This window comes from Macrotis lagotis, chromosome 7 (genome assembly GCF_037893015.1).
Source record: "Macrotis lagotis isolate mMagLag1 chromosome 7, bilby.v1.9.chrom.fasta, whole genome shotgun sequence".
NCBI lineage: Eukaryota > Metazoa > Chordata > Mammalia > Peramelemorphia > Peramelidae > Macrotis > Macrotis lagotis.
In genome coordinates, this window is record NC_133664.1 from 167,181,601 (window position 1) to 167,325,779 (window position 144,179).

Below are 144,179 nucleotides of genomic sequence, written 5' to 3' on the forward strand. Positions count from 1 at the left end.
TTTTTGTAGAGGGGCCAAGAGCAATTAAAATTTAAATTATTTGTCCAGGTTCACCCAGTCAATATGGATCAGAAACAACCTGGACTGAGGTTTTTCTTATTTCTGAGGCCATTTCTTTATTAAATATGCTACATAGTCTCAATATTGTATTATCTTTATCATTAAATATAGTAGCTCTTAATTAATGATAGATAAAATATTTGTCTTTGAGAAGAAAAGAAATTTATAGATTCTAACAGGTCAATATTTTGGTTTAAAGTCAGTTAATCTCTTTTTAAATTGACTGAATTTTTTTCAGTATGCATTTAAAATCCCATTCAGTAAGTGAATATATATATATGCTTTAATAATAAAATTTCAGGGGGGTTGTGAAAGCAGGAATTCCCAGAAATTCTTTCCCCCCCAAAACTCCAAAAGTCATCAAATTATGACTCTAACCAAAATTTAGAGGGGCAGAACCACAGAAAGACTGAGTGATACAATTTCCCAGTCCAAGGCAACTTGGAAGTTCTGTGGGAAAAGTTTGTTTCACTGAGACTGGGGATTGGAAAAAAGCCCCCGTCACAATGCAGTGCAGCCCAGGTATCACTGGGAGCAGCTTGAAGGGGTGGTGAAAGAATGCTGCTGCATCAGAGTGCATACAGAGTGAAGTCAGGCCTCAGAGTGGCCCTGTGGTGAGAACCTGCAACGGAATGGGGGAAGCCAGCCTGCACATCTATAGTGTACCCCAAACAGTAAGGGGGTCAGGGGAGACTGGCAAAATCTCTCTGCTCTCCCTGGGGCAAGACTCTGCTGTTTTCCTACACTCTGATTCAGATTACAGTTTGGGCTTCCATACTACCATAGCAAAGCAGGGAGCATCCTCACAGCTCCACGGCAGAGGGGAAGGTCTGTGTCATCCACATATCAAAGCACAGGCAAGAAAGCAATCAGAGCCTCCCATAAGACTGGAGGAATTAAGGTCCCAGTGGGCTGTCCCAACCCCCCCCCCCCAAAGCCTTGGAAGTGCAGTAAATCAGTCATAGTTTGAGGAAATGAGCAAACAAAAGAAAAAGAAAAATCTGACCATAGAAAATTACTTTGGTCATCATTCAGAAGATGACAAAATTGACACTTCAGTATCCAAACCTCCAAGAGAAATAGAAAATGGGCTCAGGCTATGAATGAGCTCAAAAAAGACTTTGAAAAACAATTAAGGGAGGTACAGGAAAGACTGGAAGGAGAAATGAGAGCAATGCACATAAATCATGAAAACCAAATTAACAGCTTGTTGAAAGAAATACAAAAAGGCCTGAAGAAAATAATCTGTTAAAACCAGTTTAGGTCAAATGGAAAAAAGCAACACATAAAACAAATGAGAAGAATGCCTTAATAAAGCAGAATTGGCCAGCTAGAAATAGAGATAAAAAAGCTCTCTGAAGAAAATAACTCCTTCAAATGCAGAATGGAGCTAAAGGAAGCTGATAATTTTGTGAGAAATCAGGAAGAAATAAAACTATTCAAAAAAAGTCACAAATTAGAAGAAAATGTGAAATATCTCATTGGAAAAACAACCTACCTCAAAAACAGATCCAGAAGAGATAATTCTGAATGATGACAGAAGTAATTTTCTATTGTCTATTTTCCTCTCACATCCCAGTTTTGTCACTTTCACTTCATCTTCCTGAATCTTAATTGCATTATCTCGCATTATCTTGTAAATGAGGGCATTGAACTTGATAACAATTAAAGTTCATTCCAGGTCTAAATCTTTGATCCTATGATTCTCCTATCTGACTAGCTGCCCCTTCTCAGTTTTCCATACTAGATTATCATACACATTCAACTCCTCTCTATGTGTATTTCTCCTCTTATCTATTGCTACATATTGTTTAAGTGATTTCATTATTTTCCTTGAATTCAATTATCATCTCTATGCAGATGACTCAAAGATCCATATATCTAGGCTTAGGATCACCCATTTTATCCATATCTTGAACTTCCTATGGGACAATTATAAATGATATCCATATCTCAAACTATTTAAAACATATTCAAAATTTTCCCCCAAATCCTTCCCTGTTCCTTACTTTCCTATTTTTGTTCTGGGCACCATCATTCTTTCAATCACCTGGTCTGAAAACTAGTTCTTTACTCTTTCTCAAATTCCATGTTTAATTAGTTCCCAAATATCATTAATTCTACTTTTATAGCATCTCTAATAATTATCTACTTCCTTCTCTCACCTTACATGATCACCACCTAATTTCAAGTTCTTAGTGACTTTCTTCTAGACTATTTCAATAAACTCTTAATTAGGCTGTCTTAAGTCTCTCTGTTCTTCATTCATTCTTCCATAGAGCTAACTCAATAGTTCTGATGCATTTATTTACTTTTATCAAATTCCTTATAAAGAATTTCTAAAAGCTCAATATTGCCTCTTGGATAAAATGAAGAATCTTCTACTTAACATTTAATATTCTTCACAACTTGACTTCATTTTCAGGTTCATTGTACATTTCTTCTTTATGTTTCAGTCAAATTATCTTATGTACTTTCCCTTCCTAATAACCCTTCATCTCCCATTTCTATGGATAGACTATCTTTTCTAATTAGAAAACACTCTGATTTCATTTCTACCTCTCAGAATTCTAATAGTCCTTCATTACTCACTGTATATCATCTTTGGTTATTATTACTCATTTGTTTCCAGTCATGTCTGACTCTTTGTGATCCCGTTTATTTATTAGTTTAGTTTATTTTTGTTTTTTTTTCCTGGAAGATGCTGGTTTGCCATTTTCTTTTTCAGTTCATCTTACATATGAGGAAACTGAGTTCAACAGGGTTAATAGACTTGCCCAGGGTCTCACAGTTAGTAATTGCTGAGGCCAGATTTGAATGCAGGAAGATAACTCTTCCTGACTCCAGCCTCAATATTATGTCCAGTGTGACACCCAGCAGCTCAACTAATTTTAACTGAGCTTATTATTGCTATCTCACAATCTTTTTATTCCCCTGTGATGATTCCAGGCTCCATACTCAATCTACTATGCCATCTAACAGGTTCTGTATGTCCCCCTCTTACATGCCCAGTGTGTAGAGCACCAGTTCTCAAGTCAGGAGGACCCGAACTCAAATTTGACTTCAGACACTCACTAGCTGTGTGACCTTGAACAAGTCACTTAATCCGGATTGTCTCTACCTATCTAGGGCCATCTCCAGTAATCCTGGTTCATATCAGGGCACTTGACCCTGATGGCTCTGTAGGAAAAAGTGAGGCCAATAATTTAGCACAGCCCCCCCCCCCCTCACTCAAATCCAATTCATGTGCTTGTCACGGTGTCACCTCCCGGATGTGGATGTCATAGTCTTCTAAAATTAAGGACAACATAGAGTGCAATATTTAATTATGCCCAAAGAACAATAAAACTATTCATACCTTTTGACCCAGCATTTCCAATTTCAGGCCTATAGCCAGAAGAAATCATAAAAAATGAGAAAAGTGCCACATATTCCAAAATATTCATAGTACCTCTTTTTGTAAGTGGAAAAGATTTGGAAATTGAGGGGCTACCCACCAATTGGGGAATGATTAAACAAGTTGTGGTATATTACTATTATGGAATACTATTGTTCTGTAAAAACCGTAAATGGTTAGACTCTAGAGAAGCATGGAATGAATGCAGAATCTGATGCTGAGTGAAGGGATTAACATTAACACATTAACAACAACATAGTAAGATGATCAACCTTGATGGATGCTCCTCTCAACAGTTCAGGGAGCTAGGATGACCCCATTAGACTAGCTATGGACAGTGCTATCCCCATGTAGAGGAAGAAAAACAAAATAAAATAAAAACAAAAAACCTTCAGAATCTGATAACTACATTTGCTTTTTAAAAAAAATCTCATGTATTTCTTTCCCTTAATCCTAATTTCTCATACCAAAACTGACTAATCTGTAAACATGTTTAACACAAATATATATGTACAATATAAATTAGTTCGCCACTGAGGATAGAGGGGTGGGAAAGGAGGGTGGAAGGAAATTTTGTAACTTAATAATATATATACACATATGGATAAATGTTGAAAAACTTTCATAATATGTATTTGGAAAAGTAAAATATCAATTAAAAAGGAAAATAAAGGACATTATATGAAACCTATCTTTATTGCCATAATTATTAATGTCCTCCTCATCCCTTATCTAAAAACTTTATATTTCTTGTTTCTATTTTTTATTTATTCATCTATGTATGTACTGTTTTCCACAAATAGAATGTAAGCTCTATGAGGAAAAGATTAATTTTGAACTTGGATTTGTGTCTCTAGCACCTAGCTTTGTGTTTGACATAGTAGTTACCTAATAGATGCATGCTGGATGAATAATAGAACTTTTGATAATAGGATTGTACTCCTAATTGGATGTTTTGGTAATTCTTTAACAATTTTCTTGGTTTCTTTAACCTTTATTGAATTAAAGAGCAACACTTGGAAGTTGACTTAAAAAAAACCTACCAAAAACTCTTATTACTTCTGTGTGAAATCAAGCTGTTAAAACTTTGTCAAAATTTATTTTCTTTTTAAAATTCATTTTTATTCTTTTAATCAGCAAATGTGTAACATCAAATGAAGATAAAAGAAAAAACACTACTATAGACAGATATTCTCCTGCAAAACAAATTTCCAAATTGACCATGTCCTGTAGATACAAATGTATTTGCAATAAAATAATGTAAAATATAAAATATTTTATAAATATATATTATTTATAAATTAAATGCTCAAACACACATATCCATACTCTTCTCTATAAAAAGTGATGTGAAATATATACACATGTTTGTACACATGTAAGATAGTTTATATATAATATGAATATGTGTGTCATTGTGCTCTTTTACCTCTCTGTCAAGAAATTACAACATGTTTGATCTTGAGATCTCTATAATTGTGGTTGGTCACTGTGTTGATCAAAGTTGATAAGTTTTTCAAAGATATTTATCTTTAGATTATTTTTGTAGACAAATAAATTGTTTTCTTGGTTCTATTCATTTCATTCTACATTAATTAATAAAAATTTTATCAAGATTCTGACATCAGTCCTTCCATCATTTTTTGAATTAATATTTTATTTGTTTTCCAATTATATACAATAGCAGTTTCTAACCATCTTTTTTTTTTAGGATTTGAATTTTACAATCTTTCCACCACCCTCCCTTCCTTCTCCCATCCCCCCACAGAAGGCAGTCTCATAATCTTTACATTGTTTCCATGCTATACATTAATCAAAATTGAATGTGTTGAGAGAGAAATCATATCCTTGAGGAGAAAATAAAATATTAGAGATAGTAGATGTAGATTAGAGATAGATAGTAGAGATAGCAGATTAGAGATGCAGTACATAAGACAGTTTCTTTTCTAAAAAAAAATTGAAGGCATTAGACTTTGGTCTTTGTTTATTCTTTGTTCATTCTCTGGGTACAGATGGTATTCTCCATCCCAGATAGTTTAAAATTGTTCCTGATTATTATATTGATGGAATTTGCAAGTCAAATGAGATTTCTAATCATCCCCATGCTACCATTAGGGTGTACAATGGTTTTCTGGTTCTGCTCATCTCACTCATCATCACTTCATGCAAGTCTTTCCAGGCTTCTCTGAATTCCCATCCCTCTTGGTTTCTAATAGAACAATAGTGTTCCATAACATAGATATACCACAATTTGTTCAGCCATTCCCCAATTGATGGACATTCACTTGATTTACATTTCTTTGCTATCACAAACAGGGCTGCTATGAATATTTTTGTACAAGTGATGTTTTTTATCTTTTTTCATGATCTCTTCAGGGTATAGACCCAGTTGGCTCAAAGGTTATGTACATTTTTATTGCCTTTTGGGTGCAATTCCAAATTGCTCGCCAGAAAAGTTAGATGAATTTTCAGCTCCAACAACAATGTATTAGTGTCCCAGATTTCACACATCCCTTCCAACATTGAACATTGTCCTTTCTGGTCATATTGGTCAATCTGATAGGTGTAAGATGCTACCTCAGAGCTACTTTAATTTGCATTTCTCTAATCAGTAATGATTTAGAGAATTTTTCATATGCCTATGGATAGCTTTGACTTCCTCATCTGTAAATTTACTTTACATATCCTTTGGCCATTTGTCAATAGGGGAATGGCTCTTTTTTTTTTATAAATTTGACTTCATTTTCTATATGTTTTAAAAATGTGTCCTTTGTCAGAAATACTAGTTGTAAAAATTGTTTCTCAATTTACTACATGTCTTTACATCTTAGTTACAGTGGTTTTATTTTGCAAAAGCTTTTTAATTTAATGTAATCAAAATTATCTAATTTGTTTTTAATATTCTCCATCTCTTCCTTTCTCATAAATCTAACAAGTAAACTATTCCCTGATCTCCTAGTTTGTTTATAATATTGTCTTTTATATCTGAATCCTGTACCCATTTTGATCTTATCTTAGCATAGGGTGTGAGTTGTTGGTCTAATCCAAGTTTCTGCCAACTAACTTCCAATTTTCCCAACAGGCTTTATTGAAGAGAGAGTTCTTATCCCAGAAGTTGGACTCTTTGGGTTTATCAAATAGCATATGACTATGATTCTTTCCTGCTGTTTCTTTTGCACCTGATCTATTCCATTGATCTATGACTATTTCTTAGCCAGTACCAGACAGTTTTGATGACTGATGCTTTATAGAATAATTTTAGATCTGGTAGGCTATGACACCTTCCGCACTTTTTTCCATTTAAGTTCCTAGATATTCTTGATTTTTTTTGTTTCTCCATATGAATTTAGTTACAATTTCTTCTAGCTCAAAAAAGTAATTGTTTGGAAGTTTGATTGCTAAGACACACAATAAGTAGATTAATTTAGGTAGAATTGTCATTTTTCAATGAGCAATTAATATTTGCCCAGTTATTTAAATCTAATTTTATTTGTGTGAAGAGTGTTTTATATTTTTTTTTTCAAAGCATTTCTGAGTCTGCTTTGGCAGGTAGACTGCCAAGTATTTTCTATTGTCTGAAGTTACTTTAAATGGAATTTCTCTTTCTAGCTATTGTGGCTTTGTCTTGCTTTTAATATATATAAATTATGAGGATTTATGAGGATTTAGTTTATATACTGTGACTTTGCTGAAGTTGCTAATCATTTCTGGTAGTTTTTTAGATGATTTTTAGGATTCTCTAGATATATCATCATGTCATCTGCACAGAGTGAAAGTTTTGTCCCTTCCTTCCCAATTCTAATTCCTTCTATTTCTTTTCTTTCTTTAATTGCTGAAGTTAACATTTTTGATACAATTTGAATAGTAGTGATAATAATGGGCATCCTTGTTTTACCACCAATCATATTGGGAATGCCTCTAGCTTATCCCCATTGTGTATAATGATTGTTCATATCTTCAGATAGATACTGCTAATCATTCTAAGGAAAAATCCATTTATTCCTATGCTCTCCAGTGTTTTTAGTAGGAATGGGTGTTGTATTTTGTCAAAAGCATTTTTTAGCATCTATTGAGATAATCATGTGATTTCTATTAGGTTTGCTATTTGATACAGTCAATTACACTGACAGTTTTCCTAATATTGAACTAACCCTCCATTCTGGGGATAAATCCTGTTTGTCATAGTGTATTATCCTAGGTATAACTTGCTGTAATCACTTTGCTAAGATTTTGAGATTTTTGTATCCAAATTCATTAGAGAAATGGGTCCATAATTTTCTTTCTCTATTTTGACTCTTCTTGGTTTAGGTATCAACACCATAATGGTTTCATAGAAAGAGTCAGGCAGAGTTTAATCTTCCCCTATTTTTTTCAAAGAGTTTATATAGAATTGAAGCCAATTAATACCTAAATGTTTGATAGAATTCACTTGTGAATCCTGGCCCTGGAGATTTTTTCCTTAGGGAGTTCAATAACTTGTTGAATTTCTTTTTCTGAGATAGGGCTAATTTCTTCTTCATTTAACCTGGGCAACTTCATAAATATTCATCATTTCACTTAGATTATCAAATTTAGTGACATACAATTGGGCAAAATAATTCTGAATTATTACTTTAATTTCCTCCTAATTGGTGGCAAGTTCACTTTTTCATTTATGATACTATTAATTTGGTTTTCCTATTTCTTTTTTTAAAATAAATTAACCAAAGGTTTATCATTTTTTTGGTTTTTGCATAAAACCTTCCATCAATTTTTAACACAATAGCATTCCATCACATTAATATACTATAATTTGTTAGGCTATTCCTCCATTGATAGATACCCACTAAGATCCTCATTTTTTACCAGTTCAAAAAGTGCTATAAAGGTATTTTAACAGTACTTTGCTGGAGTTTCTTTTGCTTGGGATTAATTCTCCCTTAACATAGTTTCCTTCTACATATACCTTTTTTTTGCCTACTAGGTAAGATGTATTTCTATACCAAACTCTATGGGTAAGAGTATATCTTCCCTTCTTTGACCATTTCAGATGAAACAGATTCAAATGATGTCCCCCTCACTAGTTCCTTATCTGTATTTTATCTACTTGTATTCCCTAGTTATGCTATATAATTTTCTCTAACTTTCTTTTTGTTTCCCTACCCCCTTCCAGGGTATCCGTCTTCTCTCTTTCCATTCTTTTGAGATCATCAAGACTTAACAGAACCATTTGAAATCTTTTTCCAATTATACTTTTTCTAGGAACTCTGGTAATGATATGGTTTAGAACTTGCATCTCATATTTGAATGTAAACTTTGTTATGTTCCATATGTTTATTTATTCATGTTTACATTTTTGTATTTGTCTTACTTGAACTTCAATTTTTTTTTGCTTTTTGCAAGACAATGGATTAAGTGACTTACCCAAGGTCACACAGTTCCATAATTATTGAGTGGATGAGGTTGGATTTGAACTCAGGTCCTCTTGACTCCAGGGCCAGTGCTCTCTTCACTAAGCCACCTAGTTGCTCCCAAACTTCAAAGTTTTAAAGGTCTATTATTGAACCTAGGTTTTACTAGTCATTTGAAAAGTCTTGCTGATCCAGAGACAGACCTATAAGCTCCCATTTAGATCAACATTTATGCTTGGTTTTTTTTTTAATGTTTTTTGGTAAACTTTAGATTGGGCTAGGCTCTGGAACTAATACTTTTTTATGCCTGGGATCTGAGTCACAAAACTACTTCTTGCTTCCAAATTTTCTCCCTTCAGAAGACAATCTATGGTTTGAGATAATCATATACTCCTTGCTTCTTAAATGCCTGGGCACAAATTCCTTCCTTAATCCACTTTGTAACTATAACCAGGAACTGGAAATGGACAACAAAACTACCATTGACCCATTCTATGAGACCTATTCTGGGTCACATCCTCAATCAGTGCTGAAATATCCTGGGAAATATGTTCCTGGTCAGATCTCATATTAGGGTCTATGGACCTCTTTGTCTCCCTGTGTCAACCTCAACCAAATCTCTTTAATAAAACTTTTTTGAGGGGAGGGAGGTAAACTGCCCATACTTTTTCCTATTACCCTTCCCTCTTGATTCTCCCTCACTAAAATTCATTTGCAGTGTATTAAGCAATCTATTTTCCCTTATTAGATGAAAATGATTAATCTCTTCTTTATCAATGCTTTCATCTTCCCTTCAATGTTTTGGATCATGAACAATGATCTATTTTTTCTCACTCTGGCCTTGTCTTTAAAAATCATTCTTGGTTTTTCTAAGGTAAGATCACAAACATAATTAGTTTGGTATTTTGAATAAATTTTGTTAAACCATGGGACTAGTATCTTAGCATTTCATATTATTTATTCAAGACTTTCAAGTTAAACATCAAAAATGCCACAAATAATATGACAAGATATTCTGAATCAAAGACAATGTAATTCAACTTTGAAATTTCCATTAGAATTTTAGTTTAATTTGTTGTATTTTTTTCTTTCCAATTTCTGAATACAACCCCTTACATTATGGAATGTGCATGCTTAAGATTTCATAGCATTGCCTTGCCAATTATGTCAGAAATGTATATTTTTGGGTAACTTCTTGATTGGATTTGGCTTTATGTTATTGAATCCATATAATAAAGTTATCTACATTGGCCAAGAAATATTTCTGAACTTCATTTATGCTTCCCTCTAACATATCAGCAATGTCTTATGATTTTTACTTGACAACCCTTTCCCCAAATGCATCTAATTTAGAAGTTCATCTAATAATGCAACCACAAGAACCAGTGTGTAAGTATTAAAGTAAGGAATCTAAAACTTGGAATTATCAGAGAGCTTATGGCTTTTAGGAGTTATTGCATTCAGATTCTTCCATGTTGACTGATATATTCTCTTCCCAGGAGATAATATAAGCTAGAGATCAAACATGCTCTTTATCAAAGAATTTCTTCAAAAGTAAGTGTGGTACCTCTCTTAGAAGAAAAAGAGGTTTGGGGGGCAGGAAGAATTAATAGCGACAGTTAGTACACTTAATTATTCATACCCTAGCACCTCCAACTCTAGTGATATATATGTTTTAGATTGAGATGTCAAACATAAATGGTATAAAGACTTTGTGTCCCATAAAATAGATGTGCTTGGATGGTTGCAGAAAACATTTCACAGGAAAACTTAAGGTAAATGTTCATTTTTTATTCATCCATGCATTCAAAGATATAGATGTAGATATGGATATAGAGATAATATGGAGAGAGAGAGAGAGAGAGAGAGAGAGAGAGAGAGAGAGAGAGATTCTACTCTTTGCCTAACACTGTGCTAAATACTCCAAAGGACAAAGATGTCCAAGATATAGACTTTGGATAAATTGAGGTCAGGTTCTTAATTAAAGCCAAAATAATTAAATATAATTCTAATCTCCAACATGAGCTATACAAAACTGAAGAGTTTAAGTGGAGGGAGTGAACAGTTCTGTTTTGAATTTGTTCTCTATTTGTTTAACCTATGATGCCAGAAGCACTGCAAATCTACCTTGCTTAATTACATATGTCTTTTTCTTTCTTTTAATAGACCATCTTAAGTGCCATTAGGGACCACCCCCTCCCATAAATAGCTAACTTTTCTTACATTGGACATCAAAGGTAGAAGATTGAAGATGTGGAAACAACAAAAAGTATAGAAAATCTATTCAGAAAGAACAGCCAAGACCAGTACATCTGACAAAGTACAGTATACATGTTTGTAGGCATAATTAATCACTTAAAAGCCATTTGTGGAAAAGTAATACAACTCATTTAAAACTAAAATTAATCGATTGGAAAAGGAAACACAAAAGTTAACTGCAGAAAATTAAACACTAAAAATTAGAATTGGAAAAGTCGAAACTAATGACTCTATGAAACACCAAGATTTCATAAAACTTAAAGGCTGAAAAAAATAGAAGAATATGTAAAGTGTCTTTTAGGGGAAAAATGAAGTAGAAAATAGATACAGGAGAGATAGTTTATGAATATGATAGTTTATTGGTCTACCCAGAAACCTAGATCAAAAAAGAACCTGGAAAATATCTTTTAGGATATTATCATAGAAAATTGTCCTAATATCCTAGAACAAGAAGACAAATTAGTCCTTGAAATAATCCACAGAATACCTCCAGAAAGAGACCCTAGAATAAAAACACCAGGAAATATTGTAGCCAAATTCCAGAATTCTCAGCTAATGAAAAGTATACAACAAGCAGTCAAAAAGAAGCAATTTAAATGTCAAGGAACCAATATCAGATTTACCCAGGAATTATCAGCTTCAACACTAAATGATTACCATCCTGTGAAAGTCAGCACATTTTTTCAAGGGGAAAAAATGGATTTTCTTTTCTTTTTTATTTAGTTATTTATTTGTTTGTTTTGCTCCCCTTAGCAGACATAAAATTATATTAGAGAGCAGCAGTCATCAAAACTGTCTAGTATTCATTAAGAAATAGAGTAATAATCAGAGGATTAGAGGAGGTACAAAAGAAATAGTAGTAAATGATTAGTAATCTATTGCTTGATAAACTCAAAGACTCTAGCTTTTATGATAAGAACTCACTATCTGACAAAAACTGCTGGGAAAACTGAAAAAATAGTATGGCAAAAATTAGATGAAAACCAACATCTCACACATTAAATATAAAAGGTGATATCATAAGCCAGAAGAACAAGAAATAATCTATTTGATAGAATTGTAGAGAGAAAAGTAGTTTATGACCAAAACAGAGCTAGAGAACATAATAAATTGTAAAATGGATTCCAATTTCTACTACATTAAATTAAAAAGTTTTTGTTCAAATAAAACCAATTTAAGTATGATTAGAAGGAATGCAAAAAACTTGGAAACAATTTTCACAGTTTTATGATAAAAATTCATTTCTAAAATATAGAGACAATTGAATCAAATTCATAAGAATACAAGGTATTTACCCAATTGATTAATAGTCAAAGGATATGAAGAGGCAGTTTTCAGATGAATAAATTAAAACTACCTATAGTCATATGAAAAAGATGTTCAAATCATTATTTATTAGAGAAATGCAAATTAAAACATCTCCCAGATTGACTAAAATGACAAATAAGGAAAATTATCAGTGTTGGAGAGGATGTGGGAAAACTGGGAAACTAATGCACTGTGGGCAGAATTATGAACCATGCTGTAGAGCAATTTGGAACTCTGACCAAAGGATTTTCTCTCCATGTATATTCCTTGTTTCAGCATTACCACTACTAGGCTATTTTCTCAAAGATATCATAAAAATGGGGAAAAGATCAACATGAATAAGAATATTTCATGTAGCAACTCTTTTTGTAAGGCAAAGAAATGGAAATTGAGGATATGCCTTTCAGTTGGGGAAATCAAGTTATGACATATGAATGTTGTGGAGTACTATTCTGTAAGATATGTTCACATGAACTTTAGAAACATCTGGAAAGACTTTCATGAACTGATGTTGTACCAGGAGAACACTGTACACATTAGCAGCAACATATTGAGATGATCAAAGATGATGGGTGCAACTCTTCTCAGCAGTTTAGTGATCAAGGACCTGAGAAATCTATTTTGGAAAATGCCATCCACATACACAGGGGAAAAAGCAAAACACTATCAAGCCTGAATGCAGAGCAATGTATACCATGTTCACTTTTTAAAACTTCCTTTATATTATTTCTTTTTTTTTTCTCATGTCTTAGTTCTAATGCTTCTAGGTGACACAGTAGATAAAAAACTGGTCTTGGAATCAAGAGAATGGGAATTCAAATCCAACCTCAAACACTTGTCACTTACTAGCTATGAACTCGGACAAGTAACTTAACGCTGATTGCCTTGCATCCAGGACCATCTCCAGTCATCCTGACCACTGAATGGTCCTGTCTGACCACTGAACCCAGATAGCTTTGAAGGAGAAAGTAAGGCTGATGACTTAGAAAATTCCTGTTGTAAAATCCAGTTCATGTGGATCATGGCATCACCTGATATTATGATCTTCTCCCAGAATTAAGGACAAATTCCATCGTCATCATCATCATCATCATCAATATGGAAATATGTTCCACTCACTTGTAATGTACAACCTATATCAAATTGTTTGCTTCCATGGGGAGGGGAGGATGGTAGAAAAATGTGAAACTCAAAATCTTACAAAAGGATGAATGTGGAAAACTATCTTTGCATATAATTGGAAAAAAATAAAATAAAATCTTTGTTTATTTCAAAAGCTTCAATATTGCACATTGGGTTTTACCTGTATATAAATTATTCTTATATTTTAAAAATGTGTCTGCCCATTTGCATTTTGATTTCATTTCTGAGGAGTAAATACAGCAGTTCCAGTTTAGAAAAAGAAATCATTTTTAAATTACACTAAGGAATCATTCCAAACCTATATAAAAATGGAAAAAATAGGGACTCGTTATTTATTTGGGTAATTATTTTACATGACATTAGCAATGAAGGAGTACTTATAGCAGCATATGCTAGAATCATCCTTCAATTCCCAATAATAAACTTTTGAGTCATGGACTTTTTCCCCCTCAAGAGTATTCTTTAAATAATTGCTGAAGTGGAACATTTAAATTCAGATTGTTCCAGTTTAAAAAATCAACTTCATTTATATCTAAATAATACCCTCTCATATACCAGTCCTCCTAGACTAATCAGTTCAGTGGTCTAAGTGGAAAATGTGGATTACATTTCACAAAGACTCTTTGTTTGAAATAATCTCCTTCAAAAAAATAAATCCAGAATCTTTCAATAATCTAATTTAATAGGATGTTGCAGATGAGTAGCTATCAATCAATACATAGGCACCTTTCAAGTATAATTTGGTCTTTTGGTAAATTGAAATCTCTTATGGGGTATGAGATGAACTTTGAGAAGCATTAGACTGCAAGATAATGAAATCCTCCCTTGGGTGAAAGTTACAGGTAAAATCGCTTATTTACTTTTAACACAGAGAAAAAAGTCAAACTTAAGAAGGGGAGAAAGTAAAGTGAAAATTCGTAATTATTTCTTCAGTATTTATAGACTCCTTTTAAAATGACAGATGAAGCTTTATGCACTGATGCAAGATTTAATTTCTTCTAAGTATCATGTCCCATATACCAGCATGCTGAGAATAGAAAATATGATGAAATGACTTATGAAATTTAGTACTTAAATAGAGTGAGAATAATGAATTCGTTAATGTTCATTGTGAAAAATGGCAGTCCAGTAGATTTTATAATATGTGCACAATATGTGTTTATATTAGAGGTTTTTATTAGGAAACATCTGGTATATTTAGCAAATGTGTAAAAGAGAGTGGGAGATACAAAAGTTAATACCATTGTTCATTTTATTTATCTTTTCATGAAGTACTCTGTTATAACCTGTGGAAAATGGTTTGAGTGATCACCCCTTTATGATATGATGAGAAAAATGGACTTTTCTGGGATATTTTAATTTTTTTTATTTTTTTAGCCAATTGTCACAGAAAACAGATTTTGTTTGAGAATAAGCATGTTGAACTGAATGATAGGAATTTCTCAAGAAGTTTTGCCTTTCAAAATTTGGAGGGGGAGTTTTGCAATAAGTAGAATTAGGCTCTCTGCTACCATTCCCACAGCACTACTATTCCTGCTGGAGTGCCTCAGTGATGACTTTTAACACTTCTCCTTTGATACACATAGGGCATTTCTGAAGAAATGTCTGCCAATTTGGTGAACTAGCTAGCATTTTTGTGGTGTGTGCAAATGTGGTAAGAATGCTTTCTCTTTTGACTTAAACTGTGTTTACACCTCAGCTCTGAGGTGGGGGTAAGTCTCACTTCTGTTTAAATTTTAGAATAAAAGAATAACTTAAGCAAGTGTTATGGACATAAAATTACACTAGAATTTATCTTTGCCTAGTCTGACTTAAAAAACAGAACAGTTAAAATTTGTGTGTACATATATATTCACTTCCAAATTTTTTCCGCTAAGAAACTTTACAATAAAAAGAATTATAAGCTTTATAAATGTCAAAGGAAGATAGGATAATAGATTTAAAGCTAAATAAGCCTCTGGGGCCACTGAGTCCACCCCCTCTATAATTGTGGCACAATAAGTTTAGGTGACTTGCCTAGATAATAACATAATAACAATTATGTATATGAAACCTTACTGATTCCAAGTTCAATGCCCTATGTCCTATAAAACTATTCTTTTAATCCTGAGGTGTCATGTACAATTTCCACTTCATCTAGTATCTGCAATGTTCAGTTTATCTAGATAACAACATGAGCAGTTACTAGGGTATTTTACATTTCTATATTGTCAGAGCTACTATTAAAAATTACATGTAATTAAATGAATGGACTCCATGGAAAGTTGACATTACATGAAAAAACATATAAAGTGTTGGTGGGGGCACAGTTAAACCATAGAAGCAATGTTATAAATGGGTAATGGATTGATGAAGTTTCTTGGGGGGAGGAGGGGGGAGAAGGAGAGAGAGAGAGAGAGAGAGAGAGAGAGAGAGAGAGAGAGAGAGAGAGAGAGAAACAGAGACAGAGAGACAGAGAGACAAAGAGACAAAGAGAGACAGAGCCAGAGTCAGAGAGAGAAAGCTGGAGATGCAGGAAAAAAGAAAACTAGATGATCTTTACTCTCAAGGAACTTACAGTTTAATAGGGGAATGGATTACCTCAAGGGGAGATGGAGAGAAACAAACCAGAAAGCAAGTTGGGAGGTAGAAAGTCAAGGGTGAGCTGGAGTAGGAAAGCAAGCAGTGTGGCTGAGTTTTGTCAGGATATGACAGTTCAAGGTAGAGACTCAACAACCAACAACATCAGGTGGGACTGCTTAAAAATGTATTAATGTCATTGTGAAATACTGAGATTGGAAATATCTTTGTCAGAAAAAATTATGAGAAAGGAAAGAAAATGGAAAAGAATAAATATAAGCAACTGTTCAATTGCACCTTATATTTTCTGTGTTTTGTAAGTAGATTTTAAGATTAAAAACATTTTAAAATGTAAGATCTGCTCTGTAGACAATAGGTATGTTAACTGATGAGGCCTATAAAATACAATATTTATAATAAATATAGTTTTAATGGTTAGTGGTAGAAAAAATAACAATAGCTAACATTGAATAGTTTTGTCAGCTTTGAAGTGTGCTTTCCTTCTCAACAACCATTTAAGAGAGTTAATACATATGACCTTCATTCCACTTCACTGAAGAGGAAAGAGGTAAAAACTGTAATTTGCCTATAATTATAAAACTAAGAGTTGTACAGAACTCAGACTCAAGACTGTTTTTAAGTCTAATGTACTTTGTGCTAAAGCAAATTAATTTAGATCCCGTCCACAATAAATTATTTGAACCAATTATTTTTATCTTTTATTTTGGCAAAACTCTTCTTCCTGACTATTTGAAATGGCAAAATATGATCATAGGATAAGAATCTAATAATTAACAAGGGTCATCTATGGCCACCTTTTAATTTTCCAGATGAAGAACTGAGACCAAAAAAGCCCAAATGACTCGCCCAGTGACACAAAGTTAATGGTATTTGAAACCAACTCTTCTTGATATATCTATAACCCAATATTTCTTATAGACTTGCTCACATACATCTATAAGTAAAATAATAATCATAATAATAATAATAATCACTGCCTTCAAATGTTATATTAATACACAAATAGATGATAAATAAAAGACAAAAGAAACATCAAGGAAGACTAATACCAAAGTAAAATAAACATTTAGACTTGCATAAGACTTTTTGCTTTTCACTAAAATTATTAATAACAATATTTTTAATGAGAGAAGTGATTTAATATGCTTCAACATTTTAAAAAGTCTTGTTTTAACTTAAAAAAATTGATTTAGCAATTTGGATGTTTTAACTTTATTTTATACTTGGTTCTAGTGATGGTGATAATTACATAAGTTTCTGGTGTTATTCACTGGCTATATTTACTAAATCATGGACCTTATTTTTCAAGCCCATTAACCAATTTATGGAAGGGTTTTTCTGGGAATCTGGCTAGTAAATTTTCATTTTCTCAATAAGGGAATGTCATGGGAAGTGGTAGAGAGAAGCAGCATGAAAGACAGGAAGCTACTAGGGGTAGACCCTTGTTTTCTAGTAGGGGATGTCATCTTCATTTGCTTCCAGGTTGCTATGGTGAATGGGTCTAAAGAGCAAGGTTATGCATCTGAGAGATTTCTCCTTTGCTTGGATAACTCACTGGAAATAGCAACTAGCTTTCTCATGTTTCATTAACTACTTCTACTGTTTATTCCTGCTTCTGCTCTTGCCTCTACCACAATCCTCATTACAGTCTGCAGAGGAATACAGCAGAGACAGCTTGTATTTATAAAGCATGCTGCTCTCTTCAATTATATTTTCTAAGTATACCCCAATGAATCAGTTCACGTTATTTTGGAAGCCAATGAGCAGAAAAGTGATCAAATCAGAGGTGTCAAACTCATGACCCATGTGAACTGCAAACAGTTCTCAAAACTCTTGAGTACTGTTAGAACCAGATTAAATTGCAATTGGAAAATGTTTAACAAAATAAATAAAAATACACTTCAACATAGATAGTTATTAACACAGATAATGTTAATTTGTGGTTTTCTAATTCAATATGCACCTGCCTGTGATCTTTTTTCTATTTGAGTTTTGACATCACTAATTTAAATCAATTCAACTAATTTTCAAATCAATTTGCTGGTTTTAAGATTTTGGGTGATTCTGTAGTTTATTTCTACCCAGGACAATCTCAGTCCCGAGATGAAGACACCCTAGATCAGGACCTCTTCTTCCCTAATTATGGAGAACTCACACATGGCAAGCACTCACGGGGGTCAGAAGAAGTGATAGAGGAACACTCTGAAGGTCTCTCTTAAGTACTTTGGATTTGATTGTGCAGCATGGGAGACATAGTATGATATGCCCTCATCAGACAGGTTGGCAGAATTGAAGCAAAGGAAACTTGAGATTGTAAATTTAGGGCAAATTTAGAGTAACCAACCTGTGGTAGTGCATTCTGAGCTCATGTTAGTCTGATAAGCCACAGTCAGGAACACTGTAACTTGATTCTAACTTAGTGACATCATTTTGATCTTTTTTGATAATGAAGGACAAGTACCAACCAACCAACCAATTAAAAAACAAACAGGGAATGTTGAAAATTGTCTTTACATGTAATTGGTGTAAATACAATACTTTTTTAAAAAGGCAAATTTGGATGGGGGGAAATTAGAACACTACTCAAAACAAGTATGTGATAACACTAAAATAGGAATCTTGATGCACAAAGCATACCAAAGGTTTCCATTATCCCTGTCTTTATCAGTTAATTTTCACCTCATTTTGCAAAATCAAGAAATGAGAAATGTATGGGGGGGAATGTGTTTTGAGAGGTTTTTAAAAAGGTATTTCCCTCATTTTCATCCTTATGAATATTTCCTACAAGAGGCATTTTAAAAGTGACCTGGAAGGAAAGAAACTGAAACTACAATAGATTTTGATTTTAGGATGTCTAAAATCTAGATTTTGTGCACCTTAAGCAGTATTTAAAAATTAATGATTCAGTATATTACTAAAGTAGCGTTTGACAATTTGGAGAACATGAAATGTAATTGTCAGGGTTTTTTGGTCTATCTGTTTAGAGACCTAAATTTTTCTTCTTTTCAGCTCTTAGAAATGAACCATAAAATTATTTATCTTAATAAAGTATAGTCTATGTTAACAAAGGACTTATCCTTTGTGTTAATGGAGTGAAGGAGGGCATATTGTGAATTCCTTCCATTCAGACTTGTCTAAACTTGCACCTTGCAAAATGGATAAAGTCTTTGCAAAGTAATGTGCAAGGCTTTGTATGAAAGTTTATATTGTGTCACATGATTTGTTTGATTTCCCAGTTTAAAAAAATTTGACTTTAATAGTTGTATCTTTACCATTTTGTTGACATGAATATTGTAATAGTTATGATGAGTTACTCTTAAGCAACAGTGATATGAGCAAGCATAAAGCAGGTATCTCTGAACTGTGATTTCAGGAGTTCCAAATTTTCCACCTTCCAATACCAGTCCCTTCTTCCATTCCATGCCTGGAATGAATACTTCTAGAAATTAATATTTGTGTAAAGTTATGATGTCCTCATTAAAAGCAAACATACTTGGGGTTGGGAAATCAGTAGTTATTTCCATCTTATTAAGTATGATTTCATTAGATAATTGCCTTCATTCTATACATTTCCTTTCCTCTGACTTTCTACAAACTATACCACATACCTAGACTATATATATATCTTTGTCCGTCTTCTTTCAATGACCAATTTAGATATTACTTTCTGGGAGAAAGTTTGTGTGGTCCTCCAATTGTGATTATCCTTGTACTACTACTCATATAGAAATATATTATTCTTCCAATAGAATATGTTCTTTTTGCAGTCTGGGACTACTTTTTATTTGATATATTCAACAATGCACTTACTTATATATTTATAAATACATAGGCATATATATATACATATATATATATACTTATAAATGGTTTATATGATTTTTAGCAAGAGGAAAGGAGCACTATCTTTACATGATTTCCTTAGTATAAGAAACTCCTAGTAGGGAAAATCAATTTATCAATGCTAATTAGGAATAATTTTTTAGTGTTACAAATTAGAAAATATTTTATAGTCTTAAAGAGCTGCATGAGGTGCTCAGAGGTTAAGTGTCTTGCACAAAATAAACAACCAGTATGTTGCAAGTAACAAGAGGATCTCATTGTACTAACTCCAAAGTTGTAGCTACATCCATTATACCATTCTACTGTATTTAATAGGTATTTAATAAGTATTTAATTAATGCATGAGTGATTGAAGAATAAATGAAAACTGTCACCTTGGAAAGACTAGATCAAACTCATGAGGAAATAAAACATTTGTCAAATCATTTTTATGAGAAAGATGACAAGTGGCAGGGTCTGACTTTGCAGAAGAGAATGGGCATCAAAATACAGCATTTTAAGACCCTAGAGCTATTGACCCCAGGTTCCCAGAATGCTATGCCAAACAAACCTTTACTTACTTCCTAATTTTTCTAGGACTAGCTCTGTTTTCAGGAGTTTATAAAAACTAATTCAAGTAGACAAACTGAAATGTTAATTTTCACACATTTTTAAAAACAAAAATCATCTAGATTTATGACTTCCACATTGACTTCTATTAAATCTCACAAGAATCCAAGACATGTCCTTTAGGGTTCCTTTCAATAATAATTTATGTTTATGGCATTTATATTTTTTCTATGGAAAAGATGAAAAATATCATAACATAGTTCTTAGAGAATTAGTTTTGGAGTTAGGAAGATGTGTATATAAATCTGCAAATGACATACAATGACTGTGAATTTGGGTAAAGCATGTAACTTCTTGGCCCAAGTAATTTTTCAACAGATCTCAATGTCTCTATCAGATACAATTTTTGAAGAACCAGTCTGCATTACTGGAAATCTTTTTACCAAGGAAATCACAAGTACAATAAAATATATGTATGTCTATGTGTTTATGTGTATATCTGTGTGTTTATGTATGTGACTACTCCATCATTTTTATGACCTGCCCCAGTATCACACTGATGTGTAGCATCCTGAGAGTCAACTTTGCAACAGAGTTCCATCACTTCAAAACTTAAAGTAATAATCTAGAAATTTTAGTTATAGTTAATCACAAATTGATTGAGATGTAAGCTTGAATAACAACCACAAATATATATATATATATATATATATATATACATATATATATATATATATATATATATATACATAGAGAGAGAGAGACAGAGAGAGAGAGAGAGAATGTTTATATATGTGTGTCTATGTGTATATATGGTGCATATTGAATATATGATGTATTGGCATGATTATGTAATGTGCAAATGCATTCATTCAGATTGCACAACTCACAGAATGAAAGAGTTAACTCAATCCTGGAATTGTTGTTTGTGCAACTTCTCTATAAGGCAGTGAGAGTTGTTGAACACAGAAGAATTTTGGGATTACTGACCTTGTTTTGATCATCAAGCAGTCCTTTAAGAATGATCTGTGAAACAAGAAAATGAGTTAAGGGAGATCAGTTTTTCCAATGTATTTAGTTGGGCCAGACTTTTCAATTACAATGTTTGTTTGTAAAATCAAAAAAGGAATGGCATTAATTTCCTCCACTCGGTACTTAGTTCCTCTGTGGCCTGCCAATCACTTTGTTTTTCCCTTTTCGCTGCTGCCGGCTTTAAAAAAAATTTTTTTAAACCAATAAACTGTAATCATTAAGAATTGGCATGACTCCTGGTTGGTAACAAGCGTGACTGAAAGTCAAGACCAAGAGACCATTTATAGTTATGTTTATAGGTTCTCTCCTGCCTGTTTCTACTGGTTATTGCTTCACTGTTTGAGTAGTTGCAAAGATTGCTCACCAAATCTCTTAAAAACCAACAAAGTAGATGGACTAATATAGGACAGAAGAATACATTGCTCCATATTAAAGCTGTTTATATCCCACAGGTTTTGAGTTGCAAAATTACTCTAAACTTCAAATATCTCATGGAAAGTAGAACATGAAATATTTCTGAAGGAGGAGGTGTGAAAGGAGTAGAAGGGAGAAACAATTTGAGTAATACCATTTTGAGGGGTGAAGGCTGATTAAAATTCACCTTCAAAATATAGACTGACATAGATTTTTTTTCCTTTGGTTTCCTTTTCAGTCTTGTCCAAATCTTTGTGATTTCATTTGAGGGTTTTCTTGGAAGAAATAATGGAATAGTCACCATTTCCTTTTACAATTCATTTTATAAATGAGGAAAGTGAGGCAAACATGATTAAATGACTTGCCCAGGGTCACAAGAAAGTATCTGAGACCAGATTTAAACTCAGGAAGATCTATCTTCCTGACTCCAGGTCAGATATTTTATATCCATTCTCCTAACAAGTTTATTCACATTCTCCTAATTTTTTCCACCACTACAAGTTGAGTTGGGGGGAGATAGTATTTCCTAGTCTAATTATATTCTACTGACATTCTCCTACTCACTATAATTGAAAGTCTGTTTATTGCACTTTCTCCCTAACTCATAGTCTTGTTCAATGAAGTCCAGTGAAGTCAGAAAGCAATTGCCCTAAAATATCCAAATGAATAAATTCAGATCCTTTTCAAAAAGAATTTGTCAGAGACTTTTCAGTAGTCAAACTGGTTCTTGTGTGGAAATATTGCATGGAAATAGTGGAGGAAGGGAAGCTAGGTGTGTAGTGGATAGAGCACCAACTGTGGAGTCAGGAGAACCTGAGTTCAAATCTGTCCTCAGACACTTAATAATTGCCTAGCTGTGTGACCTTGAGCAAGTCACTTAATCCCATTGCCTTAAATGAAAAAATACACACAACCTTGCTATTGAAATTATTTCTTAGGAAGGGGCAACCATATGCATACTACAATTGCTAAAATGTAGATTCTAAAAATCACTAATATATTCCAGGAATAATTCGATTCATCAGTAAGGTATATGCCAGGATTTAGCTATGACACAATTCACCAGAGAGTGGAATTCAGATTAAAGTAAAACAGTTTTGTATTTTACCAAAACTCGTTTCATTACAGAATAGCAAAAGAAAATAATTCCAACTTAAAAGGCAAATTTACTCATCACCTAGTTGTCCTAAAGTGAGTATTATACTGAGAGTACAGTAATATTTACTTTAAATGCATGAAGCAAACAGAAGCATTGGATCATTAGTAAAATAATAGTTTATGAGTAAATTAAGGAGAAAGACATAAATTAAATACATTTTCAGATCCTTGAGATAAAACAATGAAATGAGTATGTGCTGGCAGAATGTATCTTGGAGCACTATAGAAATGTAAGTTAATTTGAAAAAATTTTAAGATTCTGCTCTTCCTATAAGAACAAAAAATAAAACAATTTTATATTAAAGAAGTTCCACAGAGGCACTCAAGTTAATCAAATTCTAAGTACATCCAGCTGGCTCCAGATACTCCCATTTCTGTTGCCTACCTGCTGGCAAAAAGAATTTTTAATCTCTATAATTAAAAAAATTATTTGTTCATTGCTACCTCTGAAGTAAGTAGACATGCTGTCACATGGCAACTTGTTTTATCTGAGGTTCATAACATTTGTAAGTGGATATGCTTTGATCCAGCAAGTCCCCAATCCCCAGTAAAATTTCATATCCATTTTTATTAAGTACCCTTGTGACACTGCTTTTTATTAGGGCTCTAAGATAAAATCTTAATATCATTCAGGCCCAATGTCAGCACTGCAAATGAGAGGTAAAATTCGACACTTGACAAGTTTATGAAAATTATAACGGAACTTAATAGTATCATGGGATCTTTAATACTCTTGCTTATTCTATGGAGACTTTAAAGTTCCCATGGTATTTTTGTCTGATAGTTTGGGGTTGCCACACTTTCCACACTCCATTATCTCTCTTTGTCACCAGTGTACAATCTGCATTTTAGCAATTGTAGTAGGCATATGGGTGCCCCTTCCTAAGAAATAATTTCCTTTCAATAGCAAGATTATGTGTAATGTGTCCATTAGAGAATTGTATCCTTTCTTCTCTACTATTTACATGCAATATTTCCACATGGGAAACCAGTTTGACTACTGAAAAATCTCTGACAAATTCTTTTTGAAAAGGATCTTCTGGGTTTATTTATTTGGATATTTTAGGAAAATTACTTTCTGACTTCATTGGAACTTGTGTTTGTAATAACTGTAAACTAGGACCCTGTGGAGCTTTGAATACTAACCACAAAGATCCCTAAAGACCAGAAAATTCTCCCTGAAGAGAAGAAATATCTGTTAAAAGAAGGATGAGAGAGTGTTGATGTGAGACACGACTAAGATCTGGATGAGTCAAATGGCATTAGTTCAGACTCTGAGGCTCCCATTTTCTATCAACCACATAATAATACACAAAAGAACATCAGTGGCTGCTAACATAGTTTATATGGCATTTGGATAAACATTAATATAGAGATGGGCAGAAATTGTAGGGGGAAAGAGGAAAGGGAAAGGGGAAAGTGGGTGTATATTGACTGAATCCAGCTGCCCTAGAAACTTGTGTCTTGGTCACAAGGAAGCAATGGCTTCAGAGGATTGTTACAGCTAAAGACAGGTATCTCCTTCCCAGCTCAAAGTCATGGAAGGAAGAATTCATTTTCTAGGGGAGCATGTATTCTTCCACTCGGCTTTTCTTAGAGGTCATTAATTATAGACCTTTTCAACAAAAAGCATTGTTATCCAGAGTGATGTTCACTATGATAGGGCTTGTTCTTTTGTAGTCTTTGAAGAATAGTACAAAGAAGCATAAATCCCATGCTAATAACTGGATTCTGTAAAATCTGTATGAGCTCAAGATGAAGGATACATCCTGATCATTTGTGGTTGATCTTCTTCCAGCTTCTACCCTCATCTCTCCCAAACCTTTTCCTGAACAATCACAGAAGTCTTAATGCAATTCATAACCTCAGTAGCCAATAAAAGTATTAATCTCTGATTATCCTGAGGCAGGACCATATTTCAAAGCAAGCTTACATATTTGAAACACTTTATATCCTTTGGGTATCCTCCATTAATTCCAAAACCTTAGATTTTATGCTATGGTACTATGGATATTATATTCCTGTTTTTAAAATGAAGAAAGTATGATTAGTATTAAAATTTCTATTCTTTCCTAATGGAATTTTATTATAATAATTGTTTCAAATTCATTCAAAATTATGTGAAGGTATTTCAAATACTTCACTATTCCTCATTCATAAGTAGACTTTTCTTTTTTTTCTTGAAAGGGGATTCCTGACTAGAAAATGAATGCATCTTTAAATCTGTCTAAAGTAGGTAACCATTGACTATATGTAAATAAAGGGTTTTTTCCCCCTCAATGATTAGAAACTAATAGTTTCAAGTCTTTGCCTACAGTCAAAACTCTAATTAACCAGTTCTAATATTTCTGACTCTTTTCTGAAAATGTTCTATTTATGAAGTACATATGAAGTACATTATAGAATAAGTTGTTGTCAGTCGTACATCCTGATTGGCTGGAACAATCAGTGCAGTCCATCATCTCACCATCAGACCTTAACATTCTCGACAGTGGTCTCTGTGGAATTATATTGTTCACTTTGAACATATTGTTTCAATAAGTAGAAATTATTTCAGAAAGTTTGACTTGTGTTGGACATGGCAAGAAGCACTTGAGGACCTGACAAAGTGTTTTTTACAGTAAGTTGTTTTGAAGATCACAGGCTAAAATGTAGATTTGGTCTCCTTTGCATAAAAAAAGTTCAGCACAGCATTTCACAAATTAACAATACAAATTGATGTAATAGTGAATAATATAGGGCTGAATTCTCCCATTTCTATGATTCCAGATGTGGTTTTTATGTTAGCTGATTTACTTTGAGATTAGTTGTCAGAACTTAAGACATCTGTTATCATTGTGTAGTGTGGAATATTTTAACGGTATTACTAAATACTATGCTTCTATCAGTGTCTAATCAAGTGTCTAATGCAAAAAGCAACCTTCATAGTAGGCTTTTGTCCACAGATGTGAAATACTAGACTGCTGATCATGTAATTCTGCAAAAAGAGCCTTTGAAAGCATCTTCTCAGTATGCGAATTGAGATGGGGGAGTGATATGTGGGAGTATGGCAATGAAGCTTCACAGGCATCAAGAAAGTTCTATGATTCTATTCAGTAGTTTATGCTTGGATGTATACCCCAATCTATTATTTCTTGGATTATACTGAATGCATAAAAATCTTAATTTTATTATTATTGATTTTATTATAGCTTCTTCATCTTGTCTCTAATTTTTGAAAATAAATGTTAGCCCATGCATCCAGAAGGATAAAGGAAACTAAAATGGAAATAATGAAAATCAGATTCTAGTCAGAAAGAAAATAATCACACTACTCCAAAGTTTATTATACTTTCAATTTTTGTTCTATTATAATATAGTTTAAATGACATTTGTCTGTTGGATAACATGAGCATACATGATACAAACTGACTCAATCTCCCTTCTGGCTATCTTGAAAAACCCTGGAAACAAAAGCAGAGCTAACCTATTTTATACAAGTTTGTTTCTTATGATTTGATAAATCTAGGCCTAGGCTGATAAAATCATTGATTTAGGGCTAGAGGAATCATCAGAAATCATTTAGTCCAGCTTTTTGTTTTATAGATGGGTCATTTGTGGCTGAGAGAGGGCAGATAACTTCTCCAGAATCACAGAGCTAGTAAGTAGCAGAAGTGGACTCTGAATACAGGTCTTTATGATTTCAGAGCTAACAGTAGCCATCATGCCATGCTGCCTCTCTGTGGCTTATCATTAGAACTCAAATGTTTTTGGAACTTTTAGAACTCGTGTATCTAAGTAACTTTCAGGTTCATTGGTTCAGCCTTTAACTGAACTTTGGGCATTTGATACAGCTTATCTACTGGTCATACCTAGTGATCTTCTGTATTATACTTGGTTCTTATAAGTTTTCTGAAAAAAATTAAGGAATTTCAGAACTGCCAATACTTCCTAGCATATCTCAATCAGTTTTATTTGATTGAAATCATGGTCACTGGAAACATCGTAGAAAATCTTGCCCACTACAAGTAGGTAAGGACTCCAAAAGCATGATCAAATAATACAGCCATTGATTACTGTGATAAAGAATATTTCTCACCCAGTTCTTTTGTATTCTGTGTGCCCAAGATCTCAGACAGCTTGCAGAACAGTCTGAAAAACAAGATTTCCCCAGGGGCGTATGCAACCTTGGAAAACATAAATACAGTTATGCAGTAAAAGCTATCCAGTTAATCGGACTCCTTAAGCCACACACTGTTTATTCATGGAGGAGGTTCTGATGTTTCTCTCCCTCATCTTTCTATCAAGACAATCCAATCCGCACTTAACCAATGAACTTTTCTTCCACCAATACACACCCCCATCAAATAAATTTTTAGGACTCCAAGTGAGATTATAAAAATAAACTGAATCTATACTGTATCTAAAATCTGTCAAATTTGTTTATATAAATGTTGACCATATGTAAATAATGAAGTCAGTTTAGGTAAACTAGAAAAGAAGTTGTATATGTGTCTCCCTGCTTTTATCTTTTCCATGAAGACAGCCTCAAGGAAATAAAGAAACAGTTGTTCACATTAGTTCTATGGTTGCTCTCTTTTTTTCCTTTGCTCAGCTGAACTCCTTGAGAAAAGTAGCAAACAGGAGAGAAATAAAAATTATTAAATAAACATACTTTGAGTGCAAAAAGAAGAAATTGCTCTTTTCTACATGCAGAAAATATTAGTAAGAACTAGAAATGTGAAGGATTTGCTTCAAATTATTCACCTATTAAAATAACACAAATGCAAGACATAATGATAAAACTAGGATTTTCTGTATTTTATTTTCCTGTCAAATTATAATAGGTTCAAATGCAAAGGAATCAATTAAATGCTGACCATGTGTCAGATATTGTGTTAAGTATTGTGGTTATAAATACAAAGAATGAAATAAACATCTCAAGAATCCATTATATAAGGCTTTTCTAATTGATGATATGTTTTCTCAAATATCTCAAATATCACTTACCTTTCATTATTATAATGGTACTTGGATCCATGTTCAATTACCTAAAATGAAACATTTAAGTAGGAGATGTTTTTCCTCTCTCCCTCCCCTTCACTTTCCCCTCCTCTCTTTTACTTCCCCCCCCAAAGTCTCCATCCTCCTCCTCCTCCTCTCTTTCTCTGCAATGGCCTCCAAGAACAACACCATGAAGTAGTAAATTGGATGAGGGAAAGATTACCTTCACCTTCTTCCTTAGACCATGTGTCTCTGAGAAATGACCTTGAGTTTTGGTTTTGCTTCATTTGTTCTTTGCAGTTTTATTCTCAGGGAGGGAAGTTCCTGACTCTGAAGTTCAATCCATGATGATTTTGAAAGGCAAGGTTCCAGGCCAATGACTGCAAATGGCCCAGCAAGGAAGTCTTATGAAACTAGGATCCAAGGAACAAGACCAAGAGGTACTTTGGATTTGAAATTTGGTGGGATTAATGATATATAGAAATTAAAATTGTGAAGTCAATCCCCTTTTCATTCTCAGAAACTAAGTAGATATGGGAAAGGTTATATCCCTAGGTGTTGGAGGCAAATTTGTGCTAATTTTCAATATGCCTTTGAAATAAATAGTCCTATGTAATAAGATATGCTTTTACAAGCATATCTAACTGTTAAGAGGTTAATTGAAAGTGGAATGCTTGGGCTCCTAAAATTGGGTAAACACAAAAATCAGTGGAGGCTTTATCCAACAGTAGAAACCAGATACCCTACCCCCTACCCTATACACACACACACACACACACACACACACACACACACACACACACAAACAAAAACACAAAACCTAAGAGTACTTGAGAATCTGGGGAAGTGGTAGATATGTAACACATTTGACCCTCAGCTATTGGAGACATAGTAATCATTACATTATCTTCATATAAAAGAAGAGGAAATTGAAGATCAAAGAACTGAAAAAAAATTCTAATGATCCTAAAGCTAGTGGGAAGTGGCAAAAGTCCTCATTTCAAAACTTGAAATATCTCTATGACTATTATCCTATCTGCAATAAGATGTTGGGATATTATTTTTCCTTTTTTTAGCTAGGCAGTAGGGTTAAGTGACTTGCCCATGGTCACACAGCTAGGTACTTACTAAGTGTCTGAGGCTGGATTTGAACTCAGGTCTTCCTGACTCCCAGGCTGGTGCTCTATCCACTGTACCACCTAGCTGCCCTTTATTTTTCCTTTTTAAAGAAGTTTATGAGTGTAATACTGAATTACTAGATTTAACTTACATGGAATAATAAAACATTCAAGGTTATTTTTGTGAATTGATCTGCATACGTTATTCTGTGTTCTAAGGAATTGCATATGACATAAGAATTGGGGATTGCAGCAAAGTCAACTATTTATCTGAGCTTTTACATTGTTAGGAGAAAACAACAAAACTTCCCCTGGCAATACTTTAAGAGGGATGGGGGAGACAATAGGAAAGCCTGTAATAATCATTGACATTTCTCTGTCTCTGAGAATCCTCTATGGGTTTAGGGATATGGTCCTACCATTATGTCACATGAATTTTCTTTCTTGGTAATAGAGAAATCATGAGAAAGTTTGAGCAAGAACTGACTCTGCATAGGATCCCTGTTACTAAAATGAAATAAATAATAAATAACACAAAATCCTGAAAGAATGCATCAATGTAGAATTTTAATATTGAAAAATCTTAGACTTGAGTAGGACCACTGCTACTAGTTTCTCTTTTATTGTGTTAGAGAAAAAAAAACCTGTAAATTGTATGCACAGAAAAGAGACTCTGAGATGACAATGAAAGCAATTCATCACTTTCTCTTCCCCCCCCAAAAAAAATATGGTGGGGGGGGGGCAGTATGTAGAAGAGAGGGACTTTAAGGAATCTCACTCCTATGTGTATGTCATAAAGTCATATTATTAGATTTGGAAGAAATTTTAGAGACCATCAAGTCTAATTCTTTTTACTTTCCAGAATAGAAAACTGAGGCACTATAGAGCTGTTAAGTAACTTGTTCAGTCATACAACCAATGTCAAAGGAACGATATGAGCACATTTTTTTAATCCAAGTCTAATGTCCAATCAAATATACCTTGCTTTCTCTCATGAGAGAGATCAACACTCACAAGAAATCACTTTATTATTACAATCAGATAGTAGCCTTTGATTACCTCAAGGCTATAATGTCCAGTTTCTTGGGAGAAAAAAAAAGATTCCAACAGATAGAATAAGAAACTTTTTCCTCTTGAGATATATTCATATGTTTCTCCCTATGCTTTCCCCTGACACTCAAATAAACACATTCACATACAAACACACACACACACACACACACACACACAGACACACAAGAAATTTGAAGAACTCATAATATTGAAATATTACTATGTTATTTAAAAAAAACCCAACAAAATTCATGACCTATAGGTTAAGAATCCCTGGAATAGAAAATGAGAATTACCAACCAGGTGATTTGGCAGGATTGGAATCTCAGAAAGAATGGTGAGATGCTAGAGCCAATATTAGAGGCTCTTTTTGGGAGAATGCATGCTACACAGTTCTCAGTTCCAGGTTAGAAGATACTACCTTAGGATAGATAGAACACTGATAAATAATGTATTCTGCTCCTTTAAATTATGAATGTTAAAAAACCCAACTGCATAGCATCTAACATCTCAAAGAAATGCTTAATCTCTGCCTTTAATTCTTTATGTGTAAATGGTAATAATATTCACAAGAAAGTGATAACTACAATTCTTACACTTTCATGTTAATAATTGATAAACAGAATAAAGAATTAATACTGGTCAAAAGTCTCAGACGTATCTAAAGAGAAAATGGAAAGACCTTCTAATTTAAAACTTTGTATCTTAAATATTCTCTAGCTATCAGGAAAACAATCTCTTTTTCCAGCAAGTCAATTGTTTCCTGTTTCTGCTTGAGACTAAAATGATGTTTCTTGAAGAATTCACTTATTCTAAATCCATAAAGCTGATCTGGTTCAAAAATCAAAGGAATTATAAACTGATAATTTTTGAATAGGAAAAAAATGAGAATATAGTTATAGAACATTTAAGAATTTGACTTCTGAGCTAAGATTGAATTTGAGTTATTATTTTTTGTTGCATGTATGTAACATAATCCTTTTATTAACTTTTTCAATGAATAAAATAGCAAAAAATTTCAGATATAGTTTACATTAGGTTTCTATAATTTTCAAAATCTTCATGTAACACAAAAAGTATTGTTTTTTTTATTTTTTCATTGCCATGTTATACATTCAGACTTTACTGTAATCTACCAAATGCCCCAGACTTTTTGTAAAGGAACCATTGCCTAGTCATGTCCTGTTACTTTCATTTTTTATGGTTATATTTTTAACCTTGTAGCATGTTCTATTTATGCCTATTAAATCAAATTTAATTTGAATTGGTTCATCACATGTGTGTTGAGATTTTTTTAAATCCATAGTATATCATCTACCATCTCCATGATCACTTCTAAGTTCATACAGATATACATTTAACATCATTTCTCTATCTAAATTACTGATAGATAACCTCAGTGGGGTGGAACCAAGATGGCAGAGTAAAAGTAGGAATTCTCAGAAGGTCTCCCCCAGACCATTCTAAATCCCTTTAAATAATGACTAGCCAAATTCTAAAGTGATGGAAAACCACAGAAAGATTGAGTGAAACAATTTTCCAGTCCAAGACAACTTGGAAAGTCTGTGTGAAAGGTCTGTTATAGCCCTGGCCATGCCAGCCATGCTGGAGTAAACTACTTCCATGCATCCAGGAACAGCTTGTGGGGAGCCTGGGTCCCTTGGCTTGCCTGGGTCCAGGGCAGCGGGGGTGGTTTCCAGATGTCTCAGTCCAGGATTTGCCAAGGACAACTTGGAAGGTCAGCAGGGAAACTGCCACACTAGAGTGTGCATGGAGTTCAGTCCAGTGAAGTCTTGAGCATAGACCCAGCCCCAGGAACTAGAAGCAGACCTAGCAAGCCACCTGGCAGGAAGCCACCCTGCAGCTGCTTCCAGAGCTTTCGGTCCAGGTATGGTGAGGGGGTCGGGGAGACTGCAGAAGTCTCTTTGCTACACTGAGGCAGGACTCTGTTGCTTTACCCAAACTCAGATCCAATTACAGTCTGGGGCCCTAGTGTCAGGATAAGGAGCTTTACTGTCATAGTTGAGCAGGAACCCTATTCACAGTTCTAAGTCAGAAGGGGGAGCATGATCATCCATGGACCAGAGCACAGGTAAGGAGAGCAATCATAGCCTCTCCTGAAACCTTAAAGAAATTGAGATGCCTAAGGGGGGGGTCCCTGAAAATATCTGCAAAAACCCCTCAAAAACTTAGGAAAGTGTGTCCTCCAACCTGGAAGCAGAGCCCCAACTTAACAAAGCATTAAAATCAAGTCATAAACTGGAGAAATGAACAAACTAGAGAAGGAAAAAAATCTGACCATAGACTATTTCTTTGGTCTCATGGAGGACCGAAATATACACTCAGATGATAACAAAGTCAAGGTTTCTTTATTTAAAACCTCTAAGAAAATTAATCTCCTTAGTGAAGGAGATAAAAAAATACTGAAGAAAATAATATCTTAAAAACCAGAGTAGGTCAAATGAGAAAAGCATTTCAAAAGGTCAATGAGGAGAAGACTACCTTAAAAAGAAGAATTGATGAGATGGAAAAGGAGATTTAAAAAAACCTCTCTGAAGAAAATAATTCCTTCAAATGCAGACTGGAGCTAAGGGAAGTTGATGATTTTGTGAGAAATAAAGAAACAATAAAAGAAAACTAAAAGAATGAAAACTAGAAGAAAATATGAAATATCTCATAGGAAAAATGACTGATCTGGAAAACAGATCCAGAGGAGATAATTTAAAAATTATTGGGCTAACTGAAAGTCATGAGCAGGAAAAGTCTTGACTTCATTTTTCAAGAAATAATCCAGGAAAATTGCCCTGACATCCTAGAAACAAAGGGTAAAATAAAAAAAGAAGCAATTCATCAATCACCTCCTGAAAGAGATTCCAAAGTAAAACCTCCCAGTAATATTATAGCCAAGTTGCAGAACCCCCAAATCAAGGAGAAAATATTAAAAACATCCAGAAAGAAACAATTCAGATTTTGTAGATCTGTAGACAGGATTACACAGGATTTAGCAGTTCCTACATTAAAGGATCATAGTACTTGGAATATGATATTCTGGAAAGCAAAAAAAAAAAAACAAAAAAAACTTGGTTTACAACCAAGAATCAACTACCCAGCAAAACTGAACATCTTCTTTCAGGGGAAAATATGGACATCCAATGAAATAGGGACTTTCAAACTTTCCTGTTAAATCACCAGGGCTTAACAGAAGGTTTGGTCTTCAAGTACAGAATTCAGGTGAAGCATAGAGAAGTTGGACCAGGAAGGGCAAATTATGAGGGACTTAATGATGTTGGACTGCATGTGGGAAGATGATACTGATAACTCATATGAACCTTCTCATTTATAAGAGCAATTAAAAGGAGCATATATGAACAAAGTACAATAGGGAAATGAATACGAAGGTATGGTATATTATAAAGATGGAGTTAATGGATGAGAGAGAAATGTCCTGGGAGAAAGAGAAAGGAGAGGTAGAATGGGCTGTTATTTCACATAGAAGAGACAAGTAAAAGCTTTTGCAATGGAGTAGAAGGGGAGAAGATGAGAAGGGGAGTCTTCATTCTCATCAAAAGTGGTTCAGAGAGGAAAAAACATGCATACAATAGGGTATATAATCTTTCTTATCTTAGAAGGAAATAGAAGAGAAAAGAATGGGATAAGGGTGACAGGGGAGAAGAAGGTGGGGTGTAGGTGATAGAAGAGAGGGAAGATCTTGGGAGAGAGTAGTCAGATGCAATACACTTTTGAACAGGGACAGGGTGAAAGGAGAGAGAGAATAGAATAAATGCGGGTGTGGAGGAATAGGATGCAGAGTAATACTGCTAGTAATAGCAACTATGAGAAAAATATTGAAACAATTTCTCTGATGGACTTATGATATAGAAAGCTATCCATCCCAAAGACAGAGCTGATAGTATCTGAAAACAGACTGAAGCACACATGTTTTTTTTCCTCTCAATTTTTCTTAAGGTTTCTCTTCTGGGGGGGGTATGTTTATTTATTTTTTAGGTTTTTGTAAGGCAAACAGGGTTAAGTGGCTTGCCCAAGGCCACACAGCTAGGTAATTATTAAGTGTCTGAGACCAGATTTGAACCCAGGTACTCCTGACTCCAGGGCTGGTGCTTTATCCACTATGCCACCTAGCTGCCTTTGGTTGTGTTTATTTTTACAACATGACTATGGTAGTAATGTGAAAAGTTAAATTAAAAATTAAAAAATTCATTCCTAAAAATGTTTAACAGCACAGTTCCAATGGCATAATCCTAAAATACTCCTGAAATTCTCTCCCTTCTCATTTCTAATTTGTGGATTATTTGAAACCAGCTAAAAACTGATTTGGGGGAGAAGCCTTTTCCTGTCTCCTTTAACCAAAGCACATTTTCTCTAAGATTACCTCTAATTAACCACACACACACACGCGCGCGCGCACACACACACACACACACACACACACACACACACACACACACCCCTCATGCGTATACATAGCTGTTTGATACATTTTTATCTTTGTATCCTCAGAATTTGGCACAATGCATGGAAAATACTAGGTCAATAATCAATCAGTGCTTGCATATTTGAGTTGACTTCTGCCCTATTAAGAAACTACCTGTTGTGTGTGGTCATTAAATGAACTCCACTCAACTCTAGCATCACTCAGCTTATTTTTTCCCATATTGCTTTAAAATAGTTGTAGTTATAAAATTATTATTTGTCAAAATTTTAAATAATTGCTTCTATGTAATTTTAATAGTGTACTTTTCTGTAAATGCTGATTAAAATAAATATCAAACTTTGTATCCATGCATTGCCTTGTGAGTGTCTGGTTGTATAGATAGGAAACACACTGGATGGGGGCTCAAGAATGAAAGCGATAAACAATGAAAGTACATTCTCCCTTGAAAAAATTATTCTTAGATCCCGAGAGTTAGAATTTTTCTCTGTATCTATGCTCTGTTTTGGGGGAATTTAGATCTTCAACTGGTGAGAATAGTGGTAGTTCAGTGGTATCAAACTCGAATAGCAATAGAGACCCTTTAACCATATATTTGGATCTCTATGATGCATATTCACTTAGAAAATCATATGGTCTGTTATACTTTCATTATTTAGTTCAATAAACATTTTACAATCACATTTTAATTTCATTTGGGTAACATTTGTGGAATCATGTATTTAAAGTTACTAGTCTATGTGATCAAGCCATATTAAGAATGGGGATGGCTGATGTGCCCACATTTTGTATGGAAAACCAATTAGATAATACCACACTCCTTTTTCTCAATTATAAATTAAATGGTGAAAGGAAGAAGTAACTACCTGTCAATTCTATTATTTTTATCTCTTTCTAGATTTGTATCAAATATACATTCAATATATTTGTATAAAGTATATAGTTAATTAGCTTGTGCCCTAATACATTTATTCATCTATCAACAGATACAGTTTTGTCACCATCTGCAACAGTCCATTGAACCATAAATACAAGAGATAAAGAATTGCAGGATAGTGACTGTCTTGCAATTGTCTCTATCTAAATCCCATGTGAAGAGGAGAGAATGAAGAAGAGAAGTAGTAGTAGTGGCAGCAGTGGTAGTAGTGGTAGTAGAAGTGGTGGTGTTAGTAGCAGTAATGAAAGTAGCAGTAGTAGTGGAAGCAACATTGCATATTGGTATTAAAAACTTGTGCAGTTCCTTTAAACTGTGCAATTTCAATTCTTAATATTTTATACTCTTCCATGTAGTCAATAGTATTCGTGAGGTTATTTCCATAATTAACAGTCTTTTTTTATTGTTCTCCTAACTGCATCTTTATTGCTTCACTGGTGTGAGATAATAATTAGAGAAATTACTGTAGTTATCATAGATTATATCTTGAGATTTCTTAGATAATTTCAAAATAGCTAATGAGATACTGATAGTTTTTACTTTTGTTGTTGTTTTGCTTTGTGTTTATTTTTTTTCCTTTTTAAAACCATTGCCAGACAATTTCCTGGGAAATCTCTGATTAATGCAGAAAATCTGATGTGCCTTGACCCTTGAAACTAGTAATAAAGTAGTCTAGAGTGATTTATGATTCTTTTTTAAAAAAGCATTTTCTGAAATCTTGGAAAATTGTAAGTATTTCAAAGTTGACAACCAACCAACCAACCAAAGAAATTTGACGTGAGCCTTTCTAAAAAGTCAAAGAAATGATATCAGATCTATAGTCCAATAAAAGAACTTCATAGAATTTTGGTGTGTATGTTGTTTGGGTAATAATGAATGGATGTAATAATGTGAATGGGTGTGGATATGTATTTTTTGGATGTCTGGCATATGGGTGGAGGGGAAATGAGCAAAGAGTGCTAATTTGGGTAAAATAACTTACAGAGTAACAAAGTGCTTTATAATTCTCTTATGTCTCCTCCACCCAGTCTTCTTTTGTCATCTTTACATGTGCCCTGACTGTCCCTATGGATCTTAAACATCTGGTAAGGTTCACAAAGGCTTTAATGAGTCAGAAAAAAGTCAGAAAACATTTGCAAATTGTAAAAGCATTCTCCTAATTCAAAGCGATGGCATCTTTGTAGTCAATCTGCTAACTGGATCACATTCAACAACTCAACCACTATTTATTTGGACAAAGATTCCCTGCAGTGGGGTTCAGTGTTCCAGCAAAAATAGGAATGTTCTCCTGAGTACCTCTCTGAATCTTAGAATATAAATAAACAAATAGTATATTTTAACCTGTAAGTTAATGGCTCTTTATCATTTAAACAAAGGAGATTATTTAAGAAAATGTGATTTAAAAATTAATTATTTAAATCAATGAAAAATGGATTTTTGCCTCTCCCTTACTATCACTAAATTTTATTCAAATTGTTGTTTAATATTGGAATAATTGTGAGAAATTGACCTTGAGATGTTTGATTGGTTTTTTATTTAGTTTAGTTTAGCTTATTGTTGAACTAGATTCCCTCAGAGATTATTTTAGCTCTGATAGTATGTGTTTCTGTAATTCTTAATGTACCCTAGGGCAATGGTCATTTTTAGCTACTGTTATACTTTTGACTCAATGTATTTACACTTTCTCAAAATTCATGTTTTTTTTTTTCCATAGGAACTTTTGTTTAGGCATGCACTCCAAAAATGATTCATGTGGCTGATTTTTTTTCAAAGTGCAACAGGGGTTATAAGTATAATAATTTTATTTCAACTTGGCTAAATTTTAAATATATAGATGATATGGCATGAATATTACATGTATAATAACATAAATGTGTAGGAATATTTGTAACATAAATAAGTTATATAAATTAAATTTCTTAAAGAAGTATTTTTCTTTGTATTTTAAAATGTTTGTATTTGTAGATGTTAATTTCATAATAAAAACGATTAATAAAATAAATTTTCCTTATGAAAATAGCATATTTCAAACCTTAAAAACTATTTATAATGCTATTTATATGGAATTTTGCAAAATCCCCAATGAAGTTCCAGAACTTTGGTAAATAACGTACTGTAAAATTCGTTCACTCTAAAATTGGAGCGCCATAAGCTTAGAATCTTAGCTTAATTTTCAAGTTTAGTTTTCCTTGCAACCCTTCACTGAAAAGATCAAATTCATTAAATGAAAAATATGTAACTATTGAGTTGAATTTGGGAGTCAGTTAATCAACAAACACTATTTATCAGGCACTTTTCTAGGCATTGAGATAAAAATACAAAGAATGAAACAATTCTTACTCAGGAGGAGCTTATTTTCTAACAAGAAAGAAAAGAATAGTGTAGTCCTCATGCAATTCAAATGTATCCTAAAATCTAGAGTTGCATACCTTCTGCAAGTATCTTACAATCTTTAGCTTAATTGTTAAGGGGAAAACCTAAATGTAGAGCTACTAGTTAGTATTCTCCCTGAAATCATAGACCTAAACTTTTTAGTTCTTAATGAAACATAATAACTCAAATGATTTGTTATCCTAGAAAGGAGAGCAATGATAGATTTGCTAGAATGTCAAGCTCCTGTTCTAATAATAGCTTATTTCTCTAGCTATTTCTGCACATTTTTAATAAAGATATTTTTATAGTAAAAATTCCTATTCCTGTCAGAGCAACCTTGCCATGAGTCAGAATCTTCCTTTTAATCTCCAGTGAGTTCTTCTAAACACATAATTTCACTAAAAACATCTTTATCTTCATTTTTACTCCCAATCTTTCATTCTCTTAGTAGAAAAACATTAGGGACTATTTTTTTTAATGTTAAAGTAATGTTGAGTGAGTTGAAAATTGAAGACAGGAGATTTCCTATTATTTGTGTCTTTTCAAACCCCCAAATCATTCAAAAGATCCATATTTGAATGACAACATTAATGATTAAAAATAGTAACATCATTAAATTTAAGGGATGTTAAACCAATCCTCTATTTGAGTTAATCTTTTAAAAAAGGAGAGGATGGAAAGGCCATAATACAAATGTAATCTTTGTCCAAGACTAACTCAAACAACTGACAGTAAGCAGGTTGCAGTTACTGTTAGTTAATAACAATTCAATATATAATGATTAGAATTTTGTCAGATAAATTTGGAGTAAAAGCATCCCATTCACTACATACCTCATTTCCCAGAAAAGGAAGTTTGAAAAAAACACAGTAACCCAATCTGTGAAACATTAGGGATTTGAAGAAATTCCTCTTTCCCCCAAGTGTGTTCTCTTATTTTATATGTCTGAAAAGTAGCTGTAAGACTGAGAATTGTGATGAAAGTGTCCAAGATTTCCCAGAAAAGGGCTAGGGGAAGAATGAAGAGCACACTGAACCTTCTTATATGAAGCACTAGATATAACTGAAAATGAAAAAGTCTCCAACCAAATGCTTCATTTGTTTTAATGTTAATTCATTTGTATAGAATAATATATATACATTTGTTTTAATTGATTTAATTGAATTGAAAAAGACATTTCTGTTGATATTATCAATTTAAAAGCCAAAAACCAGTTGGGATAATTCTAATTCCTGTAAAATGAGGGTCTGATTTTTCATGTAGCATTGTATAGGTATTTTATTTACTAAACTCCAGAAGGAAAATATGTAGATTTAAAATATTTTTCATTATTATCAGGAAGTGAGAGGCAAAATGGAAAATATATATATATACATACATACATATATATATATACACAAATATAGACACATATAAATGTTTTTATGTGTGTGTGTGTACACACAACGGCATTTCCTACCATCAACAAATACATATATATATATATATATATATATATATATATACATAAATAGAGGATATATATTATACACACACTTATAGAATATCTAAGTCTATATTGTCATTGATATAGCTATATGATAAAGTCTAGGACTTGTAGTCAATAAGATCTAAATTCTATTATCCTGAACACTTCATTTAGCAACTACCTGCTTCTATATCTGTAAAATAGAGATAAGAGAAGCACTTATCTTCCAAAGTTATTGTAAAGATAAAATGAGATATTTATAAAACTCTTTACAAAACTTCAATCTTTATATAGGAGGCATTTTTATCATTATTACTATAAAGAAGGCTGATTTGATGTAGATGTTAGCTTTTTTAGCACTTTCTTTTTTTCATTTACATTATACTAATTATAACAAACCATAGAATGAGGCAGAGTTTCTTTAAAAAGTCTTAAAACAATTCAAACAAGTTTAGCAAAAATATATATGGAAAAACCAGGTAGTTAAAAAAATGTTCAATATTCAATGTATGAAGTTGAATGTTCATTGAACTGATTTCTGAGTGCAAATTTTAAATAGGCATTGAATATGGATAGTGATCTTGACCCAGAATTAAATAAAGGTGAGAGAGTAGGGACAGGTAGGTGGCTTAGTGGATAGAGCACTGGTCCTGGAGTTAGGAGAACATGAGTTCAAATTTGGACTGAGATACTTAATAATTACTTACTGTGTGATCTTGAGCAAATCACTTAACCCTTGTTAAAGGTTTTACCTTGTAAAAAGCAAAAAAAAAAGTGAGAATATGTCTCATTTTATTTGAAAATTTGAACAATGTTTTCAATGTCTCCTTTGGAATGGGTAATGATCAAAGAAATAGTTGATTAATAGAAGAGTGTATGGAATAAAATACATACAAAAGAAGCATTTCTATAATAAAGTATAAGAAAAGAGATGATATACATACACATCTGTTTGTGTCTAATGATAGTCATTTATGGGGGCGGGGGGGGTAGGGAAGAAAGAAAAAGAGAAATGTACATGATAACTTTGTAGTATATATTGAAGAAATAGCAAGTTGTATATAGTAAATTTGCAATTTCATATGTAATCATCTCTTTTCTTGTATTCTATCTATTATGGATATGCTTTTCTTTACTCCCTGAATTGAAAATATAATATAATATAATATAATATAATATAATATAATATAATATAATATAATATAATATAATATAATATAATATAATATATATAATATATATAATATGATATGATATGATAAATATATAATATAATATAATGTAATGTAATGTAATGTAATATAATATAATATAATGTAATGTAATGTAATATAATATAATATGATATGATATAATATTATATAATATGATAAAATATAATTAATATAATACAATATTATATTATATTATATTATATTATATTATATTATATTATATTATATTATATTATATTATATTGTATTATATTATATTGTATTATATTATATTATATTATATTATATTATATTGTATTGTATTGTATTATATTGTAATGTAATGTAATATAATATAATATAATACAATATAATATAATATAATATAATATAATATAATACAATACAATACAATATATAATATAATATAATATAATATAATATAATATAATATAATATAACATAACATAACATAACATAACATAACATAATTAATATAATTAATACAATTAATATAATATAATTAATATAATAATTTCTCTTTGTAATTCCATGTGATTGTGAATAGGGAATATTTCTGATGTTCATTTGTTTTGGTTGTGTCCATATTTAGATATTAGAGTGGTTTGACATTTCCTTCTCCAACTTATTTTACAGATGAGGAAGTGAGGGAAATAGGATTGAGTGACTTGATCAATATCAGACATTTAGTAAGTGTACAAGGCCATGTTTGATCTCAGAGAAATTATTCTACCCAACTTCAAGACTGACACTCTATCCTCTGTGGCATCTAACTGCCTATGGAATAGTACAATAACTAAAAAATTCAAACTTCAGTTTGTTCTTAAAGCAATGGAAGGATATGTTATATCTTAGATGAAAGTAGATACATGATATTGTTAGAAATGAATAATACATAAACAGAGTATAAAGATATGAAAGTGATATCCAGAAATGGAAATAGGCTGGTAAAGTAGTGAAACATGAATAAGGCTCCCAAGACAATAAATGGGTTGCTTTTGGAAAATTTATATTGGATATAACTTACAGTGTGTGGAAAGAGGGTTAACAATCTTTTGGGCTCAAATCCTGCTATGTCACTACATACAAGGTGATCATGATCAGGATAGTTAAGTTCTCTGGATCTCAGTTACTTTATCTGTAAATTGAGAGGACTAGATAAAATATTCATGAGTATCTAGCTTTAAAAGCTTTATTCCTATAATACAGCAAAAAGGGAAGAAAAGAAATAGATAATCATCTGTACCAAAGGAGCAACTTCTAGGAAGCTCCAACAAGTTAATAAATATCAATTTTATTAATTAAATAATAACATTATTAATATTATTAAGTGATTAATTAATGAATAATTAAATAATCTGACACAGTAACTAAATAATTAAAAGAAAATTCTCCCTTGGGGAGGAGAAACACAGGGATACCATCTTATCATTTTCTTTGAAATTCAAACAAAAGCAAATGTATTTGTTTTAAAATTATATTTACTTCAAAGAAATAATGAATCAGAATTGTACTTCATATGTTTAAAAAATGAACAAAATTTGATTTTTGTCTTTCTTCTTAAGGGTCATTTTCAAATAAGGTGAGTCACAGAGTGGACCATATAGATTTCCTTCCACCTTTGTGCCTTGATCTAGTAGGAATTAAAACCAAATACATGAAAACAAAAAAAATTCACTTCAAAATTTGCTTTCATTTTAATTGAAAATTTGTAATGGCAAGAAATTCTGACTCTACATAGATCTTCCAACAAATATTTATATACAAAATACTCAATTCACTTTCATAAAAGCGTGAAACTTATGGCACCCCAGAGGAACAAAAGTTAAAATTAAATGAGAATTTTCTTAAAGTATGCTGCCTAAACAATCTCCCTCCCAATATATCTAAATAAACTAAATTTTTTCAATAAAATTAGATAAACTATAAAATACAATCCAATGCTATCTCAAAACCAACAAATCTAGTTTAATAAATGATCTTTGCCCTTTTCATTGCTTGTATTTCTGTAATTTTAGTGTGATTGTTATTGCTTTTTACATTTTCCTTTCATAGAGTCTTTGTAATTCATTCTATGAGCCCAACAAATAAAGAAGATGAAATACTTCCCTTTCTTTCTTCCTTCACCTTCTTAATTTTTTTAAAAAATTATTTATTCATTTTCATCCAAATGCACGTGTATAGTTTTGTTACAAAATTTCCTTCCACCCTCCTTTCCCACGCCCTCCCCTCAGTGGTGAATAGTCAGGTTATCATTGTACATACATACATACATATATTTGATAAACATGTTTACAGATTAGTTATTTTCAGTATGAGGAATTAGGATTAAGGGGAAAAAGATATATGAGATAATTTTTATAAAGTTCTTTTTATTTTTCATTGGAGTGCCACATTAAAATAGCCATAAAAACATTTTCAAAACATTCTATTATTTTCTCATAAATTGCTTAAAAGCTTAACAAGTTTTCATCCCATATAGCAAAGGCAAATTTGATATTAACTAATCTATAATTAGAAAAGTATATACCACCAATGAGTTGAATTAGAAAGTACCTTTAAGGCCAACTACTCTAACCCCTTCAATTTACCAAAGAATGATTTCCACAATATCACACAGTTAGATGAAAGAGAGATATGATAAACTCTGGACCGTGGATTCCAAACCATTTTTTAAGAAAGAATGTGAATCTAGAGATAAGCTTTATACCAGGTCTTCTTTACTCCAATGATGCCACTCTATCCACTATACTAAGCTTTCTCTTATTTTGTAGTAGTTTATATATATAATAATTTATTGAAAATACCTTTTTAATATTAGTAATTATAAATATCTCAGTGATGTAGTTCACCTTACTTTTTAATATGTTATTATAAATATCTATTGGTGATAATTTAGAAAAGAATAGCTTCTTTTTTAACAAGACAAAGTGATACATTTTTCATGGTTGAATACACATACTTTTTTGAATCAGCATATTTCAGTCTGAGATTATCTTTCCACCTAAGGAGACTCAGAGATTGGAAGGTCACCTGTACTTGTTGGCAAAAGGGGAAAAAATTGTCAATAAACAAATATATAAAAACAAAATAACTATTTGAAAATTACGTTTGAAAATAAACATGAAATTGATTCTTTCCTAAATTGGTTGAGCCATAACAGAACTATAGAGGCATAGAATGCTGCTTGTACAAAACCCTATCTGATTTGTTGCACAATGTTTGCCTTCTTAACACCAAAGAACATTTAAAAGACAGAAGGGAAAATATGATATTTACAATAATTATCCGTAATAATATGAGGCATATGCTTCTCTGTGTGTATAAATTAAAATTGGGGGTTATATTCATATCTCAAATAAAAATATCTATATCCATTTCTTATGTTTTTGAATAAAAATTAAGTGACCACTTTGTGACACTATGCTTGGATCTTGAAGAATTAGAATACAAAATTCACTAAAGAGCAGAATATTTAGAAGAGGAAATAAAAGCAATATCATATAGCAAGATCAATATAATATAATTACACATGTAGGAAAGGTACAAAAAAATGGTTCAGAGAAAAATGCAAAGAGGATTTGTGGGGAAAATATGGGAAAACGTTTCAAGAAAGAAGTAGAGTTAGAATTTGAAGGATAAATATTTAAGTGAGTAGAGAAAGGAGTTCAAGGAAGTAAAAGTCATTCCAGGTAGATTTTTAGGGCCATGAATATCAAACTTTGAACAGTATTTGGTGAACAATAGAAATGATTTCAAAAACATTGAGCTTGGGAATGGTCTGACTAGAATTGTATTTTAGGGAAAGATTGTAAGATAGAGTGGAGAAAAATGAGAGGCAGAAAGACCAGCTAAAAGATTGCTGCCATGATTGAGCCAAAATTGCAATGAGAACTTGAACTAAAGTAATTGAATGGAAAAGGTAATGAACATAACACAGATTTCTGAAGTATAATGAACAGGATTTGACAAACAACTGAATGTAAGAATTGAGAAAAGTGGAATAATATGTGAATTGAAAGAGGAAGTTCAAAGGGAAAGTGATAAGTTATATTTAGGTTATATATATGTATATATACATATATATGTATATATACATATATACATATATATATATTATATATATATATATTATATATATAATATATATATATATATATATATATATATATATATATATATATATATATATAAAATCCTGAAGTGCTAGTGAGACATCTTGATATAGATGTCAGTCAAACATTTGGAATTAAAGACAAGGAAATTCAGCAAACATTCATTAAATACTACAACAATCAGGATATTATGCTAAGCATTGTGCTAAGCATGAGATAAGACATCCTGTAAGAAGCTTATAATCTTTTGCATCCATGTTTCATCTTTATGCATTCAAATGATTTTTTGAATCTAAATGTAGTTCTTTCTATTTTCCCCCAATACATTTCATTTTCTAGTTTCAGTCTAACATTTGAACATATTAATATAATTTTAATCCTATATTCATTTTCCCCTCCAAATTTGGAACCAACATAAATCTGAAATTATTTTTCCTCTTTTTATTATTCTTTGATTTGATATATGATTCTTTTGAAAGGATTGAGGGAGGTATCAATTGGGAAATTGAGAAAATGAAAACAAAATTTATCAACATATTTTCACATGTCATCAATGATTTTTGCAGGTTATTGATGAAAATGTTAAAAAGGACAAGAACCAGAGTAAGTCATTCAAGAGAGACCTCTTTCTATGTTGACTCAATAGCACCCTGTAAATACATGTATTCAAATATCTCCAAATCCAGCTACCTATATTATCAGAACAATTTTTTATTTAACTATAAGCATAAGATGTAGTACATAATATATAGAGGTCCAGCTTTAGAATCATAAAGATATGGATTCAAGTCCTGACACTGACATTGTGGAATTGTATATATTTTAGTAATTATTGAGAGCATATTATAAATCCATTCAACTTAACTAATGTGCTTGTGTTTTTATCTCCTGAAATCTATACCCAGAACATATTTATATATAATTTTAGAGTGGAGAAAAAAATTTTTAAAGAGTTGCAAAAGGGTGGCTAGGTGACAGTGGAAGAGCACTGGCCTTGGAGTCAGGAGTACCTGAGTTCAAATCTATCCTCAGACACTTAATAATTACCTAGCCGTGTGGCCTTGGGCAAGCCACTTAACCCCATTGCCTTGAAAAATCTAAAAAACAAAACACAAACAAACTAACAAATAAAAAGTTGCAAAAACTTTTTAGCTCTCTCTGTCACTTCTTTCCTCTGATTTAATGGCTGGAGGGTAGAGCACCAAATTTCTATCAAAGCTTTTATTTTTAGAGGACAAGGATCTGAAATTTTCAGATAATTCTCAATTTGCTAATTGCAGCTTTGTTTGCTTTCAAGTCCAGATAACATCATGTCTCTTGCCTCATCCCATCTACCTTAACAGCTTCATTTTGTGAATTGTCTTCACGCATTAGATTGAAGACTCCTTGAAGGTAGGGATTGTCTTCTTTATTTTTTATTCCCGATGCTTGACATAGTGTCTAGTTGGAACTTAATAACAATTATTATTTAATTGAATTGTTTTTATTATTATGGAGTGCTCCTTAGGAAGGGGATGACAAGAAGAGTGATGTTAAAATATGTCAATAAAAATTTAACTTTACAAAGGCTGAAGTGTTCTTAGGCAAGACTTAAAGAATGATAGTGACTGTGAGTAGAGAGAAATGAACAGTGGGATAGATGTGTGAGTTGTTTTGCTAGTTAGACTTATGAGATTTCATGATTAGTTAGATATTGGGACTGAGACAGGGTCAGAGTCAGGAAAAGTTAAGAGAATTCTAAGGTGGGTTTTTTTTTTTGATAAATGCCATTATGATGAGACATTTGAGTCAAGATTTCTTCTAAAAACCTGAAATCTTCCTAGATTTTAAGATATTCTTCATAATTTGTCATTTCCCTTTCCTTACTTGAACATTTCCAAAGGTATGTGATTTACACTAAAAATCCACTGGAAGTAGATTATAATTATTTTGTGCTTAATTATATGGTGTTCTTGAACTGCTTTGATGAAAACAAAGCAATATCTGTTAGCTGTATTTCTTACAATCTATATTTTTAACAAGATTGGTCCTTGGATAAAAGAAATATCATTTGTTCTAGGCCCTATTTAAATCATTTCCAAATTAATAGGGCATAGAGGACCTTGCATTTTGCTAAAAAGCCTTCAAGAACCTTTATAATTTGATGAGATATTGAATGCAATTTTAGAGGAGCCCCATATCCTTCATTCAAACTTATGTCCTGGTACTGCTTAAAATGAATTTTCTTTTCTTGTCAGGTAACTTTCCTCCAAAAGTCACATTCATTCTTACCTCCTTGATGATTTATCATAGAATCATATCTATCTCGTTATTTTCTCTTACCATAAATAGAAATAGTGACTAGATAGGCTAATCTAATTAGAGTTAGAACAAGAAGGGGAAGAAATTAGAATATATATCAATATTTTCTCCCAATTGAATTATTGACATTATCAAAACTGACAACCATCATTGCTATGATGGAACTGACACTGTTCTAAATACTGAATGCACAAATCAAATAAAGCTTTGATTTTTTTTGCTCTTCTTCTTGACAACTTATAAGTTGCTTAGAAAAATCTGGCCTCCTTAGTATGCACAAAAAGATATTCAATTGTCCATATACTTTAATCTATTACTGCTACTACAAGATTCATATCACAAAATGATTGCAGAAAAAAGAAAAAAATTTTCCAGTATGTGCAAAGATATTTGTAGTGGTTATTTTTGTGTTGCCAAAGAATTGGAAATTGAAGAAATGCCCATCAAATGATGAAGATGGACAAGTTGTGGTATGTGAATGTGATGAAATACTATTGTACTTTAAGGAATAATGAAAGGGAGTTGCAGCAGGGTGACAGGATGAATAGAGAAACTGGGCCCTGGAATCAGTAGGACCTGAGTTCAAATTCAGCAATGAGAAACTTAATTTTTACTAGCTGTGTGACATTGGACAAATCACTCAATCCCATTGCCCTACATAAAAAGAGAGAAATAAGTTTAAGAAAAAACCTGAGAAGACATATAAAAAGTGATACAAAGTGAAGAGAGCAGAACCAAGAGAACAATGTACACAGTCACAGCAATAATATAAAGATACTCAACTGTGAAATATGATAATTTTGATCATTGATAATAATTCCATCACAAATCTAAAGTACTCATGATAAAATATGATATCCCCATCCAGATTGGAAACTAATGGACTCAGAGTCCATACTGAAACATATCTTTTCTCTTTTGATTTCTTGAGGTTTTTTTAAACATAGTTAATACAAAAATTTGATATGTACTACTACATATATTTGTAATAGAATTTCTTTTTCACTCTTTGGTGGGCTACAGGGTTGGGCAGGGAGAGAATCTAGACCTTAAATAGATAAAATATCTCTACATTTTAAAAAGAAAAGAAAAATACATATCTCCTCCATAAAGTCTTTCCCAACTATTTATGATAGATTGGGGAAAAAAAGAAACACAAAGAAAAAGACATTTCAGAATCAAAGAACTTGAGTTAAAATCCTCCCTTAGATGCTTATTATCTTTGTGATATCAGATAGTTACTTACTTTCCTTGCATGCTAGTTTCTTCATCTATAAAATGATGTACTGAAGGGCTGCTACACAACATAGGGCATAGCTTCAGACCTGGAGTCAATACCTAACTTCAAATTGCTGAGTGAAACATATAACCCTGAGAAAGTCACTAAGGACTGCCTGCCTCAGTTTCCCTAACTTTAAAATGGGGATGATAAATAGCACCTGTTCTATAATATTATCACAAGAATAAAATCTGGATAACACAGTGCTCGGAACATAATAGGTACTTAAATAAAAACTCATCTTTCCTCTACTTTGTCTGATGTCCCTTCATATCTATAATCCTGTCATTTTAAACTAGCAGTTTTAATTCACTCTTTTTGAACTGTTGCAGTACCTGTGATTTTTTTCATTGCTCCCCTTTTAGTTTTGTGTGGCACCTTATTCTACATAGGTGATAATCTTTTCAAGGACATGGACATGGTTTATGTCTGAGTGTTCTTCCCCCTCCCCCTCCATGCACATGTAAAAAAATCAACCATGGTAATATCTACCAAAAATATATAGAGTACATGTTTTCAGTAAGCTCTATCATTGAATGTAATGGAGGTTAGGAAGATGCACCCATTTTCAAACTTCTTAAGCATATGTGCTATTTTCAAGAAAATGGAAGCTATCACTTCTGTAAGGTAATGCTTTTCATATAGACAACAGCTGTCTCTCATCACAAATGAAGTGAATCATACTTCAGGCATGTGGTTTCTCATTTCCAGGAGGATCTAAAAACATAAGTCAGTATCAATTGCCCATTTTACAGAACTATATATTGAGACATTGAAATATAAAATGACCCACTTTGAGTTGAATAGCAGGTGAGTTGTGGATACACAAACAGACTTAAAAGTTGAAACTAAACATCATTAGAGTTAGATCAGATCATGCCATTTGGAGAATGGCATGGGGACCATCCATCCATTGGGAGTACTGTTGAATATACTAGTGATGAAAACTTGACAACTCCACGACCCATGAAAGGAAATTCCCACTAAGATGGGTGAGGCAAAAGTTCACATCTGTTATTAACATCAGACAAGTATAAGACCCCACATTAAAAAGTCATGCCAAAGAATATGACCTGGCTATGCTAACTTCAATTGTATTTATTTTCTTAAAAAAAAAGTAAGAACATATTTTGTATTCAATATCCCATGGACTTGAATGGGACAAAGGTATTATGCTACATATAATTAAATATCTTAACAATACTATTAACCAAACCAACCAAACAACAAATAGATGACTTTCCTAACTGCATTTCATTTGATGAAGGCCATTTATTCATTTCATATAGTTTCATTCATGTTTGATGTTGGGGAATGCATAGAGAAGGGCCCAGAAAAGAATTATCTATTGTTTCAAGAGATGTCTCTTATCTGCCATAGGATCACAAAGATATCAGATGCTTAGAACAACATGTTTTTATAATTTCTCTGTCTGGTGGTTTTTAACCATGGTGAGTGTTTACCATATGTTTGCAAAACAGTGGCGTATGGATGAGATCTATACACTGGGTCAGCCTGCTGCAATTGTAATTTGGACTGTCAACATTAGAGAGCTCAGCTGGGGAAAGATAAGAATTCTCCCCTTCCCATCTGTTGGAGTTTCACTGTTGAATCCTAATTCATCCAGGGGTATTTCAATGGCTCTTCAGAGTTTTTCATTCCACTGGGAATGCATGCAAAGCATTTTCTAGATTATCTGTTTCCTAGGGCATACTAGCCACATGTGTTTGAAATTGCCTATTAAGTTGCATCTTTTCCAGAACAATCTTTATCACATTTTCTCATTCTGCCTATCTCTGTGGCCTATAATGTGTAAGTTGAAGTCAGACTTTTGATTCCAAACATCTTGGTAGTTACTGAACATTACTGCAGATGGGGTGGTTTTACATACCTGTCTCAAGTAGACATGTGTTCACACAATTGGAAATTCTGTGCTTTCAGTTTTGATGTAGATTGGGTCTGACTGAGGTTCATTTAAATAAGTAATCATGCATATGAGGAGCTTTTGAGGCTCCAGTCTCAAACAGGGACTAGGAGAGTGCTGTAGGACTCCTGGGCAGTTAATAAGTGTTAATTGAATAAATTAATCTCCAAAAGTAGGTGCTAATGCTGTTCAGGAAATGAAAAAAGTTCCATGGAGTGGTTGAAGAAAGTGGTTTTGTCTTTCATATTTGACCCACAATCCACACTCCACAGCATGCTGATGATTTGATTACACACTTGTCTTCTACACATCCCCATGTGGTTGTTACTTCTTGAAAGTCCTACTGTGAAATCCCAGGGAAAAAATGTTCTAAACGCTTTCTTGCTTCCTTTGCTTTTCAGTAGATAAGATCTTTGACTCTAAAATCAAGAGATTTAGCCTGGATTAAGAGAGATTTAGACTTTTCCTTGATTTTATACTTGTTATCATCACATTTATAGTTGTCAATGAAGATACTTATTTCTGAACACCTAAAATTATTCTCAATGAAAATTAATATTTCCTTGTTGGAGATTATGTGAAAACACAAAATATGGCTATTAAATTAATACCAACAATAGCAAAATAGAATTGTCCATAATCCTACCACCCAACTGCACTCTTTTCCTAGCTCCTCTTCCAGACCAGAAAAACTCAAAATTGGAAATATCACTTCTCATCTTTCAGTTCTTATTTGAAAATAAAGTTACATTCTATATTTGATTGAATATGTCACCATCAATCATTGATAAGAACTCAAATAGGATTCTTGAACAGATTTTTTTTGAAACATCAAAATATTTTAGGCAGAAAAGAAAGAATTATTCCTGAAAATAGAAATTAAAATAGATAACTGTTTGAATAGATAAGTGTTTAAAGAGGCACGATACCATTGCATTATATATATATATATATATATAGATATAGATATATAATTTAAATTAAATGTTAGAAGAGTCTTAGTTCTCCTTTAATTACATATGCATCATTCATCCAACTTCAAGTATCCATTAAATGACAAATATTTATTGAATATTTTCTATGTTTTATACTCTACAGGTATAAAATATTTTATACAAGGTACTGTGTTTAGGGCTGGATCTACAAAGCCAAAACATAAAAATGGTCCCTGCCCACCAAGTTTACCAAAATATCTTCTGAATGCATTGTTAAGCTAATTTACATGAAGTATTCAACTTCCCACAACGACAGTCATTTACCCTAGACTAAGTCAAGCAGGAATTCAACAACAATAATTATCAAACCTCTACTATCTATAAGGAAAGAAGCAGTGTGATATAACATAATCACGAATCAGAAGCAAGAAGCCCTAAGTTTGAGTTCTACCTCTGAAACAGACTGCATGACCTACAACAATGTTTTTGGTAATTTTCCAAGATTAGAAATTGCAAAGAAAGTGCTGTTCTGTCTTAGAGAGGGAGTTTTCTCTTTTAGATGTTTCCAAAACATGTTCAATTCTAGGTCCCTATTCCAGTCTTCTATCATTTGTACAATGTGGTAGGCTAACTAACCATTAATGGTTCCCTTTGAACAAGAGCTTAGAATACTTGGTATGGGGAGTAAATAGTAAATATTTGCTTCATACCTACTATGTGGTAGGTTCTGGAGATTGACAAAAAAAAAAGTATATTTTCAAGTAGTTTACATTTTATCTAGGGAGACATATGCATACATACATACATATATATACATACACAAACACAGGAGCTATATAAAATGAACATCAAGTAACTGGGAGAAGTAGCATAAAAGAGAAAAATTAAACTCAAAGTGTACAATATATAGGTGCAAAATCTGAGGACAGGAAATTTTTCTTACAGTGTTCACTCTATACGCTATTAATGAGACTGCTGATAATTAAATATACATAGTATTTGTAGTGGCACACATTCAGTCACATCCACCTAAACATACATACCAAGGAGGAAAGGGAATTGAGAAATACAAATAGGTCATTGATACAGCTTTGTTAAGAAAGTTTCAAAAGCAAGTCTGACAGCTCGTCCTAAGCCCTGGTCAGGAAAAACCTTGATGGCAGCTTGCAGGAGGGAGCAGCATCCGTCACTGAGCTGTTCCCCCTGTTCAGTGCAAGGCAGCTGTTGATTTGAGAATTTATGGAGCAGCATGTTGCCTCTCACAGAGGACAATGCTTATAGTTTGAAAAGTCAGGAGGAAACAGTATCTATTTCCAAGTCTGTAGCCAGTATAAAACAAATCTGTCTATTTGTGTGCTCCATGCTGAGATGATATGTTTATTATAAGGTAGGGTGGAGAAGGGAGAGCATGTTAGAAAAGGAAATGAAGATATTGATTTTTTTCATTGATCATCTGAAGCAAGTTTTATAAACATTACCATCACAACTAAGTTCTGTAATCTATTAAACCAAAGGAAAATACACTTCAGATTCTAACTAGCATATTCAGCAAACCAAAATTTCCTTTGCTGATTGCCTGGTGGTTAGGGACAAATGATTTCATCCACATTTTGATTACTTTAGCAATTTGAAGTTACTGAGCACACTTTTTGCTTACCAATTATTTTATAAGCATGTGTCCAAATATCACATTTTTTCAAATAATTTTGCTATAAGATCTCAAAATCATTCAGCCATGGATACATGCCCTAATTTTCAATCCATCATTGTCTTTGTATATTCCTAATACTCCATTCATAATTTACCTCTCCATGAATTTATTGTTTCCTTCATTATAATGGAACCTCTTTAAGGACAGAGACTATTTTCCCCCTAATCTCGATTCCCTCCCCCACCCCCCACAGAAGGCAGTCTGTTAGTCTTTATATTGTTTCCATGGTATATATTGATCTAAGTTGAATATGATGAAAGAGAAATTATATCCTTAAGGGGAAAAAAGTATAAGAGACAGAAAAATTGCATTATAAGATTATGGGTTTTTTTTAATTAAAGGTCTTTGTTCAAACTCCACAATTCTTTCTCTGGATAGAGATGGTATTCACCATCACAGATATCCCAAAATGGTGCCTGATTGTTGCACTGATGGAATGAGCCAGTCCATTAAAGTTGATCATTACCCCCATGTTGCCATTATGGTATACAATGCTCTTCTGGTTCTGCTCATCTCACTCAGCATCAGTTCATGCAAATCCTTCCAGGCTTCTCTGAATTCCCATCCCTCCTCATTTCTAATAGAACAATAGTTTTACATAATGTACATATACCACAATTTGTTCAGTCATTCTCCAATTTCCAGATCTTTGCCACCACAAACAGAGCTGCTATAAATATTTTTGTACAACAGATGTTTTTACCCATTTTCACCATCTCTTCAGGGTATAGACTCAGTAGAGGTATTGCTAGTTCAAAGGGTATGCACATTTTTATTGCATTTGGGGCTTTAACTCCAAATGCTCTCCAGAAAGGTTGGATGAGTTCACAGCTCCACCAACAATGTATTAGTGTCCCAGATTCCCCACATCCTTTCCTACATTGATCATTGTCCTTTCTGGTCATATTGGCCAGTCTGAGAGGTGTGAAGTAGTACCTCAGAGAAGCTTTAATTTGCATTTCTTTAATAAGGAGTAATTTAGAGCAATTTTTCATATGACTTTGGATAGCTTTGATTTCCTCATCTGTAAATTGCCTTTGCATATTCTTTGAGCAATTATCAATAGGGAAATGGCTTGCTTTTTTTTCAAAATTTGACTCAGTTCTCTGTAGATTTTGGAAATGAGTCCTTTGTTAGAAATACCAGTTGTTGATATCTTATTGTCTGATCTTGCTATCTCTTATACTTTATGTTTCTTCCTTAAGGATATGATTTCTCTCTCATCACACTCAATTTGGATCAATGTATACCATGTAAACAATGTGAAGATTTACAAATTGCCTGGGGGGTGGGGGGAGGGAAGTAAGATTAGGGGAAAAATTGTAAAACTCAAAATAAATAAAATATTTAATTTAAAAAAAAGAAATACCAGTTATAAGAATTGTTTCCCAATTTTTGGCCTAATCCAAGTTCCATCTTCACCTATTTTTCCAAAGAGTTTATATAGAATTGGAACCAATTTTTCCTTAAATGTTTGATAGAATTCACTTGTGAATCCATCTGGCCTGGAAAATTTTTTCTTAGGGAATTCAATAATGGCTTGTTGAATTTCTATTTCTGAGATAGGGTTACTTAGGTATTTAATTTCCACTTTATTTAACCTGGGAAATTTATATTTTTGTAAATATTTGTCCATTTCACTTAGATTATCAAATTTATTGGCATACAGTTGGGCAAAATATTGCTTACTTATTAATTTCATTTCCTCCTCATTGTTGGTGAGATCATCTTTTTCATTTATGACACTAGCAATTTGGTTTTCTTCTTTTTTAAATCAGATTAACCAGATGTTTATCAATTTTATTCATTTTTACATAAAACCAACTCTTGATTTTGTTTATTAGTTCGATAGTTTTCTTGTTTTTGATTTTATTAATTTTTCTTTTAATTTTTAGAATTTCTAATTTGATATTTAATTGGGAGTTTTTAATTTGCTCTTTCTCTAATTTTTAGTTGCATGTTTATTTCACTGATTTCCTCTTTAATTTATTCATGTAAGCATTTAAAGATATAATATATACATTTAAAGATATAATATATATACAGCTGCCTTAGCTATATCCCATAGGTTTTGATATGTTGTTTCATTATTGTCATTATGTGGATGAAATCATTAAGTCTTTATAATTTGATGTTTGATCCACTTATTATTTAAAATGAGGTTATTTAGTTTCTGATTAGTTTTAGGTCTATCTCTCCCTGGCCCATTATTGCATGTGATTTTTATTGCATTATGATCTGACAAAGATCTATTCACTATATCTGCAATTAGTTATTAGGTTTTATGCCCTAGTATATAGTCAGTTTTTGTGTAAGTGCCATGTACTGCAGAATAAAAAGTATATTCTTTTCTAACCCCATTCAGTTTCTTCCATAGGTCTATCATGTCTAGGTTTTCTGACAATCTATTTACCTCCTTAACATCCTTCTTGTTTATTTTATGGTTAGATCTACCTAAATCTGAGAGCCAGAGGTTGAGGTCTCTGATCATTTGCTGTCTATAACTTCTTGTAATTCCTTCAACTTCTCTTCTAAGAATTTGGATGCTATACCATTTGGTGCATACATATTTAGTATTGAAATTGCTTTATTGTCTATGGTATCTTTTAGGAGTATGTAGTTTCCTTGTCTCTTTTGGTGAGATCTGTTTTTGCAGCTGCTTTTTCTGAGATAAGGATTGCTACTCCTGCTTTTTTCATTTCATCTGAAGCAAAATATATTTTGCTCTAAGCTTTACCTTTACTCTCTCTCTCTCTCTCTCTCTCTCTCTCTCTCTCTCTCTCTCTCTCTCTCTCTCTCTCTCTCTCTCTCTCTCTCTCTCTCTCTCTCTCTCTCTCTCTCTCTCTCTTGAGTTTCTTATAAGCAGCATATTGTAGGATTCTGGTTTTTAATCCCCACTGTTTTATTTTTCATGTTTTAAGGGAGAGTTCATCCCATTCACATTCAAAGTTATAATTCCTAACTCTTTTTTGTCCTCTATACTATCTTCCCTCTGTTTGTATTTTCCCCCTTTTTTTCACTGTATCCATATTTCCCAGTGTTTTGTTTCTGAATACGACTACCTGCAGTGTATTTCCCCCCCTATATCCAACCCCCTCCCCTTCCTTCTGTTAGTTCCCCTTTTCCTCCCCTCTTCCCTTTTTCCCTTTTTAACACTTGAAAGGTAAGATAAGTTTCTTAACTAAGTGTATGTATGTTAACTTTAAGTCAAATTTGATGAGAATAAGATTAAAGTAGTTCTCACCTCCTCCCTTCTTCCCCTGCATTGCATATTATATATGAGGGAGGATCAGGAGACCTTAGCACAGTACCTATCTCCTCTCTGCCATCTTGGCCAGAAGTCCTTGCTGATTGATTTTTAATTTATGTATATTAAAATATTTCCATTCATTCCACTTTAGAATGAGGAGGTGGGCATAAACAAATAATTTTTGAAAAGTAAACATTAAAAAAGAATAATGACAAAGAATTGCCTTATTGGTCAATGAGTTCATTGTACAAACTGAGCTTAGAAATTTCAATTGGCATGTTGGGAAGAAAAATGCTGCTTAAATGAAGAGGGTTTTTCCTTCCCTCCATCTCCCCCTTCCCTACCCCTAGCAACATGAGAATTACATCATGCAATTGGAACAATTATATATGAAGGCTCCACATTTGAATTCTTCAGGACACAAATGGGGGAAATTAGACACCAAACTAAGTGAAATACAAGGTTTGAACTTCCTGAATGATTCACTTAGGACAGCAACAGGCTATCAATATACAACTCTGAAATCCCTCAGTCATGTGTCCTCCCCCACAAGCAAACCTCATGCTGCAAATTATTTTAATATATGTACTTTAATGTTAAGTTGCAAACAGAGAGGATGCCTGAGAACACTGTAGACTGAAGTTGATGTCCTAGGGACAAAGAAGTATGCAAAGAATGCATACTAAGATTCTAAGAAGATTTGGAATTGAGTCACAAAAAAAAATGAGAAAAAGGAAACCTAAAGGATTCATACTTCTTTGACTATTCAGGGACAAAAAAAAAATCTCTGCATGGCTATTTATTCCAATTAACTAGACTTCCTTATTCAGAATTTTAAAAGTGAAATCCACTTTACTGTTTCTTTTTAATGAGGATATAAGAACACTAGAATGAGTTAAAAGAAAAAATTACATGAATGAGAAATGAGATGCTGTACACAGCATCAACTCCTATTGATGCTCTGATTGCCATCTGAGGCATCAGCAAAGTCATGTTGGAACATTTAGTTCTCATGAAATGTCATGCAAAGCAACTTGATATTCCATGGCTAAAAAGACAGCTAAAGCAAAGAGGATGGCAAGATTTGGACTTTGTTATTATTTTTTTAACTAAAACCAAGATTTCATTGGCACTGAGGAAGGATCTGAGTTCCTTACCAGAAGTACTCCAATAAAATCATTAAAATAACAAATGCAGGGTTCCCTCCCCAGCCTAGTCTTCTCCTCCCCCAAAAGCCCTCTTGGTATTGAAATTCTACCAAATGTGTACAATGCACCATTTTGTGACATAGGACTTTGGTTCCAAAATCAACTTTGACACTGACTATCCAGATAACCTCAGATGAGTCACTTAGTATCTGTGGATCTCAGTTTCCTCATCCATCTTTAATATGAGGAGATTGAAGTAGATAACTTCTGAAGTCCATTGGAGCTCAATAGCTCTGATTCCATAATTTATAATGGCTCTGGAACTTTAAATCTTAGGCAAATGTCTGGGATGGGATACCAAGTGATTATGAGTATCCCATGTTCACACAATCACTATGCTTAAGAGACAGGGTCTGACTTTCCTCATTCTTAGACCATATTTCTGTGCATTATATAATGCCACTTCTCATATCAAATATGTGTCACATGTAGAAGATGTAATGAGCTTCATTAAAACCTGAAGATCATTATATTGAAGTATTTGAATGAAAAACCTAAAATGGCATTGCAATGTCAATAACTTAACATTAACTCCCATTTTCAGAATATATTTAAAGGGCTAGATACTTTTCCCCATGGAATAAGGAAAATCAGAAGCAGGAGAGAAAGTAAAGGCATCTTTCAGTTGTGTTGTATTATTCATGACCATTTGGGATTTTCTTGGCAGAGATACTAGTGGTTTGCCATTTTCTCTCTAGCTTATTTTGCAGATGTGAAAAGTGAAGCAAATAGGGTTAAGTGACTTGAACAGGGTCATCTAACTAGTAAATGTCTAAGGTCAGATTTGAAGATGAGGATCTCCTGACTCTAACCCCCACACCCTATCCACTTAGTTGCTCAGAAAAGAAAAGCTGTCATTGAAAAAATGGTGACTACTCAAAAAACAAAGGGACAATTTCTAGAGAAAAATGCACCATGTCAAATGCCCCAAGAGAAGAGAAAAGTACATTAAGATAACCTCTGTGGAATTTTAATTTAGAAATTTAAGGGGTGGAGGAAAAATTGAAATAGCTCTTTCAGATGGAAGCTTTTGAACCCTCCCCCCATATGTTTTACTCTTGTGTTTCAGGATGCTCATGAGGGGGCCATTTGGTACAATTGACCAGTCTGATGATATTAAGTAGAGATGAGCTGGAACCGAAATGTTTGGCATGTCTTCTGGTCAAGAGTGCCAAAACATACATAGGTAATTCAACCTGAGTTGTATATGAAAAAATAGAGCCATTGTTCAGAATTTTGCTTGCTACCCAAATACTATTAACAATATTTAAATCACTGCAAAAATTTTCTACCTAATAACAGGATTTCTTACTTTAACCAGTCATTTTCAGATATGTTCAGTACTTTTTATATAAAGTAGATCCAAAGCTGGAAATTTTTGTTTCAATTAGGGTTTTAAATTAAGGATTTACAAGACTATACTTCTATAAAATCAGAGTAATCAAGAGGTAATTATAACATATTATGATAAATATACTATATGATCTTACTAACATAATCTATATAGTATATATATATATATATATATATATATATAGAGAGAGAGAGAGAGAGAGAGAGAGAGAGAGAGATAAATTTGGCAAGGGATAATTTGATTTAAAGCTGCTTTTTAAGAAAATATATCTTAATTTTTATTGATTTCTTTTAGTTGCTCAGAAAAGAAAAACTGTCATTGAAAAAATGGTGACTACTCAATCAAAGAACAAAGGGACAAGAGAGAATACTCCATCCAGTCAGTCAATCCATAGAGCAAAGAATTTTTTAAAAAGGGTGAAGTAGAAGCAATAACCCCTTGCCCCAGTGAAAGTTAAGGTAAGTTTTCCTTAAAATGTATAATGTTGCTCTTTGAAACTTGTTTGCTTCAGGGTAATAAAGCCTCTTATAGCAATAAGACTCTTATCCCTTGTGTATGAGATAACCTCAAGAAGTTCCAGGGAGTCTGATTCTTTACAAGTATATCAGAATGGATAACTCAAGCAAGGAAACTTCATTTAATTAAGTTTCAACTCTGGAGTCCTCAAAGCCTATCATTGTTAAATATTCTCATACAAAGGTGAAGTGGAGCTCTTTTTTTTCTGTTAACTGCTCAATGACCTACAATATTCTTTCTACCTACACCCCCCCCCCAATATGGATAGAACCTAATCTGTCATTTAGGTCCAGAGGAGAAAATTAACCCCCCCCAAGCAATTTTGCAAAATTAATTGGGTGATAGTTTAAAAGAATAAGTAATATTTAACATCCATAGTGCTCTACCTCTACAAAGAAGGGAGGGAAATATATTTTCTTACCTCCTCTATTCAAAGGCATCAAATTGTGGCTGTTTGCATTTACATTGTCACATTCATTGGGTATATTTTCTTAATTCTACATGTTTTATTTGATATTCATTCAAATGTCTTCCCAGGATTCCCTAAAGATTTCATATTTAAAATTTATTTTATACTAATATTCCTTACATTTATAAATTTATTTAGGCACAGCTATGAATATTTTGGGGCATACATGATTTTTTTTGACCTCTTTAAATATTGAAAAAAATCTTTCTCCAATTTTTTGAAAACCCTACTTTTTATTTATTTGCTTGGTCTTTTTTAGGATTTTTTTGGCAAGGCAATGAGGTTACGTGGCTTGCCCAAGGCCACACAGCTAGGTAATTGTTAAGTGTCTAAGGCTGGATTTGAACTCAGGTACTCCTTACTCCATGGCAGGTGCTCTATCTACTGCACCACCTAGCTACCCCAAAAACTCTACTTTTGACTCAATACATGACAAAAAAAACTTGGTATATATTGATGTCTATAATATAAAATCTGTACATGGCAAACTCCTTATCATTAAATATGATTTATTCTCATTCGCCCCTCCTCAAACATCCCATGGTCCCTCTTCCCCTTACCCTCAGTTGAGAAGCTTGTTTTATATTTTAAAGAAAATTTCAGTTTATTCACCATTCACTCCTTTTCTCCCCTCTTCTTCTCCTATCACTCAGATACCTTTTGCTACTTCCTCCTTCTTCACCGTGTCTCAGATGATGAAGTAACCTTCTTTGTCTCCAGTGATGGCCCCTTTTGATTGTTTAAATCATCCCATTCCATTCCAACTTGTTCAACAGACTGCCCCCTCTATCATCCCCTCTCATTCTTTTATTTTTAACCTCTCTCTACTGGATTATTTCTTACTGTCTATAAATATAGCCACATTTTGAAAAAAAAAAGGAAAAAAAATCCCTTCACTCTTCCATCCCTGCTAAGTATCATCTTATACCTCTTGTGATCTTTTTAGTCCAACTCTTCAAAAAAGACCATCTTTATCATTCCTCTATCTCTTTTCTCAACCCCCTTATAATCTGGCCTCAAACGTCACCATTCTACTGAAACTGCAATGTCTGAAGTCATCTTTTAGTTACCAAATCCAATGGCCTTTCTCAATATACTCTGGGACCTCTGTGAAGCCTTTGTCAATGTTGATCTTTACCTACTCTTTGATAGTCTCTTCTCCCTAGGTTTAAGGACACTACTCACTCCTGATTTTCCTCCAATCTATCTCTCTGTCTCTTTTGCTGAATCCTCTTCCAGATCATGCCTTTGAACCATATTTGGAACAAAGGGATCTGTCCTGGACCCTCTCTTCTTGTTCCTCTTTTCTGTTTCACTTTGGTGATCCTATCAGTTCTATGTATTTAATTACTTTCTCTACATTGATGATTATCAAGTCTACTTCTTTGCTGATCTCCAATCTCATATCTTCAATTGCCTTTCAGACATTTTGAACTTGAAATCAAGTGGACATTTTAAACTCAACATGTCCAAAATGTAGCCCATTACCTTTCCCTCTTAATGCTTCCACCCTGTTACCTTCCCTATTAAGGTAGAAGGCAGTCCTTCAGGATCACCACCAGGTCCTTCAGGATCATTTATTATGTGCAAATGTGTGTGTTTTTAGGTTTTCTCTTCCAATCCTTTTTTTTGGGGGGGGGTGAAAATAGTCTTTTCCCTTTTTTTTATTCCCAGTACCTAGCATAGTTTCTCATACATAGTATCACTGAATAAATCTTAAATGACTGAATGATTTCTGGATTTTTTCTGAGTTGTCTAAACATGAAAATCTGGTTTCACAGAGAATTTTGGAAAAACTATTTCTGAAGGTAAAATTAAAACAGAATTTTACTTAGAAATTTCTTCATCATTCATTCAACAAACAATTATTAAGCCTAAACTAGTACTAAACCCATACTAAGCAATAGCAAAACTAAGCAGGATGAATAAAGCATAACCTCTACTTTCAAGGAGCTTATAATTATATTCCTGCTTCAGATGCTTAAAGGCTGTATAAATCCGAGCAAGATACTTATCTTCTCTCAGCCTCAAATTCCTTTCTATACAAAAGGGATCACAACTCATATGGTTATTGTGAGGATCAAATGAGATATGTAAATTGATTTGTAGACTTTAGAGAGCTCTCTCTATATATATATATTATATATAATGTATACATTATATATATGTATCCATATGTGTGTACTATTTTTGTTGTAAATATTATTCCAATTATTATAGTTCTGAATGGGACACAAAGCAAAAAAAATGAAAAATGTGAATAAGTAACTAATTCAGGCATGAAAACAAATTGTTTCCTATATATATACTCTTAGGGAAGAGAATACTTTGGGGGGAATAGGATGGAAATCGACAAAAGCATCATGAAGTAGACAACATTTGAGTTTGAATGATATGTACGAATGTCAGCATTCAAGGTGTCAGCATTCAAAGAGGGGAACAATCCAGGTTTTAAAAATGTAATGAGCTAAGATATAGAAACAGAAAAATGAAGGATGTGTTCAAGGAAAGGTGATGAGTTGATTTAATTCAAATCACAGTTATCTGAGAGGGAACAACTTGAGATAAGACTATAAATGCACATTGTAACAATCTCTTAAAGGATCATTTATCAAGAGTAAATGTGTTTTTAGGTTTTGTGCTGGACTAAGGAATTCAGATTTTATTTTAATGGAGAAATGGGAATGAAAGTTTAAAAAATAAAAGCACAACAATAGCATCTCACATTTATATACTTCTGTATATTTAGCGATGAATTTTGATGTCTTTTATTTTACTTTATTTGAATCAATATGAAGAAAAAAAGGTGATTAGAATTTGAGCAAAGTTGGATAAAATATAATTTTGAAGAAAACCAAAAGATCTCAACTTTTGGGACAAGAATTCAGAATTTGATAAAAAATTGTTGGGAAAACTGGAAAGCAATTTGACAGAAAATAAGTATAGACCAATATCTCCTACCTTATACTAAGATTAGGTCAAAATGAGTACATAATTTTGACATAGTGATATAAGCAAACTAAGGGAGGATTGAATATTTTATCTGTTAAATCCATAGATAAGAGAAGACTTTATGACCAAATCAGATGCAAAAAATTAAATGATTAAAAAAAGAATAATTTTGATTATATTCAAAAGATTTTGCACAAACAAATCAATTGTCAAGATTAAAAGGAAAGCAAGAGGGGCAGCTAGGTGGCACAAAGCACTGGCCCTGGAGTCAGGAGTACTTGGGTTCAAATACGGCCCCAGACACTTAATAATTATGTAGCTGTGTGGCCTTGGGTAAGCCACTTAACACCATTTTCCTTGCAAAAAAAAAAAAAGCAAGAAATTAGCAAAGGCTTTTTTTTACATCTTTCTCTAATAACGCAATCATTTTAAAAAGAACTGAGTCAAATTTATAAGAATACATGTCATTGCCCAAATGATGGTCAAAGTATATGAACTGGTGGTTTTTAGATGAGGAAATCAAAGTTATTTATAACCCTATGAAAAAATGTTCTAAATCATTATTGATTAGAAAATTAAAACAAATTAAAACATCCCTGAGGTACCAGTCACCTCACATCTAGTCAATTAGCCAATATGAAAAGGAAGCCGACAAATATGACAAAAAGAAATAAATACATATTTAAGGAAGTATTGAATTGGTCCAACTATTCTGGAGAGCAATTTGGAACTAGGCTCAAATGATTATAAAATTGTTTATGTTCTTTGACTCAATACTACTACTAGTTCTGTATCCCAAAGAGTTTAAAGAGACAGAAAAAGGATCTAAATGTACCCAGATTCCTTTTGTGGTGGCAAAGATGTGGAAACTTAAGAGATGTCCATCAGTTAGTGAATGGCTGAACAAGTTGTAGTGTGATTTACAAAAATACTATTATGTAATAAGAAATTATAAGTAGAATGCTTTTTGGGGGAAAAAAACCATGGGAACTGATGAAGTGATATACAGTTAAATGAGCAGAACCATGAAAATGTATATAATTACATCAATATTGCATGATGATAAACTGTGAATAACATAGATATTCTTAGTACTACAGTGATCATTTCTGAAAGGATTTATATTTACCTCCAGTGAAAGAATTGATGCAAATTTTAATGCAAATTGAAGCATGCTTTATAAAACCTTTTTTTTTCTTTTTTGTCTGTTCTTTTTTTTGCAACATAGGTAAAATAGATTCTTTTGTAAGATCGGCACATGAATAATATATAGTAAATTGTTTGTCTTCTCAAGAAGAAGGGAGTAGAAAGAAGGAGGTAGAAGAATTAGAACTCAGTATTTTAAAAAAAGAAAATGTTTAAAAATTTACAGCTAATTGAGAAAAAGAAAAGAAAAAGAAAATATGAAAAGAAAAAATAATAGAAGCATTAAATATAGTGGAGGTTCTGCCTTACAGTCAAAGAGACATGCCTTGAGTCTGTATAAGATATTGAACCCTGTAACCAGGGATAAATTAATTTCATTCTGTTTCTTTAAAATTATAAATTGCAGATAAGCTGAAATCTGTATAGGGATAGGAGTTTGAATATGTTTTCTGTGCTGATACTAAACAAACCCCAACAAATATCACCCCATAAAATAAACAAAATAAATTTTGTACTATTGTTGTATATTGACTATACATTACTTATCATTTTTAACTTTGTAGCCATATTAAGAAATATGTAAAGCAAATCCAATACTAGATTTAAATTTAGAAGGGGCATTAGAGACCATATAGTCTAATCATCTAATTGTACATGTAAAGAAACAAGGGCTGGTGAAAATTATGTCTTCTTAGAGGTCACAAGGGAATTAAGTGAAGGAGCAGGGATTCAAATCCAGGTCTGGCCCTAGATTCAATGGTACAGGAAAAATAAGACTTACAAGGTCACATAGCTTCCCAAAGGCCTCAAAACTAATTGACTGTTAGATTCAACTTGCTTTCTGAAGACATATTGAACACATTTTTCTTTCAGTTGACTGACAAAATTCTATATGAATAATCAGTGCTATCTTTTAAAATATATATGCATCATAATAATAGGAACTGCTTAGTGTTAATTAAAAATTCTATGATATCTAGCTCCTTTTTAAAATTGTGCTTTGAAGGGGGTGGAGCCAAGATGGTGGCAGGAGAAGAGACTCTCCTAAGTGCTCTCTCCCAAATATTTCAAAAACCTTAAAATTATGATTCTAACTAAATTTTTGAGAGACAGAACCCACAGAAAGATCCAGTGAGGCAATTCTCCAGCCTAATGTAACCTGGAAAATAGTGGGAAAACTTTGTTCTACAGAGTTAGAGGGGTGGTCCCTCCCAGAGTAAAAATTTCAGCCTCCTGGAAACAGCCTCAGGGTGCCTGGGACCATGGCTCCCAGCAGCAGAAGCAGTTTCCTGACATGCACCCCAGGGAGAACCAAGCACAGCTTGGAAGATCTGCCAGAACAGGCCTGAAGTCCAGGCCTGGCAGCATTCAATGCACTCGGCTGGACTCTGGGGCTCTGACCACATTCAGATCCTGATTGCAGTCTAGGCTCCCCCATAGAGCAGGGACCTCCCCTCCTCAGCCCTGTGGCAGCGGGGTACACTTGTGGTCATTCACAGTCCAGTAGAACAGATAAAAAAAAAAGGAACATGACCATTGATAAATATTTTGTCTGTGATCACAAGGAGGATCAAAACACTCAATCTGAATATGAGGAAGTACAGGCTTCTGCCTCTAAAGACTCCAAGAAAAATGGAAGTTGAGCTCAGGCTATGACAGAGCTCAAAAAAGATTTTGAAAATCAAGTAAAGGAGATAGAAGAAAAATTGGGTAAAGAAATGAGAGAGATGCAGGAAAAACATGAAAATGAAGTCAGCAATTTAATCAAGGAGATCTGCAAAAATGCTGAAGAAAACAACATGTTAATAACCAGCTTAGAGGCAGCTGGGTAGTGCAGTGGATAGAATACAGGCCCTGGAGTCAGGAGTACCTGAGTTCAAATCCAGCCTCTGGCACTTAATAATTACCTAGCTGTGTGGCCCTGGGCAAGCCACTTAACCCCATTGCCTTGCAAAAACCTAAAGAAAAAAAACCCAGCTTAGGTCAAATGGATAAAACAGTTCAAAAAGTTATTGAGGAGAAGTATGCTTTAAAAAAGCAGAATAAGCTAGATGGAAAAGGAAATAAGAAAGCTCTCTAAAGAAAAGAAATCCTTCAGATGTAGAATGGAGCTAAAGGAAGATGATGACTTTATGAGAAATCATGACACAATACTTCAACACCAAAAGAATGAAAAATTAGAAGAAAATGTGAAACATCTCATTGAAAAAAACAACTGATCTGGAAAACAGATTCAGAAAAGATAATTTAAAAATTATTGGGATACCTGAAAGTCATGATCAGGGAAAAGAGCCTTGACCTCATTTTTAAAGAATTTCTACAAGAAAATTGCCCTGATATCCTAGAAGCGGAGGGCAAAATAGAAACTGAGATCCACCGATCTCCCCTGGAAAAAGATCCAAAAAAGAAAAACAACCCCCAGAAATATTATATACAAGTTCCAGAACTCCCAAGTCAAAGAGAAAATATTACAAGCAGCCAGAAGGACACAATTTAAATACCGTGGAGCTGCAGTTAGGATCACACAGGACTTAGCAGCAACTACATTAAGGGCTAGTAGGGCTTGGAATATAATATTCTGGAATGCAAAAGAACTTGGAATACAACCAAGAATCAAATACACAGAAAAACTGAACATTCTCTTCCATGGGAAAAGATGGACTTTCAATGGAATTTCAAGTGTTCCTGTTAAAATGGCCAGAGCTTAACAGAAAGTTTGATCTTTAAATATAAGACTCAGGTGAAGCATAAAGAGAAGAGTGGAGAAGGGTATATTATAAGGGACTTTATGATGATGAACTGCATGTATTCCTGCATAGAAAAATGATACTGATAATACTCAAGAACCTTCTCATTTAATAGAGAAGGTAGAGGGAGCTTTTATAGATGAAGCACAGGAGAGAGAGATGAATTTGAAGATATAATATATTGTAAAAATGGAGTCAATGTCTAAAAGGGAAATGCACTGGAAATAAAAGAAAGGAGAGGTGGAATAAGCTAAGATATATCATAAAAGGCATTTGTTTTTGCAATGAGCTTTTGCAATGATATGGAAGGGGGAAGGCAAGGGGGAATGAGGGAACCTTCATTCTCATCAGAAATGGCTCAGAGAGGAAACAGCATATACACTCAATAGGGTATAGACATCTATAGTAAAAAGGAGAGAAGAGGAACTGGGGGAAGGGGGGTGATGTGGGTGATAATGGAAAGGGTAGATCATAGGAGAAAATAGTAAAATATAATACATTTTCTTTTTAACTTTTTGCAAGGTGCTGGGATTGGGTGGCCTGTCCAGGACCATGGGGCTGGGTGGTTGCTATGGCTCTGGGGTGGCATGTGGGCTTGGGGCCTCTTGGCCCCAGAGCCAGTACTCTGTCCACTATGCCACTCAGCTACCCTACAGCACATTTTTTAGGTATTTTTGCAAGGCAAACGGGGTTAAGTGGCTTGCCCAAGGCCACACAGCTAGGTAATTATTAAGTGTCTGAGACCAGATTTGACCCCAGGTACTCCTGACTCCAGGGCCGGTGCTTTAGCCACTATGCCACCTAGCCACCCCTCTACAGCACATTTTAGAAGAGGGACAGAGTGAAAGGAAAGAGAAAAGATAATATATGGTAATGGGGAGGAATGGATGGAGGGAATTACGATTAGCAACAGCAACTGTGGAAAAATATGGAAGTAACTTCTGTGATGGACTTATGATAGAGAATATGATCCACCCAAGACAGAGCTGATGGCATCAGAACACAGAATGAAACACATTTTTTTCTCTTTCTTTTATGTTATTTCTCATGAGGTCCTATATTTTTTGGGGGAGGGGATTATGTTTACTCTTAGAATATTTTAGTAATGTATAAATAAAGTCATATTAACCAAAAAAAAAAAAAAAGGAAAGAAACCAGGAGGGATGGAAATTCACAGAAACATGGAAGGATTTGCATGAACTGATGGTGAGTGAGATGAGAAAAACCAGAAAAACATTGTACACCCTAACAGCAACAGAGGGGTGATTATCATCCTTGATGGACTTGCTCATTTCATCAGTGCAACAATCAGGGACAATTTTGGGCTATCTGTGATGGAGAATACCATCTGTATACAGAAAAAGAATTTTTGGAGTTTGAACAAAGACCAAAGACTATTACCTTCAATTTAAGGGAAAAGACCCGTTATCTTAGTATGTAATTTTGCTATCTCTCATACTTTATTTTTCTTCCTTAAGGATATGATTTCTCTCTCATCACATTCAATGTAGATCAATGTATACCATAAAACAATGAAAAGACTAATAGACTGCCTTCTGTGGGGGGTGGGGGAGGAAAGCAAGAATGGGGTAAATTTTGAAAAAAAAGAATGTTGAACACTATCTTTATCTATAATTAGAAAAAATAAAATTCTACTTGAAAATAAAATAAAATTATGCTTCTAAAATGTTTAAATATAATGAGAACACCACAAAATTAAGCAAAATAAAACTGGACTTAAATTCTGTGCATTATAATTTTCTGTTAATTATGGTTTTATTTACACTAAACTCTGGATGCTTCAAAGCTAGAAACATGATGTTACTAGCTTTTGTGGGTTGTGATGTGACTTGATCTCCTAAAATTCCTTAGAGGAGCTATTTAACAATCATGCTTGGTTTATTCACATAACTTCTCATTTTTCATAGACAATGCATAAATATCAGATTGATTTTATTCAAGCAGTACAAATCGATGAAATATAATGAGAAATATTAAAACCCAGCTGAAGGTACTTTTTTTGCATCTAACATATTTCGGTTGTCTGGCTTTCATCCAAATATCATCCAAAATCACATTAGTGTAACTACTTTAAATCTTTTTTTTTGGAGGCTGGTCTCTTTTTAAGTCACAGTTCATAATTTTTTAAGAGAGTAGACCTTATATTAAGGCTTACATGTTCAAATTCTCCTATACCTATTGCATAGGACACCAAATAAGAGCTATGACTTTTGATGCCTAAGTAACCTTGGAAAACTCACTAGCACTTTCTGGGCTCCAGTTTCATCATTTTCAAAATAAAACATTTGATCTAGATGGACGCTGATGTCTATTTCAAGTTTTAGATCTATAATCCAATTATCATTATTAATTGAAAAACTGAACATTATTTGTAGTCCAATAATGAAATATTTTTCTCATTGCTATTATTTTTATGATCATGTGATTTTATCCATGTATTTCAAATGTAGGTTAGCAGTTTGATAAAAACTAATTGTTTTAGAGCTTTTCCTTTAGTACTGAGAAGTCAGATGATTTACCCTTAACTTTACAATTTGTACATTTGTACATATATATATTATATATAATATATATATTATATATAATTTATCAGGACTTGAATACAGGTCTTCTTGACACCAATATCAACCCTCTATCTGCTATGCCATCTTACCTTTCTTAAATGACTCAAATTTGAAATAGTATCCATGAGGTTACTTAATGTATCTATTTTTGAAATTACCCAAGAAACTAAATGTATGGGAGTTGAGTTGGTTATTGTGCATAATCAGATTACAAGGATCAGACATCTAGGTTAAACCCACAAGAAACTTCCCCAGGGAGTTACCTAAAATATAAGCCAAAGTCTCTAGGTAAGATACAGAAGAAGGAGGACCTACTAAAGAATATATAGAGGATACCCTATGTAATATCTATGGACTTTCAAGAGATGAATTTCAGGAATCCTGCACAGAGAAGCTCAGATCATGATATATTTTGCTTGCAAACTATAACAAATATTTCAGGAAAATAATTATGTGCTTGCATACCAACTCTCCATGTACTTCATTGCACTAGATATGATACTATACTACTATAAGATTGTTTCCCAGCAAAACCAGTAGAACTTTATACACATTAACAGCAATTTTGCAAGCTGAACATCTATGATGGCCTTAGCTCCTCTCAGCAGTTTCAGTAGCCAAAGACAATTCTAAAATTTCCATTTGTGATGGAAAATGCATCCATATCCACAGAAAAAAATGATGAACTCTAAATGCAGACCAAAATATCCTATTTTCATTTTTAATCTTGTTTTATATTTTTTCCTTTTTCTGATGGTTTTCCTCCTTTAGTTATGATTCATCATTTACAACATGACTAATATGGAAATATGCTAAACATGATTTTACATGTATAACATATATCAGATTGTTCACTGTCATAGGGAGGGAGGCTGGAAGGGAACAAGGTAGAAAAATGAGGAACTCAAAAGTGTGCAGAAAGATGAATCTTGAAAGTGATCTTTCATGTAATTGAAAAAATAAAATAAAATAACATTCAAAACAAAGATCATTTCCCAACTTTCTGTTTTCCTTCTAATATTGATTGCATTGGTTTTGATTGTGTAAAAGTTCTTGAATATAATCAAAATTATTGATTTTACATTTTGTAATGCTCTCTATCACTTGTTTGCTCATGAATTTGTAATTCACTTAATTTCCCCCTTAAAAATTTGTAATACCATTTGATGCATATATGTTTAGTATTGGTATCACTTCATTTTCTGTTGTACTTTTTAGCAACATGTAATTTCCTTCCTTATCTCTTTTAATTAGATATATTTTTGGTTTTGCTTTTTTCTGAGAACAAGATTTCCAATCCTGCTTCTTTTATTTTTAACTTCTGCTGAAAATTCTGCTCTAGCCCCTTACCTTTACTCTCTACATTTTCTGCTTCAAGACTGTGGCTTATAAACAGTATAATGTAGGATTCTGTTTTTTAATCCCTTCTTCTAGTTGCTTTCACTTTATAGAATAGTTCAAAATGTCAATCATATTCACAGCTGTGATTAGTAATTACCTATTTCCCTTCATCCTATTCTTCCTTCTTTTTGTCCTCTTTCTTTTCACCCTTTTCCTCTTCACCAGTTTTACTCTGTCTAAACGCCCCTTATTGTACCTCCCTTCCATCAGTCTCCACTCTCTCCCCCTTTATTTAATCTTTTCCCTTCCTCCTTCCTAGTTGGGTATGATAGATTTATATATTAAACTGATTGTATCCTTCTTTGAATGATTACTATGGAGAGGAAGGTTCAAGAAATGCCCATTGACCTGATTCCCCTGTGATAGGTTTTTGTGCCTCTTCATGTGAAACAATTTACCCTATTCTATCTCTCGTTTGCTTCTACACCCAGTATACTACTTTTCCCCATTCCTTAATTATTTTATATCATTTCCTCAAATTCACCTTATTCCCATACCCTTTGTATAATAAATTCCTTCATCTGTTCTATTAGTGGCAAAACTTTTTATTAATTATAACTATTATCCTCCCATTTAGAGAAGTGCATAATTCAGTTCTATTGAATCCCTTTGTTTTCTTTTTCCTTTTCCTCTTTTAATTAATGCTCTTCCTTGGACTTGATGAGGGAAATGAAAATTTTTGTTGGATTCTGACCATCTCATTATGAAAGATTAAAATAATCTTATTTCACTGAAGGATCATTTATTCCCTTGAAGCATTATGCTCAAATTTTCCAGGTAGGTGATTCTTTGCTGTAGGCCTAGTTTCATTACTTTTCAAAATATGATGTTCCATGTCACTGATCCTTTAATGTTGCAACTCCTAAATCATGTGTAATCCTTATTGTGGCTCCCCAATAAGTGAAATTTTTCTTTCTGGCTACTTGTATTTTTTTCCTTAAAATGATAATTCTGTAACTTGACTTTATGTCTCCTGGGCTCTTATTTTTGAATCCTTTTCCTGAGATTTTCAGTGGGTTCTTTTCATGACTATTTTGCACTATTATTCCAGATTATAAGGCAATTTTCCTTGATAATTTCTTGTAGATATGGTTCTGGTGCTTATTTTGATAATGGCTTTCAGACAATTCAATGATTCTAATATGTCTTTCCTGGATTTATTTTTTAGCTCAGTTTGTTCTTCCAAGGAGGTATTTTATATTTTCTTCTCTTTCATTCTTTTTAATTTGTTAGATCAATTTTTGGTGTCTCATACAGTTTTAGCTTCTACTTACTTAATTCTAACTTCTAAACCCTTACATTTCCTCAATTAGATTTTTTTATTTCCTTTTCATTTTGCTGATTGTATTTTTTAAGGAATTGTTGTCTTCAGTGAATTTTTGTAAATTTCTTTTTCATTGACCAATTCTACTTTTCTAGCAGTTGTTTTCTTTTTACATAACTCTCTTGCATCACACACATTTATTTTCCGAAATTTTTGTCTGTCTCTTTTATATTTTTTAAGCTCTGTTTTGAGCTCTTTCATGAATCTATTCTGGCCTTAAGATCACTTCCCATTGGGGGAGGGGGAGGGGAGTTACTCATAGAACTTTAGAGATTTTCTTGTCCTCTTCTGAGCTTTCTTAATATAGATATATATACATACCTATATATTATTTAGTTATTTATTTTCATCCATATGCAATTACAAAATTTCCCTCCACCATCTCTTCCCCTCCCCTTCCCCTCACAAAGGAACAGTCAGGTTAGCATTGTATATACATATTTTGATAAACATGGTTATAGATTTGTAATTTTCTGTATGAAGAATTAAGTTTAAGGGAAAGAGTTACATGAGAGATAATTTTTATAAAGTGTCCAGATTCAGAAGGGTTGCTTTTTGTTTTTCTGTAGGTTTGTATTGTTTTGTTTTTCTTCCTCTGGATGGGGATAATATCGTCCATAACCAGTCAAATATAGTTGCTCTAGCTCTCTTAACTACCAAGAGGAGCTGCTTCCATGAAGGTTGTTCATCTCATAATGTTTTAATCCCTTCGCTTAGCATCAGGACCTGTAAGTCATTCCATGCTTCACTGGAGTCTGACCATTTATTGTTTCTTACAGAACAATAATATTCCATAATATTCATGTACCATAACTTGTTTAGCCATTCCCCAATAGATGGGTATCCCTTCAATTTCCAGTTCTTTGCCACTACAGAAAGAGTTGCTATGAATATTTTGGAACATATAGGACTTTTCCCATTTTTTTACAATTTCTTCTGGATATAGTCCTAGGATTGGAATTGTTGGGTCAAAGGGTATGAACAATTTTTTTGCTCTTTGGGTATAGTTCCATATTGCTCTCCAGAAAGGTTGGATCCATTCACAACTCCACCAGCAATGCATCAATGTCCCAATCCTCCTACAAACTCTCCAACATTGATCATCTTCTCTTTTTCTCACCTTTGCTAAACTAATAGGTGTGAAGTAATACCTCATTGTTGTTTTAATAGTGATTTGGAGCACTTTTTTCACATGATTATATATGGCTTTAATGTCTTTATTTGAAAATTGTCTATTCATATCCTTTAACCATTTATCGATTGAGTAATGACTTGTGATCTTATAAATTTGATGCAATTCTCTATATATTTTAGAAATGAGACCTTTATCAGAACTCCTGGTTATGAAGATTGTTTCCCAACTTTTTTGCTTTCCTTCTAATTTTGGCACCATTGATTTTATTACTGAAAAAAATTTTTAATTTAATGAGGTCAAAATCATTCATTTGCAATTTATAATGTGCTCTAATTCTTAATTTATCCATTTTCCATAGATCGGATAGATAATTTCTTGGTCTATTAATTTATCTATGGTGTCATGCTTCATGTCCAAATCCTGTACTCATTTTGACCTTATTTTGGTATAGGGTATAAGATGTGGACCTATGCATAGTTTTTGTCATACTGTTTTCCAGTTTTCCTAACAACTTTTGTCAAATAATGAGTTCTTTTCTCAGAAGCTAATGTCTTTGGCTTTGTCAGATAGTAGATTGCTATACACATTTACTGAAGTTTCTTTTGAACCTATTCTAATCCACTAATTCATTACTCTATTTCCTAACCAGGACTGGGCAGCTTTGATGACTGCTGCTTTATAGTATAATTTTATATCTGGTAGAGCTGAGCCACTTTCCTTTACATTTTTTTTCATCAGTTCGCTTGCTATTCTTGACCTTTTGTTGCTACAGATTAATTTTGTTACTAATTTTTTCCTAGTTCAGCAAATTAGTTATTTGGTAGTTTGATTGGCATGGCACTGAATAAGTAATTTAATTTGGGTAGAATTGTCATTTTTTTGTTTTATTAACTAAACCTAGCCATGAGCATTTTTCATTTTTACAGTTATTTAGATCTGACTTTATTTGGGTGAGGAGTGCATTATAATTGTGCTCATACAGTTTCTGGGTTTGTCTTGGGAGGTAGATTCGCAAGTATATAATGTTGTCTATAGTTATTTTAAATGGAATTTTTCCTTTCTATCTCTTGTTCTTGGGCTTTTTTGTTCATATATAGAATTGTTGACAATTTATATGGGTTTATTTCATATCCTGCTACTTTGCTGAATTTATTAATTGCTTCAAGGAATTTTTTAGATGATTTTCTTGGATTCTCTAGATATACTGTTATATCATCTGCAGAATGAAACTTTTGCTTCCTCATTTCCAATTCTTATTCCTTTAAATTATTTTTCTTCTCTTATTGCTACTGCTAGCATTTCTAATACTATATTGAATAGTAATGGTGATAATGGGCATGGGCATCCTTGTTTCTCCCCTGATTTTACTGTAAATGCTCCAAGTTTATTCCCATTATATATATATATATATATATATATATATATAAAATTTATTCCCATTATATATATATATTATATGTATATAATATTTGTTGATGTTTTAGATAGATAATATATATTATTTTAAAGAAAACTCCATTTATTCCTAAACTTTCTAGTGTTTTTAATAGGAATGGATGGTGTATTTTATCAAAGGCTTTTTCAGAATCTATTGAGATAATCATATGATTTCTGTTGGTTTTGCTATGGATATGTTTAATTATTTTAAGTGTTTTCCTGAACCATCTCTGCCTGCTTGGTATAAATCCAAAGTGATCATTATCCTGGTAATAACTTGCTGTAGTCTCATTGCTAAAATTTTATTTAAAGTATTAAGGGAGATTGATCTATAATTTTCTTTGTCTGTTTTGGTTCTTCCCGTTTTAGGTATCAGCACCATGTTGGTGTCATAAAAGGAGTTTGGCAGAGCTCCCTCCTCTATAGAAATTAATAGTTCCTTAAATGTTTAGTAGAATTCACTTGTAAATCCATATGGACCTTGAGTTTCTTAGGAAGTTTATTAAGGTTTTTTCAATTTCTTTTTCTGAGATGGGATTATTTGTTATTTATTTCCTCTTGTGTTAATGTGGGCAACTTTCATTTTGTAAATATTTATCTTCACTCAGGTTATTCAATTTATTGGAATACAGTTCAGCAAAGAAGTTCCAGATTGTCTCTTTAATTTCCTGCTCACTGGTGGTTAGTTCACCTTTTCCATTTTTGATACTGGTAATTTGGTTATCTCATTTCCTTTTAAAATCATATTAACTAAAGGTTTGTTTATTTTATTAACTTTTTTCATAAAAACCAACTATTAGTTTTGTTTATGAGGTCAATGGCTTTCTTGCTTTCAATTTTATGAATCCCTTGATTTTCAGAATTTCTAATTTGGTATTTAAATGGATATATTTAACTTGTTCTTTTTCTAGACCAATTCATTGATCTCCTCTTTCTCTATTTTATTCATATAGGCATTTAGAGATATAAAGTTTCCCCTCAAAACTGTCTTGGATGCATTCTGAAATTGTATATTAATATATCATTATTATCATTTTCTTAGATATAATTATTGATTATTTCCCTTATTTGCTGATTGATCCACACAATACTTAATATAAAGTTATTTAATTGACAATTAGTTCTTGGTTTATCTTTCCTTGACCCTTTATTACATGCAATTTTTATTGGTCTGAGAAGTATGTGCCTTTCTGCATTTGATTATAAGATTTTTGTGTCCTGGTACCTGGTCAGTTTTGATAAAGGTGCCATGTACTCCAAAGAAAAAGTATTTTCTTTTCTACTCCCATTACATTTTCTCTATAGGTCTACCATATCTAAGTTTTCTAAGATTTCATTCATCTTTTTAACTCCCTTCTTATTTCTTTTTTGTTAGATTTGTCTAGTACTGAGAGTGGGAGATTGAGGTCACCCATTATTAAAGTCTTGCTGTCTATGTTTTCTTGTAATTCACTCAACTTTCCCTCTAGGAATTTGGATGTTATACCACTAGCTGTATACATATTTAGTAATGATGTAGCTTTGTTACCAATGGTGCCTTTTAAGAAGATGTAGTTTTCTTCCTTATCCCTTTTAATGAGTTTGATTTTTGCTTCTGCTTTATCTGAGATAAGGATCACTACCCCCAGATTTTTTTAACTTTTGATGAAACATAATATATTTTGCTCCAAACTTTTACCTTTACTCTATATGTATCTCTCTGCTTCAAATGTGTTTCTTGTAAACAACATATTGTAGGACTCCATTCTACAATTCACTTCTGTTTTATGGGATGATTCATCCCATTCACATTTACAGTTAAGATTACTAATTCTGAGGGGTGGCTAGGTGGCACAGTGGAGAAAGCACCAGTCTTGGAGCCAGGAGTACCTGGGTTCAAATCCAACCTCAGACACTTAATAATTACCTAGATGTGTGGCCTTGGGCAAACCACTTAACCCCATTGCCATGAAAAATCTAAAAAAAAATTTTTTTAAATTAAAAAAATAAAAAAGAATACTAATTCTGTATTTCCCTCTATGCTATCTTTCTCCATTTATATTTTTCTCTTTCCTTTTCTCTCATTCCTCATCACCAAAATTTTAATCCTTTTCCGTTTTGATTTTTCTTTTAAAAATTAACTTTCAGTTAATTTTCACTTATACCTTCCCTCCCCTTTTATCCATCCCTTCTTCCTTTATCTTTCCCTTTCCCAGTCCCCCTTTTCCCTGTAGATTGTTGGATTTTTAAACCCAAGTGGGATTGAAACTTATTCCCTCTCTGGGCTAAATCTATGGAAAAGAATTTACTCAGATTCATGTTCTCCCTTCTTTCTCTCTAAAATTATAAATCTTTGTGCCTTTTCCCTTGGTGTTATTTATCATTCTAATATTATTAATCAAGTATCACCAACTTTGATTGTTTGATTGTTTGATAAACTCATATTGTTATCAACATATGATCACAATCCCCAATTAAATACCAAATAAAAATTCTAAAAATTAAAGGAGAAATTAATAAAAGCAAAAGCAAAAAAACTATTGAATTAATAAATAAAGCCAAAAGTTGGTATTATGAAAAAGCCAATAAAATTTATAAACCCCTGGTCAATTTGATTAAAAAAAAAAGAAGAAAACCAAATTGCTAGTATTATAAATGAAAAAGGTGAACTCACCACCAATGAGGAGGAAATTAAATTAATAATCCCAAATTATTTTGCCCAACTCTATGCCAATAAATTTGATAATCTAAGTGAAATGGATGAATATTTACAAAAATATAAGTTGCCCAGGTTAAATGAAGATTAGGTTAAATACCTAAACAACCCTATCTCAGAAAAAGAATTTCAACAAGCCATCATTGATCTCCCCAAGAAAAAAATCTCCAGGGTCTGATGGATTCACAAGTGAATTCTACCAAACATTTAAGGAACAATTGGTTCCAATTCTATATAAAACTCTTTGGAAAAATGGGGAAAGATGAAACTCTGCCTAACTCTTTCTTTGAAACCAATATGGTGCTGTTACCTAAACCAGGAAGAGTTAAAACAGAGAAAGAAAATTATAGACATATCTCCTTGATAAATATAGACACAAAAATCTTAAATAAAATCTTAGCAAAATGATTACAAGTTATCACTAGGATAATACATTATGATCAAGTAGGATTTATCCCAGGAATGCAGGGTTGGTTCAATATTAGGAAAATTGTTAGTATACTCAATCATATCAACAACAAATCTATCAGAAATTATATGATCATATCAGTAGATGCTGAAAAAGCTTTTGACAAAATACAGCACCCATTCCTACTAAAAACACTAAAGAGTGTAGGAATAAATGAACTGTTCCTTAAAATAATTAGCAGTATCTATCTGAAACCATCAACAAGCATTATATTCAATGGGGAGAAGCTAGAGGCATTCTCAACAAGATCAGGGGTAAAACAAGGGTGCCCATTATCACCACTACTATTCAATATTGTATTAGAAATGTTAGCTTCAGCAATTAGAGAAGAAAAAGAAATTAAAGGAATTAGAATTGGAAAGGAAGAGACAAAAACTCTCACTCTTTGCAGATAACATGATGGTCTACCTAGAGAATCTCAAGAAATCATCCAAAAAACTACTGGAAACAATTAGCAATTTAGCAAAGTTGCAGGTAATAAAATAAACCCTCATAAATCTTCAACTATTCTATATATGTCTAGCAAGATACAGCAGGAAGAGCTAGAAAGAGAAATCCCATTCAAAGTAACCTCAGACAATATAAAATACCTGGGAGTCTATTTGCCAAGACAGACTCAGAAACTTTTTGAAAACAATTCTAAAACACTTCTCACAAAAATTAAATCAGATTTTAATAACTGGGCAAATATCAACTGCTCATGGATAGGTAGAGCTAATATAATAAAAATGACAATTCTACCAAAACTAAACTATCTGTTTAGTGCCCTAACAATCAAAATTCCAAAAAATTACTTTAATGAGTTAGAAAAAAATTGTAAGTAAATTCATGTGGAGAAATAAAAAAGTCAAGAATTTCCAGGAGCTTAATGAAAAAAAAGTGCAAAAGAAGGTGGCTTAGCCCTACCTGATCTAATTATATTATAAAGCATCAGTCATCAAAACTGTTTGGTACTGGCAAAGAAATAGAGTGGTAGACCAGTGGAATAGACTAGGTGCAAAAGCAGGAGACATTATAGTAATCTGCTGTTTGATAAACCCAAAGAGTCAAGCTTATTGGGATATAAACTCCCTCTTTGATAAAAAACTGCTGGGATAATTGGAAGTTAGTATGGAAGAAACTTAGATTAGACCAACACCCTTTACCAAGATAAAATCCAAAAAAATTAAAAAGCTTTTGCACAGATAAAACCACTGTAACCAAGATCAAAAGAAATATAGTAAATTGGGAAACAATCTTTACCACTAATGATTCTGACAAAGGACTCATTTCTAAAATATACAGAGAACTGAGTCATATTTTTAAAACAAAAAGCCATTCCCCAATTGACAAATGGTCAAAGGATATGCAAAGGCAATTTACAGATGAGGAGATCAAAGCAATCCATAGCCATATGAAAAATTGCGCTAAATCATTAATTATTAGAGAAATGCAAATTAAAGCTTCTCTGAGGTACCACCTCATACCTCTCAGATTGGCCAATGTTACCAGAAAGGATAATGATCATTGTTGGAAGGGTTGTGGAAAAACTGGGACACTATTACACTGTTGGTGGAGCTGTGAACTCATCCAAACTTTCTGGAGAGCTATTTGGAACTACACCCAAAGGGGAACAAAAATGTGCATACCCATTGACCCAGCAATACCACTACTAGGTCTATACCCTGAAGAGATGATGAAAAAGGGTAAAAACATCACTTGTACAAAAATATTTATAGCAGCCCTGTTTGTGGTGGAAAAGAATTGGAAATCAAGTAAATGTCCTTCAGTTGAAGAATGGCTTAGCAAACTGTGGTATATGTATGTCATGGAACACTATTGTTCTATTAGAAACCAGGAGGGACAGGATTTCAGGGAAGTCTGGAGGGATTTGCATGAATTGATGCTGAGTGAGATGAATAGAACCAGAAAAAACACTGTATACCCTAACAGCAACATGGGGGTGATGTTCAACCCTGAAGGACTCGCTCATTCCATCAGTGCAACAATCAGGAACAATTTTGGGCTGTCTGCAATGGAGAATACCATCTGTATCCAGATAAAGAGCCACGGAGTTTGAACAAAGTTCAAGGACTATTCCCTTTAATTTAGAAAAAAAAAACAGATATCTTATTGTCTGATCTTGTTACCTCTTGGACTTCTTGTCTCTTCTTTAAGAATATGATTTCTCTCTATCACACTCAATTTGGATCAATGTACAACATGGAAACAAAGTAAAGACTGACAGATTGCTTTCTGTGGAGGGTGGGGTGGGGGAGGGAAGCAAGATGGGGAAAACTGTAAAACTCAAATAATATCTTTAATAAAATATTTAAAAACATATGATCACAGATTGTTTACTTGATTGCTTGAAAAGCAACCTTGACTCAAATAGCATAAAGTTATTATTATAATCATTTTTTTCTCTTACCTCCTTTTCAGGTATCTTACAAGTACACACAATCCTGCTCAGGAGTCAAAGTATCATTCAAAGCCATATCATTTCTTGAACTATTTGTGCCCCTCCCCCAGGTCTTTTTTTTTTCATTCTTTACCTTTTCCCTCCCATCCATGGTACTTAACACCTTCTTAAGTAAAACATTGGTTAATTCAAACCCAGATCTAATTAACTGCAAGAATCTTAAAGATCTTTAAGCACTGGGAGGCTCCGGAGGTGTCACCTGAGAACTTTACAAATGAAGTAAGTTACAGAGACACTAACTCAGGACTTTGCAGTTTATGATTCTTAAAGGACTCTAAGTACTTGGTGGCTCTGGAGGTCTCACCTTAGAACTTCACAAATTGATTGTAAGTTATAGATATATTGACTCTGGCCCTCACAGTTTGTGATGCCCTCATTAGACAAAGTGCTAAGTACTGTGTGGTTAAAGTCAAAGAATAATGAGACACTTAAGTTTAAAGTTCACACCCCTGCTTTTTTTCATGGCTTTTTGACTCAAACATAGTGATGTCATCTTGGATCTCTTTAATTGAGAGATAAGACCCAATTATACCCATATCCTTTAGGCTCACTCTCCTCAATTATAGTCTACCTTTAATGATCCTAAGAGAAATAAAGCTCTAAAGAATTAGAAGTGTTATATTTTTCCTTTAAGGGTTATCTACAATTTAATCGTCTTGAACAACATTTGTTTGGTTTGTTTTGCTTTTTCCTTCCCCTTTTCATTTACCTTTTTTTTTTAATGGAGCTCTTGAGTTGTGTATTTGGTGATTGAATTCTCTGTTCAGTTCTGGACTTTCTATCAGGAAGTTCTGGAATCTTGTATTTCACTGAACATCCTCTTTTTCCCTGACAGTATATGTTGACTTTTGGGTTGTAATCCCAGCTCCTTAGCTTTCCAAAATATGCTATTCTGGGTCTTCTATTCCTTCAATGTTGAGTCTGATTCTCTTTCCTTTATATATTTATATATTTGAATTGTTTTCTTTTTTGCTGTTTGCAATATTCTCCCCTTTATTTAAGAGTTCTGGAATTTGACTATTACAGCCCTTGGAGTTTTTAACTTGGGATCACTTTCTGAATGGGTTTTGTGGATTCTTTCAATTTCAATATTGTTATCTTATTCTAGTAGATTTGGACAGTTTTCCCTTATAATTTCCTGCATGGTATTTTCCACATTCTTTGTTTGGATCTAGGCTTTCTGGTAGTCTGATGATTCATAGATTGTCCCTTCTGGTTCTATTTTCCAGGTCATTCCTTTTCCTTAAAAGGTACTTTACATTTTTTTCAATGTTTTGAGCCTTTTCATTTTTTTAATGGAATTTCTTCAATTAGCTTATGTGTTTCCTTTTCCAGTTGGTTATTTTTACTTTTAATGGAGTTGATTTCTTTGATCAATTTTTCATAATTTTCCTGCATGACTTTCATTTCTTTTCTTCACTTTTCTTCTTCCTCTCTTTGTTTTTTAAATTCTTTTTTAAGATTTTTGATGAGATTTTGTATTTTATAGATTGTTTTGATACTTCCCCTGTGAGTGATTTTTCACTGCTTTCTTCTTCAGATATGGCATTGTTTTCATCTTTGTAAAGTAGTTTTCTATAGTAAGCCCTCTTTTAGCTTTTTTGTTCATCTTTGCCATTTTAGTTCTGCTCCTGGGGTACAGGTAGCAGGTAGTAAAGATCCAAGTTTTTTGTTTTTCTGGGGCTGGGGGCTGGTCCCTGGTTTGTCATTGGCCAAGATGTTACCTATACAGTCCAGGATTTGCCTTTGCAGAGGTTTGTTGTTGTGTTTTTTTTTTTTTTGTTGGTGGGGTGTGGGGAGGGACTCCCCTCCCTAATGTCCAGGTTCTGACTTAAGAGTGGTTTGTTCCCAACCCAATCCAGTGTTCTCAGTGTTTAGACCTTGTGGCTGGAGTCCTCCTTGCTGGCTTGGTATGTAGCTGCTGAGACCTCTGCTGCTGTTTTTAAACTTTCAGGACCTAGATTACACTGTAGTTAAAAGCCTTCAGCTGGCTTTCTTCCTCACCTACCTCCTGGACTTTACTTTTGCTTTTCCCACAAAGAGACAGACCTTCACTGAAGATCCTCTATCATGTCTTCAGTTGAAAACTTCTTTGAATCTTCTATTTTTTTTTTTGGTGGGATCTGTCATGTGAATATTAGAGTAGAGGCTTCATTTATGTTTGGTTGAGAACATCTGTAGGAGCAAGTTAGGTTCATGCCATCTTTGCTCCAATCTAGAAGTCTCCTCCTCTTCTGAGTTTGTCTTGATGTTCCTTATCACCACAATATCTTTTTATGGTCATGTTCTTTTTTTGTTGCTTTTGCTTATTTTTTTGCCTTTCCACTTTTAATTTTAAATTAGACCTATGTTCCCAGGATAAAAAATGTATTGTCTCAGGCTTCTTGTACCAGGGACTACAGAACATGGCTATTTATCTGAAGTTGCAATGATGCTGCCCTGCAACTCTTGGAGGACACCTCTATCCAGTGCTTCAATAAAAAGGTGTTGGTGTGTGGTGGCTGGTTCTGTTGGAGACTCTAGGGATCTGGCAGTTTACCTGGTGCTGAGCTGGGATATTAGTGCTGGTATCTAGCATGAATCAAGTAGGGGCAGTTTCTGTGGGGATGCACTCTAGCTCATGGAAGTCTGGTCCTGGAGGTTGTCTGTTTGCCTAGGGCTCTGTTGAAGCACATTGTGGTTCTCAGAGCTGGAGTCAGCTGATCCTTCTGTATGTGCTGAGGCACATGACAGGTTCTGGTTGGTTTTGCCCATTTTACCACATAGTTTGCTGAGGATGGGCTTGCTGCTGGTTTGCTATGTCACTTCCTGCCTGAACTGCAATTCCCCTTTAATAAGAGTATGACATCTTTTTTGCTGATGTTCCAAGTTCCTTGGGCCAAAAGATTGTTTCACCCATATTTTGGCTGGCTCTATAGCTCCAGGATTTGTTTTTTGGTGCTGTTTTTCATTTTTTGGAAGTGTATGTGAGAGGGTAATGGTGACTTACTTCTGACTCCATCATCTTGGTTCCCAGAAGTCCAAAAATAATATTTTTAAAATAGAATTGATAAATTAGGGAAAATGGTACAACAGCACAATGAGGAATATAATTCCTTTAAAAAACTGAACAAGTGAAAGCTGATGACTCCTTGAGACATAAAGAAATAATAAGGCAACATATCAAAAAATGAAAAAGAATAGAAGAAAATATGATACTATTCATTGGAAAAAGGACTTGGAAAATAGATCAAAAAGATCAGAACTGAATAGAAGCTTTGACTTTAAGATACAAGATTGCATAGAAATATGAAAAGAGAATTAATGAAGAGAAATAAGGGACTCAAGGTTAAACTGTTTACCTTTCTATATGGGAAGAAGACATATATAATAAGAATTTTAACAAAATTAGGGAAGGAATAAATCTAAATATCTCTCCACTTAGATCATACCACCTTGGAAGAACTGAAAACTTATAGGTTATCTCTGAAAACACTTGCACAAAACCTTTGAAATTTGGAACAGTGTACCTCCTTCATGGAAGCAGAAACCTACTTTAACAAAATTAAAAGTGGAAAATGAACAAACAAAAAAAATCTACTTGTAGAAAGTTACTATGTTGATGAGAAAGATCAGAACACACACTCAGAAGAAAACAAAACCAAAACCTCCACATCCAAAGACTCTAGGAAAAAAAATATGAATTGGTTTCATGTCATGAAAGATTTCAAAAAGAATTTTAAAATCAAGTAGGAGAGCTAGAGGAAAAACTGGTAGAGAAATGAGAATAACTTATGCAAGAAAATCATGAAAAATGAGTCAACAGTAAAGGAGACACACATGAAAAAAAAAAAACAGAAGAAAATAACACCTTAAAAACAGAGTAGGACCAATGGTAAAAGAGGTACAAAAGCCAATGACAGAAAGAATGCTTTAAAATGCAAAACTGACCAAATGGAAAAGGAAATAGTGATTCTCATTGAAGAAAGTAATTGCTTAAAAATTAGAATTGAGCAAATGAAAGTGAATGATTTTATGAGAAATCAAGAAACAATAAAATAAAACCCCTCAAAATGAAAAAAGGAGACCCTGTGAAATATCATACTGGAAAAACAACTGCCCTGGGAAATAGATCTGGGAGAGAAAATTTTAAAATAATATTGTACTATGTGAAAGTCATGATCAAAAATAGAGCTTAGACATCATCTTTTCAAGGTTATTGAAGAAAACTGCCGTGATATTTTAGTACCAGAAGGAAAAACAGAAATGGAACTATGCTGAAAGGGCAATAATAGCATACATAATCTTTGACCTAGCAATACCGCCACTAGGTCTGTATTCCAAAAGAGATTAAAAAAAATGAAAAGGAACTCTATGTACAAAAATATTTATAGGAACTCTTTTCTAGTGGGAAGGAGTTGGAAATTAAGGAAATGCCCATCAATTAGGAATTGACTGAACAAATTTTTGCATGTGATTGTGATGGAATACTATTCTACTAAAGGAAATGATGAGTAGGATTCTCTCAGAAAAACCTGGAAAGACTTGCACGAGCTGATGCAAAATGAAATGTACTGTGTACAAAGTAACAACAATATTGTAAGACAATCATCTGTGAAGGACTCAGCAATTCTTAGTCATACAATGATCCAAAACAACTCTGAAGATTATAGGATAAAATTCTATCCATCCCCAGAGAAATAACTGATGATGTCTGAATATAGATTGAAGCATATACTTTATTTCCCTTGAGTTTTTTAAAAATGTTTTCTTTCTCAACATGACTACAATGGGAATGTTTTCTTTGATTACATATGTATAACATTAGAACTGCTAGTTTTCTCAATGGGGTGGGGGATGGGAAGGAGGAAATGGAGAGAATTTGGAATTTAAGTTATGAAAAATGAATGCTAAATTTATTTTTTACATGAGAAAAAACAAAATACAGAATAAAAAATAAATTTAAAAAATCTAATTGAAATAATTAACTTCAGCAAAGTTGCAGGATATAAAATAAACCTGCATAAATCAACATTTCTACATAGGTTCATGGAGAGGGGGCAGAGCCAAGAAGAAGGCATGAAGGCAGGAATTTCCAGAAACTTGTTCTCCAAAAAACTCTAAAAATCCATCATATCATGACTCTAGCCAAAATTTAGAGGGACAAAACCCACAGAAAGACTGAGTGATCAAATTTCCCAATCCAATACAACTTAGAAGTTCTGCAGGAAAGGACAGGGGGTTGAAAAGAGCTGCAGTGTAGCTGCAGCACAGGCAAGATGGAGCAAACCAGCTTCAACTTTCCAGAAATAGCCTGTGGGGTGCCTGGGTCCATAGCAGAGGGGTAGGTTTCCAAGACCTCTTGTCCCAAGGATCACCAAGGACAGCTTAAAGGGGTGGTGAGAGAACTCTGCCACACCAGAGTGAGTGGCCTGAGAGAGCCCTGTAGTGAGAATCTGTAATGGGAATCAGTGAAGTTACCCAGCACTTCCAGAACTCTCAGTCCACTGACAGTAAGGGGGTTAGGGGAAACTGTAGAAGTCTCTCTGCTCTCCCTGGGGCAGGACTGTGCTGTTTGCCCACACTCAGATCCTAGGTTGTAGTTTGGGCCCCCATACTACTACTGAGAAGGAGGGAATCCTCCTCACAGCTCCAGGGTAGAGGGGAGGGCCTGTGGTCATCCACAGGACAGAGCACAGGCAAGAGAGAAGTCAGAGTCCCTCATAAGACCTTGGAGGAATTAAGGTCCCTATGGGATGTTCCCAAACCCCTCCCCCACCCCCCACCACAAAGCCTTGGTACTGCAGTAAATCAGTCATAGGCTGAGGAAATGAGCAAACAACATAAAAAGAAGAATCTGACCATAGAAAATTACATTTTTCCATGGAAGATCAAAATATACACTCAGAAGATGACAAAATCAAAGCTTCTGTATCCGAAGGCTCTAAGAAAAGTAGAAAATGTGTTCAGGCAATAGAAGAACTAAAAAAAAGACTTTGAAAAGCAATTAAGGAAGGTAGAGGAAAAACTGGGAGGACAAATGAGAGAAGTAGATAAATCATGAACCAAGTCACCAAGTCAGAAACTTGGTGAAAGAAATAGCAAAATACTGAAGAAAATAATATATTAAAAAACTAGTTTAGGCCAAATGGGGAAAAAACAGCCCACAAGGCAAATGAGGAGAAGAATGCTTTAAAAAGCAGAATTGGCTGGCTAGAAAAGGAGATATATAAGCTCTCTGAAGAAAATTAATTTTTCAATTGTAGAATGGAACTAAAGGAAGTTGATGACTTTATGAGAAATCAGGAAGCAATAAAACAATACTAAAAGAACCAAAAATCAGAAGAAAATGTGAATAGCTTATTGGAAAAACTACTGACCTGGAAAACAGACCCAGAAGAGATCATTGAAAAATTATTTGACTACCTGAAAGTCAAGAACAGGAAAAGAGCCTATATTTCATTTTTCAAGAAATAATACAGCAAAATTGCCCTGAAATTCTAGAAGTAGAGGGTAAAATAGAAATTGAGGGAATCCATCGATCACCTCCTGAAAGAGATCCCAAAAGAAAAACTCCCAGGAATATTATAGCAAAATTCCAAAACTCCCAAATCAAAGAGAAAATACTAAAAGCTTCCAGAAACAAACAATTCAACTACCGTGGCTCTCCAGTTAGGATTGTATATAATCTATCACAGTCTACATTAAGGGTTCGTAGGGCTTGGAATATGATTTTCTGGAAAGCAAAAGAAATTGGTTTACAATTGAGAATCAATTAACTGTTTCAGAAAAACTGAATATCCTCTTCCAGGGAAAAGATAGGTTTTCAATGAAACAGGGAGCTCTCAGTATTTCCCTATTGAAATGACCAGAGCTGAATAGAAAGTTTGATCTCCAAGTACAGGAGTCAGGGAAACCGTGGAGGGGGTGAACAAGAAGGACTAATTATGAGGAACTTGATGTTGAACTATTTGTATTACTGCATGGGAAGAAGATACTGATAACTCATATGAACCTTTTTATTTATAAGAACAGTTAGAAGGAGCATATATAGACAATGCACAGGAGGGAGTTGAATATAATGATAGAATATGGTATAATGGAGTAAATGGATGATAAAGGAAAGTACAGGGAGGAAGGGAAAGAAGAGGAAGAAGGGGTTAAGATATTTCACATAAAAGCATCAAGAGACAGCTTATTAAATGGAGTGGAATGGGGGAAGGCAAGAGGGAATGAGTGAGCCTTCATTCTCATCAGAAATGGCTCAAAGAGGAAATAACATACACACTTAATAGGGTATAGAAATCTATCTTACCCTAGAGAAAAATATGATGAAAAGAATGGGATAAAAGGCAATCAGATGATGGGAGGGAGGAATAGGTAATAGAAGAGAAGACAGATCATAGGAGAGGGTCCTCAGATACAACACACTTCTGAGCAGGGACAGGGTGAAAGGAGAGAGAGAATAGAATAAGTGAGAATGGGGAGGAATAGAGTGGAAGGAAATACAGCTAGAAATAGTGACTGTGGGAAAAAATATTTAAGCAACTTCTCTGGTGGACTTATGTTAAAGAAGGCAACTTATCCAAGAGAAAAGCCATTAGAATCTGAACACAGACTGAAGTGCACTTTTTTTCTCTCTCACTGTTCTTGAGGTTTCTTCTATCTTTTTTTTTTGGGGGGGGGTTATGTTTACTCTTACAAGATTATTGTAAAATATAAAATAAATAAACCAGAAAATGTTATCATAGTTCATTGATGAAAAATAAAATAAAATAAATCAACAATATAAAAAATGAAGTATTTATTGTATTCTGAAAAGAAAAACATTTCCATGTAATATCAGCAGTACTCAGAAGGAAGAGAAATTCCATTTAAAATTGGTACAAATAATATAAAATACTTGGGAGTCTACTTACCAAGAAAAAACCAAGCATTAAGTGAAAATACTTCACAAAAGCAAAGAAGACGAATCTAAACAATAAAAGAAATATTTATTTCTGAGGGGTAGATTTATCTAATATAATAATAATATGACAATTCTACCTGTTAATTTATTTATTCAGTTTCATATCAATCAAGTTACCAAAAATTTATAGAAGTAAAAGTAATTAGGAAAATAATTTCTCTGGAAGAACAAAAGTTCAAACACACCAATGGGATCTATAAAAAAATTAAGAAAAGCAGCCTAGCTGTTTCAGCTTTCAAACAATATTACAAAGTGGTAATTATCAAAACAATCTGGTACTTGCTAAGCAAATAGAGTGGTGAATCATTGGATAAATTAGGTATATAAAACACAATAGTAAATTATCACTGTAATCTAGTATTTGAAAAATCCAAAGATCCAAGGTTTGGGGCTAAAATGTACGTTTGACAAAAACTTTTGGGGAAACAAAATAAAACAAATCCACTCAGCATAAATTAGTTACACTCATAGTATAATAAGAAAATATCAAAACTGCTAAATGATTTAACCATAAAAAGTGAAATAATAAATAAATTAGAGGAACAGAGAAAAATGTTCCTCTCAGATACATGGATAAGGGAAGAGTTTATGACTTAATCAGAGATAGAAAGGATAACAGAAAGTAAAAATAGATAATTTTTGATTATATGAAACTTAATCACAATGTATTCTGGAGTTTATAGAAGAGTATTTTATTTTTTTTCTTGGAGGCAATGTGTGAATTCTCTCAATTGGCCCATTATTTTTTTTACTCAAATTTTGGAGAATTTTATTGTATTATATCTTACATAAGTATTTTCAATGCTTTTGATTTATCATGTTCTTTTGAGGGAAATATAATCCTTAAATTTTCTCTGACTTTGGGATTAGTACATTGTACTTATATAGAGAAAAGTTCTACTTTAAAGTATTTTTTTTCTTTTCTTCTCATCATTGTCCTTTACTTCTGAGTATTTGGGTTTCCAATCAGATATTCTCTATTTTGTTTCTATAGTGAGGCTTAAAATCAAAGCACTAAACTTTGTTTTGTTTTTTTTTTTTCTTCTGGGTAGGTGATAAATCCTTCTTTCACAACTGTTTATCTCTTAAATCAATAAAGAACATCCATCTGTAGTCCCATACTCTCTTTGAAATTCATATTGTTCTCTACTATCTCATTAGGTGTGTGTGTGTGTGTGTGTGTGTGTGTGTGTGTGTGTGTGTGTGATTTTTTCCTTATATTATTTATTCATGGATATCTGGACTTTTAAACTGACCTGGAAACCATAACCACTTCTGTTATTAATATTTTCACTTTGATTTATCTGATTATGCTTCATTTCTTACCTACCCTTAATCACTGAATGGGCATTCCCTCAGACAAACTGAAACCTGGGAAAAACTTTAACTTAAAAAAACCACGGTCTTCCACTTCTTCCAGAGCCATCACCAATCATCCTGATCTATATCTTGTCATTGGCTCCAGATAATTCAGGAGCAGAGAGTGAGGCTGGTGACTCATAGTTCTTCCTCACTTAAATCCAATTCACTTGCAAGTCATGGCATTACCTTCCTAATGTCATGGTTCTCTTCAAGAATAAAGGATCCTCCCTCCTTCTTAATGTTTCTATCCTCCCTCCTTTCTTTTCTTTCTTCCTTTCTTTTTCTCCTTTCCTATCCTCTCTCCCTCTTTCCTTTCTGTTTTACTTCATTCCTTTTTTCCTTATCTTCCCTCCCTACTTCCTTCCTATCCTCACCTCCTTTTCCTATCCTTGTTTTCCTTCCTCCCTGCCTTTCATCCTTCCAATCCATGCTCCTTCCTTCCTATCCATGCTCCCTCCTTCCTTTCCTCCCTCCACTCCTTCCTTCCTTCCTATTCTCCCTTTTCCTCTTCTTTTTTCCTCCTTCTCTGCTCTCCCTCTATCTGTAAAGGACATTATATTCTTACCTGCAAATACTTTGCCCAGAGGAATATAAATTTCTTTTTTAAGGACCTTGTCTTAATACCAAATCACTTTGGCTCTCATTGTTTGATTAACAATAATTCCCAAGGGGCTAGGTGGTGTAGTGGATAAAGCACCAGCCTTGGAGTCAGGAGTACCTGGGTTCAAATCCAGTCTCAGACACTTAATAATTACCTAGCTGTGTGGCCTTGGGCAAGCCACTTTAACCCCATTTGCCTTGAAAAAAAAAACCCTAAAAAAAAAACCAAAAATTCCCAGTTCAAGCCTCACTTGGTCTTGTTTGGGAACAAGGAGCAGCTAGGTGGTGCAGTGGATAGAGCCCCAGTCCCAGAGTCAGAAGACCTGAGTTCAAATTTGACTTCAGACATTTGATACTTACTAGCTGTGTGACCTTGGACAAGTCACGTAACTCTATTGCCTTATAAAAAGCAAAACAAAACCTCAAAAATCATGAAGTTGAGAGAGAAAGGACAAACAAAAACAATAACAACAGCAAATAAACACATCTGAATATACTCAGGTCTTCAAAGAAACTTTCTCCAAAGTCTCTGTAAATTTCAGTCTTTTTTCCTTGTATTCCTCTTTTTTCATCATTTTATATATGACTTCCTTCCCTTAGAGTATGATTTCCTTGTGACATTGGGATTTAACCTTATAGTCATCTCTCCTTCCTACAATGGGCAATTCTTGGTCTTCAATCTCTCCCTAAATGACTTGGCTAGGGGAACTAGCCCTAGCTGGATCCTGAGCTCTTTCTCTCTTAGTGGATTGCCACATAGACCAAAACATGCCCTGACCCGGTTCCCTCTACTCCTGAATTTTCTGGCTGAGTTCTGTTTTAGTGCAGAGGACTTGCCACACTACTATGCAAGCTATGACACGCTTCTGCTTTCTAAAAAATTATATGTGGAACTGGGACTAGAGTTGGAATGAGGGTAGAGTTGATTGTCTTGTGCATTGCTGCCAGAATATGGTGTGTTATGGGAGAAAGGTGTTAAATGAATGAGCTAGGGATTAGCCTTCTCTTCTGTTATTTATTTGGATTATTTTGTCCTTAAAGTTTTTTGTTGTTTTAGACTAAGGAAGTAGTCTTCTTTATCACATATACAATTTCCATTTTGGAGATGTATGAGAAGTGTGAGGAACCAGCAAAAATGTCTAGTCATACATCTCTTTGATCACATATGTATAAATTTTTAAAATCCAAATAGAAAAATTCATGCTTTTCTTTTAGAGAAATTAGAAAGCCACTGGATTATGATGACTGGAGAATGATATAATCAGATATACACTTAAGGAAAATCACTTTGGAAGCAGTATATAATTGTGAGAAAATTGAGGCAGAAAGACTAGCATATTTGCAATAATATAGGTGATGAAGGTCTGTTTAAAGAAGGTAGTTCCTCCTGAGTGTGGTAGATTTTAAAGACAATATTCTAGAAGACATTCTGACAGTGAAAGGAAACCACATAGTAAATTGGAAATGACCTGGGTTCTCTTATCACAGCATCTAGATTTAAAATCCACTTCTGGTACTTATTAGCTATAGATCTGTGGTCAAATTATTAATTCCCTTGATCTCAGGTTCCTAATGGTAAAAAAAGGGATGGAACATATGGGCTAGAGGACGTCTGGCATCATAGCTAACACCATATAACATGAAAGTAAATAGGACATTCAAAAGCTTTTATATAATGATCAATGGAAGAAGCTTGCATTTTGGCAGAGTCAATATAAGTTTAACTGTGGTCATGTCTTCCAAAATCTTTGGTTTTTGAAATAATATACCTGTCAATCACATACTCATAGACATATAAACATAGGTTTATTTGTTAATGATGAATTTTTGAAACTTCTAAAAGTCAGTTTTCCTTTGTCAATGTCACAAAGCGCTTTCCTTTCTATGAAAAGTACTCATTTTTGTGATATTTGTTGATAAGTTGAAGTCTTTTTTTTCTATAATTTTAGAATTATTCTACATTTCCCCTGATTCCCACTTAAGTCAGAATGAATATATAAGATAATCCCAAGAGAAAGATATAATTCCTTAAAGTCAAGACTCCATTGTTCCCTCTTAAGAAAGAAGAATGCATCAGGTAAAATTGCTAGAGATTAAATGGACAAGTCTCCTTGCCCATGCTTCTTCAGATCTCTCCAGTCCTTTCCAAAGCTTCTTCAACTATTCATGGTTCATTTTGTCTTGTGCTCAGCTAGACCCAGATGAAGATTTCTTTGTAATATCCTGTATCTTATAAATAACAGAGATTAGGTATTTAAGACCTCCAAAACCGTTCATTATTCTTTTCAGCCACCGAACAGTGAAACACCTCAAATATGCATCAGAAATGAAACTCTTTATTGTAGAGAAAGATAAAGCCTATGAGAAGCAGAGAGAGAGAGAGAGAGAGAGAGAAGCATGAGCAGTAGAGTATAGCTTCCTCTCCATTCCTCCCTTTCTCTTTTATATCTTTCCTACCAATATATAGACTTTGAAGCTGTTTCTTCAAATCTCTCCAACTCTTTCTAATGCTTCTCCACAAGACCTAGGGAAATTGCCATGCATAATTCCTCTTTGGCAATTTAGAGAACTATAACTTTCTTTCCTGTCCTCATATTCTTTCATCCATCAGTCAAACTCAGAACACAAGAAGTCTCAATTAAGAATTGGAGGCTAGGGGCAGCTAGGTGGCACAGTGGATAAAGCACTGGATAAAGTGGACAAAGAAAGGAAAGCACTGGAGTCAGGAGTACCTGGGTTTTCAAATCCAGTCTCAGACACTTAGTAATTACCTACTTGTGTGACCTTGGGCAAGTCACTTAACGCCATTTGCCTTACAAAAAAACCTAAAAAAAAAAAAGAATTTGAGGCTGGACTCAGACTTAAGGAAGCTCTCATGTTATACTCACCCATCTTGATACCTCTTCTGGTTATAAAAACTATCCTTCCACAAATATCACTATAGAATTTCTAATTTTTCTTCTGTTTTTTTTCCCCACTCGTTGTCAGTTCATCACAAGGTCACTGATTTCAAGGGCAATTGCCATTAAGTTTGGACATAATATCACAAGAGATGCAATTATTAATCCTTTTCCATTATTTTCTGTTATCTATACAGGAAGGAACACTGGATTTGGGGATATGTTTTAAAAATCAATTTTGTACAGACAGCTTCTGGAAAACAACTTTCATTTCTGAATGCCATCATTAAAGAAGACTCTTGGTATACCTTAAAAGTGAACAGAGAGAGGCAATTAAGATGTTGAAGAATCCTGCAACCATGTGTTATGAGGATCAGTTTAAGGAACTGGAGTTTTTAGCCTGAAGTAGAGAAGGGAGTGGATGGGGGGGGGGGGATAATGATAGTTGTAATTGAATATTTTAAGAAATTGTCACATGGAATAGGAATTATTAACAAATCAGCAAGTATTTAGCACATACCTATTTTACGCCAGGCTTTCTTTGCAAAAAACCTTACATTCTAGTGGGTGAGGGAAAAAAAACTGCACATAAAATACACACACACACAAACACATATGTGAATGTGTGTGAATACATCTATATTCACACATATAAACATATGCATATGCATACACACATATACCCATAAATCTAAAGTAATTAGATAGCTGGTAATTTGGGAAGCTGATTATTTGAGGTGAAGGGAGGGAATCAAGACAACTTTCAGGCACAAGTTGGTGCTTGATTCAATTCAAGGTAAGAAGTGAATGTACAAAGATGGGAAATTGAGTGTCAGCTTTGAGACACCTAGATAAGGTCATTTGGGGTGGATCCTAGAATGGATAAGAGAATTATTTACTAAAACTAGAAAGATAGATTGGGATCGATTGTTTAGGACTTTAATGGAAAAGTATATACCATAAATAGTAGGTAGTAGAAACCCATTAACAGTAGGATTTACTTGTTCTCTTTTGCCAAAGGCAAAATGAAGAGCAATGGGTGGAATGAATGAGACAAATTGAACTTAGGAAAAACTTCCAAATACAATCCTAAAGCAATGGTAAATAAGATAGAATCAGGAACTTTAAAGATGTAGAAATTAAGGCTAAGAGGTCTTTTACTGAAAAACAATATTACAACACAAACAAGGATTCAGGTTTCCTGATTTCTGATTCAATTCATTGTTTCTCTCTAAATCATATTATCTAAATTGGAAATGATATTTAAAATCATAAAAAATTAGGGAATTTCACAATTAACCAAAAACTCCTCACAATAATATTTTATTAATCATGTCTCTGATAGTCTTAATATCATAGAATCAATAAAATATTAGTATAATTCAAGAATTTCATCCAGAATGACAAAATAGGAAGCAACTTTGTATAAATAAATGAATAAAGAAAAAGTTCAATTTTGATAAAACTTCATTTCTGTAATAAAATTCAAGATTGAAGAAAGTAATTTTTCATAACAATGGTTCAACTATAAAAATCAGAGAATCAATTGAAATAATGTTTATATTAAATTAGAAATGAAGGAAACAAATTTCCCAGCTGGTGATATCAAGGCAATTTTTTCAGAGCACAAATTAGTCCTAATTACTTTTGTTGCTAGTGATAAATGTCCCTCAATATCCTTATAACACTTAGTAAATTTTTTAAAGGCATTTTTGTTGATCCTCTGTGTCAGGCTTAAAATAAATTCATTAGCAGCTGTCAGCCCTAGAGGGAAAAATGTCAACACTGTTCAAGACAACATCTAAAGGTTTCATCTTACCTTCATTTATCTCCTGTCCCCAGAAGGTATGGAACCATTAAATGAGATAGTCCAGGTAAATGACTGCTTTTGTCTTTTGTAAAATATCTTTAGAGTCTAAGTGTTGGGGCATGAATATTGGCTCCAACTCCCTTTGACACCTGTCTGATTTTTAAAAGAGAAAAAGAAAAACAGTATTACAAGTTGAAACTTTACTGTAGGTCTGTTTGTTACAGATCACATAAATTTTGTTTCCTAAAACAGTAATAATTATTTTGATTTATTATATCTGTCATTTAGTGCATTCCATTGTTGCACATCCTATAGAATTTTCCTTTCCTATTTACATGTATTTCTTTAAGTTGATCTTGCTCACAATTCTTTTTTTTTTTAAATCTCTGGAAATAAAAAGAAATAACTAAAGAAATAAAGCTATGTTACATAATTTCACATACCCAAAAGGCAGGGGCTTTTAAACTCAGGAAAATGAGATAAGGTATCAGTTTAGACTATTATGGGGAAATTTTTTTTGGGGGGGTGGTAAATAATATAGCTGAAATGTCACTTCCAGTGATTAACATTTTAGGATTTTTCTAATCTTCTGAGCCAGGACAGTAAAATGATCAGGTGATATAGATAAACAGTTCAATAGATTTTGCTATTTTCAGGCATGTTTTTAACAGAAAACAGCTGAACTGATAGGGAAAAGTTTTTAGCATTATTATCTGGCCTACTGCTACTTTTCTGGCAGTAAAATAAAATTTGAGTGGGTTTTCATGTTTAGATTTGGTCAATAGATATTTATTGTGATTATACTTTGATACTACTAATCAGTATTACCATTATGATCATTATTAGTATTAATATATTATTATAATATTGTTAATGATATTATATCATTAGATATTCATAAATAATGGCTAGAGTTCTTGACTTCAAATCGGGAATATAGGTTCAAATTTGGTAAAATTTTATGACCCTGGATGAATCATTTAACCTCTATTGACCTCAGTCATCTCTCTAGGGTTTATCACAGAGGTAGGATTATTTACTTTAAAAAGTATCTATGAATATCCTTACTTTGATTATAGTTCAGAACTGTAAGGGACCTGAGGAGTCACTGATTCCAAATCCTTCATTTTACAGATGAGGAAATTGAGACCCCCCCCCATCATGGTTATTATGAAAAAGCTCAAATAAGATATTATTTTTAAAGTAAACACAAAGTACTCTTTGAGCCAGCAATACCACTACTTCTGTATCCTGAAGATATCATGAAAAAGGATAAAAATCACACATGCAAAAAAATATACATATCAGTTTTTTGGTAGTGGTAAAGAATTGGAAATTTGGGAGTAAGCTTGTCCATTGGAGAATGGTTGGACAAATTGTGGTATATGTAGGAGATGGAACACTATTGTTCTATAAGAAATCATGAGGGATAGAATTTCAGAGAAGCCTGGAAAGACTCATGATTTGATGCTGAGTGAGATGAGCAGAACCAGAAGAACATTATATAGACTAACAACATGGGATCATGATCAACTATGATGGACTTTTTCATTTCAGTAGCACAATGATCAAAGACAATTTTAAGAGACTTGTGATGGAAAATACCATCCATATCCAGAGAAGAAACTGTGGAGCTTAAATGAAGACTAGCGTTTATTATCTTCAATTTTTTAAAAATGTTTTTCTGTATTACATAAATTTGTTATCTCTAATGTTTTCTTCCTTTTGGATCTCATCCTTCTCTCATAACATGTTTAATTTCGATCTGTGTTTAGCATGCTGCAAATATAAAGCCTATATCAGATTGTTTTCTGGGAGGAGACAGGAGGGGAGGGAGGGAGAAAAATTTATGACTTCATATCTGTTTCATAATCATATGGGTAATAAGAACATCATACAGAAAAAATTCTCATAGGTACAAAGTCATATTTAAATAATCTAGTTCATGTTACAATGTTTAGAGCACTGTCCTATATCTATCTGCATGTTCTTTTTTTAATGCAACTTTTTCATTGAAATGGGATGTATTGCAACTTTCTTTTAGTCTTCTCAGAATAACAAAAATATTATATCATATTTAAGTAATTTTACTTTTAATCAAGAAGGTGAAAAAAATAAACCTTGCAGTGATATTTGAAAATAGCCACATTCTGAATAAAATCCTAGTATCCCTGAGCCTGGGTTCAGTGTCTGAACATAACCATGGAAAATATGCAAATGATATCTTATCTTTAGACTTGAGGTTCTCAGAGAAGTTACTTCAGTGACCAGACAGGAAGGAGGATATCAAACATTGTTGGCATGAAGATATAATTTCTTTTGTTTGGGACCCAATAACTCCTTTTAGATAACAGTTTCTCAGGCTGAAAAAAAAAGAGGTGTTTTGAAAGCCAAGGTTGATTTCATGGTTCTACTTTGTTAAGTTGAGTAATTCACTTCTTATCCTTTTGATGAAGTCTATCGAAGCCCCCATCTTATAAAATGGGGAAACTTTTTTTTTCTCTGTATTTTGTCAATAAACTCTATAGCTGCTTGTGTTGCAGTTGGTTAAGTCACATAATGTTTGCTTCTCTCTGGCTGGGTCTGCCTTCCAGCTTTCGGTCTTATTTGTAAATTCATAGGAGTCCTTCTTTGGAAGAATGTGCCTGTGCTATGGACTGTTTTTATTCCATTCATATAAAACTCTGAGCAGTCTGCTCATGTAAAGATGTCTTCTGCTTTGGAGAGTATATGCTTTTAAATAGATTTGGAGAGAGTCCAATCCCTTCTGCTGACTCTGTTGTCTGCATAGTGAATTAGGAAAGACAGTGTCAGTCCTGTTAAACAGATTTTATCTTAATCTTCTCATGGATCCTTTTATTAGTTAACCTTCTTTGGGAGTGGGTTAGAAAGGAATGCCAGAGCCTGCTTTCTTGTTTTGTTACTCAGATGTGCTGTCCCCTTACAATCAGCAAGTTCCAAACCACACTTTCAAAGACTTTTTGAAAAAAAAAAAAAAAAAGGAGAAAAAACCCACCATGGCTTGCCAAGAAACACCACCTGTAAGTGCAATCTAATATATGCACAACCTTCTGCTACTGGGATCTGAAAGGTCTCTTTCATATTTATCAGCATTGCAAGGAAAATGGTTTGACATAACTGCTAATGGTCTCGACAGAGAGTGTGGCCACAGGTGGCCTGCATTGGCTTAGTGTTTTTAAAACATAACTCTGATGCAGAGGGTAAAGACCACAATAAAGTGCTCCAGAGAACTACATTTATAACACTAGGCTAACATGAAACACGTCTCCAGGGAGCTTTCAGGAACAGCCCATGTAGTCCAAAGCAACAGTCATTATGATCATGCAACTAGAAATTGAGCACAAAATGTGTAGCCATCAAGTTAAATCTTCAGGAGACATATTATTTCTTTTTTTTCAAAATCAATGCATGTAGATTGGAATGGCACAAATGTGCTGCATCATGATTATAATGGTTTTATATATATATATATATATATATATATATATATATATATATGTATATGTATTTGACTACACTGGACTTCAACTTTTTTTTTCCTAACTGCACATATAACATTACAGACTAAAAATCCAGATATTAAAATATCAGCACAAATATGATCTATTTTGACTTAATCACATGAAACTGACCTTACTAACATGATTAGTTTTTTAGGATTTACTACATGTAATCGGGCCCCCCTTTTCCTTTCACACTATGCATACTTAACACTCACTCACATGCTAATATTAGCACTAATGCCTCAGGCCTAAATCGCAATAATTACTAGATGACATACTGGCTTCTATTTAAGCTGACATCTCAATAACTTGACATATGCATTACATCTCTATTACACTGGTATCTAAATGGCTCTTTATAGAACATTCATTTATATTTAGTTCAGCTGCAGATCAGTTTGAAGCAATGTTCTGCCTGTAGGTGCCATTTCTGCCTATCAAAGACTACCAACTGTGCTATTATTTCTAAGATGTTCTTATGGTAAATAAATGATTCTGGGGAAGCTTTGTTTACTGAGACATAAAAGTTCCAGTAATATGAATTTCCCAGACATATAAAAGAGTAAAAGACGGATTTTTAATCAAATGTGCACCATATTAAAAGATACCAAAATATCAAGCATAATATCAAGATTGGATGGGTTATCTGGTGTTTTCTTCAATCAATTTTGCTTTTTTAAATAGCTAGAGTTATAGCATTCTAGAGAAGGAAACCAATTCAACTGATATTGATTAGTATTCTACTGAGAGTATAAGAATAACATTGAATGATAGCAACACCATCAAAAATATTTTTAGTATAGTAATATGATCTAATGGAATGTTGGATTTGGTATCAGAGGAACTCTGAATTTTGCCTCTTCCATTTACTACCCTTATTATCTTGTACATGTGATTTTTCTTCTCTGAGCCCCACTTTTCTTCTCTACAGTAAGAAAGGATTGGACTAAATTACCTCTGAGGTCCCTTCCAGCTCTGCATCTGTAATTGTTCAATATGTCCCTGATACTTAAAACAGAATCTAATTATAATTTTCTGCCTGACTCAGATATTTTGAAGGTTATTTTGAAGAATCTTCACCAGTAATAACAACATTCTTCAAAGTCTATACAACAGTCCACAGAATGTTAAACATCAAACAAATTTAGGACAGTGACCCTATTCTAAGACTATTTTTATCTGAATTTCAAACTAGAGAACAAGAGGAAGATAATTTATGCCTTTAAGGTTTTCAAAATGTTTTACATCTTTTTTATTTTCAACTCTGATAGCAACATATTGGTATCAGGTGCTATCATTATCCCTGTTTTACAAAAAGGGAAATTGAGGCTTAAAGAGGTTACATGACTTGTCTAGGTTAAACATTAGTATTATTATTGCTATTATTTTCTGTGACCCCGGGCAATTCATTTAACCCCTTAGTACACCGGGAAACTTTCTAAGTTGGCTAAGTAGCTAAATTTCTAAGTAGCAAAAAAAGATGTTGCTATACATTGCTAAAAGAACTTCTCCATGAGGTACTCTTGAAGGAAGAAAATTGCAAGCCTAAGTCTGTTCCTGAATCATAAGACATGTATGATTTCCCAAAATAAAACAAAGGAAAACAAAAAGATTTGCTCATTCTTCTTTAAATTTCAGAAGGAGCTTTATCTGTTCTTGACTTTCCAATCTACAGAGCACTGATCTAAAATAAGGGTGTTACCATCAGTGTTTCCTTCATAGTTCCCAGGATATACTAACTTCAAAATTTCCCACGGAATATTGCTAGAGGCAAAAGACCAGCAATTGTGGGAGGAGTGCTTTCCAACTTCCTCTATTTTTTTCCCTTGACCTGGCCACCTGCATCCTGGATGGTATCTCTCCAAGTTCGTCATGACAGCTCATTCGGAAATGGCAACCTCATCAACTTTCCTGGAACTTCTGCTTTCCCCAGAGAAACAAGGACAAGCCTCTGTTGAACTGCCTTCCTCGTGCCTTCTCAGTAGATCTGTCAGTGCTCTCTAAAGTAATGCTATGGCAAATATGTCTGCAGGGATTGGGGTTTTCATGGTGGAAAGCCACACTCTATCCATATTTATTAGCTTGCTTTGGAATGGAGCAGAAATTTACTTTTAACTTGTACCCTCACAAATAACATCACTCTAACAGTTCATGCTTCACATAGGACATGCCATTAACTGCAGAATAATCTTTCATTGGTGGATCTGGTAGGGCTCTTTTTTGTGTCGATACAAGATAAATGTAGTTTCCCATCATGAAATAAATAAAATGTCACAAAGAATGAGTGCAAAGAGGCCATCTGGGCATCTCATAAAAGGAAGAAGTGAGCAAGATGAGGTCAAGGAGAAAACACAGGGCAGATGGATAAAAGTGGGGTTGAATATTGCCCAGGAGGATTGATACGCATTTGGATGAATGTGCTGAGTGAATCATAACAGAGATCTCAGGAAAGACAATGGTCTGTCCTGGCAGTCTGAAATATACCATGTAATACAGTAGCATCTGTAGTTAAGAAAATGCCAAGATGAATGACAGACTAAATAGCATATATCAAAGTGATCACATTATTTCCTGAAAGGTTCAGAGACATGTCCAAGTTCTCAGTGGTTTTGATTGATTCTGGTTTTATGATAATCAGTTTTATTAATGATATACTGAATTAGTTGAAACTTAAAAGAACTGGAGGTCTTCTAGTTTATCATACAACAAATAACACCAAAACACCAAAAATAAATATCAAATAGAATTGAGAGAAAAGCAGACCTATATACATGATGTACTGTAAAGATCTGGAACTGAGATAAATAAATGATGCTGAGGTTTTGCTACCTATTTGCCATATGACCTTGGGAAGTTGTTACATTTTGGGTAGACTTTTATCATCTGTACAGTGTTAGGTTTGATTAATTCTAAGGTTTGCCTAGGTAATATTATATTGACTACTAATGTACACACATTTATAGATTGCTTTAATTGTTTTTAAAGGTAGAAAGGATAGCAAAGAAAAATGTCTATGGGTTAAAAACAAGACAATGTTCCCTTTGAATATTTATTATATTCCTAGGAACCTGTATCATAATGACAATTGACAATTGGTGGTGATCTCCACTTATGAAAACTAATTTCATAAATGGTTGAAGATAAAAATATAACCATACACAAAAGCAATGAAACTAGGGCAGTCTTGGTACCAGTGCAAAGATTAGATAACCTGAGATCAAAATTAAGTGGCATGGAAGGTAGTTAAGGTATCTAAGACCATCTTCAATGAAAGTTTTCATTATTTTCAATTGCTGCATTGAAGTTAACCCCCATTATTTGGTTGAGTAAGGCATTCATTGACTTGGGATGTGGTAAAATCAACTTCTGTTGCAACTGAACATATTGAAGATGTTTGGGAAAAGTGCAAAAGGAATGGATTCCTAGCTTCCAGTCTCCGGAAGCTTGGAAGTAGCAATGCTGGGAAATTGTGGTGATAGAGTTCAGTACTTCAATTTGTTTGTTTCTTTAAATACCTTAATTTAATATCTTTGAGAAACTATTTTGTATATTTAAACATGTGGTTTTTCATTTTTAAATGTACTTTTCTCTTTCAAATGTTTAAATTTTATCGTGAACTTGTCTTTGTAAAGGAAGAAAAATATGTTAAATTTGTATATTGTTTCGAAAGCTTTTTAAATACATTATTCTATTCAATAATCATAGCACCTTTGGGAGATAGGTGATATAGGTATTAATATTTCTATTTTACTTATGAGAAATTTGTGGCTCAGAAGTAGAGTGACCCTTGGGGTCCTTGGGAAATAGAAGATTCAAGGCTTAATAAAGGTATTTTTGAATCTAAAGTTAATACTCCTTTCTTTCTTTACACAATGCTATCTCCCCAAATTAAATAATTAGCTTTCAAACAAAAATGAATTGCAATAATCAAATCAATAATATCACCATTACTGAAAAGTGCATATGAACCTATTCCCTCAACCTCTGCCCTCAGTCCCAACCTGCCTCAGATCACCATCTTGGAAAATTTCTATACTGAAATATCCTTCCTTTAAAAGCTATATATATGCCTTATTTTTTTTTTGCTCCCATTAGAATGTAAGATCCTTGAGGACAGGAATTATATTAGATTTTACTTTTGCATTTCCAGTACTTGCCATATGATTGTTGAATGTTCATTCATTTATTCATGCATTTTCGTTTTTCTGTTTTCCTCAGGACTTTTTTAAAAAAAAATAAATTTTAGCTGAGAAAATTCCAACCTAATTCTGATGGAATAAAGAGAGAAAAAATTGTCCTATCAAAAGGACTGAAGAAGTTTCAAAGAAGGCATGGTACTCATTTCAGGAGAATCTGAGGAGAAACATTTTCTTCATATTGTTAAAAGATGGAAAGATGTGTTTATCACTAAGGGCACTTGATCTCATGATGTTAGGACATTTTTCTGTGACTTCACCCATTAATAACTCAACCATATAAGTTTCTTAAATTAGCATTTTAGTTCATATAGGAACTTTGCCCCTTTTAGGGACAGTGGAGCTAAGTGTAAAGTTCCCAGCTCACAAGTTACTTGCTATTTGACAATTATGTGCCTCCAAAGACTGTATCACAAATTTTTACACATGTCCTTCCTTGAAGACTAGCACACTATCTAGTAGTATGTAGTAGTATCTAGAGATGAGATGTCAGTGGTGGAGGAAATATATAGGGTGCTCTCCCAGGATAACAATCTAAAGGAGCATTTCCAAGGTAAAATGTAAGGAATAGGGGGAGTTCATTAGTTGTGTGTGTGGGGGGCAATGATAAGGATTAATGGAGTGTCAAAAGAATGAAGAAGAATAAAAGAAGACAGGGAAGGGAAGAAGGCAATTAAAATAGATTTTTCCTTCATAACTTTGCTTTAAATTGCTCTAGAATTAGGACTAGGCTCATATAAAAATACACAAGTTAATCATAAATAAATGTTGCTTGATACCATCAGTAATTTAAAAGAGTTATAATACTTAAAAGCAAAGTAATTCAAAATAACATACCACAGATGTTAAAAACAAAAATGTCAAAAATTATAGAATTTAATAAATTAAAAAACATATGTCTGGAGATATAAATAAGAATAAACTATTTACATATACTCCTATCTATACAAACATACTATATACTAATACAATATTTTTCATTGTTTTAAATTTTTAACTTGCTGAGGATTATCTATTTGGGAAAGGCATTCAGATTTCAAATGTGTTCAAATTCTACTAATTTAGCAGAAGGAACAAAATGTCACTCTCCTCCTCCATCATTTAAAATTCCCTCTCAACTTTCAGATTCCCCTTTAAAGAAATCTGTTTACAGAAATTTATGGAGTTCAATCATAGTCCATCACTACTAAAAAAAATAGGAAGAAAGAAATAACTCCAACAGAGAGCAGGAAATAAATTTTTTCTTTGCCATTTCCAGTGACTTTATGGCTTGCTGTGGGCATTTGGCTTATAATTCTTAGAAGCAGAGATAATTTTCAGAAGAAATGAACCATGTATAAGAAATGTCATGAAAACATAATTAAATAAGGCATTTGGAGTGCCAAAAGAACAGTAAACCTAGCTTGTCTGAAAAATATAACTGCAATAGCCTGGATTTGGTCACACCTAAGAAAACCAACACAATTTTTCTTTTAAGAAAATGAAGAAAAATATAATGAAAATGAAATTCTGAAAAAAAGCAACAATTTATTTGTTAATTCTTTTCTATACCTAGAGCCAGTCCATTTTATATTACTTTAATAAAAATTTCACTTCTGAAGAATAAGATATTACATGGTAATTAAGATATTTAGAATTTAACATGGTCTGACTTCTTTTTAAGTCTCCCAACAACATCTCCATTTACACCAATATTCTCTTGGATTTAGTTGAAAGAAAAATAAGTCTTGTGAGAAATTACATCTAAAAGGTTGGCCAGTAAAATGTAATTTATATAATATTGAAATTTCTTTATTAAAAATTTCAGGATAAGAATGAAGTCTCATTCATTTAAATTAAAAATCAATTCAAAATATACCTCCCAGCCTCACCAAACTTAGATCTTGGAAAAGCCCTTAGGGACAATCTAGTTCAACCCACACACGATCAATAAATGAACATCTAAACTTTGCTAGAAGACTTCTGGTGAAGAGGAATTTCTCTCTTCTACTTTTGCTCTGATTTTAGGAAGTTGTTCCCTCCCCATCTTCTATAATCACCTATATATACCTCTTTGCAATTCGTCCTAATTTGGAAACTGAATCTGCTACTTATTTTCCTCATGACCTATGGAAAATTAGTTATCTTTTTTTGAGCATCAGCTTTTTCATCTGTAAAATGAGAGGTTTGGACTACATGGTCTCTAACATTTCTTCTAATTCTAAATTTGTCATTCTTTGCTCTTATAATACAATCAATGATTATGTATATGTATAATCATATTATAACATTATCTAACCACTTTACTATTCTGGTTGTCCTCCAGGAAATCTCCAGATTATGTGACCTTCCTAAACATGACATTCTAAATTAAAAACAATACTACTGGTATTTTCTGACTAGGTCATATGATGACCTAAGTCTTGGATGATATATATAGTTCTTATTGTAGTATAAAATTGAATTAGCTCTTTGATAACTTATCTTAATATTGACCCATACTAAACTTTCAATCCTTAAAATTATTCATTAAGATATGATTATAATTATAATCTTCTCAGGTTAGAGTTATCTGAAACTTTGATGAGCATGTCATTTATCTCTTTACCCAAATCATTAGAGAAAATGTTGAATAGCAAAGGTCCAATGACAGATCCTTAGATACTTTTATCTTGAAGATTGTTTTAAAGGTGATATTGAACCATTAACATTAGGCATTAAACCAAATGGTTATGGGTTTTTTTTTTCATTTCTTTCAAATTTTTCTACAAAAGACTATGCCAAAATATTTTCTTAAAAATCTTGATAGTATATTTATAGCATTCTCTGAATTTATAAGAATAGTTATTCTATTAAAAAAAAGATTACTTGGGCATGACCTTTTCTTGATCAAGTCATGAAGTATCTTTGTGATCACCTCTTCTTTTTCAAAATGACTTCGATGTTCACTAAATATTATTCTAATTATACAGCCTAGAATTTTGCTAAGAGTTAAACTGAATCACCTTTGTCTTTAGTTATGATATTTAGACATTTTTGAAAACTAATATATTTGTCCTTGTCCTTTTGCATCTTTCACAATATTTCAGTGATAAGCTCTATTCTTTTGGTATCCCAAGAGGAGTTCATCTGTACTTTAGTGATTTTATTGATCAAGCATAGCTAAGTTTTCCCTTTTAATTTCTTCTTTAGATTTCATTTTCCTCTTAGCCCAAAGTCATATAAGGAGGAAGTTGTGGTGCTCAGATCCAAACTCAATTCCTCTGAGTTTAAACCTAGAATATTTTTGGCTAAACAATGTTTAATTCACCAAGAGTTTACAGATTATACAAATATAAATTTTAGACAAATTAAGGTGAAATGATCACATTCATACCTTTTGAATATTGCTTAGTAATTTCATCTATTTTACATTTATAATAAATACACTTAAAGATACATACATATAGTGTATATAAAATACATATCTATCTTTCAAAGCTATATTTCTATCCTGCATCTCTCCTCTCACTTCAGATTATACATAACCAACAATCTTCTGGATGTCAAAATATCCAAACTTGGTATTTTAAAATTAGAGTTTTAATTTTTTCCCCCTAAAATATGTTCTTTCACTTTCCAATTTACTTATTTCAATTGGTGAATTTAGCTATTTCTCTTATTCAAGTAAAATATCTCTCAAAACACAAAATACTTGTCTCTCACTTCCAGAATGCTTTTCTAGCACAAGTTCAGTGTTAGTTGTAACTCTTCCTAGAGACTTCTAATCCTTTCAGTAGGTCCCAAGTTAAAATTCCTTTGGTCATTGTTTGGGACCTGAGGATTCAAAGTGAATGTAAATAGCAATCATTTTGTTTTGGCCAGAAATTCTGAGGGTCTTCCCTTCCCAGCTTGATTTTTTTTTTGGGGGGGGGAGTAAGTAAAACATATCATTCTTTGTCTCATTTCTTATTATTATCATTCAGTCAAAGCCTCAGTCAAATTGAGACCTGGGAAAGATCTTAGCTTAAAAAAGGTCAAGTTCTTTCACTACATCCAGGGCCATCTTTAGTCATCCTGATCTATATCTTGTCACTGGATCCAAATGTCAAAGGAGGAGAAAGCAAGGTGTTGACTATAGCAAGACCTTTCACTTGCAAGTCATAGCATCACCTTCCTGATGGAATGATTCTCTTCAAGAAGGATGGGCAAATATCAATCCTGTCAGTTTGGTCCAGAATACATTTCCTGGCTCTCTCTTTTGATCCCATCACAATAAACTATCATAACTATCTGCATACTTGATGTATTTTTCTTTACCCATCTAGTATCTCCATCTTTTTTAAAAAAGGGTATTGAACCAAACTATCAACCTCACTATTCTCTGCTGAGGGAGGGGGGTGGGAAGGGAGCTCTGGTAGAGGGAAATTTAGTACCTTGGAAATATGCATTTATATATGGATGAAAATAAATAAATAAATTTTAAAAAAGGAACTAGACTTTCTCTAAACTCAAAGATTCTATTATTTTCTAACAACTAATAAAAAGTGTGAGTGACAGCAAAAAAAAATTGAACTACTATACAGAAAAAAAACTTTTTTAAAGAATCTAAGGAATATCCATTTACAATTAACAATATACTAAGTATTTATGTGTCTTAAATGGCTTTATTTCTTATTACTCACCTTCTTTGGGGTGATGAACTTGGGCATATATGGTATGCTTGCTCCTTCATGTGAATTTGGGCAGAAAGATGGAAGGGTGGCAGCAAGAAGAAAGAGATAAATATAAGGTTTAGCTTCATTGCTAAAAATCGCTGTGGCCATTTTTAATGGAAAGGTTGAAGATTCTGAATGTAATTTTTTGGGAGATAGATGAGACCCATCCCAATTATTATGAGAATGATATAGCTGTGGTTTTTATCAGATTAGTTTTCTGGATCAGTTCATGCATGCATGGTCAACTGAGAAGATCCAGATATTTGAATAGAATAACCAAGGTGATATTTTTGCAGGCAAAATTTCTAACAGTGTGGGTTATTTAAAGAAATATTATTTTTCCTGTCCATGAGAACAATATGCAAAGCTTCTTCAATATTTTCTTCTAATTTAAAAGACAAACAGTTAAAGCAATGGTGCATCTCATCAAGCATCAAAGAGAGACTGTGAGATATCCTAGTAATTCCTTCTCTTGGGAAAACCTGAGCATTATAGAATATTCTCTCATTATATTTTGATCCTTGAACTTATCATGTTCTAAAATTCATTTCTATATTTTTTCTGACTTGAGTTTTCTGAACCCAGACTTTGGCAATTTAGAATTGTCCTTTTTTATCATGACAGCAAAATAACATAACAAAACAAAAAGCTACTTTTATAAGGAACATAAGTGTTCGTTAAGACTCATGATGAAAATCTACCCTAATGGGAAATTGGTGAGCTCATTTACAACCAGGAAACCATTAAGGAAGTTCTATGTTTGAAGAAATCCCATTTGGCCATGTGTCAGTGACCAAAGATTAAATTACACTTCATGTAACCTTTAGAAAAAATAACAACATGAGAGTACAGTTGCTTTATATATTTATGGCCTGCTGCCATCCTACCCCAAAGCTGTGATCTTATCAGACCTTGCAAACTGATCAGGGTCAGATAGGATCTGCACTTGAATGGAAGAATTCCAAGAAAAACCCAGGTGCTGCAGGAAGTAATATGGGTGATTCAGTAGGTGGTATTCTTTCCTCTGACTCAGTTTTGGACCAATTATCCCAAAATGAGTCAGGGAAGACTACTATACCATGGACTATAATAACACTGAAATCTTGACAGCTGAGGAATCCTCTAATTCCATTCATTATTTTTAAAATTATTCTTAACACTCACTTTTATTTGTTTAAATAATGTGCTATTAGTAATTATATATATGATTCTATATGCACACATATAAATATACATGCATATACATACACACATATAGTATTACCATGTGCCAGACACTATGTTAATTAATTTACTACTATTATTTTATTTGATCCTTACCATGACCCCAATAGGTGCTATTATTATTTATATTTTACAGATGAGCAAATTGAGGCAAACAGAGGTTAAATGACTTGTCCAGTCATGAAAGTAAGTGTCTAAAACCAGATCCAGACCTACATTCCATTCACTCTGCTTTGTGTCTCACTTGAAATCGATAATTGGAAGATATCTTATTCAAGAGATCCCTGTCATTATAATAATTAAGGAATCTCTCTGATGTTAACATATGCATAGGAGACTTTTTTTTAAAGAGTCTTTGAGGTTGAATTTTGTTTTGACTAAGTACTTGTTAAATAGTCAAGGACACTAAATGCAGTTACTAGCCAACTAAGAAGAACCTGATATTCTATAGACAACAGCTTTTAGTATCTAGTCTCACATCCATGCCAGAAAGAAGCATCATGATTAGATTTTTGCATATATTATTTTCAACATATGAGGGAAACACATAGGGAACATTGCATTAAAGGTAGAAGAGAAAAGATTGATTTAATTAATAGAATCTCTAAAAGTCCTTTTTGTTGTTTTAAATTCAGCTTCTGTCAGAGAAAATTTTTGAGGTCAACATTTCTCTATAGGGAACACAGCAGGTTTCAAAGCTGATTTAAGAGATCTATTTAAACAGGTTCTATGAGCTATACAAAGGAAACAAATTAAAGAAATGCTTGAATAGTAGTGTCTCAAAATTTTGATTTTTACTGTACAGTTTCTAGTTGAACCATTTGAATGTCTCCATTATCTCAAAAGTCACCATGATAACCAAGAAATAGAAACATATAAGCCATTATGCATAGTGATTGACAAATAGGACATACAATGAGATGAAAACCTATGATGAAGTTTCTTATCATTATGGGATAAAGGCCAAGTGACTAAAAAACCAGACAATATTAGTTCAGTTACACACATTTGAACTGTACTCAAATCTCTGATAAGGCAGAAGTCAGTCTTAGATTGTTACTATTCTAGGCTTTGTATTTCTTCCCCATATGACAACCCTTCTACAAGGCTAGTCTCAAAACCTGTCACATACTGATGTAATCAAAGAATAGGAGGAAATTGAAAAAAAAATTGATGGGATTTAGTGTACTGATTTAATGAGTGGCCTTGGTTAACTGTGGAAAGTATAATTGAAAGACATTATACATTGTGTCAAAATAGATATTGAATATAATATTTTAATATATTTTAAAGCACTTTTCACTATATCCTACAATCTAAGCTAGAAATTAAATTTTCTATAATAGAAAAATAGAAAAAATTTCCTATTTTGGATTTAATTTGGTTATTTCTATGTTCACCTACATAGCCATACTTTCAGGAAAGACAGCATGTCTATTCCTTTTGAATTTAAAAGCTAGTTATCTATAGAATATAAAATATTTCTACTTATTGCTTTCAATGTAATGGCAAAAGAGAACTTGCAGAGGACCTAAATGACTGGAAAAAGAAGTATCTCATGTAGCCAGAGTTGGGGAATAACAGACATATAACCAAAATGCTGCACTTGGCCTGTCTATTATGTAAACATAATCAAAAGGAAAATCTCCCACAATTTAGGTCTTCTATGGAATAATTATGAACTAGAATCAAATAAAATTAAAAGCTATAAATGGGTTGCAGTATCTACTGTTTGAGAGAATATTACTTTAATGAGGCCACAGGTCCTTTAAAGTATGAAAAGAGAATAAATGAGAAAAGAATCATGTAGTCATTAATGTTTAGATCTATTCATTAATTTCAATTAACTATATCTTGATTGAAAGGATGGTTGAATGAAAAGGACATTTTATTGAGTACTTATTATAGGTCAGTCATTGTTCTAAGCACAAACACAAGTAGATAATCCCTCCCTACCCTTAAGGATCATATATTTGAAAGGAGGACACAGTTAATATAGGGAAAATAGTCAGAAAAATGAATGTTCATCTAGGGAGTTACAGGGTGGTGAGTTGATCTATAGAACAGTTCAACTTGGCATGCCCTTTCTAAAAGCATTAATTTCATTACTATGTATAGAATAAGAAATGACAGAAGACAATATATGTGTAGTGGAAAGGTTAGTGGAAAGATAGCTAGGGTGGGCTGACTGAAGGTGATGTGAGTTATGGCCTGGTTTGGGAACCAACTATACAAAGTGGTAAATATACATTTATTTGGTCTCTGATTAGGGAATTTAATTCCTGAGTTTGAATTCTAAGGTTGAGTGACTTAAAGGATTGTGGGTTTGCTTTCTGGAGGTCTAGATTATGCAAATGTGAGTAGAGACATGGCAGCAGGACCAATAGGAGAATGGCATGGTGATGACTCCAGGGTATAGTTATTATTGGAGAATTTTACTTGCAGATGTCTCAATAACTGAATAAATTATCATCTTCATACTCATCACCAACTCTAACTCTTAGGAGATGACATGTCTATTTTGATGTTACTGTAAGTAGACAATTCAAATCATATCTACTTTGTGTAAGGTAAACCAGGACCTCAAAGGGATAAATAATATCTTATACAAATTAGGTGTTTAATAAATGTTTTTTAAAATTAATTTGAGAGGGGCAGCTAGGTGGCACGATGGCTAGAGCACCAGCCTGGTAGTCAGGAAGACCTGAGTATAAATCTGACCTTAGACACCTGATAATTGCCTAGCTGTATGACCTTGGACAAGTGACTCAACCTCATTGCCTTAAATAAATGAAAAACAGGTTTTAAAGAAAGGGGGCAACTAGGTGGTGCAGTGGATAGAGAACTGGTCCTGGAGTCAGAAGGACCTGAGTTCAAAGCCTACCTCAGACACTTAATAATTGCCTAGCTGTGTGACCTTGGGCAAGTCACTTAACCTCACTGCCTTGCAAAAACAAAATTAATTTGAATAGAAAATAATTGAACGTTTTCTTTTGAGCACTACCCTTGTAGAAGAATGCAGATTTTTTTCCACTTATTTCACAATTTGAACAGTTTGTAATTCAAAAATAATTATACTCAATTAGATATAAAATTATGTTTGATGCTTGAGCTTGAATTGGAGGGAAAATAACAGCAGGAAAAAAAGCATATAAAGGAAACCAAAGAGGAAGGAGATAAGAAGAATAAATAGGCTTAAAGCAAAAAATCCTTAAAATCCTATGAGTCACATTCCTCATTTTTAAAATGAGGGGGGTTTCAAGTAGATTACCTCTCAGTGCCTTCTAAACCTAATACTATAATCTTATGACTTCCCCAAACCTTTAGGAAAAGATATGAAACACAGCTGAAGAGGAGTTTAATTGATCTATCAAGAAAAGAAAAGCATAAAGTAGGTGACATGTATAAAGGACTCCAGTCTTTTCCAACCCACATGTTAGCTATAGCTACCAGTTTCACAACATCTGCAAGTTTGATAAACATGGCTGCCACCCTTATATCTAAGTGACTGACAATAATATTTAAGAGCTAAAAGCTGAAGAAAAGCTTCTGGGACATTTCATTAGCATCCTTATTCCACTTGATATCACCTTATCTTTGTTCCTTGCATTATCTACTCATTCAACCAGTTCTAAATCCATTCACCTATACAATTGTGTAGATAGCAGTTCTCAAACTTTTTGACCTTAGAATCCCTTTATAATCTTAAAAACTTATTGAGAAGCTTAACAAAAACCTTTTGCTGATGTGGTTTATGTCTATCAATATTTATTCAGTCAATAATTAAAACATTTTTATACTATTATGAAAACATGGATCCCTGAAAAGATTTTGGGTATCCAAGAGAAAAAGACAATTTTCATACTTTGAGAAGTGTTGGTATAGACTGTTATATTCTTTCCTTCACATGTTTTATATATACTTCTTTGTATATATGTTGTTTTCCCTGATAGAATGTTAATAATTTGATAGCACATATTGTTAATTAGTTGCTTCAGTTGTGTCCAACTCTTTGTTTCTCCATTTGGATTTTTCTTAGTAAAAGAACTGGAGTAGTTTGCCATTTATTTTTCTGGGTCATAGAAGTGATGAGGAAAGTGAGGTAAACAGGGTTAAGTGACTTGCCCATTGTCACACAGACAGTATCTGAAGTGAAATTTGAACTCAAGGAGATGGATCTTCCTTACCTCAACCTTCTATTTACTGCCCCACCAAGATACCTATAGGCATATAGTAGGTACCTAATAAATGAATTTTGATTGAGTACTTAATTTTATTTTGTCCACAAGAATAGAACATAAGTGTGTGTGTATGAGTATAGACAACAGTATAAACACATTATAATATATATATATATATATATATATATATATATATACTCACATATTTTGTTTAAAATAGACATCTTGACTCAAAGTACAACATCTAACACCTAATTAAAAAAACCTGAATGTTTTTCGTTATAGGAGGAATTGCTAATGTCCTATAAAGTAAAATACAAAAAATGAGATAGTCAAATGAATTACTTTCTGAATTAAAAATAGAGTACTTAAATTCAGACTAGCATTGTGTTCTGCTTTTGCTATAATGGAAAGAATAATAAGATATAGCTGGGTTCAAGTTTTGGCTTTGGGACAGTTTGGTACCCAAGGAAAAATCTTCTAATCCTCTCTGATATATCCTTTCCTTGCCTGAAAAATAGAGCTAATAATACATTCATTTCCTCTCTCCTGGGGTTATTGTGAAAAGTGCTTTATAAAAATTATACAAAGCTTTAAAGAAATTAGTAAGTGCCTGAGGAGGCATATTTTCCTTCTAACCTGTCCAATGCTTTGAAAATCCTTTCCATCATATGCATTCCATATTCATAATTTTCTACTATTAAAATAGGCCTCTATTAGGCATAAACCTTGGGCTATTAAATTACAAATGAAAACACAGTCTTGGTAACTTAAAAGTGGAGCCTTTTGAGATGACCCCCCCACACACACACACACACACATAATATTGAGAGTTTGGAATAGCTTTTGAAAACTACATCTGTACCAGATCATAAAATAAATGTTGTAGGGCGCTTTGTTCTTTAGATGAGTGCTTGTAGCTCCCATTAAAAGAAATGGGAGATGCATTTGTAAATCCCTTCCCCCTCACCAGATCTTGGTGCCAAGAAGCTAGATGTGTTCTGGTGGTAAAGCTTCAAATAGAGTTTAGAATCAGCTCCAGCCTTCAGAAATTGTGTAATCAGAAGTACGGCTGAATGGATGCTTTATAGATATGTGACAATAAAAAGACTAGAGCCATCTCTGTTGAGGCATTTATTCCCTTGAAATGAATAGGTTATTTTAGGTTATTTTATATTTATATCTTTATATTTTTATCCAGTTCCTTGAATGTCACCTGGCATATGCTAAATGTTTAATATGTGCTTTTGTTTTGATTTTTATACTTTGTTACATGTGTACACATTAACATGAGATTCAACTCAATTCTTCTTAAAATGTATGATTCTTGCCTTTTACTTATCAGATAATATAGAAAATTGTTAATAATTCTTTCAGAAGAAGTCACTTTCCAAAGACATGAAGATATTAGCTGAGATTATATTTAGATTATGATGAATTTGTAATGACAAAATGCTGCATAAATATGTGTTAACACTAAGGTAACCAAACTTCACTGTAGATTAATTTCAGCATATTTTTATTAAGCAAATGTCCTTGTGACATTAATTGCATTAGGCACCTCGGGGGTTAAGATTATTTGCATTTATCTTAAATAGAAATATTTAATGGCCAATCAAAATTTCTGTTTAAAGAAAAGGAAACTAAGAATGAAATTAAGTGATTTGCCTGAGATAATACAACATACTAATTAAAAAATTAGAATACTAAACAGAAGGGCAGCAAGGTGGCATGGTAGAAAGAGTGCTGAGCCTGGAATCAAAACAGACCTGAGACCAAATGTGGGTTCAGACACTTTCAAGCTGTGACCTTGGGCAGTCACTTAGCCTTGTTTGCCTCAGTTCCCTCATCTGTAAAATTAGCTGGAGTAGGAAAAGGTAAACCATTTCACTATCTTTACCAAGAAAACCCCAATGGGGATCATGAAGGATCTGACATGACTGAAAGAACAAAAAAAAAAAACAAAAGTGACAGAGATGGAACAAAGGCCCAGACCTCTTAACTCTTTGAGAACAGGGACTATTTAATTCTTCATATTTAACCCAGGTCCTTGAACGATAACTGGTATATGCCAATATTTATTTAATGATTGATCTGTTTTATTTTGATTTTTATTCTATGTAACATGTGAACAGATTAACAATGAGATTAAATTCAATTCTTCTTAAAAACTCACCTCCTACCAGTATGGCCTTATTTGAAATTTCATCTAGCCATTAATACATCAAGGAAAAAGTCCAACAGAAATATCATAGCATAGGGAAAAGACTATTGGAAACAGAAACAGATTTAAATTGAGAGTTGTGGTCTATTTGATTGGAGGTCGATTTTAATATGTTTCTTCATGTGTTAAAATGCAAATTATATCTCTATAGGCACAATCAATATGTTGTACTAAAAAGTAGGGAAACCACAATTCAAAAACTTGCCTCAGTCATTTATTGACTCTATGATCCTGGGCCAGTCCTTTAAAGTCATTAAGTTTCAATTTGTAGAATGGTGATAATTATATCATCTAACTTGGAAGGGTTTTTGTGAGGATTAAATGAGAAAATACAGGGAAATATTTTGAAAACCTTAAAATGAATATGACTGCTACTTATTATTATCATTATTATTTCCATGTGGAATTTAAAAAGGCTATATAATCAATGAATGCAGATGCTCCCATGATTCACTGATTAGGGAAGGAAAAATCAAATTAACAATATGCATACTTGATATTCAATCCATGTTGCATTGCTTTGCTTTGCTTTTACTGGAGAGTAGCAACACACATGGGATAAACAGAAAAAACAATAGCTTTAGAAGAATTCTAAGTTTAAAAATAAAAGAATAGGAGTATTCTCTTATAGTCTTTTATCACATATTCAAAATCTAATCCCACTCTGAAGAACTGATAGTTGTTGTGCTGTTGAATTTTTATCTTTGTGACCCAGTGGACCATATTATTCTGTCTATTTTAAATTCTTGTTGGCTTTTAAAATTATTTTAAATTTATTTTTTTATTTTCATCAAAATACACATGTATGTTTTTAAGTTACAAGATTACCTTCTACCTTCCCTTTCCACTCCCCTCCTCTCAGCAGCAAACAATCAGGTTAGCATTGTACATACAAATTTTGATAAACATGTTTATATATTAGTCATCTTCAGAATGAGGAATTAGGATTAAGGGAAAGAGATACATAAGAGATAATTTATAAAAAGTGTTCATTGGATTCTGAAGAGTTTTTTTCTTTTGTTTTGTTTTTATTCCTCTAGATGGTGATAATATGGTCCATAGCCAGTCTAAAACAGTTGGTTGTCCTAACTCTCTGCACTGCTGGAGAGGAGTTGGTTCCATTAAGGTTGATCATCTCACAACCATTGTTCTCTTGGTTCTGTTCCCTTCACTCAGCATCAGATGCTGTAAGTCATTCCATGCTTCTCTAGAGCTGATCATCTATGGTTTCTTATAGGGTGATAATATTCCATAGTATTTGTGTACCATAACTTGTTTAGCCATTCCCTAATCGATGGGCATACCGTCAATTTCCAGTTCTTTGCCACTACAAAAAAGAGATGCTACAAATATTTTGCAACATGTAGATTTTCCCCATATTTTAAAATTTTCTTCTGGATATATACCTAGAATCAGAATTGCTGGTTCAAAGGGTTTGAATAGTTTTATTTCTCTTTGGGTATATTTCATATTGCTCTCTAGACTGGTTGCATCTGTTCACAACTCTACCAGTAAATGCATCAAAGTCCCAATCTTCCCACAACTTCTCCAACAATGATCATTTTCCCTTTTTCTCATTTTGGTCAGTCTAATAGGTGTAAGGGGATACCTAATTGTTGTTTTATTTGCATTTCTCTAATCAATAATGATTTGGAGTATTTTTTCATATAATTACGTATAACTTTAATTTCTTCATTTGAAAACTGTCTATTCATATCCATTGACCATCTTATTAGTTTTTAATTTATGAATGATGAGACTTAACTTGTTTGAATATGTTTCTGGACTCTGTAATTCACCTCTCTAATTATGAAAAAAAGATGTTTTGACACTTGCAACACTAAATGTATTGTTAAATGTTGAATGTGCTATTTATTTCTACATATCTTTTTCATATTTTCACAGGGGAACTCTATCCAAAACAAACATTAAACATGAAAATCATAGTTAAAACTTATCTGACTAAAAATAAAATTCAAAGTTATAAGGAGGGAATTTTGCCATAAGGCATTACATCATATTCTCTGCATTATTTACAGTATATTAAGAACTTGAAGAGAAAAAAATGAACATTCCTTTCAAAATTACTCACATGATCTAAGAGATTCAAATAGCAACCTCAAAAATTTTGAAGAAATTCATTTTAAAATACCAGGGGCATAAAAAGGGGGGAATCACTGAATTCATGCAAATACAGAATATGAATGAAAGAATGAATGAATGAAGAAGCATTTATTAAATATTTACTCCAGATATTTTGCTCAGTGTTAAGGATACAGATACAAGCAAGATTATCTTTGCCCTCAAGAATCTGTACATTCTAATGGGGGAAGATAACACATATTTAATAGAGGCATTTGAGGAGGAGTATTTTGGAAAAGTAAACTGAAAGAGAATGGTAATTTAAATGTTATGATATTTTTAAAAAACTGAATTCTTTATATTTTCCCCTTCCCTTATTTTTTTCTACTTTATTTGATGGTAGCACCATCCTCTCAGGTACTAAGGATCAAAGCTTTTGTTGAGATTCATAGCCACCTTTAATTCTTCTCTCTCATGTAAACCCAGATCCAAATAGTTATAGTTTTCTTAGGTCTACTTTATATTTGTTACTTTCCTTCAATTCATAATATAACTATCCTGTTTGAAGACCTGATGACATTTTGTCAGAACTCTTAGATAGACAGATAATGGATGTTTGGATGGATGGATAGAGAGTGAGATGGACAGCAAAATGGAAAGAGCATGTATTAACTATTTGCATGTGCTGGGTACAGTTATAAGGACTTGTGATACCAATAAAAGTAAGCAAGTAAGCAACTGAGTGCTTATTTGCAAGAATTTTGAAATCTAATGAAGAAAAATGAATATTTAAATGTAATGGATGACGGAGAAGGGTAGTTGTAAGATGTAAAGAAAGTGAACTATGAAGAGATAAAAAAGGAGTTTGAAAAGTGAAGTGAAGTGAAATTTGGTTGAGTCCTTCTGAAATACTAAGAGAATCACAAATCAGAAGAGCAGAAGCTCAAGGTCCAGGTATTTTAAATAGTATTTTTTTTAATTATTTAAGGCAATGGGGTTAAGTGACTTATCCAAGGTCACATAGCCAGGTAATTATTAAGTGTTTGAGGTCACATTTGAGGTCCCCCCCGACTCCAGGGCCAGTGCTCCATCCACTGTGTCACCTAGCTGCCCCCAAGGTCCAGGTATTTTAAAAGTGGTTAGAACATTATTAAGGAAGAGAAAAGAAGCAAAAGGAAAAAGAGGAAGAAGAGAAATAACAGTCTTGGAAATTGAGCGAAGTAGCTTAAATTCTGAAAAGGCATGCTAAATGCAAATTTCCTAGAGTTAATAACCTATCTTTAATGCTATTCATAAATCTTGAAAATTCATGAACCAGAAAAGTCCATTCTCAAATATAAATATCTTCCTTCCATAATTGTGGGATTGGGTTCTTTATTAGTTTAGCAAAACTTTTGTTCTCCATTTGAATGAATAATTTAGAATTGATTATAGTTTTGTCTAGCAAAAGGAACAGAATTGAAATAAACATTACTAAAGCATAAGTCTATGGAAAATCAACTGAACTTTTTATTATTATTCAAAGCATTTAAAAAGTTGGAGTCAATTTTATCAGTCACTAAATCCATTTATTCCCTTTAGAATTTAAGCTGTTAATGGGCTGGAAAAGCAGTTCAGATGGACTATTTCCCAAATTTTCAGTGACAGATTGATTAAAAAAAGAAAAATTGTACTTTAAACTTATGTTTTTTAATGGACTCTGCTATGTAATATAATGACTGAAATAGTGTGATTGATTAAACAAACACATTTTACATATCAAAATTAAAAAAAAATCTCAGTATGGTTGAATGTTTCTTTTCCAACAGTACCATTATAAGTCACTATAATTTTTCAATAAATAAATCATCTTTGCTCATAGTTAAAATAGTATTATGTAGAATTCTTTAATTTTGAGATTTATAGTGCTATTCCACTGTATTGATGGTAAGAAAGTTCATGGGGTCAAAGGTTGTGGGTCATGTATGCCTTGAGGATTCCATCACTACTACCACCACCACACTACCACTACCAACATCAATATTCTAGTTAATATGAAAAGGCACAGTAAAACCAGATAATCAAAGTTTTTATCATCAAATAATTCTGAATTCATTAGAATGTCAGAGACTTCTTAATTCCTAAAATAGAATCATTATGTAAAATTTATTCTACAAGCAAAAAAACTAAAAAAATGGGAAAGTAGAGGTCATATGAGACATATCAGATACTTTATCTACTATATTCAGCTGAATACTCAAATACTTAAATATAATATTAACTTATTGGTTCATGAGAAATGCTCCCAAGATTCAAATATCTACAATAGTGAACTAGGATCAACCCAGTTGAAGTCTCTCAACATTCCCTCCAAACAATGTCAAAATAACTCCTCAAATCAAATATTGGAGCAGCAAAGCCAACAAAAGATCAAGTTGTGACATTTTTTATAGCCTAAGAAAACTTATGAGGTCAGCAGGAGATGTTTGTGACACAGAAGTGGAAGCATATCCAGAAACCAAGGTAACAGCAACAGTAGCCTTAGCAGCAGTGAGCTCTCAGCTCAGTGATGATAGGAGAGTCAGACAACTTGTGAGAAAGATTATAGGGACACTTAGCTGACACTGATTAGTAGTGATACAGCTGTCAGTCATTAGCAACTCTATTACCTATATACAGTTCTGGGTTGCAGTTCCAGATCACTGGAGGTTAGTCATAATGGGGGAAGGCACTGATTGCAATTCTAAAATGAGAGCAATAGTGCTTGTGACTTCAGGGAGTACAGACCATCATGTGACTATGGAAGCATCAAAGACTTGAAGACTTTTAAAACAATAGCACAAAAATAGCCTAAGTATGGAACAGTGCCTTTCCATCCAAAATGAAAGGGACTCAACTTTAATATAAAATTCATTGTTAGGAAAAAGTCTGGAAACATGAGCAAAAAAAGTATTTAATCAAAAAAGTTATAATGACAGAAAAGATCAAAACATAAACTCAGAAGAGCTGCTATGAATATTTTGGAACATGTAGGACTTGTCACATTATTAAAATTTTTCTTCTGGATATAAACCTAGAATTGGAATTGCTGGGTCAAAGGGTATGAATAGTTTTATTGTTCTTTGGGCACAGCTCCACATTGCTCTCCAGAAAAGTTGAATTTGTTCACGACTCCACTATCAATGCATCAAAGTCCCAATTCTCCCACAACTTCCTTAGCATTGATCATTTTCCCTTTTTCTTATATTGGCCAATTTGATAGGTGTGAGGTGATACCTCATTGTTGTTTTTATTTGCATTTCTCTAATCAATAACGATTTGGAACATTTTTTTTCATATGATTATATATCACTTTAATTTCTTTATTTGAAAATGATTTATTCCTATCCTTTGGCCATTTATCAATTTATCAATTGACTTGTAACCTTATAAATTTGATGCAATTCTCTATATATTTTAGAAATGAGACTTTTATCAGAACTCCTAGTTATGAAGATTGTTTCCTAGTTTTCTGCTTTCCTTCTAATTTTGGCAGAATTGATTTTATTAATGAAAACCTTTTTAATTTAACATAATCAAAATCATTCATTTTACAGTTTATAATGTACTCTAATTCTTGTTTGGTCACATTTATCCCCTTTCCCTAGATCTGGTAGATAGAGTATTTCTTGGCCTAAGTACTCATTTTGACCTTATTTTGATATAGGGTGTGAGATGTAGGTCTATGCCTAGTTTTTGTCATACTACTTTCCAGTTTTCCCAACAATTTTTGTTAAATAGTGAGTTCTTATCTGATTGCATGTATTTACATAAATAATTTATAAAATATTGTTTGCTCCTTCCCTAGGTGGGGAACAATGTGGGAGAGAGGGAGAGAATTTAGTACTCAAAAAATGTGAAAATAAAATTATGGCAAAAATAAATAAATAATTGGATTTTTTTTGTTTTCTTGAATTACTTAGGGACATTCTTATAAAATTCTATTATCCCATCATAAATATACATTTATTTAAAGTCTAGTAGGTATGAGCCACTCTGTCAAATGCTAGGTGGTATCCAACAAGATCAACACTCATCTCTCAAGGCATGGACAATATAAAGGGAGAGACAACATTATTTTAAAAAAAAAACCCAAACAAGATATATGCAGGATAATTTGGAGATGATCAGTAGAGAAAAGGCACTATGATTTTGGAGGATCAGAAGAAGATAGGATTTCAGTGGAGACTTGAAGTCAAGTAAGCCAGAAAGCATATTTCAAAGTGATACAGTTAAAAAGAAAAGGATTTGTAGTCAGAGCATCTAGGTTCAACCATCTTTCCTTCATCAAGTCAAGCTTTGTGTGATATTAGGCAAGAAACTTTGTAGAAGGGGGGGGGCAGGGCATTCATTTATCAGTGAAGAAATCACAAGGTTCTCTGACTCAGGAGTGGTTAAAAAATGCTCATAAATTTTAATTTACAGGTTACTGAAAAATGTTACAAGTTAATTCACAGAGTTCTTTTGGGAGGCATTGAGGTAAAGAAAGTAAGTTTTTAAGAAGATGAAAAAGCTTAAGCAAAGAAAAAATAGCTATAAACTGGGCTGGTGAGAACATTACAGACAGTTAAGAAATGGGAAAGGGGGAGGTGAATAGCCACAGATGGGTGGTTGGACTAAGAAACATGGATCCAGATGGAAAGACTGGCTTTTTCAAGAAACTCTTGGGGGAGAGAATCAAGTGAAATTATAGGCAGAACTGGGAGGGGTTAGGGGTGGGGTCAAGGTGATATCAGAGAGGAACTAAGGAGTGACTTAATTCATAACATAAGGTTGTATTCCAGTGCATAGCTGAAAGAGTTAATAATTATAAGAATTTATAGTACCTTAGCTGGGGATAGTTTCAGTGCCTTTGTTAACGCAAGATAGCTTAAAGGAATTTATGACATCTAATTAGGAGGGCTTGATGAGATAACTTGGAGACAGTTTAGCTGGGATTACATAACAGACTAATACAGAGTCAATATAAGGAATAGAGAAGGTTTAACAGTTTTGAAAGACTGAGTATTTTAAACATGTCTGTTTGCTAGGTACATTCCTTGATTATAGGGGTTTAAAGAAAAGGATTATAACATTTGTCTGAATTACAATTATTCTTTCTAATATGGAAAGGAAAAGAAAATTACTATATCTGTCTCTTCCCAGAGTTCTTCTGCTCCATCTTAATCTCTCTGGGAGATTACCTAATCTGCAACTAAATTGCCTCTGTAATAGGAGTACTATATTAAACCTTGCTTCATATGTTGGAATATTTTTCCTTGGAAGGTAATGAAACCATCCTTAAGAAAGGATTGGGGGGGGGGGGAGCAGCTAGGTGGCGCAGTGGATAGAGCACCGGCCCTGGAGTTGAGAGTACCTGAGTTCAAATGCGACCTCAGACACTTAATAATTACCTAGCTGTGTGGCGTTGGGCAAGATACTTAACTCCATTTGCCTTGCAAAAAAAACCTTAAAAAAAAAAAAGAATGGATTGGCTCAAAGGAGTAAGTGCTAAGTCTCTTGCCTTCACTTCCTCAGGAATTCCCAAATACAGAACAGTCCTGGGGTGCTTTGGTGCTCATCTGATGGATATGTAAAGTCAACTCAAGTTAGGGAGCTTTGTTCAACTGAATCCACTCACGGTGACCTTGATGTATAATTTGGTTGATCTCCTACTACCACTACATAAATCTCATCTCCTTTTCTTAAAATCTGAAGGACTTGAAAGTGTCAGTCAAATAAACAACCTCTCTCTAAAGTCAATTAGTCAATCAGCAAGCATGCTTATTTTGTGCCAGCACTATGCTAAGAAGTGGGAATGTAATAAGAAAGGGAGGGGGAAAAAACCCTAGTCCTTGGCCTCAAGAAGCATATAGTCTAATGGAGAAGCAACATGTTAAAAAAAACTATGTCATATCAAGAATATATGTCATATAAAGAATACATTACAGTAACATGAAAGGGCAAATTGCAGGGGATCCAAGAAAGGTTTACTGGAGTATATGGGATCTGAGAGGAAACTTGAAGGAATATGGTAAGTCTATATGAAAAAAAATGAGGGTGTGAAACACTTTACTCATGAAGGAAAGTTAATAAAAAAGGAAAAAATGAAATATATAGTGATTGGTCTGAGGAACAAGACAGAATGTATCAGAAAATTTATGGAGTAGAGTGTGATATAAAATGCTAGGATTAAGTCAAGGACTAAGATATAAAGAGATCTAAAATGACAGAGGAATTTTTATTTTAGTCTAGAAAGAATAGGGAGTTAATTGAATTCATTTCTTTAATGGAAGTCATTTGGTATGGATGTGAATTTGAATTTCCCTTAGCCACGGTTGTCCAGCTTGACCAGATGGTAAGTACAAATATGTAATATGGATGTAGCTAGATATACAACATTGTTTATACTTATGCTACTTATGTAATTCCCAAATTTGTCTTGTAACTGTCTATGCCCCTATAAATGTTCAGACTAGGGGGCAGATTGAAGGGAAAGCAGATTGACTTGTAAATGGACTTGGGATATGCTGATTGATTTTTGTGTGGACTTGACTCTTTGGCTGCCCTGCCTCCAGCAGCCTACACAATAAAAGGGTATAAATCTTCCCTTCAGGTTAGACAACATAGAACTTCCAGGTGGAGCAGGAAAATAACTTCCAGAACTCCTGTCCTATAATTGGTGATCTAATAGGACAAGATTTGTCTGAGTTCAAAGACTTCCTGACTTGAAATTGCCAAAAAGGATGGGTTGTTTTGGAGGATCCCTGCTCCTCCCGATTTGCTTTAAAAATTTCCAAGGGAGAATGACCTGGTTAGATCTAGATTTTAGGGAAATTACTATGGTGGTTGAGTAGAAACAGATTAAAATAGGAAGGGATCAGAGCAAATAAACCAATTACAAGAATATTGCAGTAGTTCAGATGAGAGGGCAATGAGTCCATGAATTAGGGTTATGTCTCAATGGACAGAAAGGGACATATACAAGAGATATAGTATATGAATATTTTTGACTAGAGAATATCTATTTGACATTAGTGAGATTAAGGAATAAAAGATCACCTGAGGCTGTGAACTTGGGTGAATGAGGGGGATAATAACACCCTTAAATCTGAAAGGATTTGGAGTTTGAGGGGAAGGGGGACCATAAGGAGTTCTTTTGCTGATATGTAGAGTTCATGATGCCTATGGGATATACAATTTAATATGTCCAAGAGGCAGTAGGAAATGCATCACTGTAGATAAGTAGAGAGATTAGGGTTGGAATTCATTCCTCAGAGATGATAACTGAACCCATAGGAGCTGATAAGATTACCAAATATAAAGCAAAAAAAGAAAAAGGTCTGGGTCAGAGTCTTAAGGGGCACCCACAGTTAGTGGACATGATATGAATTAAGAATGAGAAAAGAGACTATGAAAGCCTCAGACAGATAAGAGATGAACTTTCATGAGCAATGTCATGAAAACCTAGAGAAAAAAGATTATATAAAAAAGAGATGGTAGCATACTGTAGATAAATCCTGCAGAGAGGTTGAAGAAAATGAGCTCTGAGAAGAGACCATTAGCTTTGGCAGTTAAGAAACTTTGGAGAAGACCCTTTTGGTTGAATTAATAGGTTGGAAGTTAGACCACTTAAAACTGGGGCTTAGAATTGAACAAATGGAAAAGAAAAAGAGACCTTAAATCTCTGATTCTACCTATACCTCTATATCATTTCTGTGAATATTCTTCCATAATTCCTCTACAGAAAATCCATTCATTGTTTGGAGGCATTAACTCGGTATTTTTTACACTTCATGGATAAGAACAGAGTGTTATGTTGCCCAACTCTTGTTCTTGCTCTGACTATAGGATTTCTATTCCCTATCATATTCTTCTCAAGGATATTTCCTAGCATTTCTTGAACTTAGCTCATTGCCCAATGGAAATCTTTCCATTGTATTTTGATGCATATAAGACTTTGAATGCCTAAGAACCTTACTTTATTTTTTTTTTGAAATTTGCAACTATTCATCATTTTCAAAGATTTGGGTTGAAAAGAAAGGAGTCTGAACCAGGGAGAAGTTTGAGATTGTTCAAATTACTATCCATTTTCCAGATCAATCCTGCCTTGTCTCATCATTCTCTTCAATTTTTTTCTGTAACTCATACTGACTGTTCCAAATAAATGTACTGATGTACTAACTATATGGACTGGTCATTCAATTGCCAAAGAGACCTCTCTTCCCCAAGGATGTCCAACATTATGATTGATAGTCTATGAAAGATCCTAATCAAAAAAGGAATCTCTACAGATGGCAAAATTCTTCAGATACTCTTGATTTTATATTGATAGCATCAGACCAGACCATCAGGCAATATGGGACCTGCTAACAACCACATTTTTTCAAAAGAGACAGTCCAAACAAGAAAAACTAAGTGGATGAAAAAAAACTTGTACTTTTTTTTACTATTGAAACTAACCACAAATATTGAATCAATATAAAAGTTAAAAAAAAGATTGCTTTCCGGGTTGCTTTTAAATATAATGTTTTGTAACGTAAATATGAATTAAAGTATCAATAATATTTAACTACTTTTTACATTTATGCATCACATTTTGAAAGATCATAAAAGCTGTCAATTTTGTAATACTGTCACATACTTTAAAGTATATATATTATATATAATATATATTTATCCATGAAATGCATTTAGTTAGACATTCAACATATGCGACCAATGTAAAATAAAGATTGTTTCCGTATGGAATTTTCAATACTAGACTGTCTTCAAAAAGATATCTCAAATGCAATAGATTAGGATCATTTTACAGGCAGGCTGGTAGCATTTTGGGATCTGGAACAGAAACAACCAAATGTTTATTAAAGTGACTACATTATAGCCACCATAATTTGCACTGGGGATTCCAGAATGCTGATTCCCAATATTCTGTGCTTACTTTTTGAAGTAGTAAAATGAAAATTAGATTAATTAGCAGGAGCTTACAAAATTATAAATCTTCATGGTCTTTTTACTCAAGAAAAAAAGGAAAAAGTTACTATTGATCACTAAGATGGTCTGCAGGTTATGGAAAAACATCCAAGATTATTTTTTAAATAGTTGAATCAAATTGTTTTTCAGATATTTCAATTATTGCAAATTAACCCCTTCAGATTCATCACTAAAAGCTTATAAATATTTTATTTTCTTCTTTATCTGTTTGAATATTTTATTTATCTGTGTAGAGTATTTTATTGGGACAGATTGTGCCTTTATTTCAACATCTCAGTTACAGTTTATATACATGATAAACTCTATGAAGAAAATAAAATTAATCCTTCATCCACAAGGCAAACATTTTTGGTTTAACAACTCTTCTTTATGATTTCTTCATCCCATTGCTCAAAAGGAAGAAGTCTATAACTCTTGTAAATGAACATGCAACATTTCATGAAGCCCAGTTTCCACAGTGCTGTCTTTAATCATGGACATTGTCTCAAAGCTCTAGTCTGGGATTTAGCAAATTACACACGTAATTGTTGTCAACAGACAGAGCTTAATTTCTAGTATAGTGATGACACACCAATTTGCCTAAGGCAAAACTAAACATGGAAGCCCTTTATAAATCCTGGGTGGTTTATTATTCCTAAAAGCCTTACAGTTTACTGACATAATGCTGGGTAACATGAGTGAGCGCTAGAAATTCAGTTCGAGCAGACCCACAAAAATCTTAAAAACACTGATTGCTTAGGAAATATTTGAAGTTGCCATGATTAAAGAAGAATACAACACTCATGGCATGGAGACCTGAAGAAGTTTTGTTTTGTTTTCCCCTGGGAAAGTAGATATTATAGTGGTCAGGCTAATGATTAGTATGATCCCATGAAGCTAAAATAAAGATAGAAGGAAAAATAAAGAACAGAATAATTAGCATGTTTTCATTTGTATGTGGGTTTAGCTTTACAGGTCTTTCCAGAGTTCTTTCTCTCAGTTTTATATTTGCTAGATTTCAACAACTAAAAACTCTTGTAGTTGGAAATAGACCAGGTTTAAAAATATAACTCACAGAGAATTAATAAGAATGATGTACATAATATTGCAACTTTCATAGTAAGATCACAAAATGCAAACCACTATGCTAATGGAAATATGTAGTGAGAATTAAAAAATAATTACAGGCAGAGACAAGAAGGAAGATAAGAGGCAGCAACCCAGTCAGCCTCTTCCAATATTCCCTTCCAAACAACTTTGAATATAATGGATTAAACCAAAATTTGGAACAGCATAATCAATAAAATCTTGGATTGAGACATTTTTTTTCTAGCCAAAGACAACTTGGAGGTTGGCAAAAGAGGGTCTATGACACTAAGGGAAGGGGGTTGCTAAAGTGGGCATATTACTGTAACACTAGCTCTCAAGACAGCTGAGGTAACAGTAGCAACAGTTTTGGGACTTCTCAACCAAGAGATGTTTCAGGGGGGGGGGAGAAATTATTCAGGAAGAGAATATAAGAAATCCTGCGTAGACACAAGCCATGCATGATTCCCTGGTATTGTTTGGTAACCTTATCCTCTATATACAATTCTAGGTTGTAGTTCCAGGACTGAGAAGAGTGCTTGTGATCAGTCAAAAAGGATCCAGGAACCTGATCTCAGTTTCATAGTTCACCTCTAATAGAACTTCAGGGGATCAAAATGCAGAATAGGAAAGCAGTAAGCAATCCTCACCTCAGAACATACCAAATTGAGAATATCAAAAGCTTGACAGATGATGGCAGCAGATAAAAGCCTACATCTTTGGACAATGCTTCCCCTTACCTAAATGAGCAGAGTCCAACTTTGTCCTAAAGTTCAGAGAGAGGGAAATAATGTAAGAAATTATGAAAAGAAAATTAACAGCTTCTAAAAGATGCAGAAAAATAACTGAAGAAAATAGCATCTTGAAAAACAGAATTGGTCAAATTTCAAAAAAGGCATGGAAATTCACTGAAGAAAAGAACTTCTTAAAAAATAGAATGGGATAAATGGGAGAAAAAAGAGTATTGAAGAAAATAATTCCTTAAAAATTAGAATGGGGCAGGTGGGAGCTAATGACTCCATGAGATATCAAGAAACAACAAAAGTCAAAAGAATGAAAAAAAATAGAAAAAAAGGATGAAATATCAGAAATTGACTGGTCAGAAAAGTAGACTGAAAGATAAATTGAGGCATGATCAATGAAAAAAGCATAGACAGCAAATTTCAAAACATTATCAAAGAAAACTGCTTGGATATCTTAGATTCAAGGATAAAGTAGACATAATGAGAGGAAGGGAAAGTGGGGGAGAGGGGAGATGAAAGGAGAAAGAAAAGAGAGAAATAGAAAAAAGTGAGGAAAATACACAATAATCATAATAGTAAATGTGAATGAGATGAACTCATCCATAAAATGGAAGCAAATTGCAGAATAGATTAGAAACCACTTGAGAGAAAGAATCATAAAGAGTTAAACTGAGGGACTAGAGCAATTGGTAATGCTTCAGATAAAATTTTTTTAAAAAGGGATACATCCAGAGGAAGAAAAGCAAAACAAACAAAACAACCCTTCAAAATCTGATGAACACTACATTCATTTTAAAAAGAAAAAATATCTCCTATGTATTTCTTTCCCTTAATCCTAATTCCTCATATCAAAAATGGTGATTCTATAAACATGTTTAACACAAATGTCTATGTACAATATTAACCTGACCATTCACTGCTGAAGGGAGGGGGGTGGGAAGAAAGGGGGAAGGAAATTATGTAACTTAAAATATACATATGCATAAGGATGAATGTTGAAAAACTTTCATAACATATATTTGGAAAAATAAAATTTCAATAAAAAGGGATAGTAATCATGATTTCAGATAAAGAAAAAGCAAAAGATAGACCTAATTAAAAGAGATAATCAAAATTACTTTTTTTTTACTTAAATCTCAAAGACAATGAAGTGATTTTAAAAACTACATCAAGTTTATCTGTAACAAGCCTCATTTCTCAAATATATATATATATATATATATATATATATATATGTATACAGAACTGAATCAAATTTATAAAAAACAAGTTATTCCCTAATTTATAAATGGTCAAAAGAAGAGATAGCTTTCAGAAAAAGAAATAAAAAACTATCTTTGATCATATAAAAAAATGTTCCAAATCACTATTGACTGGAAAAATGGAAATTGATAAAAAAAAAACTGTGAGTATTCTATCACACCTGTTTAGTTAATATGATAGAAAAGGAAAATAAATAATATTGGAGGAAGTGTGGAAAATAATCAGTAATGCATTGTATGTATAACATAGAATTATATACTGGTTCATCCATTTTTGAAGAACAAAGAGAAATTATATTCAAAGAATAATAAAACAGTGCATACCTTTTGTTCCCCAAGAGATCAAAGGACAAAGAAAAGGACCTTTATGAACAAATATATTCACAGAAGCTCTTTTGTGGGAAAAAATGGATTCAAAACTGAGAGGATGTCCATACACTGAAGAATGACTGAACAAATTGTTGTGTGTGATAGTGATGAAATACTATTGTGGCATAAGAAATGATAAACAGGAGGCAGCCAGGTGGCACAATAGATAGAGCATTGGTCCTGAGTCAGGAGGACCTGAGTTCAAATCAGACCTCAGGCACGTAATACTTAACCAGCTATGTGACTTTAGGCAAGTCATTGCCTTGCAAAAAACAAACAAACAAACAAAAAAGAAAGGATGAACAGGAAGTTTCAGGGAAAAAAACTACCAAAACATATATAAATTTTTGTGCAGTCAAGAATGTAGAACCAGGAGATAACTGTAAATAACAACATTAATAGTGATTGATTGTAATAGACTTAGCTGATCAATAAAATGATAAAAGACAATTCTGAAGGATCTGTGGTGAAAAATGCTATCTCTAAAAAGAAAACTGATGAAATCTGAATAAAAATTGAAGTTTTTTCCCCATTTTTAAATTATTCTTGCTTTTAGTGGACATGGGTATAATTTGCTTGAGTTCACAAATTACATTCACAATTTACATCACATTACTTTCTCAATGAGTAAGGGATAGGGTGGAAAGAGGAAAGAATTTAATTCTGAATCTGTAAAAAGTTAAATAAATATAGAATAATTACAATCTAGAATAAATAAATGAAAAAAGTTCAACTTAATTTTCTATACTTCTAAAACATAGAGCTGAGAATGTAGTAGCACCCAATAAATGCTTATAAAATGGTATAGAATGAAATTCAATTCAAAATAAGAGAAGAAAAGAGGTTTTATAGTATCAGGTCTAGTTATGTGCTTGGAAATAACACTTTATTCATTATATAGAAAGGAATTTTTTAAAATATTTATAAAATTTTCTCATTTTTTTTTCTGCCAGAGTACTTAGGAATTTAAAGCAATAACTTCAACTTTAAAACAGTATCTATTTAAATTCACACAGGCAGTGCAAAGAATCATAGAACTGAAAGAGAGGTTGAGAGGTAATCTAGGTCACCTTCCTGCCTCTGGGCAAGACCATACCTAAACAACTCCAGAAAGATGGTAATCTATCTTTCTTTTAAAAAGTGCAAATAGGAAAATTCTTCAATTCTGACATGATAATTCATTCAATTCCAGTATGGAGTAATTCTTCCTGACAAGCTAATAAAACAATCAAAAGTCACAAAGGCCTATAATTGAAGAGATGAAAAATCACCTCCATGCTTAAGAGACCTCCTCACCTCTCTCCAAGATCAATATCTTTTATAACTTTGAATTATACCAGTTTGTACACTCTACATGTAGACCTTTAGAGATTAGTTTATAAGAGGGTAGCATCTCACATAATGTGGGTTTTAAATAAATGTTAGATGTTTGGGACCTCCTTAGGAAGTCTTTTGCCTTTTATTATAGCCTTATTCCTGTATATGTGCAGCATTCCTCTATCATAATTTAAACTTTTGAGATTATAGATTTAATCTTCTAGTTTTGTTTCCCAAATGGTTATCATATTTGGTAAATACATGCAATTAATAAAAAGCTTTTTCATTCATTCCTTTTACCTTCCATTTTGCTTTCCGTGATTGTTGAACTAAATCATATTTGTTCTTCATTTTCAAAAGAAGACCACGACATCAAGAGAAGTGATGCCATGACAAGCCCATGAATTGGATGTGAGTTGAGGGCCTCAGTCTCCCTTTCTCCTCTTTCTTTCTCCTCCAGAACTATCTGGGTTCAGTGGCCAGACAATCGGAGATGGCCCTGAATGCAAAACAATTAAGGTTAAGTGACTTGCTCAAGGTCACATAGCTAGTAGGAGTCAAATGGATTCTAACTCTGGTCCTCTTGACTCCAAGGTTGATGTTATATCCTCTGCACCATCTAGCTGCCTCCCCAACTAAGTCATAGTCCATCAACAATGGATTAATATATCTGTCTTTCCATAACTTCTCCAACATTGACTAACTTAGCATTTATCATCTTTGACAACTTACTAGATATCTGATAAAGATCCATAGCTGTTTTAATTTGGGTTTCTATTATTAAAATTTTGGAACATTTTTAACTATTTTCAATTATTCTTTGGAGAACCTTTACTTTTTCATTGAACAATGACATTTTTTATTATATATTTGCATTAGCTACTATATCTATTTGAAATCAGAACCTTTTCAAACAAAATTAATGTAAAGATTTTAATTATTCTCTCATCTTGCTTCCTTATGTAAGTTGGGGTAAATTTTTTTTCACGGAAAAGATTTTCAATTTTATATAATAAAAACTTTTATCTCATGATCACTTCTATTCCTTGTTTGATTTATAATTTTCCCCTCATCATAATAATTAATGTTATATTATCTGGTTCTCTTCTAATTTATTTATGATACGACCTTTAATATTAAGATCACCAATAATGTTGAACTCATACTGTAACAACCACAAATTTCCCATGTAGAGAATAGTACGCTTATCCTGGTTGCAAGTATTTGGGGCACTGTATTTTCTTAATCTATAAACAGCTTCTCAAGTAATTAATGCAAAAAAAAGCATTTTTTTTGTTTTGATTTGCTTCAAATGCTGATTCTGCATTTCAGTTTTCATCATTTACAAAAAACTGTTAAGTAAAATAGGCCAAAAATTGACTAACTAATGTAGGAAATGGTTCCATTTTCCATTTTATATAACAACTTCTATCCTGATTTGGTACAATTAGATATCATCTTAATTATGATGCCCAAGAATCATCTTTTTTGGAGACCAGCCATTTTTTTAGGGGTTTTTTTTTTTGCAAGGCAAATGGGGTTAATTGGCTTGCCCAAGGCCACAAAGTGAGACCAGCCATTTTGAAAGTGACCTAGCATCTCATTTCTTGAGACATATTGAGATTAGACAGGATATATTTTAACAAATATATGTAATTATATATATTATATAGTTTATGAAATACATGACAAATGAGATATCTCTATTTCTCTGAACATGATTCAATTTTCAAAATATCTTTCATATACTTCCTTTTACTTCTGGTTTCATAGTTGCCATCTTGATACAGGCTCTTATCATCTCATACCAAAAGTACATCAATAGCATTCTATTTGGTCTCTGCCACAAGTCTTCTCATTTATCCTTCCTAAGTGATTTTCCTAAAGTGGAAGTGTAAACATGTTCCTCCCTCCCTCTTTTCTAATAAATTCTAGTTTCTCACTAGTACCTACAGAGAGAAGTATAAAATATAAGATCCTATTTGACTCTTAGCTTTGCAGAATTCTTACATGTATTTCTTATCACATACTCTATGATTTAGCTACATTGACATACTTGAAATTCTTTAAACTACTTGTATTTAATCTATTCTTATTTCCTAACTACTTACATTTGCTTGAGCAGTATCTTATACCTAATATTCTACAATTTTTCTGGTTTCCTTCAAATTTTATTTAATGCTCATCTTTATTAATAGAACTTTCTTGGTGCTCTTCCCCCAACTCCCATCTTCTCCACTGTTTAGTGCTACCTCTCTGAAATTGCCTTCACTTTTTTTGTTGTTGTATATATTTTTATGTATCAATATCAAAACAATGAATCAAGAAACTTTTATTAGCACTTACTATGTGGCAGATATTTTGCCTAGTACTGGAAATACAAATAAAAGGAGAAAGAAATCTTGACCCTGGTTCAATAACCTTGAATTCTAGTATTAAAGACCACTCAAAAAAGGAAGTTGTAAAGGAGTGTAGGAAGAAGAAATGAAAATGCATGACATGTGAATAATTTGAAAAATATTTGGAGAGTCTGAAGAGCAGCCTATGAATGAATGAAAATATGTAGGTCTCAGCATTCTTAAAATGGAAATTCTGTGGGGGTAGTAGCCAATCACTACCTTCACAATAAGAAGGAAGAAAAGCCATGTGGCAGTTGAGAACCTTGCCTCATATTATACAGAAAATAACTGAGGCCATTCCCTTCTTCCTTGTCTACTACTCAGGTGTCTTCTGACACTTTCTTTCCCCCTTCCTTTCTACATGGTGAAGTGACCTTACTCCTTACTAAGACTAAGCCTTCTGCTTGTTCAAGAGATTCCATTCCATCCCATTTCTTCTAACAAATTATTTCCTCTGTCATTTTCTCTTTCTCTCCTGTTTTTTTTCCCCTCTCCCTTTTACTGTAAAAGGCAACACAATCCTCCCCATCCCTCAGGTTGGCAACCAAAGAGTCATTCTGGATTCCTCCTTATCTCTCACTCCCTAAATTCAAGTTATTACCAAAGTCTAACGATTTCACCTCTGTAACATCTCCAGAAATACAACTCTCTCTCCTAAGGCATTGGTACCCTTCTAATACAGGCTTTCATCACCTCAGGTCTTAGATTATTGTAATGATTAGCTGGTAGGTCTGTCTGCCTCGGGTCGTTTTTCACTCTAAATCATTATTCTTTCAGTCTCTGAAATGGTTTTCATAAAATGAAAGCCTGATCATGTCACCTCTCCCCACACTCAGTAAAATTTAATGTCTTCTTAACGACTTCAGGAGCAAATACAAACTCCACTGTTTGGCATTCAAAATCTTTCATAATGTAACTCCCTACAATCTATCCAATTTTCTTTAAATCCCAACCAAAATCCTACCTCCTAACATTGCCTTCCCTCTGTTTATTATCTCCTTTTTATCTTCTATATATCTTGATTTGTGTATCATAGTTTTCATAGTATTTCCCTCTTTACATTTTAAGCTCATTGAGGACAGGCACTATTTTTTGCTACTTTTTGCAACTCCAGAACTTAAAATAGTGTCTTGCACACAGTAAGTAATTAATAAAGATTCAATTTTTTAAATTGAATGGAAAAGGTGCTTTCAAATTGAGAATTAGCCCTGGGTTCTAGCAATTTTTAACACTGAATAGTTTTAATTGCAATGGTATGCTGATAAATTTAACAATATTCTCTCAAAATGTATCTAATGTACAACACACATTTCATTGATATACATCTATATATATATATATGTGCATGTGTGCACATAATTAATATTTTTTCTACTACTTTCTTGACTCTAAGCAATCAACAACACAATAAACCAACTTCTGATTTATAGCATTTGCCCATTTCTTGTTTATAAATGACCCTGAAAATTTAATAAGCTTTCACAAGCCATAGGAGTTTACTGGTGTACATTTTCTCTTTTTGTGGCATGGCAGAGAAAGTTCACTTGAGAGTCAGGAGTACAGTCTGAAGAGTAATTAAGATAGGGTTGGCTCCTTAAAAGGGTGACTGTAAAAGGAACCAGTCAATGAGAGGGAGAGATCACAGTGGGGGAATGAGGAATGATAAAGAGTTTTACCAATCACTTCCTTGAAAAGTATTAGTCTAGAGTCATCTAATACTTATAAAACAGTTGAAACATGTAAGTCACTGCTATTTACATCTTATCTCCCCCAAGAAAATCTGAACTCTATGAGGGCATAAACCATGCATTTTTTTCTTTCATCTCTAGTAATTAGCACAGTAACTGGGATATAGTATGCATTTAATAAATACTTTCTCACTGGCCAACCCTTCTGAAAAATGAAGATAATATTGTTCATAATAAAGGATCAAAAGAGATCATGTTTAGGAAATGTTTTGCAAATCTTAAAGTACTATAGATGTATGACTGATGATGCCTTTTCTCAAATGAAATTGTTTATAGCTTTTTGGGAAATAGAAATACAAATACAAACTGAAGCTACAAAGAAATATTAAATCTCACTCAATTTTTAGTTTTATTCCATAACAATTTTTCTTTGTTAGTTTCTAATTTTTTTCTATTGGAAAATGTAATTTAATTTCTTGAATGAGAGTTGCAACCAATATTATTGCACTACAAAGCTTAGACTAAGTACACACAGTTATAAGACCAGCTTTGTTGAAACACTTAGCCTGAGATAATTTGATCTTCAAAAGATTATGATAGAAGTTACTGAACTTGAAATTACTCTGCATTTTGATTAAATTTCAGAGCAGCCTATAGCAATATTTTTAATTTGTATGTCTGCATATCCCCATTCTATGGGGGAATATCAAGCTTATTCAAAAGAGGCAGAAAAATTAGAGAAAAGAAATGACTGCTTCCAATCACTGCCTTGAAAACTTAGTCACAGAGAAATTTAATCAATAACTATATACTAAGCATCTGTTATATTCAAAGCACCATTTTGTGACATAGGTAGAAATGATAAATTGTCTGCTTCCATGGAGTTTATAATGTAGCCAGGGTGATATAACACCCATACCCAAACACATAAGTAAAAAGAATGGACAAAGGACTGCACTTGAAATGAAAAAAATTGGTTCAAGTTCTTCTTCTAATAGTGAATAGCTATGAATCCATGAACAAGTCATTGAACTTTTCAGTGACTAAGAAACCCTCTAAGCTATAAATACAATAAGATATCCATCTTTGATAATAGAGGAAATTTGCATACTGGACTTTGCCCCCACTGGTGATAGAATCATAGAATCAGGACCACCTAACCTGATGAAAACAAGCTCATTAAGGATTTTAAATCTGAAGTGAATGTGATGAAATCCTAGAGGGATAAAGTTATGTGATGACTAAGGAATAAATGATGATTTAGAGAAAGGAAAGGTCAGGGATTCATGAAAGATCTGGCATTTGAAGTTGGCCTTAAAATACAGGCATATGTTTAACATGATTGCACATGTATAAATATCAGATAACTTGCTATCTTAGGTAGAGTGGGGAGAGGGAGAAAAATCTGGAACTCAAAATAATAAAAAGAAATTGAAAACTATCATTTTATATAATTTGAAAATTATTAAGATACTAATAAGTGAGGGGGAAATGTGGTCAGAATGTTTTAGGAGAAAGTTACCACAAGCATAGGGAAAAGGCATAAAAAGCAAGAGAAGAACACTAGATCTTTAAGGTTAATGAATATACTAGTTTGGCTGCATATAACATAAGTGGCAGGATAGAGTATAAGAGAAGGCTAGAAAGGTAGAAAGGCATCAGGTTATACAGGTTCATCCATACTAGTGGGAGGATAGGAAGGTGAAGAACTCTTAAGAAAGTATATGAATTTATTTTGAAGGCAAGAACAAAAAGAGAAAAGCTGAAAGAAAAATTCCTCTGGGGATAGAAAGTAATGTCAGGAGGAAAATTATTTACAAATGACTTAAGCTCTGTTGTTCTTATAACAACCACCATGTTCATTTTCTTTGTAACAGGGATATTTTCTGTGTAACTGTGTGCTCTGACTAGATTAATTCTGAGATTCTCTGGTCCCTTTTGGTGAGATACGTGTACTTTAGTTGAGCACTAAAGCACTTGGCATTTTGAATAATGCAGGAATCACTGGATACCCATGAAGAGATAAAGAATAAAACTTCATATCATAAGTAGATTGGCAACTGTACCAGAAAGAATTAGCTGACCAAATTATAATATAATGTGGAAGACAACAAATACATATGTATTATATATATATATATATATATATATTATATAATATATATATATATATGCAAAAACTTTGAACAGGACAAATGGGAAATTATTAAAGAGTGGGTAGAATTAAGTGAGGTTGGAAATGCTTTCTCTTGAAGTAAGGCTTTTTACTTCATGATTAAAGGAGGTCAATAAAGCTAGTGGGTAGAACTGAGGGGGGAGAATATTCCAGGAGTGGTGAAAAGCCAAGACAAATTTTTAGTAAAGTAAACTTTCTTTTACTTTTTAAGTAAAAATTCCTTTCATAATTTCCCTCCAGCAACATATACTCCTCTGGACATTCATCACACCCTTAGGATTCAAATTATTCTGCAAAATCATATCTACTCAGAAACTCACACTCCACAGTACCCTGTGGCCCTGAGGTATCTTCTTCTTGGAGCAGGGCAGGGAGAGCTCCTTCTGAATCCTTCATTTAAGGAGGATAACCATCATATCATTTCTCACCTAGTTGTAATCCTCTGTACTTTATCACAGCTCTCTGATGCTAGTATCCTCACTCAACCTTTATTTTTTTATGTACTATCTTCCCTTATTAGTTTTTGAGCTTCTTAAAGGCAGGGACTCTTTGGTCTTTCTTTAAATTCTCATCACTTACTTTGGTGTCCAGATATAATATGTTCTTAATAAATACTTCTAAACTAATTAAGAAACAACCTCTACTCTCCCTCTTTCCATTTGGAAATTATTTAAGGATTCCACAAGGCTTTCCTATATACTTTCCATGATAGGCAAGATCTTTAAATATTATAAACTGAAGACCAGTAAGTTTAAGGAAAGAATTCTTTCCCTAAGTCTCTTCAGGAAGATCTTGAAACTAAAATAAGAAATATGTGGTGTACAACTGCAGTATTAGGAGTAAGGAAATACTCAGCATTGGGTAGTGATTACATTACCCTTGGAAAAAAGAGAAATAAACTCACTATGTAAAAAATCCCATATCCATTATCTTGATGGATTAAGACTACTTCAGAACTTGAGGTCAATAGTAAGTAATATTTTCATGCAATAACTCATATGGTTGAGTTGAAAACAAGCTCAAAGTCAAATCTCCACCTCAGAAGAAAATAGCAAGCTGTATCCTCAATCAAACAATAAATATTATTAAATGCTTACTATGTGTCAGTGACATACTAAGCTCTGGAATTTAAACAAAAGAGGCAAAAGATGATTGTTCTCAAAAAGGAGTTCATACTATAAAGGGGAAGACAACAAATAGATATGTACAAAAACTTTGTACAGGCTAAATGGGAAATTATTAAGAAAGGATAAAATTAATTGGAGTTGGAAGAGTTTCCTCTTGAAGAAAGGATTTTTACTTCATGATTAAAGGAGGTCAATAAAGTTATTAGATAGAATTAAGGAAGGAGAACATTCCAGGAATGGTAAAAAGCCAGAGAAAATGGAGTTAAAAAATTGGATTATCTTGTATGTGGAAAAGCAATGAGGTCAGTATCAGAGAGTAAGGAGTAAGAATACTAAAGCTAAGATGGGGCTAGGTTATGAAGGACTTTGGATGTAAAACAAAGGATTTTTGCTACTTAATACTGGAGGTGATAAGGACTAGGATTTGCACTTTAGCAAAATCATTTTAGTTACTGAATAAAAACAGATGGGAGAGGAAAGAAAAACAGGTAGACCCACCAGTGATCTATAGCAAATAATCCAGGCATGAGGTAATGTACCAGAGAGGTGGCAGTGTCAGGGCAGAAAAGGGGTTATGTTCAGGAGATATTGTAAAAAGTGAAATCAGTAAATTTTGGCAACATATTGGATATGAGGTATAAGCAAAGATAATAAGGATTCCTAAGTGGTGAACCTGAGGGAATGGCGTTGTCTTCTATACTAATAAGGAAATTAGGTAAGGGTGGAGGTTTTAGAGGAAAAAATAATGAGTTATTTTGGACATGCTTAGTTTAAGACATCTATTGGACATCCTTATTTTTCCAATTACATACCAGGGTAATTTTCAACATTCATCCAATTGTAAATTTATGAGTTCTACCTCTTTATACTCCTTCCTTTCCCTCTTCACTCTCCATGGTAACAAAAACTCTAGTAAAAGTTGTACATGTACATTCCTATTTAACATATTTACATATTAGTAATGTTGTGAAAGAGGAATTAAAGCAAAGGGGACAGAAAGGAAAGCCATGATAGAGAAAGGAAAAACATAAAAGATGTTTAAAAAAGTGAACGCAGTATGATTTGCTCTACATTCAGATTCTTTTTTTCCTCTGGATGTGGATGGCATCTATGTCTAAAAGGTGGTTGGACCTGTGAGATTGAAAGTCACCAGAAAGGTTGGGACAGGATAGGTATATTTGAGAATCACATATAAATAATAACTGAATCTATGGGAGCTGATGTAATCACCACATAAAGTAGTATAGAGGGAGAAGAAAAGATGGTATTGGAGAGAACTGTGTGGGACACCTAGGTGATAAGGTATGATCTTGAAGAGGGTCTAGCAAAACAAACAGAGAAAGAACAGTTAGAAGAAACTGAAGAGATTTCTATCAAGAAAATAGAGATGTATCAAGGAATAGAAAGTGATCAACAGTATCAAAATCTTAAGAGAATTCAAGAAGTTTGAGGACCAAGAAAGAATCACTGGATTTGGCAACTGAAAGGCCACTTTTACCTTAGGAAAAACCAGTTTTAATGGAATGATAAAATCATAGGGCAAATCTTAAGGGATTAAGAGGAGAGTGATTTGAAACAATGTGGAAATTTCCTGAGAGTGACTTTTGAAGTATGGGAAGGGTTAGCTTTCATGATTAGAAAATATACTTAATAGATAAGAAATCTCATTGACTACCTGTAACACATGGATAGTCTTTAAATTCTCTGTCTCACCCAATTCTATAATATGAGGATATTAGGATGCAATTAATTAGATTAACATAAGGTTAAAATGATATGATCTATTTAAAAGGATGTATGGAAGAAGAAAAAGAAGAAAGAAGAGGAGGAGGAGGAAAGGAAGAAGAAGGGGAGAAGAGGAGGAGAACAATAACAACAAGAAAGAAGAAGAGGAGGAGGAAGAGAAAGAAGGAGGAGGAGGAGGAAGAACAACAACAAGAAGGAAGAAGATGAAGAAGAAGAAGAAGAAGAAGAAGAAGAAGAAGAAAGAAGAAGAAGAAGGAGGAGGAAGAGGAGGAGGAGGTGGAGGAAGAGGAAGCTCATTATTGATAAATTACTTTATAGGCAAATTTTCCCTTTAGTCTGATTCTGCTTTCCTTTTCAATCTGGTCAAAATCACTTCATACTATCTCCTATGAGATGCCAAAAGAGCACTCACCCCCCATCTATGTCAATTAGTATCTCATGTTCCACTCTTCCTCAAATAAATCTTATCTTGCCCAGTTTGACATTTACAAAAGGTACTAATCTTAACTAGTTTTCATAGTAGATTTTTTTTTCATAGATTAATTCACACTAAGGGCTACTGACCAAAGCGGTATTTTTACTCAGAGGATTTACATATTTAAACTTGTCTCATGAAGACAAGATATCATTTTTATGGTAGAATTTTAGGGCTAGCTATTATTATTCCTCCTTATTCTTATAAGCATCTGTCTATTCATACAGAGCCCTACAATGTCTCCTCAAACTGTGATTTTTGTTCATGTTTTTCTTAATACTCATTCCTAACTGTGTGATTTTTGTCCATGCTTTTCCTTAATACTCATTCCTATCAATATCTTGGTTCATAATAATATTTTCCCAAAATCAATTTTGTATATATATATATATATATATATATATATATATATTATATATATATAATTTCCTAGGCAATCATAAATGCTAGTTATTCCTTTCCACTGAAAGATGCTACTATCTGTATTTTTCTGATTCTAGAAAATTTAAAAATTATTCATCTGATATTGATTTTATTTGTATGTTTGATAAGTTTAAGCATTTTCTTTCATGTTAGTGTTACTAATTGCCTTCAGATAGGAGGTTGTAAAATACTGGGCGAAAGTAAAATTTTGTTGTTGATGATGAATTCTTTTTTTTTTTGCCTTCAGATAGGAGGTTGTAAAATACTGGGCGAAAGTAAAATTTTGTTGTTGATGATGAATTCTTTTTTTTTTGCTTGGTGGATAAAGGTAATTTTGGTATATCTTAACTTGTGATTACTTGAGGAGTAAGGAACTACCAATGAAGATATACTTTTGTTGATATAGAGCTTCACTTCTTCATAATTTATAACACTGGAATGTTGTTTTAAGGGCACTAAATGAATTGGTTACCCATGATCACATAGCTAGTGTATATCAAAGGGAATCTGGGTTTTCCTGACACCAAGGTCATCAAGATACTTCTCATTCATTTTCAGTGAACATTGTATTTTATTTATGATTGAATATTTGTTGAAAATTAAATTTTAATTGTTAGGCTGAGCAAAGCAGGAATTTCCTTTTGGGACTTCCTTAAATTTTTTATGGAACATGTTCACCATACACAATGAAATTCTAACTGAAACTGTCCAAGCATGGAATTAGTTAATGAAAATGCCAAAATATTTTCAGATAACTATGGCAAACCTAAAGTTTATTGTGCCAATACTCTATTTATCAATTTTATTTTAGCCTGTGTATACATAAATGGAAAATTATTTCATGTATTTTTTGGTTCATTTATACTTCACTTGTTAGTTCATTTTTTACCCCTGAGAATTAGGAAGTTCATTTTTGCCAGCTATAAATGAATTCCAGAAAAAAAGAAAAAAAAACAGCCACAGCATGAACTCAGCAAATATTAAACTTGTCAACTAATGTTATGTATCCACAGACTTTCAGATAATTAATGCTGTTTTAATTTTTTTTGAAAAAAAGACTACTTTTTCCCCATCTAGAGGAAGAAAAACAAAACAAAACATACACAAAAAACAATCCTTCCAAATCTGATGAACTTTATAAAAATGATCTCTTATGAATCTCTTTCCCTTAATCCTAATTCCTCATGCCAAAATTTACAAATTTGTAATTTTGTAACATTTGTAACAAATCATGTTTATCAAAACATGATAACCTGACTGTTCCCTGATAAGGAGAGGGGGGTGAAGGGAAATTTTTATCTTGGAAATATGCACATACATATGGACAAAAATAAATAAATTTATTTTAAAAAATAAAAAAAGAAAAACTGTTTTCTATTTTTTACAAAAACTGACCAACTGACTTACTTCTGAAAATTAAGTAATAAGCATTGCTTCATAATTCATATGATTTTAAGCAAAAGCTGATGAAAATTTTTGTAATTAATTCAACTTTATAAATGAAGAAACACAGAGAATAATTTTCTTGATGGAATTTGTAGCATATTAGCTCATTGGTCTTGGTTTAATTCCATTTTTATTGGGAAAATAAAACAAAAAAAGAAACCCTTCATGAGGACAGGACCACTTGTTATCTAATTTCACTGACCTCTGTCCAACTACCAGCACTATAGCTTATTTGATAAATTACCAAATGTCATTGATTTGAAACAAAAAGAACTAAGAAGAAATGATCACATTGAAGAATATGTTTAGTATTTGTTCTAGCATATTCTAACTGGAGTTTTCTCTTTTACCATAAATAACATGAATGTTGATATGATGGAAAATGAGGAAATTGCATGGAGATTTGATTAAAATATTCTATTTCTTTTGACATGTATGAAAAGTATCTTATCCCATGTCCCAGTGAGACTGGTCTGTTGAGAGGAGTTGTAGCAAGGGAAGGGAAGGGAAAGTGATTCCTGAATCACAGTTTCAGAATGTATAGGTTGATGAAGCTAAGATTATTTCAGGAACCCAAAACACCCTTTTCCAAAATAGAAATTAAGATGAGAAACATAAACAAAATGGAAAAATGATATGAAGCAACAATGTGGAGATTGCTACTTTAAGGATTTAAAGATACACAATAGAAAGGATATTAGAAGAGAATTGGCTGAATTTTGTAATAGTTAGAATTCTGGAATTGAAAACAGGAAGACCTAGGTAAAAATCTGCCTCAGTCTCTTACTATCTATTTGGTCCTCATTTGTCTATTAAAAGAAGGGCTCCTGAGCCCATTCCAAGTTGACATCATTATTGTAGTTATTTTGCTGCATCCAAATTGATGGTGAAGACAGATCGTTCTAAGTATCTAATCTAGCACCCAAAATAAATGTGATTTTTATCAATGGAAATGGAAATGATATTGAAGGAGATGCATTACCATTTGCTTTGTCAAAGCACTCTAAGGATACCAAAACATAATTGCCAAAACTGATTTCCTAAAAGGAGAATGTCACCATGTAATTTCTGTATCATCAAATGATACAAGCATTCTATTGCTTCTAGGGTCTATTTCAAAATCGGTATTGACGTCTGTATATACAACATACTTGCAAGATATATATGTGTGGATAAACACACATATGCCTATACATATATACAAATACATATGTGTATGTATATATACATACATTCATACATATGTATATCCTAAGAGACACAGGCCTATTTTATTTGTTTTGTGACTGAAAATTTCCATACTTTTCTACTCCATGAGAATATGAATTTCTTGAGATCTAAGACTGTTTCAATTTACCGTTTGTATCCCTGGTTCTTTGCAAAGAGTTTTGAACATGTCAAGAACTAAATAAATGCTTTGTATATCCATTTCATTTCATTTATTTATGCATTCAATCAGAATTCAAATGAAGGCTATGGAGATTATGTTTCTCTATGGTGTAAAAGATGAATGCTCAGTGATACCTATTATTCTGTGGGAAACAACTCAACAATGGCCAGTTGACCTAGGATCAATAAAGGTAGATTTAGTTACATAATATTCCTCCAAGGGAATCTGATAACAGCAGAAATGAAATAGCTGACTATCTGAAACACTTTCTTACTATCACTTGGTATGATTGACTGTACACAAGTTGAAGGTTGTATGAGTAATAATGATGTTTATGATCACTAGGATTCTGGACCTGTATTTGTGCTTCACTTTTTATTTCCTGATCCAGGATTACTTCTTATTTAGAGCAATACTTTTGCAACCTTTGTCCTCCCTTCCTACTCAAAATTATAGTTTAATAATATCCTTGTGATGTCCCAATATTATAAACTATAGGTCTAAAAGTAAAAGGAACCTCAGAGGACTCACACCATTAGGAAAGACCACTGGATGGCTCACATGAAAGAGTACTGGACTGAGAGGCAAAAGACTTGAGTCCAAATTCAATCTCAGATACTTCCTATCTTTGTGACCTTGAACAGGTCATTTAACATCTGTGTGTCTCAGTTTTCTCATTTGTAAAAAGAGGGTAA